This window comes from Dromaius novaehollandiae, chromosome 1 (genome assembly GCF_036370855.1).
Source record: "Dromaius novaehollandiae isolate bDroNov1 chromosome 1, bDroNov1.hap1, whole genome shotgun sequence".
Classification (NCBI taxonomy): Eukaryota; Metazoa; Chordata; class Aves; order Casuariiformes; family Dromaiidae; genus Dromaius; species Dromaius novaehollandiae.
The window spans coordinates 60,932,256-61,055,025 of NC_088098.1; the positions used below are offsets into that span (position 1 = coordinate 60,932,256).

Below are 122,770 nucleotides of genomic sequence, written 5' to 3' on the forward strand. Positions count from 1 at the left end.
AAAGGGAAGGTATTGTCATAAAAGTCTTAATTGTCTAACTTTTTTCCTGTTGAGCAGATCAGAGCGTTCCATACATCATTAAGAATCTCATGATCCAGTTTCATTAACAGTGGACTTTTTTCTTTTTTTTTCGTAAAGTTAGTGTCTATTTGCTGTGGACTTCATTTCAGATAGCTCCAATACTGAGTAGGCATTTTGTTTCACAAAACCCATACTCAAGTTTACTTAGCAAAGCTATAAATTGCAGTATGTGGTGTTTAGCAGATGGAGTTTTTCACGGAGGGTGACTGGTAAAGAGAAAAAAAACCCCTTTGCAATGTTTTGCTACTGTATGAAGAGCTATAAAGAAAAGCCAGATTCTGCAAATACTTAGCCACATGCTTCACTTCAACCATATAGACGGTGTCAAGCTATATTTTGATGAACATTTTTTTGCATGCCAGCGATGGTAAAGCGACAGCTCATTTCTCCCCTTGCTGTCATCCTCGCAGTGGTGCTGGCACAAATGTCAGTCTGTCCTCACAGCGATCCAAGTGGGGGAAACGAATCCTGATTATAAATTCCTCCCCCACCAACGAGGCTATCTTTGGCGCAGAGGAGTTCCTCGTCCACTTTGCTGTGCAAGACCACCAACAGTTGTCCCAGCGGGAGGCAGGGGCAGAGGCTGCCTACGCCACCGACAGACCCCTGTGTCAAACATCAGCAGGACTACTCCCGTCCACAAACTGGAGCCTGCGCTTAACTGTTGGCAAGAGAAGAGAATGTCTGAAAATATTTATCTTTTTCAGCTTGGAGATATATGAAATGTCAGTACCCTGTGACTTCTCTGCTTTTGGTGAAAAACTCACAGGACAAGAGACCTGGTGGCACTAAAACTATTCAAATCACTAAGGCCAGAAGGCTGGGCCTGCTAAGAGCACTCAGTTTTCTAGACACATGTGAATTTTAAAACTAAAGGCCACATTCTCTGCTTCCTTCTTTTACCAAAATCAAAAAGAGCTAGGCCAGGAGAGAATTTGGCCCTCTTAGGAGAAAAATCTCTCCTTCAGAAGAAAATAAACACATTTTTTCTCTAACTGAGGGCTAAGAAAATTGTCTCCAGGACTTTGAGTAGCCCTCTAGAAAAAATAAGAAGTGCAAATATGATGGGTTTTAGTTAGAAGAGGCAAGATGAACAGGTAAGGTCTTCTTTACTCAATAAGTCCAACTTTTCTCCTTTATGTAGCCCATTCCTCCTTATGAAAATGGCTGCCTAACACCCCTGAGAAGAAAAAAGGTCCAACAAAGCTTTGAGGGGGGACCAAAAACTGAGATATGAAGGAGTTCCATCTCTGAGTTATTAACTGACATGCAGTTATGGGGACTAAAAATAGTATTTGTTCAGTTTTAAAAGAAAATATTACTATCCAAAGTTCTAATTATCCAACATATGACTAAAACGGTCAAATCACAGCAGTATTTAAATGGTCATTTCATATTCATAGGATCCCAGCTGGCCAGACCCTACAGGGAGAGCTCTTCATCCTCACAGTCTTGTGCAAGCTCACCCTCAGTCTTCACACAAGCAAATCTTTTGTGGTTCATTCAGAAAGTAGCAAGTTTTAGATGGCTTCAGACGAGGGCAGAAGGCAAGTCCCCAAATCCTCCCCCAGGGATTCCCTAGCAGCTTTGCGTTTTCCTAACAGAAAGCAGCCAGCTCAGGCACTCACAGGCTCTTAGGTCTCACTCCAGGCAAAGCGCATGACAGGAGTCGTGTCACACAATGACAGGCTTTGGATGGAGGTGACAGGCTCTGTGCCTAGACAAAAAGTTCACAACTTCTGAACCGGACACAAGCAGTAGAAGCCTGACCAAGTGTTGGTGTTATATCTTTGGTGGCCTGTATGAAGTCAGTTGCTAGTCACAGTCTTAACAGGCAACTAAAAGGACCTAAATGGCCACACTTTTAGTTAAAAGTTAGGCCAGGTTATGAGGGCCAAGTGATCGCAAACTGACCTGACCCTTTCTTTTCTGGTGGGAGTTCCTCTTAATTTGTGCGCTGGAAAGCACATGCTGATTCTGAAAAATCCTTGTCTGTTCTGGACTGAGGGCACCAAAGGCTGTCTATGTCCTCTAGCAACTCTCCTCAATGCTAAGAAAAAAAGGCTACTGTAACCTAGTTTCTAGTTCATTAAAAGTCATTCTAGTTCCTCTTCAAAATGCACACTCACAAGGGCACAAAAAGATCCTTGGTTTTCACAGAGAGGCGCAAAGAGAAGAGCCATTGTCCTGCTCCTGGTGAGCTGTGGGTGATCCTACCCATGGGGGCAGACCATACATGTTGCAGCCTCGGACCTAACAGGCTTCCCCCACCTCTACCAGCACAGGCACTGGGACCCTAAAGACGGGAGCCGCCTTCTCCCCTACCCATATGAAGACCTGAATATGTTCCCTAATTCCTCTCCTGATGTCTCATACATTATAAATGAGGTGACTGAACTTCCCCATGCAGGCTGCAACACTCGTGCAAACTAACACACGTTTGAATGCAGAAAGTTAAATTCAGAACCTGAACAAAGCAGCATTAGGTCCTGTAACCAGAAGACTAATCTTTCATATAGGTAAAGCCTATATGATAGGCTTTACCTATATGAATATAGGTATATAGTTTAGACTTTATATATTAAAGCTTAAACTGTGTGTCTGATGGGATTAATGTGAAGCAGACTAGCTGTCAGCAAACATCACTCCCCATGGGCGCTGGGAAGCTGGAGGAGGGAAGGGAGCACAGAAGCAAGGGATGACTCACAGGGAACCCTGGCAGTCCCGCAGAGCTGTTTACAAGTCAAGCAAATCCAGATTCATTGCAAAAACCCCAGCTGCCAACTTTCCTAGGCACAGGCAATTGTGCCCAGGTGCTGCTGAGCACCTCCCAGCAGTGGTCCAGGTGTATGAGGTAGTTATAAATGTGCTGGGGGGGCTAGGAAAAGGGTTGTCTGTAAGGTATCTGGTAACTATTTGGAGTCCCTCTGCTTTTACAGGTTGTATGTTCTTTAAGTAATTTAAGACAGAAAAGCTTGATGTGAGGACTGGCATGTCTTGTTCTGTGATATTTGCTAATTTGGTTCCTATGTGAGGAGTAGATGGAGCATTGGTGGGTGGAGGAGAAGTTCTCTTGCAGGCTTATTGTGAAAGATAGATTCTTCTAGGTTGTACCTGCTTTATGCTACTAAAGTGAAAAGCAGAATCTGTTACATAAACAGTAGTTGAATGGATTTGTATTGTGTAGTTCTAGGATACTTTTCCTTAATCTGTTTAACTAAATGACAGCTATGGTCTAGGCTTTTGTGTATGTGGGGGAATGGATACGCTGAGCAGAACTAACTAATAATAAGGGTAAGAAAGAGGGCAGTTAATCTGCCTGTGTAAATAATGCTGTCATTTTCTCCCTCTAACAAAGCAGGCCAGTATCAGCTATATCCATTTGCTTTCCTATGGTATAATGGATGACTGGGACAACAGTGATGAATTTATTCAGAGACTGGACTTCTCCAGCTGTGGAGAAGAAAGTGAAGATAGAAGCATCCAAGAGGAGGACACCCCAAGCTCAAGCCCTCTGAAGAGCTGCGAGTTCCAGAAGTGGCGAGAGAGCAGTCATCTCCCTGTAACCCCTCAGAGGAAGCTCAGTGAGATTTTTCTCAGCAGGACTAAAGCTTGGGTGAGTCCTGCCCTGAAGTCTTCTCCATCTGTGACCAAGAGCCACAGTAATGCTGAGACACCGCTGCACATCACCTGGAAAAAGCTGCAGCTCTGTGACACCCCACACACTCCCAAGGTAATGAGATACACCTCCTCTGTGTCTGAGCAGGGGAGGTCTGCAGCATTGCTGGGGGTGGGTCACTGCCTGGGTGATAAGTGGTCTCTGCTAGCTCTGTGGAAGATATTTTTTTGAATCTTACCTTTGTTAGTCTGCTCCTCTTCCCTTGTTCTGTTTGTCTCTTCATCTGAACTGCAAGCACCTTCACTGTGGAACTGCGATTCATAAGTAGAAACTTGTGAGTGGGAGCAAATGTCTTGACTCTTTCCAAGCTGTTAACAACAATTTATTGGAAATAGATAATTGGACTTAAGAACCTGGGCCTTATCTGCATCTTGTGTGTTGCTCATGCTCATCTTAAGGGGCTGGACTTCTGCATCATCTCTGTAGGAAATGTGTATTATGGTTGCAGAGGGATAAATGCATCCCCCTTCATGGAGTTCTTCACCCTGGGGGCCACAGGCAGCTGCACTGACTGCCTGTTCTGTCCAGCCTGTTTTTGGATAAAGTGAACTTTCTCTTTGAAAGACTCGATTGGAAATGGAAATGTTGCTGGGGCATGCTTCTGTTATCTGTCAAATCTGGAACAATTGTTTAGTGATGCTGATTCTTTCTTTGAATGAAACTGAGATGTTGAGTGAATTTGGGTAAGGTAGGACTTTGTTCTCAGGGTAACAAATCGGTGTGTGCATTTGGAGGTCCTCTACATCACTGTCATAAAATTTTATTATTACTTACTGATCTAACTTCTTGGAAGAATAGTCCCAGCCCCCTATTTTCTGTGAAACTTCTTGTATAGAGTTTTCACAGAATTATTAGTATAAATACAACTGATACCTTCTGTAAGCACAAATTAAGACTTGGAGCCAACTTCTTAGTTCCTAGATAACTTCTGTGTTGTATACTCTGGCTTCTAGTATTCAAGAATTGGAATGAAATGTAGCTTTTTTGGGCCTCTCCCAATATTCCTGCTCTATGAATAGACTGGTTGCTCCTTTGCTCGATTGGCATACACAGTAGATCAGTCCCTTTAGTACTTCTTGTAAGCTAGGATTTGGCTTTTCTCCTGGGTCAGGGCAACTAGACTTGTTGCCATCAAAGGGTTTTTGTTTCTGTCCCCCTTCAGAAATTTGGTTATGTGGAGAGAAGGGTGGCCATAGCTACTGAGGAATGGCATGCCCATCTCTAGAGGAAAGCAGGTCTCAAAGGCATCACTCCAGGAATTTCTCTTCATAAGAAATCATCCTGAATCTCCTCTCAAGTAGGTGAGACATCTAGAACCTCCTTCCAGACCAGATGGGCTTATGGTAACACAGGCTGCTTTTAGTATATGCTCACATGTACATGTTGGTTGGATGCTTCAAGACATGCTGCTTGGTTAATGTTGTGGTTATCTTGAAGCCTATGGGCAGCAATTGCATTAAATTGGCAAATTTTCCTTTTTTTGTTTTTTGGGGTTTTTTTTGTTTCGTTTTCTGGGAGAAAGGTCTTGTTTCCCAACCATCCAGCAAAAGGCAGGCACTAAAGGGTCTAAATCTGCTTATAATGATGGCTGGGAATGTTGATCTTGGAATACTTGAAGATGAGAGAATAAGAGAATAGAGCCATATCTAACTGTGAGCAGATGAGCACTAGAGCCCTAGCTAGGACATGTGGCAGAGCAAGCAGATGACTGTATTTTGTAGACTTAGCCAGTCCTGGAAGAAATTGCTAGAGCTAATTGTGGTAGCTGCCTTGCTTACACTGTACAGCAGCAACTGCTCTCAGCTGACATTGCTCAGATCAGAGATGAATCTGCTCTGTTGCAAAGCAGAGCTCTAGTAGAGCAGATAGGAATTGGACATGTGTAATGGGAAGCTGCAGTGGTATTTTATATCTCCTCCTTGACTTGTGGCTAGCCTGGCATACAGCCACAATCCCACGGAGCTTCTGGACTACTGAATAAATTGGTCTTGGTCATAGAAACTCAGTGGACAAACATGGTATTGAAACAAGGATGTCCCAGGCGTAAACTTAGGCCTACGTGCAGCATCAACTGGATGGGTACTGCAGCTCTGGTCTGTATTTTTTTCTTCAGGAATGTGAAGCGGGGAAGGCAATCCCAAATATGATCCTGGAGCCAAGTAAATGCTCTACTGTGAGAATCAGACTGCTGTGGGGTCAAAAATATAGGGGTGTCTTGATCAGTGTGAAAGGACCTTCATGGGAAGAAAAGTCCTGAGTTCTAGAAGGGCTTCTAACTAGGAGAAAGAAGTCTATTAAAAGCCCTGTTAAACCCTACCCCACCACTTTGAAACAAGCCAAATGCAAACTGAAAAAGTGGACTTGTATTTTGTAAAGCTAACTAAAGGGATTAAACCATCATGGGAAGTCAGTAGATCTTCCATACTGAAATCAAGACTGGTTCCTTCTCTCAAGTTGTGCTTTTTCCCAGGCCAGGGCTTAGAGCTGGTGGGTGAAATCCAATGGCTCATCTTCTGTGGGAAGTTGGACTAGAAAATCTAGAGGTTCTTTCTGATGTTAATTTCTGAAACTGAAGTTCCTCCCTTCTCAAGAGGAACTGTTTTCTGGTCACTTTGCCAATACCATATGAAGATGCTTCTACCAGCTTCCCCTCTACTAATACTGCTTATTGCTGGGAAAACAAAAGGGAACTCTAAGTGATGTCCTCTTTAGTTCTCTTGACAAAATTGTCCTGACCAGGCTTGATGGAGCTGTGTCTTCCATGTCAATGCAACTGACAGTGCAATGTCTGCAGCTCTGTCAGTGGTGGGGAAAGCAGCATCTGGCTCCTCTTGACTGGATTTGCAGAAATAGCTCTGCAAGCCTCACCCAAGTGAGCAGGGAATGGAGAGAGCCTGAAAGGGCTTAGTGAATAACTTAACGCTTTGTGGAAGGAGTAGCAAACTGTCGGAACTACCCTAGGGGTGTGGGTTTTTAACGGATGCTTCAGCTATCTGAGGAAAGGAGTTGAAGTCTCCTTGACAGTGTATTTCCCTTTGTTTGCAATAGAGCAGAAATCCTATTCTGGTAGAGCAGCAATAAAAATGTTTTGCTGGTTCATCTGCCACTTTTTCTTTTTTCTTAATACAGAGTCTTCTATCGAAGACAGCTTTTCCTTCATCTGGGACAAAGGTCCCACCCAAAGGGTTTCGTCATCTGAGATTTACTCCTGGTGCTGACACAGATGACTCTACCCAAGCTTCTCTTGTCAACATTAACCCCTTTACACCAGAGTCATATCGACAAATGCTCTTTCTTCCTAATGGCAAACGGAAGGCCAGAGGAGAGCTGTAAGTGAACTCACAAATAATGGATGGGAAGGAGTCTGAAGGAGATGAGTTATGAGGGAGACAGTTCCTAGACATATTTGCTAAGGATGAATCTGTTCACTTCAGTGGTATTTGTTGGTTGGGAGCACGCATTTGCAGGCATGTGAAGGTAACAGAACTGAAACATGAGTAGAATACTGCTTCCTTTGTTCAGAAAATGTAAGTGGAGACTCAACAGCTAACCTGGGAGAAAACTGGACCTCTTTATTTCCCTCTATATTTGGTTCAGTTATGCGCATATCCATAACTTAGACTTGCCTGTTTATATACAACATGGTTCATAGGATAGGTACAACTATTGCTGACCTGCAAAGGCTCTGGTGTGGGGTAACCAAGACACAAATTTACAGTTGGGTACCTGAACACTGTAATGAAGTTCAGCTTCTCAAATAGCCCCCAACTGCAACAGGACAAACTTCCACCTAGGTATCCTTCTTTCAAGCATGGCAGGGGAGCTCTCTCTGTCACTAGGAGCTGGATATGCAAGGCCGTCTGCCACGTAACCTCACCAGAAATGAGATGGTGAGCAGAATGGTGCTGCCAAATAAAGCTCCTGTAGACGCTGTGAAAGTTGGTATATGGAGGCTTTCTAAATAGGAACAAAGACTTCCTATCCTGAGACTATGTTACTTAAGGCCTTAATTAGAAACTCACTGTATACTAATCTTCTATAAAATACATGTCTTGTTAACTGTAAAGTGAGTTCTGATGATTCTTTTGAAAAATGTTTTCATATCCAATCTCAGTTGGATTGCTGTACTCAAGTAGTACATCCAGACTTTTCTAAACTTCTGTTTTAGGAGGGATCCTGATCCAAGAAGCCAGTTAAAACAGGAGTTACCTACCAAGGTGAGTGTCCCTGCATAACCCTTCACAGACAGTATAACTTTCTCGTAAAGATTTGTATTAAATTTATTTGATTAAACTTGATTAAATTTATCCCGCTATTGGAGTTTAAATCATGGCATCATGACAGAGGATGAATACCTACATCAGGTAGGAAGAAATCAAAGAAATGAGATGGAATAACTCCAGGCTTGAATGCTTTATGTTCTCATTTGTTTGAGTCAACAAACTTGGAAATGATTCCTAGCTCTAAAGGAAACTTGTACTAGCGCCGAGACTTTGACAATTAATCTTAAAACTCATCTAATTTGGTCAGGAGGTCTTTCTATGAAAGACAACATAATTCATGTTTTTGGGGGAAGTAACAGAATTACTGTAAATAGCGACAGTGTCCTTGTGATTGGAAAAAGCAGGTGTATTGCTGTTCCTATTAATCAGTGTACGGAGCATCTTTGGATGTGAAGGGAGCATGGTTTCTATATTGCAAATAATACATAGACACATTGCAGAAAAAACAAACAAAAAACTGAACTGAATGGCTCTTGTGGATAAATCCCAAGGGCTGAGTTTTAGTTGCAGTAGTCATGATGGTAAACTTCTAAAATAAGGCAGCAAATTCTTTATTCTCCTTGAGTAGGAAAAACGGTCTTTTCCTTTAGGTTTTGGCAGGTGAGCAAAGATGCTTCTGATTTCTTTAGAGAACTTTGACTAGTACTGCATATGAGTTGACAGTCTTGGCTCTCTTCCACAACAGTTGTGTGCATAAACTGAGGTACAGAGTACTGAGGTACTGCTGTGAGACTGGCAAAAGTGGGGAGAGCTTGGCTCTCACTTGCAGCTGAGAGTGGGGAGAGTGTTTAAGTAAATACAGAGCTGCCCCTACCCAAGAGTAGCTGCTGACTTTGCTACAGGAGGTTGGAAGAATGCTGGCTTTCACCAGCTGAAAATCAAGCTCCTGACCAGTGAATGATCTGTGGTCTAATGGGACCAGCTGTGATTGACTGCTCCTCTGGCTCTACAGGGAAGTTTTGCTGGTGAAGCTGAAAGAGCAGCTTGGTGCGCCCTGGCTGTGGCCACCTGCCATGGCTGGCCCTTGGCTGCTCTATGTGGGTGGAGGTGTTTGGGGGGGGGGGGGGGGTTGTCCTTCCCTCTGCCCCTGCCTGGGCTTGCCCACACTGCTGGAGTGTGCATGTGTCTCAGGATCTACAGGAAGACCCTACCACAGCTGATGTACCTACAGGTCAGCAAACGCTAATGTCTTAGAGCACATAACTGAATTCTCTTGCTGCTGCCAATGGGTCTGAGCTTTGCTGGTGAAACTCAGTGCCAAGACATGTTGGCGAGGCTGCGCAGTCCCTCATGGCCCATGTAGGTGGCTTCATGCACCCTCCACTGCCCCAGCTGTGGCAGAGCTGGGCTGCTGGCACAGGCACCAGCACCCTAAAACCTCCTGTCTGCCTTCTGGTTTTATCTGGTGGTACTACCAATCTAGCTGGCTTCCAGAAAGCAAGCCAAGCTGAATTAAGTATCTCTGTTCAGATGAGGTAGAAATCTGAATTTTCCCTTGCAGCCCCTTGAGGTAAATACTCCCCTATCTCAGAGCGGGTAGGTAGAATTGTTTGCACATTGTAATTGTAAAATATTTAGGTTTATTGGAAGAATAGTAGTACCCTCTAGCTGTGAAGACCAATATTGCAGCAGAAGTAGTGTTTTGAGGAAAGGAATTACAGCTGCATAGTAAACCTGCTACCGTATAACATCCGGGACTACCACAGTTATTACTTTCTTTAGAAGAAAGCCTCAAATAAGTTGTGACTTCATATTTTTCTGGTTCAGTGCTGATAATATAGTGCTCTTGCTGGGTGAGTAATTGTTTAATGTGTGTATTACTGCCCACAGGTATAAAATTGTGGGCAAGGAGTTGGTGTTTTTTGTTCAAGAGCTCTTAAGATGCTGTCAGATATAGCCTTCTTGTGAAATGCAACATGTTGTGATGGGCTGCTCTTCCATGTAGGCTCTCACTGGCTCTGAGGACCAGCTCTTTCCTCGCTCCCTTTAAGTTCATATACAATTCTACCAGGAACCATAGCAATAGCTTATGTGGAAACCACTGCGTACTGTGAGTCTCCACCACTGCAAGTGATGGGGGAGAATGAAGGGAAACTGCTTACGGCATTCTTGTGCTGTCCACTTCAAGCTCCATTACTTGTCTGGTCTTTTTTTTTTTTTCTTACCCCATTTTTCCCCTGCCAGTAAACATCCCTCCACAGGTGTACCAGCACCTCCTATTTCCCCAGTGACCATTACTGTAGCAATATTCTTCCAGCTGTTCTGCAGGATTTTAGCCATTTATCTAAAATGTGGCACGCACAGAGTGGAGAAATATCTGGGAATACAAATGGATACACTGAGACCAGCTGATCTGCTGTTAGCCAACAGCCAGTGCTTCAGACCAGAGCTTGAACCAGTGCAGACAGCACTTGCTGCCTGCAACTTCAGCTGCCAGAATAAGGCAACTCTTATGTAGCTGGGGCCACATTAAGCTAAGGTACCAAGTTTCTCTCATGAGCTCAAACATGCAATAGTTCTTATTTAAACCCAAGCTCAGTACATGAGTCTGGTTAATGCTTGAAATGCTTCAAGAGCATTCAAGATGCTATAAAATGCTGTCTTATGAAATACAAGCTGGTATGATGGATTGCTGTTTCCCTCCCCCTCTGCGTCTTCCACCACGTAAGCATGCAGCTCCCTGAATTTTCCCCAGCCATCTGATTTGTCGTGATCAACCCTTCAGCTGCCTTCTGCCTGTAAACCCTGCTGTGGAGAGCAAGAGCTGAACAGTTCAGGGGTACAGGACTTTTGCCTATCAAGCCTGATGACAGGCTTCCTTCTGTCTGTAGCAGCTACACAGAAGACAAGTATTTTGTTTCTCTCTGCTGTTCTGTCCTGACTCCCTCAGCTGTGGGTCTGGGAATTGGACAGGGCAGCAAAGAGATGTGAGGGTGTAGCCCAAGGAGGTTTACATGTATACAGCCAGCTAGAATACAATTCCCTACTCCTTAGCTACTGCAGTGTCTAACTTTATGGCTAGTGAGTCATCGTTTTAAAAAATAAATCCATCTTAATTTTTCTTTCTCCACGGTGTTTGATAGGTGACCAGAAAGAGCACAGCATCCCTAAGCAGAAGGTAGCGTTTCAAGAAAGACAGGTGGCATATCTGCATGCGTGTGTGGATGAATACATCCAGAACAGTAGAGGGACCAAAATGAGTGTCCTGTGTGGGCAAATGCTGCACAGCTCTAAAAATGACAGATTTTATTATCTGAATCTTTAAACTCATACTCCTGTCTGTTTCTGATGTGACCTTCTAGAGATATCCTCTGAAAGAAAGCAATATGGTTTCCCGCTACAAGAAGGAGTTCCTGGAATTAGAAAAAATTGGTGTAGGGGAATTTGGCTCTGTCTACAAGTGCATCAAACGCCTTGATGGATGTGTTTATGCCATCAAACGCTCCAAGAGGCCTCTGGCAGGATCCTCGGATGAGTGAGTGTGCTAGCTGGAGACTGCCAGTGGAAATGATGGGCATGTTCTTGGGAGGTGTGATGGGGAAGGATGGAGCGTGGGTCTAAAGGTATCTGAGTAAAACCAGTTGCTGTTATTCCCCAAATAACCCTTGGGAGGGTGGAGAAAGTTGCCACTTCAGGACTATTGAATACAAATGGCTGAGAAAGGGAAGGTGTCACATGCATTGCAAAGTGATGTGACTGTTTACCTGGACTCCTCAGAGCCATGCAGCTAGCCTGTTTTAAAGCAGTAACTGTCATACATGTAATTTATAGTATATTCCTGCCCTGCCATGCAGCCAGGACTGCTCACATCTGTCGCCTTACCACTGGGTCCCAAGTGCTGACACGCTGACGCAGTCTTTGAAGCTGCCTTTGTCTCCTGAACAAAAGATTTACTCAGTGATTTTGACAGCTGCTCAGCAAGTCTGGTGTGGGATTCATGAACACCTCTGCTTTCTCCTTCCCAAGCCAGGCTATAAACCAGGGCTGTGTTCATGGTCCCAGGCAGGGCCATGACCGCCTGTCACCACTGCTCTTTCTGTGCTTGTTTCTCCAGGCAGCTGGCCCTGCGTGAGGTTTATGCTCACGCCGTCCTTGGCCACCACCCCCATGTTGTGCGCTACTACTCAGCGTGGGCAGAGGATGATCACATGATTATCCAAAATGAACACTGTAATGGTAAGAGCTGTGACCATGTTCAAGTGAGATGTTGGGATGAGTGCAGCTACCTTTGTACTTAAATAAGAGAAGCTTTGATTTCTGATGAAGCAAACTGCACTTGGATTCAAGTTTCAAGGAGAATCCAGTAATGGATTCAAAGCATTTAGATGAAGCTCTGAATGGTGCCAGTGTCTTATGAGTAGTGAATGCCCTCTTATGTGTGGGGTTTTAGAACAGTTCTTCCATGGTGGTTGACCTCGAAAAGCAGTCCCCATGCTGATGCTGCACTGCCTCTGAGACTGCCCAGGTAAAGCCTAGTGTACGAGGCAAGTGGTTCAAGAGAAGCTAATGTAAGCGCAATGTACTTTGATAGAAAAAATGTTTGTTTTCAAGGGGAGTAATGATCTGAAGAGAGACTGTTTGGCTGAGATGAAGACCCCTTGTCTCTCATATTCCTGTTGGTTGGAAGTGAGGGCTCAGCAGCTGCAGAGAACCAGAGCTAAATGATGAGAAACTGTCCATTGGTGCTCCAGGCAGGGTGGCACTGGCTGGGTGACGCTGGAAAAGCCACATCTGGCTACTATAGGAGCTGATGGCAAATGTATTGTTCTGCTTGCTGAATTGTTCCTGAAGTCTTGGGGGTTCAGTGAGAGTGGTGGTAGCTGTCTGGAGTAATGACTTAAATCTGGTGGAGGTAACTGAAACATGGTGATCATTGCTGCAGTGTGACACATCTTGTGATCTAGTGGATGAACACCTGAGAATAAAGGATAGATAGTGCAGACAAGGCTGATGGGGAGAGAGGAAGGCCATGGTATTTGCTATCTGTGAAATAGAGAGCAGAACTTCCCTGCTTGTGTGTCAAATATTACATTATTCAACCAAAAATCTGCTAGTGGAAGCTTACTTTCCTTCCTCCACCATTCATAAACCTGTCTGTAAGCATGGCAAGAGTAATGAACTTTTCTGCTTTTAATTGCAGCAACATTGCTACTATGTCAGCCTTTTCTGTGCTGCAAGTGGAACTGCAGTCCCTTAGTCTTTGGCAGGCAGGAGGTAGAGTACTCCTAGACAATGGAAAGACTGAAGGAAAAATGGTGATATCAGTGTGATCACTAGGGCATATATGGCTCAGGTCAGAGTCTGTCACTAATAAGCCCATTTGTGCTCTGGGTGATAAGAAGTTCTATTAAACTTTTCCAAATGTGTTGGTCTATAAAACCTGTCAGTCTCAGACTGATTGCTTCCTCTTAGGTGGGAGTCTCCAAGATGTGCTGCTGGAAAATGCAAAGCTTGGACAGTATTTCCCAGAAACAGAGCTGAAAGAAATCTCCTTACAAGTCTCCATGGGATTAAAATATATCCACAACTCTGGCCTTGTGCACCTGGATATCAAACCTAGTAAGTATAGCTCCCTCCTCCTTTGCCCCTCTGAGTGTTGCCCTTCCTATGTCCAGTGACCTCTCTACCTGCTGGAACTGCTACAGTGCTTTAAAGGAGACAGGGTCTTGTCCTAAAAGGTGAATGTATCCTGTGTTTATTTAATCTTGCCCCCACCGTTGCTCTAAAACTGAACCTTCTCCTATAATTGGCAGAGTTTTACTTCTGTCTTGTGACCTTTGTAGTCTTGGTTCATGGGAACAATCACTTTCACACCAGTGGAGCAATAGGGCTGCTAATGAAGACAGGGACTTCCTTATTCCTTACTGTCTTGTTGCACAACATTTGACCTTTGTATGTGACAGCTCAAGTGAAAACGGAATATTTACTTCCTCTGTATCTGCCCTGAGGGATTAAGTTTCTGCAGAGAATAGTAACAAGCTTTCCTCTCTGTGCAGCTGAGGATGGGCATGTGAACTGCAATGTTCTCCCCACAGTCGCATCCAACCTCTTTCCTGCTGAAATTTTGGTTCTCCCTTGGAGAGCAGAGGGAGTGGCAGAGATTGATTTTTACTGGGCTATTTTATGTATAAGACACAACTATCTTTTATTTGGTGTATTGCTGAAAATCTAACCTGTGTAGAAGGCAGACTAAAGGGTAGGAAGCACATGCATAGTTTCTGTGGCTGTGAAGGTTAAACTAGCTTGGCTGACAGAGGTGGGATCTTTAGCAAGTTGCCAGGCTGCTCTAATCAGGTTACTCAAATCACACTATTGCTACACTGTCTTGCAGGTAATATCTTCATCTGTCACAAGCTGGTGGTTGAGGGTCCTGCAGGGCAGGAAGAGAGTGACAGTGAAGATGAATTCTCTTCTGGTGTGGTGTATAAGATTGGTAGGTTTTACCTGGCTTTACAACTGGCTAAAATTTAGGGCTTCTCACTACTGTTTGATATAGCTCTGTCCTGGTGGCTAAAGATGTTATTTGCATGTAAAACTGACAGCACAGTCCTGAATGTCTTGGTGCTAATCAAAATTAACTTCTCTAAAGAGATAAGTCCTAGAAAATTCATATCCTTGTCTTCTAAGCCCAGATACTTGAGTAGAAGCAGGCTTCCCTTGGTGTTTCCCTGAGTGCTCTATTGTTGCCTTTAAAGAGCAGGCTGTTATCGATGGAGATCTATGTCAGTCTTGTTGATCAGTCACTATTTCTCTTAGGTGACCTTGGCCATGTGACATCAATAACAAATCCCCAAGTCGAGGAAGGAGACAGCCGGTTTTTGGCCAATGAGATTTTACAAGAGGTACAGCTGCTGGTGGGGTGGTATGCAAGTGGGAGAGACCAGCTGTAGTAAAACTGTTAGTCTGGTGCATTCCTTTCCTCATGGCTTTTCTTGTGTCCAGTCTGGCTGTGAAATCAGTGAGATCAGCACTTTAACAAGACTAGTATGGACTTGGGTCTTGTCCTGTAAATATTTAGTTACAATAACCTAATGATGAGGTTAGTTAGGAGGTATGCTATTTCACCTGTAGGGGATGAATGGAACAAAAGCTTTATCAATTTGGTGGGACCCTTTCATTTTACTTACCCAGCTGAGATGGAACTGCTGGATGTGACCACTGAGGAATACATGTATCCAGACACACAGTTTAGGTAGTGTAGAGAGGTGGGAGGCAGAGCTGGGAATTACTGAAGTTCTCTTGAGCTCTTAAACTGACTGTAGCTTTGCCACTTTGGCCAGTGAAGAAAAAGGGCGTCAATGTGTAACAAGCAACTTGGGGATGTGCTCACCAGTTCAGGTATTGAACCATCATGATACATTGTGCTGTAAATGGATTTAGGAAATAAATGTTAAGTCAATATAAGCACATTCGATCTTAGCTTAAGCTGAATGTGCCTAGCTTCCTGAGCAGTGGTGAGTGCTAGAGGTCTACATTTGTTAGGCTGTCCCCTGGATTTGCTGCTGTGTTCCTAATGTAGGCTGCCAGCCCCTGGCGACTGGGAAAAATGGCAACATGTGCTATTAGTGCAAAGAGATGCTAACAATGCAACTTACTATCAATCTTTTTCCTCTAAAGAGGAAAAGGCAACTGGGATGAAGGCAGTGTCATATACCTACTTGTCTGACTTTTTCTTTTTGAGCTGGTATCCTGACCCACATCTGTTCAGTGCAGTGAGAGGTTCCCTCTGTATAGCTGTTTGTTTTCTCTTTGCAGCAATACTGCTATTTGCCAAAGGCAGACATCTTTGCCCTGGCCCTCACAATAGCCTTAGCAGCAGGCACAGGACCACTGCCTCACAACGGTGCCATGTGGCACCACATCCGCAAGGGTAATATCCCACCAATCCCTCAGAAGCTCTCCCACAGCTTTCTTGAACTCCTGAAGGTGAGGAACAAGCCTTGACAGGATGGGGACTTTTCCAGTGAGCACATGACAATGAGAGAGTTAAAGGTTTAACTTCTTTGCCTTCCAGCTCATGATCCATCCTGACCCAGTGGCAAGACCTTCTGCCACAGCTCTTACTAAACACCCAGTGCTCCGTCCCTCACTTGGAAAAGCTGTGCAGCTCCAGAAGCAGCTAAATGTGGAGAAGTGTAAAACTGCCATGCTGGAAAGGTGGGGCTTGGTTGGGCATAAAGGGGAGGAGGCACAGGCACAACAAGTACCAGGCACCCGGCTTGAGTGCAGAGCAGTGGTGCTGGGAATTCTGGCCAGGGGGGTCTCCACTGCCAGTTCCTGTGCCTAGAGCTGAAAGGGTGGCAGTGCCATAGTGAGGGACTTGTCATGCCAAGGGAGCTTTGGCTCAATTCTGGCTTTGAGTAGTTGGCTAAATCAGAGCAGTGAACTTAGACACTTAATGTGACTGCTGGTGATAGAAAATAATGATACAACACGCAGCCACTGGGTGGATGAGGAATTGATACTGAGCTGAGCTAATGGTCTAGCACAGAAGGAAGAGATAAATATGAGACAGTGGCAGACATCCTGCTTACCCTTGCTGCCTCTTGTTGCTGTTGGCAGTAATGTTCTGAGATGATGGGATCAAGCAAGAGCCAGTGACTCTCCTACTACCCCTCCTAGTGCAGCTGTCAGCTGGGAAGAACTGTCACTGGCAGAAAGGAAAGGAGAGCAAGAGCATCAGCAACTAAAAAGAAACATGAAAATCTAATAGTTTTGAGTTGCATGAAATGGCTCCAGCCTAAGTTTCCATCTTTTCAGATATGTGTTGGTGGAAAAATTAAGCTAGGAACTCTTCATACTGGTGCAAACCTAGGTGTTTGCTGACCTGATGCATAGGTTTTAAGTAAACCTTCAAAGCTGATCTTTTTTGGAGTAGAAACTGTAGATAAACCTGTAGTAATTCTCATGCTGCCCTGTGCCACTGTCCTCCAGCAATGCCAGAGTATTGCAATAACTCTCACATGAAATGCATTGCTTTCCTAGTGTTCATAGCTGATGGGGACCCATGTGTGATGTGGCTTCCTTCCTTTCCTCTTCTATCCCCTCCTTGCAGGGAGCTTAAAGAAGCTCGTCTTGCCCAGACCCTCATGAAGGACCAGCCCTTAGGATGTGCCAAGCTGCAAGAGTGTGAAACATCTTCTAAACAGAACAGCAAGCGCCTGGTGGGAGGGAAGAGCTGTCGTTCATTTAGCTTTACATTGGGTTACTGAACTTCTATGTTGTCCAAATAGTTCAGGCTGCTAAATGGCCCTGTGAAAGCAGAGGGTCTGCACAAACTGATGCCCCATACTAGCTCTCCCTGTTGTAATTTTTTTGACTCACTCACTGTTATCTGCAATGACATGCTGCCTGGGGAGAAGGGAAGAATGACTAACTCACAGGAGTTGAACCATGTGTTTTAAGAATATTGCCCTCAGTCTTATCTGTAATTTTGTGTAACAAGTCTTGTTCTAAACTAAGAATAGCTCTGCCACATGAGTGAAGGGATGGCATTTCCTCTACTCACTTCCCTTTGTCTAGATGGACCTGTTATTGACAATGTTTTTGTGGTCTTAATGCTTTGGCCACCTGAGTAGCTTTAGAGGGGAGACAGTACCTGTACAAGGAGAGTGTCTACAGCTGTATTCTCCTGGAACTGAGATTGAGTATGATAAACAATTGTAACTATATGTGAGGAAATAGACTTGTTACATTACTGTCCTAGTGACTTTGAATGCATTTTAAAATGGCATTTAATTGAGGGGGACAAAAAGTAAAAGGAAACACCTCTATTTAAGGAGGCCTTTCTTGTGGAAGCTGAAGTAAACTTCCTCTCCTTCAACTTCTAGCAACATGCACAAAATCACATAACTGAAGTGGTTAGGTTCCTGCAAGCTAGCTCCTGAAGCCTGACTTACTGTATTCTGGTTTGCAAGGCCTCCTTGCTTGAAGTTGGGGAGATAACTTTGGTTTGCTGGTAGGTGGGTCTGTGTATCTTTCCCTTGCAGTGTCTTACACATGGAGCAACTACCTGTCTGCACAATACAGCTTTTCAGCAAAGATGAGAGGAAACTGGAAAGGACTCTTTAGATCTTGTCATTTTTTGCAGTTGCCTGTGTAAAGTGTGTATATTAGTATTTAATAAATCTTATCCCTCTGCTAAATGTAACTTTTTGAACTTTGTCAGTTTTATGCCTAGCTGAGCTGAGTTACAGCTGTGAATGGTGTACTATTATGAGGGAGAGTTTAATGTTGAATAACTTGGTTATTTGGGGGTTTTATTGAAGCTATAGTTGTTTTTCAAGCGCTGGACAGTATTGACTTTTATGCTTAAAAAGCATACCATGCAAATAAAGATTTTAATCATTACTTTTACCTAAGACAGAGTGACTTTTTTTTTTTTCTTTTGACTCCTTTCCTGTTTCCCAGGAAATCTCAAGCCATCTGTAAGCAAATCACTTGCAAAATCTGAGTTGAAGAAAGGTAACCAACTGATGGGAGCCTGTGACTGCATGTGGGGATGTTGCCTGCCAGGCAGGGGGGTGGGAGCCTTGCTGCCCCACTTCCTGCTGTTTCTGCAGGGGTCAGGGAAGGGGGGGGGGGGTGTGGGGAGCAGCAGCTGGCAGCACCGTGGGGCATGTGCTGCCTAGGGAGGGAAAGAGGACTTATTCCATGGGAGTTAATCTAATGCAGCAGTTGCTGCCCCATAAGTAGGGGAGGACTTGTTTGGGAAGCAGAAAAGCACCATGTGGCCTCCTGCATGGGTGACTGTGTGGACAGGGCCTGTATTACTGCCCTACATCTGTGAGCCCCTATGTGAGGTGGGACAGGGCCCTATACGCTCCCCAATCTGTGATCGCCCATGTTGCGCGCCCCCCCCCCCCACGTGACTCCCGTGCGGCCTAGGGCGTGAGGCGGGACAGGCGCCACGTTACGCCCACCCGCCGCCACGGTGCCCTGCCCGTTTCCGTCCCCCGGAGCGCTCTTTCCTCCCGGGCCCTTGGTTCCGCCCCGCGCCCCCTTGCCGGGCCAGAATGGCAGGTGCTGGGGGAGGGGAACGCGTTTCCAGCCGGACCCGCTCTGCGCCGGCCCCCGCCGCATCCTTTCCGCTTCCGGCTGTGCGCGGGTGCTGCTCGTCGGCGGGAGAGGTGGGCGGCGGCGGCGGCGCAGGCGGGACGTGGTGGGCTCGGGCTCGGGCTCGGGCTCGGGCTCGGGCTCGGGCTCGGGCTCCCGGCGGGGCCGCTTCAGCGGTGCTTTTTCCTCCCGCAGGGGCGACAGCAGCATGTTGCGGCGACCGGCATGGCAGGTAGGGCCGTGCGGGGTCCCCGCGGGGTGGGCGGCGCCGTTGGTGGCAGTTTAACGGTCCCCTGGCGGCGCGCGGCCCCCCCTCACCTCCCGTGCAAGGCCGAGGCCCGAGCGGGTGTTTGTGTCTCCTGCAGCTCCGATCTTCTTTCCCCAGAGGCCACCCCTAGGACTGGGGTTGGGACGGGGGGACGCCCTGCCGCGGCGTCTGCAATAATTTTCCTGTCGCAGAAACGAGTCTTCCTTTCGGTCCCTCCTGGCAGCGCTGTATGTGCTGCCATAGGCGAACAGTTCGGGGTCCTGCAGCCGTACCCGCTGGTAGGCAGCCTGCACGGCTTTGCGCTGTGGGTCGCAAAGATCAGAGGAGGGGTTTGCTATACTTAAAACCTCACCCTGAGCTTAGTTGTAGCATTTATGAGCAGTTCTTCTTACTCAGACCATCCTTATTTGCTGATGTATGTGTCACAGAGCTGAATCTGTCATCAGAAAAAAGTATGAGTTCTCCCAGGTGTCTGTCAGGTCCTAAGTATTATTTTTTTCGTTTCTCAAAAATACGTAAGATTTCCCATAAGAAAAAAGGAAGTTCTGTTTCTGTTCTTTTACTCATTTAGAGAACAAATGCTGGACCTCATTTACTCAGCTACTGTAAACTGAATGATATATTAAAAAATCTGACATATGCGTAGAATTAGTCTTGGATAATTTGCATATAAAGCAGGCAGGCACACAGTCATACCAAAGAACTTTTATTTTGCACGTTGTTATCCTCTGTTTTAGTTTCCTCTGTTCAGCTGAGGAACATCTTCCTTTAAGTCTTGCAACCACTTGTAGAAGATTAGCTTTTTTTCCAATTCCTCCTTATGGGCCTTTTGCAGATGTTTCTGAGCATTTTTTTTCTTCTGTGACATGATATTTGCCAGCATCAAGTCAGTTCCTTTTTCTCCCGTGTATTTAGCCACAACACTCTTCAGGGTTTTATGGCCTTGATTTGCTATTTGCTTGGGAATGAGGGGTTATCAGTGCATCATACTGCTTATGGCAATAGAATAGGTACACATTGGGTATATCTTGTTAATCTCTGTAGTGAAGCAGAAGGATAACAGAACTATAAAAAACTTGGATAATTTTGAAAACTATCTGCTTCCAAGAACTGAAGTCCAACCAACAAAACAAGCCCTCCTCTTCAAGCCCCTCCTATTACATATTACAGAAAATCAGTAGTTGTTGCAGTATAGCTCATGTCTTAAATATAAGTGCTGAAGATGTACCTTCAGGCCATCATTTTTCTTAGCCAGCGGTTTAACTCCACCTTAACCAATTGTTATTTGAATAATCCTGTTGGCTTCATTTGACTGAATTGAGTCCTCCCTTCTTTCCCCCCCCGGCTTCCCTCCACCAAGTCACGGTGAATGTGAATAGTGTTCATACTTTATGTCCAGGAAACTAATATGTCTGTCTGTTCCTCTAGATGCTTCGTCAGTTTGTAAGACATGAGTCTGATACAGTTGGCTCGTTGGTACTTGAAAGATGTAAGTAGCTCCTGTGTGTTAGAGCTGAAACCTAGCTGATCATCTTATTTTCAGAACTATGCCTACTCACAGGGGAGGAACATATATGAATGATTGCAGCTGAATGCTATAATCATGATTGTGTTGTTTAAAACAAACAAACAAAAAAACCTTCAGTAGCTTTCTGTCTGGTCTGTGTCAAGTTAAGCAGTCTCTCTTCAGGAGGAAAACACAAAAGCCCTGAAAAGGCAGTACAGCCTAAAACAGGAAGGTAGTCTTGCTTTATCAATGGCAAATTATCTCTATATGTGAATCAGGTACAGTGTCCTCATGTTTTTCCAGTGCCTGTGTTTGGGTGTCTCATCTGCTTGTTGCTCACGCTTCCGTGTGCTTAGGGTACTTTTTTGGATGCTGCTGCTGCCCCAGCATGATTTGCTCCAGATGCATGCTTCAGATGTTACCTTTCAGTTCATGTGCTCATTGTGTAAGAGTGATGCTCCACCGCTTCCTCCAGTTGTCCTTCAGTAAGGAGAAGGAATAAATTGTGTCCATCCAGTCCTGGTACCTGTGCCAAAGTTACTAACCCTCTAATTCAGAAGATGTGGTGTGGTAATGCAACACTGCTGTTTTAAAGGTTTTGTTTTAATGGTAACAAAGACAATTAAATACTATTGTTTTGTCATAGCTGAAAAAATAAAGGTCAGGATTTTTTTTAAAGACATGCAAGATAATCTGATGTCACATATGGATGTGCCTATGAAAAAGATGGCAAAGGAATAGAAGAAAATAAATAAGCTTTAGCCTTCTAAATGAGGCTGTTCAACAGTAATAACAACAGTACCTGCACTGTCAACCCACTGCAGGGACTGAATAAGGCAAAAGTCAGAAGAACTTGAAAAATGGAACTTAGAGCAGGCCCCTGACAAAAGCTGCCTACTTATGACTTGCCACAATAAGAAAAATCTCCTCCTAGTATTGAAGAGGAGCTAATGATTATTAACTCTATAGGGATTTGTCCCTCACTTCTCAGTGCATCTCACGTGTATTTACTCTTTCGCATTTCAGCCATGAATCGTGTTCAGTTACTTGGTCGGGTTGGACAGGACCCTGTCATGAGGCAAGTGGATGGAAAAAATCCTGTTACCATTTTTTCTCTTGCAACCAATGAGATGTGGCGAACAGGGGAAAGTGAGGTAACCCAGGGAGGTGAGTCTGTAACATACAGCATGCTTTGTTCTGAGGTCATGTTTTCCTATCCAGTAACACCAGAATTTGTCTTCAGGCTGCTGTGTAAATCTCATAGGTGCAGGGTAGTTCCTTTGAGGTCAGTGGAGTCGTCGTACAGGTGCTGGTGGTTTGTGTCTCTTACTAATCTCCAAGAGCAACATGCACTGAATAGTGGTTTGCATGTAGACCTTCTCTGGAGGAGAGGAAGAAGTGTTTGGTTAGCAGTTCTTCTCTGTTGGAGTTGCCAGAGGTGTAGCAGGTTCTGTACTCTTTAGTTGTATTCCAACAGGGGGGGAAAAAGAATGAATACATTTTCTCTTAAATTATTGCAGATGTTTCTTTTTCTCTAACTTTTGTTCAGTGTGAGTCTGCTGGGAAAATATTTTCTTCTAGTATGAGCAGTGCTTCCAGTAAAACCTGATCTGTTGATGTGAACTATACTACTGATATATGAAACTTTCATTTGGACGCAGATGAGCAGAAGATTGACTACTAGTATATTTTCATTTCTTAAATCACTTTTCATCATTTGAGAACATCAGCTTGTTGAAATTAATTTCTGAGGCTTGCATAAAAGAAGGATGTGGTATCCAACTTGCTGTTTTTATGTAACTTAGGTGATATCAGTCAGAAGACCACATGGCACAGGATCTCTGTCTTTAGACCGGGCCTCAGGGATGTTACGTATCAGTATGTGAAGAAGGGGTAAGTGAATAACAAATGTACTTGGGGATTTAATGCTTTAATAATAATTACGGTGACCAGGAGCTATATAAAGATAGAAGTGCCTCGCAGACAAATACTACAAACAAGTGAGGCAAAATCCTGTGTGATCTCAGAATCAAATATAGAGAAGAAAAAAGTCATGCTGTTCTCTGACCAGAATCAAATTCTTGATTTTTAGTGCTCGGCTCTACGTTGAAGGGAAGATAGACTATGGTGAATATACAGATAGAAACAATGTGAGGCGGCAGGCCACAACAATTATAGCAGGTAAGGAGCTTAACACACCAAGGCCTACCTTGGCTTTTTAAAATGGAGAGGGGGTTGAGGACCTTTGAAATACAGTGTGGTTTGTCTTTGTCCTCAGAATCCACAGTAGGGGATTTTGAGAGAATGAATAGGCTCTCTTCAGTTCCCAGCCTGTACTGGTAGATGTCCTCTGGTACTGCTTGTGAAAAGCCAGAAAATGAGAGCAAATGCTTGTGTATTGTTGCAAGATGTGCTTGCACAAATCAGTTAGTGCAGCAGGTAGATATCGTGGCCTTTCAGGCACATAACACTGCAGGCCAGACAAATTTGTATTCTAAGCAAAGTGGAGCTCATTTAATAGCTTTCATTTAGGTTTGTCAAGGATTTTTTTTCCTGTTAAGCCTGGGGGCTCCACCAACCCTTAAGAACCTCTATTCGTGAAAGATGTTCTATGTGGAGATAACCTGATGGAGAATTTAGAAAGACCTCAGTCTGGTCAATAGTGGTGAGATAAGCACTGGATAGGGAGTTGGCTTGTTCCTTGGGTAGACACAGTGAAGAAGAGAACCGAGTAACTGAACTTTTCTTTTGAGTCTTTAAATAGTGTGAGAGTAGCCAAGGACAGTCTGGTCCTACTTCTTTACTGTGGGTAGAGCCACTATCTTGTGGCTTTTGGAGGAGGGCTAAAATAACTGGGTAGTAAAGCAAACATTTCTGTTACACAACTATATCTTGAAATACTGAGTCAGAGGAGAAGAAAATACAATTTTTCTACTTCTGGATGTTTCTCTAGTGCAGCTTGTTTATAACAATAATAATCTAACTTTCACATGAGCCAGCAGTGCTATAAGTTCCTACTTATAAATATCTGGAAGGGAAAAGCAAGATTCTTTTATTTTTTATTTGTTTATTTGTTTAGTATTTATCCTATTGAATTCTTCTTACTATTCAGTGTCCCCAGTCTCACAGTGTTCCAGAAACCCTTGAGCCTTGTTGAAATATGGGCTTCCTATAGTCTCATAGGCTGATGACATGGTAGTGCCTGCTGGGAATGAAAATTAAAAGGAAATTAGCTATAACTGATAGAGATTGCAGTCAAAGACTTAAACTACTATTTCAAATTGTTTCTGCTACCTTTAACTGTTAAGCAGCTTTTAGTAAGGTTTAGTACACGTGTTTGGGAGTGTTTATGGTCATGTTGAATTGTCTGCCTTCTGAGGAGATAGAGCAAGAACCCCGTATTGGACACTTTTATTTCATGAAATGCTCTGAAATGCATGTCTTTGCAGCTCATTTTAACACAAGTGGGTTGCCTGCATGGGTGCGTAGGCTTTCAGCAGGACAAAACAATCCTGAAGATTAAATTCTCTTTATTTCTTTTCAGATAACGTAATTTTTCTGACTGATAGTATCAAAGAAAAGGCATGAGGTTGCTAGCGCTTGGACCCAGCCCATTTCATTCCTTTCATTTTACAGTGTTTATTAATTCTGTAATCATGTATATTGCTGTAGTTTCTTTAAAAAAATAAATAAAATATTTGATACCCATAGGGAATGTGTGTGTGTGCACGTGTTTTTGTTGTATTGTGTGGTTTTCCTTTGTGCTTTTTCTCTGTTCATCATTGGTTGGATGACTTTTTTTGTTGTTGTTTCTTCAGAGGAAATGGTAATCCTTGTGGCTGTATTAATTCCTGAGCTGAATATATAAATAGAAATTATATCCTTGACTCTTCAGCCATTTTGAAACCGTATTTTCTTGGCTGCCATAACTATCCCTCTTCTGTCCCATAGGACCTAACAACCTAATCAGCTCTCACTGCTAATGTCCCTCCTCTGTTCCATAGGTGTCCCTTTTTTTTTTTTTTTTTTAACTACATCAGTTAGACATGATGTTAAATCAGAGCCATTGGCCTCAACTAGTACTTGAAGTTTATTTCTGTTTTCAGACCCAGATAAGACCTTGTGTGCCTGTGAGTCTGCCCTTCCCCTGATTATAGTATTTGATCAAATAAGACATTGTCTCTCAGCAAACCCTACTTTGGTTATGTGCTTAGATCCATGTTATTATGACATTTTGACATACTATGATTCTGTTATGACATTAAAATTCTCATTTCAGCACCTTGTTAGGGTGCTATGCCTGTCATTTGCCATCAGGAGGAGCTGGAAGAATGACTGCTGTGTCACACTTTTGAGAGGTGTACAGTGTGTAAAAATAATGTTCCTGGTCCAGGATTCTCAGTTAATGTGGGACTAAGTAGTGGTGTTTCTTATCTTTAACTTTGGTTTAATTGTTAGAAAGACTGAAAATTTTTAGTATTGTTTGTAAAAAAAAAAATTGCACAGTTAAAACGGTGCTTCTTTCTACTACATAGTTAGAGAAGTAGTGAAATTCCCACTGATAGGATGTGATGTGAACAGGGAAAGAGAGAGGTTAAGGGTGACAGAATTTCCTGCCTTCAAAGGTGGTGTGATTCTGTATCTTACCTCTCTCTGAGCACAGTACAGTGCACACTTATTTATATTTTTTTGTGGCTCTTCACCTGATACAGTGGTCTTTGTTTTTATGTTCTTCTCTGTGAGCATTGGCGGTACTACCAAAGAACTGAAGGGCATTTATTTCTGGATGAAGTTAATGCTTTCACTAGTATCATAATATCTAACACTGGGACACTGAAGTGTTAGTAGATGCACTGGAAATGCTTAGTGGGTTAAACAGGTTGTTATCTACATGAGGTTGTGCTATCTTTTTAAATAGGAAGTTGAGACTTTAATTCCAATAACTATTCCTTGTTAGATCTGAGCGTGTTGTACTGCTGCCACCTCACCTCCTGCAGTTACCTACATGAAGAATATGCCATGCTTTTCTGAGGCTGAGAAGAGATGAAGCATTTTGTGGTTAAAGCCTCAGTCTGTGCTAAACCACAGCAGTCCCAAGGTCGTATTTCCTGGCAGTTCCCACTCTTTGCTGGATATTCCTTTTCCGTAAAGCATTTGTTCAACATGACATGCTCCTGTTATTTCTGTGTGATCCCATGTTGCTCTCCCACCTTCAGATCATGCCAGCAGAAGTACTGTTGTGCAGGCATGTGACACTGATTTCATGCTCAGCTGATTGATGCAGAAAAGCACCCCAGGTGGCAGGGTAGGTGTGGGGGAAATCTTGCCAGCTGAGACAGAGGAACATACACAAGCTCCACATTTAAACATTGCTTCTGAAACAGATGAGTCCTCTATGCTTATGTTCTTCCTGTCTAGAGGAAGTGCCAGACAGTACATCTGAGTGCTTCTGGCTTAAGGTAAACTCCTTGCAAAGACCTAGTACTGTAGTCCTTGAGGTAGTTTAGCTGGTGGCCGGTAATAAGTTCCCCCACCAATGCTTGTGTTGCTTGATGTAAGTTAGTATAGGATGCAGTACTTTCTGAAAAGGGTGATTGATAGCAGTGTTGATTATGGGTGCCGAAATAGGGAGGAATGTTGTTTTCTTCCTTTTGGTTCTAGGCAAGAAGGATATGAGAACTGCTATGGGTTTTATAATAGTGTACCTCTAAAGTAGCCTGTATTTGGCCCACACAATCCTTCTGGGCAGCTGAAAGCTAGGATTTGTCTAGTTATGCCTCTGTTTATTTAGTGATTGCCTCCTTTTCTGCACCCTGCTGTGATGGTGGAGGTCCACATGGCTTACACAACTGACAGTGCCTGCTTTGGAGCTGGCTTTCTACTCCAGACTTGGGGTAGAGGTGGTAGTGAGGATTACCTTCACTGCTGCAGGTGTGAATCTTAGCCAGAACTCTTCTCTGGAAGGGTGAGGGCTGAATGGTTTGTGCTGATTTCTGCCTGTTGCTCAGGATGAGGGCAGAGTTGAGCTAGCACAAGATACAGGATTAGGTGCCAACAGAGAAAATATTTGCTCAAGAACTTTGACTTTTCTTGCTTTTCTGGTTCTTCCATTTAAAGTTGCTAATAAACTTTTAGAGATTTTTGTGTTGTCCCTGCTGCATGTGTACCTATCTTGAGAACATTCTGCTTGAAAAGCCATACAGTATCTTGGATGTTCATCACAGCTTTGCACTAGGGTAGATTTTCGTAAGTGATACTGCCTTAGCAATAAACATAGTTACCTTTGCCACTGGTTATTTTTGCTGTATGTTGTGCATGCATCTCCCACGTCTGCTTTGCAGCTATTGGGCAAAGTTAATCTATAACAAAGTAATTTTGATTAAGAGGAAAGAAAGTGTAAAATCAACCTATATATATACTATCTTTTTCTCTTTTTTGTGTGTGTGTGTTAATGGCTAGTTACTCGCTCTGTAAGGGAGTGTAGAAGAATGGAGGTGGCATCTATTACGTTAAATACAGTGATACCTTGTTTATAGCTAGTCAATGAGTATTTGTGCATGCTGTCCCATGGTAAATGGCATTCAGATTTTGCTTGTCCTAGTTAACCTCTTGTGTAAACTGGACTAAGCAAACCCTGATTGCTGGCAACAACTAGGGCTTTTTAAAAGTGTTTGATCTTCTCAAGGAACTTACTTTGTTTATTTCTAGAGATAAATTGAAAAAGATGAAAAAATGGAGATGATTTATTTAAAGAATGACAGGGTATTTTAACCAAGTATTTGGAGTGTTTCGTAACAGCCCTGAGACAGAGCTCTTCTGGACTGTGAAGCAGCTCAGTGCCACTCAGTTATTTCTCTTAGTTTGATATAAGGTGTAGGAAACTCTTCTCCTGTGCTTTTTCCTGGCTGTAGTTGGCTTGAGGAAGACACCATAGGCATTGTGCCTGTTAAGAGCTTTCAAAATGCTAGACAGCAAAGAACATTTTTTCAGCTTTTACTGAAGTGTGACCCATATTTGAAAGCATAGATATAATTCACCCATCTTGATGTATGGGGTAACATGAGGGATACTTCAATGACATGGGGCTGATTTCTTTGGCAGAACCATCTATTCTTTCTTCTGTTCCATGACTCATAATTTCTGAGGACAGACTAACAAAATGGATTAAGTGTGACTGACAGCTTGGATTAGTACAGAATTACTAAAACCTTTTACCACCAAGTGTCTGCTTCGACTTCACACCTGCCCAAAGACTGCATCCTGGTGACTGCCTGGTGCCCTGCATGAAGGGGGGAAGTGTTTGAACCCTGTCCCGGCTTTCTGTTGTGAAGACTAGCATTGCCTTTGGGAGCCTGATAAAAGCCCATGCAGAGAGGCCATGAATTGCAAAGGCAGGAAAGCTGAATTAGAGCTTTGAGAAGTCCCTGGATACAGGAGGGAGGAATATTCTGGTAAAGGGAACTTACATTTCTGTCAGTGTACCAATTATGTGGTTTTAATAGTAGGCTGTCTCCAGTACTGGCCATCTCACATCTTTCATGAGTATTCATGTCAGAGAAGGAATATAATGCCAGGTTTGTAGGAAGAGAACTTAACTGTTCTGAGGCACACCTTCTGTTTTTGACTCTGAAATTTCTATGGTGGAAGCCTTTTTGCAAAGCATTTGAGCATGTCTGTAGACACAAACTAAGGCTCAGCTGCTGTTCTAGCGAGATCCTGTCCTGTTTTCCCTTGGTGATGCTGGGTGGGGGGAGCTTCTTCACACAGCAGTGTGATTCAGATCTCATTTACACAAGAAATGCGCTTTATTACCGCAGAATCAGTTACTGGGCAGTGTAAGTAATGTGTTTGCACAGGACATCCTTGAAAAGGAATCAACTTTCATGGGGTTTCTACAGAGAGATCCTCTTGTGGGAAATGCCTGTTAGTTTGTATAAGGTTTCTTTCTTCTGCTTGTTGCTTTATGTCCCAGATAGGATATCAACTAGCTCATCATACTTTGCAATTTCAGAACAATCTCCAGCAACTACGGTGATCAGAAACTGATAGTCAAGCCATGCTTTGCGTTATTTTTAGTACTGAGGTTTGTGCACTGCGTCTTCTAAGAGTTGCTAATTTTGTTGAAGAAATTCGCCTGCTCTAAAAGTTGCTATTTTTAATGGGTTTTAAGGGGTAAGATGTTTCATTCATTCATGTTCAAAATAAATAACAATTGCTGTCCTGCAGGCTTTGTTCCTATTTGTCTTTTTCTTGCTGGGTGACTTTTAAAGATTCTTTAAACGAAATGGCTTTAGTAAATGGGTGGTTATTTTGATCCCAGTTGTCACAAGCCAGAAAAATGTTAACTGTAAATATTTAATGAGCCTTTGTGCAACCAACCTGATCTAGAACTGAGTAATGATGTGGTCACGAGAGTCATGGCTTCTGCAACCCGGATCTGCAATGAAAAGAGAGCAGCTTTCCCTTGCCAGGCTTTCTGTGACTTACCTTACAAACTTGTATTATTGCTGGTTGTTTTCTTTGATATTTAAAGTTAGTGGTGTTTGCTTGGAGTTCTACCCTAACAGCCTTCTCTTTCTCAGCTAGTTTGGTTTTCCGTGTGGGTTTTCTGTGTGGTCAGTGCTTCTTGCAGAGAGGCAACAGAGTGCTGAGTAAAAGAAAGTTGTGCTCTCCCCTCCTCCCCTAAGCCTGCTTCTTTTCAGACAATACAAACTTATCTTCTTATCTTGTAGATTGATGGTCAATTTTTGCATTGTGTCCCTATACAGGATAGTGAGTTCAAATATGGTTCAGATGTCTGTGGTGAAGAACTTGTCTTACACAAAAGGAGAGACCAAAATGCTCACAAAATTAGATGACTTGGAACTTAAAAATGCTACTAAAGCAGCTCTGCGAGGGAAGTTATGAAACACTGAAAAACAGCCTTGATTTTTCAACATGCTAGTAGCTTTTCTAGTTTCCAATGACAATTTAAAATCCTCCCAACAATATGGGAAAAAGTTAAGAGGATAGTTGTGTCTGAATAATGTTCTTGCCGTTTTTGTGGTTGTGTGTGTCTTTCCACAGTGTCTGTTTTCTGGTGTAATGGTAGGTAGTGAGTTGCAATGCACGATGCATTAGACTGCTATCTTATGTGTTGTACCAGCATGCTGAATAATTAATGTTCTCTGGAAAGGATTAATTTCCTCCAGTTTTATTTATTCCTTCTTGGTGCCCTATGCGTGCTGCCAATTTTTAGCAGTAGCTTTCTAATACAGATTTCTTTCCTGAGAATAACTGGTTCTATACCACGAAAACTTCCGTGTGGCCTCTATGGGCTGTTAGTTGCTCCCATACAGGGCCATACTGTGCAGTGCTTTTAGCCATATTTCCTTACAAAGTCTCAGGGAATTGTTTTAGAACTATTAAGGCTCCAAAGTGAGATATAACATTGATAATATGGCAGGCACAGGATGTCTAGGATAGGCTAGTTACCAGTATACTGTTTTGTATTAGTGAATAGCCACAGAAATGAAGAGTCTCTGTGTTTTAAAATATTTCTGTGGACAAAGAAATCCACCAAGATGCTTACAAGTACTCGGTAGCACTGTGTACCACAACAGCAGCTGTGCCTCAGTACCCATGGGAAAGTGCAGAGGAGAGAGGGACACAATTTTACATCATGTAGAAAGAGTGGAAATCATTAGGAAAGGCAGTATGGTGTTTATGCAGTGTGCCTAATCTCCTGTCAGTGAAAGTGCCCCCTGTCACTCGAGGGGAATGGACAGAAGTACTTACTGTACAACTTGTTTCCTGAGTAAGTATTTGTTCTTGGGAAATGTGCTAGGAGGAGAAGGTTCAACCCACTGACCAGTCCTTGTGAGACCCTTGGTCCTCAGCATGTTCCATAAACGAAGTTGCACTCACCCAGCCAGCACTTTCTTTCTCATTTTAATGTTGCTTTTATTTTGCTGGCTTACAAGGCAAACACAGCTGTCCCATTAGGCTTCTCATGCAGGCAAAACATTTAGTGCCTCATCTAAGGAACTTTTCTAGTCGCAGCCAGTAATTTTAGAGTGATTTAATGTCAGCTAGCAGATAGGGTGTTGGAGAGCCTTTCATTAAATGAGTTATCACAAAGCTACAGAAGCTTTAAAAGTAAGAAAACATCCAATGAAAACATGGAGGTTTCTGGAGAAGGAACTGACCTTTACAAGTTTTACAATCTACATCTCTTGGGGCTGGCACAATGTAATTTCTTGAACACCAGTGTGTGATAAAGGCCAGGACACAATGAGTTTGTGCCTGGGGTCAGACTTTCCAAAGTGGTAGGTAGCAATTCGCATGCTAGTAATTTGGCTTCAGATGTTTTCTGTGCTGCTGAGGGCATATACTGGCCTGATTTGTTTCCCAGTAATTTAGAATAACTCATCTTTGCAGGGGATCTTTGGTTGAGGCGGTTAGGGAATTTTCCCTTCATATTTTTCACCAAATAATGTAGGTTTTGTTGAACTTTTTTTCTAATTTCTTTTTTGATGAAAGAAAACAAGAATAGTAACTCCTGAAGGGTCTTGAACCCCGACAAAGTCACCATTATTCTCCTGCTCTGCGTTGCTGTTGTGCCTCATGGGTCATGGGAAATCCTTATGACTTTGTCCTCCTCAGAGGGCTGGTCTAGGCTCTCCTTAGCTAGGACTGTATCACGAATGAAAATGGCGTGTCACAGGAGAGAAAATCTAAAGCGGGGGTGGTGGTGGTGGTGTGTGTCTAAACCACAGAAGACAAAGAACTTAATCAGGAAGTCCAGTTACCCTTCGTGTTCAGGCACAATGCAACATGGAAATGGCGATTAATTTTGAACTGGCCCACAAAAAAATGCTTTGATTTCGTTCCAAGAGCTGAAATGAAGTATCAAAGAATGCCCAGTATCTTGAATCATGAGAATTGGGCATCTTTCATCCGTAAAGGATGATGAAATGTCACTGTTGTCCCAGCATGGAAAGAAACTAAGTTTTACATATCAAAATTTCCTATTGACTGAAATAATTTTTATTGCTGGTTGATTAGCACTATGGGAACAGTATTAGTCAACAGAACAGTCTTTGCTATGAATATGTTGGTTGCACAGAGCCTTAAGGTAAAGGTTATCCTGAAACAGCTGTTTTTACAGTATACATTCTGAAATGTCTTCTGACAGCTGTGCTCAGTAGTATCAGATCATGAGAACTTTCAGATTTTAATGCTTCATTTTCATTAAATCGAAAGACACAGTGGCTGGCGCATTGCAAATCATAAGCCTCTTGAAAGCTTCTTTGAATTCAGCTGCGGGATGCGTTAAGCTGGAGACGATAGCTGGGGGCAAGGACCTGCCTGAGGCTTCGCTGTTCTGCCTCAGTGCTCTGGCCGTGCCGTGGGCGCTGCGCGGGCGCCGCTGCTCGCTTCGGTGGGCAGCGAACGCTTTGATCTGCCCGGACCAGGTGCCGTTGCTGTGGTGGTGGGAGAGGAGGGGCAGGAGACCCGGCCCCATGCCAGGAGGACACGGAGGGGCCCGGGGGCGCTGGTCGAGCCCTGCCCCGAGTGAGGCGGCTCCTCTTGTGTGCCCACGGGGATCCGCGGGCCAGAGTGAGCGTGTTTGCTGAAAATCAGGAGGCTGGTCCCTGTGGCGTGCTTGCCTGGAGCACGAGGTCTTTGCATGCGAGCTGTTCTCACGTGGGTATGTCAGTTTGTGGTTTCGGGTCTCAGGGGCTCGCATCTAAATAAATATCCAGCTATTCATTTTTTTGTCCCAGGCGCCACAGGGACTGCGCGAGCACCGCCTAGCGCACCTTTGAAAGGGGGAAAGCTCCTGCCTCACACGCTCTGCTTTCTGTTCCGCCAAAGCTGTGAAATTGGGCGACGCATGTTCACAGCCAGAGCGCGAGCCCCTAGGAGCCGTTGACCCGTCATCATTCAGGCGACGAGCCTCATGCCCCGGCGTAGCAAGGCTTATGTCCCCTGCAGTTGGCTCAGCTGTGACCAGGGGGACGCGGCTGGTGGGAAGGCCCGGCAAGCTGGGGGCAGAGCGGTGTTTTAAACTGCGTGGTTTAAACGTTTTTTCATTTATTTATTTTCTCTCTTTTTCTCTCTCTGTCAGGAAAGTTATTTCTCTGCCTTCAGCCGGGCCTGTGGCACCCGAACACCCCGCCTGGCTGCGCGCAGAGGGCTCTGTGGCGCAGTTTCACCGGCAGGAGCTGCGCTGCCGGCGGCCGGCCTTCAGCGCGCACCGGCCCGACGCCGCCCCCGGCCTGGCCCCACCCCGTCGCGGGGGCGGTGCGGTGCGCGGCGGCTGCAGTCTTGTCGCTGCCGCGTTGGCTGGCGCGGCCGTCGCTCCAGCGGCCCGCGGCGCCCCATTGGCCGCGCGGGGCGCGGTTTGGGGGTGTGTGTGTCTCCCACCTTCGCCCACACCGTGACGCGAGAGGGGCGAAGCCCCGCCCGCATTCCACAGCTGGAGCGGTGCGGGCGCCGAGCGCCGGGTCCTGATTGGGGCGCGGCCCGCGGCCCGGCCGCGTTCCTCGCCCCCCATTGGCGGGCCGGGCGGCGGGGGGCGGGAGCGGGGGAGTGGCGGGCGGAGGTAACCGCCCGGACGCCCGCCCCGGCACCCAAACAGCGGCGGGTCCGGCGGGGAGCGCGGCGGCGGGCGGGCCCATGGGCGCGGCGTGAGCGGGGGGCAGCGGCGGCGGGGCTGGGCGGGTTGCCGTGCCGCGTCCCGGCGAGCGCGGGCCGCCATGGAGGTGTGCGACAGCGGGGAGCAGCCGCCGCTGCTGCACTGGGATCGCAAGCTGAGCGAGCTGTGCGAGCCCGCCGACCCCGACGCGCTGCTGGGCCACACGGTGAGGAGGAGCGGCGGGCGGGGGGGCGCCTCCGCTGCCCACGGGGCCGCCCCGGACACGAGCGGGCGGCGGCCGGGCTGGGGCGCGGGGTCGTCGGAGCCGGGGGGCGAAGCTGCCCCGCGCCTGCCGGGCCTGTGGTGGGGCCTCCCCGCTGGCCGCGTCCCACCGGGAGGCAGCCGCCTTCGCGGGCACGTGCTGAACCGAAGCTTGGCCACTCTGCCCCAAAATGTCACAGCTTCTTCCCTCCCTCCGCGCCCAGCCCTGGCTGCGGGCGACTGGCGGAGGTTGGGTGCGTGGGTGCCTTCAGGCTTGTGTTGGGGCTGGGGTTGCCAGTGACGCCTCTGAGCCGAGGCCTCGCCGCCTCCCCGAGATGCTCCCGCCGCTGCGGCCTCCTTCCGAGGGGTCTGCGGCCGGCTGCCTCTCCTCCTCTGCGACGAGGTGGTTCTGGCGCTGTCCCTGGTCTCCCCCCAGCACGGGAAGGAAGTGATGAAATGTCCCGCTCCGTCTTGGCACCCGGACATGGACATCGTCAGCCAAAGGGCTCTCTTTCCCCCTGGAGCCTGGTCGTTGGCTGTCGCTCCAGTTTCAGCAAAAGTATCGCATAGAGATGGTATGGGTATGGGGTCTCTTAAAAGTGTTCCTCATGGCTTTGAAGGCCAGCACCTGAAGTTTTGATTTTTGGCTGGCATCTCCACACTTTTGCTTGTGCAGAGGTACAGTTAGGACAACCCCGAAGAAATGTGCCTTTGTATCTCTGGTGCATGGCTTCTCTGTTAATCCAGAGGGTTACTGCAAGCGCAGTCGTTTCCAGCCGTGTAGGCACGGGCCCGAAGTGCAAATGAGCTGGACCAGCTTGGGACGGCATGCAGAGGAGACTGCCAAGTCTGCAGCCTGTGCAAAGCCCAGAGTTAGAGAGCTGGATGCAGTTGTCGAGCACACACTCGCACACAGACCCAGAGTGATGCGGTGGAGAGGACTAGCATACGGCAGCACCTGAGGAAAGTTGCTTCACAGATGCCAGCTCCCTCCCTGGCTCTCTGCTTTCTTCTGTAGTACTCAAAAGCATGGCGCAAACACCTCATGGAGAGGGAATAACCTCTCCTTGCGGGAGCTGAGGTGATCCCCGTTGCGGTTCTGCAGCGAGGCAGGCTTCTGGTACCTTGCGAGTCTTGAAGGAGAAATGAGGAGGATCTCGTTTACTCTGTGACGTGTGCAGTGGCTGGACTGGTCTGGGAATGTGTCGGTCACAAGCTCCAGAGCTGGTATCAGCAGAAAGCAAGTCTGTTGCCTGCTGTGACCGTCTGTCTTTAAACATTGTTTAGCTTTTTTGCCTTTGAAAGTTCTTGTGCTTTCTTGCGCAATGTATATCTTCTGATAGATCTGGGGGAAAGCAATTTTTTTTTTAATAAGCCAGCAGGAACAGTTAGAAATTGAAAGTTCTTTCGAACAGCTGTTTTGCTGTGTGTGACTTTGTTTTTTGGGGGGATTTTTTAGTTTAACAAGACTAAAAGGAAGCTGGTGAATGAAACGAGAGGCCCTTCTGAGAGTGCTCCCTCTTGGATTTTACAGATGTGCAGGGATACTTCCTCCTGCTTGGTTTGGATTCTTATAGTGATGAGAATTAAGGTGCCACTCTTAACTTTTATTTCCTGTTTAGTATTCTCGTACTCTCTTAATTAGTGCTGTGAAGGAGATCTTGCTCTTGAGCCAGAACTTGTGTCTGCCCTAATATGCATACATATGTTTTCTGTCTCATTTCAAGGAGCCTATCTCTTGGTTTTAAGTGTAGCTTGAGAAACAAAATTCTGGCTGTCCTGTGAATGGAAATATGCTGCTTCCCCCTTTGTTGTGTTCAAGTTTATTGGGATTTTTATGCTTTGGAAGCTGTAGCAGTGTGTGTTTTGCAAGAGGAAGTGCATAGCTGGGCCTGCAAAACCTTGGCACGTATTCTCCTTTGCTGGGAGTAATGAATTCTACCTGGACATTGATTTTTAGGAGTTCATAAAGAGACAGCCTCTTTAGGGACCATCTTAAAATGAAATAAAAAGCATGAAATCAATTTATCTTTGTTGTTGAAAAGAATTCCAAGTGAAGTCATCAATAAAAAAAAAAAAAAAAAAAGCAACTAAGTGCTGTGAATAAAGTAGGTGTCCTGGGGTATTAGGATCTTTGAAGGAAAAAAAAGAAGGTTTTCTGTAATGATCTCTCGTGAGGGGAAGAATATATGTTTCTGCTTGTCATACTTTATTTCTTTGGCAAAGTCCATCGTGCTCTGGAGGAAAACATTGTGAAACGCAAACTCTGCTCCAGAGCTTTGTAGGACCACTTAACACCCCCCCCCCCAAAAAAAAAAAACCCCTCTGGATAAAACATCTGTTATTTTCCTGCTTTATGCTTTGGATCACAGAGGACTGGTTTGACCCAGCTGCTTATCCTGTGTATGAAAATTCACTGCATGGTGTTTCTGAGAAGATCTAAATGATAAGTTGACCCTCCTGTGCTCTCTTTGCAGGAGTGCCCATAGCCTATGCTGTCCCATTCACAGCTGAGGGACATGTGCCTTATGGCATCTTCTGATCTTTGCATGCTCTCTGAGCATCCCATAGTTGTAGTTGAAGTGGTGGAACAGGTTGCTTTGCTCAGATCAGAGTTATCTTAGAGGACTAGCACGCCATGGTGCAGGACACCTGCAAAGTTTATTCCTTCAGCCAAGTGAAACTGGTGGCTCAGTATAAGAATTGGCAGTGTGTTCTCCACACAGCTGTATGTGCAAGTTTGTATTCAAAAAACTTCTAAGGCTTAAGAAAGGTATCTGGAGTAGTCATGCTGTCCTGGGAGTGTGCACCAGACAGACATGGGGGGAGGAGGGAAAGGAGGAAAACTGATAAGAGAATTCAGAAGCAGGAAGAAGGATGTTTCCTTCTGAAGTCAAACCTGTGTGTGCAGGCAGACAAGGGTGAGAATTCTCTGCTGGCTGCCTTTTGTGTGTTTTAAGTTAAATTTTAACCTTTTCACTCCCACAAAAGCTGTTCATGGATCTGCTTCATGATCTGAAGCTAGTCGACAAGTGCGAAAGTATGCACACATTTAAAAACTCAACCTCCATTTTAGACTGTTTCAATTACCAGGGCCCAAATCCAGCCTCACAGGGTTTTAAATTTCTCTTTAACAGCTGATGATTTCACCAGCGCCTGAAGCAGTGTGAGGAGCAGTTTCCCTGCTTCGCCGTAGGTGTTGGTGATATCATCGGCTGTGCTGGGAGAAACACGGGACCTTGAGGAGCTCAGCTGGGCTTTGGCAGGCAGCCTTCCTTCAGGTGGCTCGTTAAAGTCTGCATGTTTTGTAGTAATCACCTGGATGCCAGATAGCTCTGTAACAGTTATTTTTTCCAGAGTGGTTTAGTTTACCAGCTGAGAAGAGGCTGAAAGATTTCCCAAAGGTGTTTTTACAACATGCGTGATGTGTCTGCATGTAATGTATCTGGTAATGCTGTACCCTAGCATTTTGCAAGGTATTATTATTATGATGTGTATTTATTGTTTGTTTTTGTGGCAGTCCAACAGAAAGGAAGCGAGAAACCTGCTGCTACGCAAGGAGAGCAGAAATATGGCCGGGTTGCAAGTTCTCACCTTCTTGTCAGTGCTGTTACTCCCCATGAAATGCAGGCAGACTTGAAGTGGGAGAGCTCTGCTTGCGTTCATAGGTCTCTGCTGGAGCTGGTCTGCAGTTGTGCATGTCCCAGCTGGGACGGCGTCTTCAGTGGCAAATGCCAGATCTAATGCAGATAGATAAGTCTGTTGACAAATGTGCTGTGAAATGCCAACTACCTGCCCCATTGCTAGATGGCAGTTGAAAGGCAGATGGTTCTGTAAGCCTTTGACATTTAAAAGCTCTGTATTTAATATTGAGGAGGCTGTCTCCCCCCCAACCCCTTTTTGTGTTTTGTTTAACCCATTAGCTATTGACTGCTTCTTCCAGATGGTAGGAAAACGCAGATGAGTGTAAGTATGGCTATGGTCTTGGCATTGCAGATACAGAACTTCACCTGCCCTGCAGGTTTGTGGGGGCAGCAGTTGACTTAAATAGACTGAAATTCTCAGATGTTGCATCCTGATTATTTTTTTTAGTAGTTAAGTGGAAAGCATTTTAACCGCAAAGTAGCCCAAATTGCTCATCCTTTTCAGGGCCTGACTGCTAGGCTTGCAGCTCATATCGAAAAATTGAAGTGCCTCAAATCTCTCATCACTGGTATCATTTTCTGAAGGATGTTTGAGCTAGGTAACCCATTGTCATGTCACTGATGATACTATGAGCGTATCAACCATAGAAAATATGTATGGTGTGAGTCAGCATACAGCGGCATGGAAAGTCTCAGGTCTCAGCACAGTCTCTGGACTGTGATCTCCCTGCGAGAACAAAACCAAAACAGCTGGCCCTTAATGCTTAAGAGCGCGGCAGTGCTGGAGTTTAGAGTTGAGACTGTCATCTAAGAAGAGCTGGGGAAACTTTGAGCCAGGCTTATTTGTTCAGATAAAAATTGTCCATTACAGGCTTCTGAATCTCCCCAGGAGTTTGCAGTGACTCATTTCCTCTGTCGCAAAAACACTGATCACTGTTACTTAGTCTTCTGATGACTTCTGCAGAAGGAGTACATCTGAGTGAGTTCCTTGGATTGCCTGTATTTTTCAGAGTATGGCAATAATCAAGTGAAAACAAATACAGTGCATGATTTTACAATCTGTGTATTTAATTAAAAGCTGCAGTTACCATGACACATATGGATGCGGAGCTACTTGTGTCTTATTCCGTGGTGGTTGCATGTACATAAGGTAGCCCTCTGTAAAATCCAGTGTTAATACAGTCTGCTTTAATTGTTTTTGACTTGGCCTGGGGCGGGGGGGAAGGAGATGGAGTACTTCATTTTTTGGAAGTGCGATTTAGCCTGCTGCCTGCTAACAAGAACGCTGATGTCCATCGTTCTTTCTTCTCTGTACACCTTCATACAGAGAACAAGGCAGCTAACTTTAGGTGGAGAACTTGTAAAATTACTAACTGGAACTTCAAGGATTTTGCCTAAATCCTTCAATAATAAAGGGAAAAGTATGGAAGTGAAATTTTAAATAGCTATATGTAGACTTCTTACAAAGCAGAAGCATTAAATTTTGAGAATGCCTTCCCATATTAAAAGCATCAGGGTCATCACTGATGAACAGCAGAACTAGTTATACTCAGTGCTTTGCAATGAATGCCATTTGCTTTGCAGTGAAAGTCATTTTTCCCCTTGCTTTCTTCACCTAATTTAAATAAGAAAATCATTCCTGTTTGGCAAGGGGCATGTCAGGGACCTGTGATGGTTCTGAACTATTTACAGTTTCTCTAAAAGCTGGGCTAGATGCATGGGTGATACTTTGAAACTTTACCCTTACCCTCATGCTTTCTGTCAGCTAAATTTAGAAAAATAAGGGTATTGGGTTGCTGGCTGGGTTTCATTTGGACTGATCGTAACTGTGTAGTGAAGTGCTTGATCTGCCGTGAGGAAGAGAGCTGGAAAAAGTGTTAAGTCTGTCCTGGGACTGACTTTGGAGCGTGGCAGATAAGAATGAGCCAGCGTTTAACGTACACAAAATACTTTTTTTTTTTTTTTTTCTTGATGAAAGTCACTGGTCTGCACTGTCCTACATGAATATTTTCCTACTTTGAAAGGTCGGTTGTTGTTAAGTGTGGAACAGGCTGTGTGATAGCTGGGGTAAAGGAATTTCATTCACATTGTTACCAGACAGGGTTTTCCTGTGTCTGGAGTTGTTGAGCTTATCTGCAAGAATGGTGGGAACACTTGTGTGCTTTGCGGGTCCTTTTTCGTCCTGTAAAATGTCGCTTCTTGTGGGCTTTTTCACAGGTGGTGATTAAATAAGTTTCCACTATCCTTTGAAAGAAGGAGAACTTGACTTCTTTTTATTCTAGCAGTCTTTTCTCACTTCTTCATAGAAGCATCTGTGTCTGTGGAGGAGGCCAGCTATTTTGGTGACTAGCTACAAATCCCGGCTGGGGATAGTGCAGTTTGGCTTGATCTGTGTGTCCCTCTTGCCTTCTCAGGCGTTGCTCTCAGCTGCAGCAATTAATAAGAGTCCGCATTTCTCCTCTGCCATGAGCCTGCCTTCACATTCTTGCTTGTACCTCATGAGATCTGATCACCCCTAGGCCAGCAACCACCATACGGTGTTTCAGTATGTTTAAAAATAAAGCAAATAGGCCTTTGACTGACATACCCCAGCCCTGGCCTGTGTCCATGCTTCCTGCCATGTGGCTTTTGGCTGTGCTGTCTCATGGCAAAGGCACTTTGGTTCCAAACTGCTGACGGATGTGGGAGGGGAGTGACGACTCCAGAATAAAAGGGTTTCTGCTGCGGAGGAGCCATTGCATGCAGTGATACGGTGCTGTGGTTACAGAAGGGACATGGTTCGGGGTCGGTGGCCTGGGTGCTTCCCTTGGTAGGCAAGGCCATACGCTTTTTTTTAGAGCTACATCAAAATGGATGTGCTCAGCTTGGTTGCAGCAGGAGAAGGGGGACATCTGCCTCAAAGTCTGTGCTGTGGCTCCAGCGAGCTTGCACGTTGTCAGCAACACAGCCCCAGTGACTCTGCTTCTTCAGGGGCTGAAAACCTACCCAAGACTGTGAGGCACCTAACTGGTTCTGAGTCTTGCTAGCTACTCATCCTCCCCAGCAGTTTTGCAGTCTGTATTGCTGTGGGCTCTTTTTGGTGGCCCCTCAGCTGGTCACAGTACCTCTGAGATACTCAGTTATTGCTCTGAAAGTGAAGAGCTTGTATCCCTTGAAAGCAGCCCTTGGTCTCTGATCGTACAAGCTGGCTTGGTGGCCTTGCACTTGCTAATAGATGCTGCTTTTTTTGTGCTGTATCCAAATATGACTTAACAGGCTCTGCTGTCCTTCATTTGCATCCAGGACTCTCTCCTCTCCACACTCCCAAAAGCTGCTTTCCAGTCACATTGTAATGCTGGATTTGGACATGGATTTGGGCTGCTTCTCTTACTTTTGGAGGAACATTTTGTGGATGAGAGTTTTAACAATTACCGACGACAGTCTAAGGGTGAAAGCTCAATGCCATCTTTCATACGCCGTATTGGCTGCCTCCACTGAGCTGATCAGGTCCTTCAGTTCTTCCGACTCCCTCATGCAGTTTTTCTTTTGCCAAGAGATGTGCATTTTGAGTGAGTCTGCAGGAAGATCTCCCACAGAACAGCTTTGCACCTGGTTTTCCAGGGAATGCACATTAATTTCTGCTGTTACTCCCCGTTCATCTCTTCATGAGTCATGTACGTGACAAATCAGTACTATCTAGATGCCCTTTGGCTGTGTGTTTTTCTGGGTGATAAGTGCTGGCAGTGTGGTTCTGCACCTGGATGTAACGGTAGGCTTACGGTGGCAGGCTGTGGTGGCAGCTGCCAGGGGCTCATCCCATTGAAAACTGACTTTTATGCAAGAAATTACTTTTCAGTAGGATCAGTTCCCTGATTGAGTTTACTTTGTAGTAGCCCGGGTGCTAGTGCTGATGTGAGAAGGGTGGTGGGAATATTTGGCTGGGGAAAGGGTGTGGTGGGATTGCATTTTGGGCTAAAGGAATGGGCAGTGGAAATAGTCTGGCTAGCTTTGGGGACATACATCATACATACATATATATTTATATGTGATGCCACTGGGCTATTTTTGGATGTGACATTGGAAAGAAAGGGGATTACCTGGAGGAGGCAGTTGGTCAAGGATGAACAGAAAGAAGGGTTGTTTGAGGTGAGTGTGGATACATAGCAGAGAAATGGATAGAGCAAGGGTTAGATGAAGCACTGAGCAGATAATCTCAGACAGATTGAGTTGATGGTACTGCCACCCCTCCATGATGGTGAGTTTTGGTACAAAGTACAGGCTGTGCTGGATGCTAAATTGCCTGTCTTGTCTCTCACTTTTATAGAAGGTGTGTTTAAAAAAAAAAAAAAAATCATGGCTTTGGATGCCATCTTTACTGGCAAACATGTTACCCTTTCACCTCTTTTAAGCAAGTGATAGCCAGTAATAAAGACGGGACAAAGTTGTGAGGTTTAATAAGGCCTAGCAAATGCATGTAAAAGACTTTCTTCTGCTTGTACTCTCTTTCTCCAGTCTGAGGCATTGAGCTCTTTGTAGCAGGGACTGTAACTCTCTCTCTCTGTCTGTACACTCTCCACTGTAGCCTGCAACCACAGGACAGAGTCTCTGAGCTGGGTTATACTATCAGTATTAAAGGTGTGCAGGAAGGAAGTGCTCTGTCAAATAAGGAATGCATCCCCTCATGCGGGCAAGTTGGGAAGCAGAGAAGGCCCTGTAAGGAAATAAGAAAAGGTTGTTGGTTAAATGGGATAGACCTGAATTACTGGAGCTATCTCCATAGCTGCCATCTGTCCAAATGCATTGCTTAACAGTGCCAGTGACCTTTCTGTGCCTTCTCTGTGTCTTGGGAGCTAGTCACTTTTTTTTTTTTTTTTTTTTTTTTTTTTTTTTTTTGCCATCTGCCACTAACCAGCTTTGTCTTCTATATGCAATCCTGCTTGGCTGTGGTGACAAGCAAAAGTCTAATGGAAAAATCTGACACCCACTTCATCTCTTTCCTCTCTGTGCCAAGAAAAAGCATTCCTTTGCAGTTGCGCTGGGGCTGGTTTCATCCTTTCAAACAATCTGTCATATGGGGTGAGCAATAGGGACCAGGCTGTTCTGATAACCTCTTTGGGAGCTTCAGGCAGGCCTCTGACCCTGGGAGCTGCTGGCCTCCTTCCTGCCACTGAGTGTGCCCCAAGCTGAGATGCAGGAGGGCAGTGAAGCTCTTTGCTATATTGCAAAGAGCAATATCACTGGTGTGCTGCTTTCATGGCGCTCTCGGAGCTGCAGGTGCCGGGTGAGCTCCTCTCCTGCAGCCATGTGGGGACGAGCCCCGGCTATGCCGTGACATGCTGGAGCGCTCATCTGTCCGCTCCTGCTGGAGGGGAGGTTGCCTGCTGGAGTGAGACACGTGCTTCCTTGTGTGAGATGGGTGATAGGGAGGGGAAGGATGCGTGCTCGTTTTGCACCAAAGCTGCTGAGAGTGCTGCTGCAGGTTTTGAAGTAAACAGGATATTGAGCCATGACAAATTGCTTTTAAGCAGGTGATGGCTTGTGAAGCAAGGAAAGCATTTATAAATATCTGAGATTTGGAACATCTTGTCTAATTTTTCTACTCCAAAATTAGGAGGTTGTGATGTAAAGGTCTGTAGAAAAGGTTGGAAAAATAGGCAAGCTCTTTACACCAGTGCAGGACAAGAGGATGAGAGAAAATGGATATAAATTGAAACAAAAGAAGTTCAGACTTGTTATAAGTAAAAACTCATTCACCATGAGCAAGCACTGGAACAGATTGCCCAGGGAGGTTGTGCCAGCTCCATCCAGTTTTCAAGTTGACTGGGTAAAGCCCTTAGTAACCTGGTCTGAGCTCGGACCTCACCCTGCTTTGGGCAGGAGGTTGGACTGGAGACCTCCTGAGCTCCCTTCCCACTTGAACTGCTCTGTGATTGCAAAACACTCATGAATTCAAGAACTGGCTTATTTAGACTTAGATACTGCACTGGTGGGCAGTGGTTTGATCCCGAAGTTTTTCCTGTCTCCATAAACTAAGTGAATGAGACTTCTTGCTTTTGTTGATTTTTATTAGGAAACTATTGTTGCCGATAAACGGAGTTTCACAGAAGCAAAATTTTTGCCTGTTCTGCAGTTCGGAGTTGGATTTACTGAAAGGGAAGAAGAAAAACTGGACTAAGTTCCAGCCATCCTGAAGAAATAGTTCTTATGCATGTCTTTTTTGCTTGTATGAAATAAACATGATGTTCAGGGTTGTGTTTTGGACTTGTGGTTTGTTGAGGCATCCATAATTTTGGTCAGGATTTCCTTGATTAAATATCTGTGTGTCTTGCCCACTTGCTTCTCTGTCACATGATGTGACCATGTAAGTGCCCACCCTGTTTTTTCAAGGCTATCTTTCTTATATGCCCCCTAAAGCCTTTTGGGATAGGCCACTGTCTCTTTTATGTCCTTTTTACAACTAACCCTGAAATGATAGGTGTGGAAAGAGACCACCCGCTCTTCATGCAACTGGCTCACAGGGATTTTTGTAGACAGAAAAGCTAAAAGAAATCAACCAACCATCCAGTGCCCCTGAACACTGAGCAGATCTCTCTCTTGTGATCCCCACAGTCCAGCAGCTGTGCAGTTTTCACACACAGGGGAAGTTTATGCCAAGGCTGCCTTTTGCCAAGTCTCCCATAGGTTCTTCTGTCAGCCTCAGTAATTTGCTTGCCTTAGCCTTGATTTTGTGTGGGTTATCTGAAAGCATACGTTTTCATTTCTGGAGCTTCTCGTACCCAAAGAAGAGATTTGCCTGTACTCCAAGTGTGCGCAGAGCCAAAATCTAGGAGCAAAAGCACAGTAGAGAGTTGATCTGCTCCTACTGCTTTTTTCACAGCAGATGCAGTGATGCGACCGTTACCCTTGGGGAAGGCTTGTGACAGCAAGGACAAGATGGGGTCTTCAGAAGCAGTCGAGACTAGGAAAGATATTTCTAACAGCCAAATACCTGGCTTTCATCGAGCTGTCCTTGCTAGTGAAGGATAAAGATGGAGGAAAATATGACATTAAATTGTCTGTTTTCATACTTTGTAATATGAGGCAGTTGCTGGCTGTCTGCAAAACATCTGTCCTTCTCATCTCGGGTGTAACCAGTCTAGTCATCAGCGCTGATCATACGTCTCACTCTGGTTCCTTTGTGCCACAGCTCCCTTCCCTGACCCTCTCCTCTCCTCCTCCTCCTCTTTGCTGCAGCCTCCTGTTGCCCGGCTGCACAAGTGATGCTGGGTTGACAGCGGCACGCTCTGCGAGGGACATTCATTTGGGCTGGTTTTTCTCTGTTTGTCCATCCTCGGAGATGTGACTCATGGAAAAACTTTTCCCTTCTTGACGCTGGAGATGGATGCCGGTGTTGCTGCCTGCCCCGTCTCTCTGGGCACCCCTCTCCCATCCCTCCTCCACCTGCCGGCAGGAGATGAAGCCAAGGCCATCGGAGACTTTGGAGACCGGCACGAAGGGCTCGTGGGCGCAGTTAGCAGCTGAGGACGGCTCTTAGCCAGGCGGGAGAGGGAGCGAGCGGGTGCCTGCCGCTGGCCTCCAGATGTGCCGTTTCAGTGTGCTCAGCCCTGCCGGCAGGCAGCCCCGCTGGCAGCTGGAGAGTGCCACTCCCGCCTGCCTTCCTAAATGCACAAGCATGGCAGAAGTCGCGTTTGGCACTGTTTTTAATGCGTGGGCTTTCTGAGTATGAAATGTGTCTTCTCCTCGTGTCTTGGTGCTTTGCAGCTCTGTTCCTGCTGCGTTGTCTCGCTCCACATAGCCTTCAGTGGATGCTTTAATTCACAGGCAAGAAGGGCTAAAAGGGAAAGAAAAGTCTTGCCTTTGCTCTCGCTTGGGGTGACTTGTGGCTACTTACTCAGCAGCTGTCCTAACTTGTGCGAAATTTCAGCTGAATTGCTATCTAGTATTCCTTTCTCAGCTGAGAAGGTTCTGCAGGGTATCTGCCCTGGGGATTGGCGTTACACGATTGCTGGGTTGTTATAAATATTTTGCCAAGTTGCAGGAGAAAGATGGACTTGAATTATGTTGCTTTTTTTTTTTCTCTCTCTCAAGTACAAACATGTCTTTAAGATGAAAAACAACGAAATACTGTCAGTGTGATACTGAAAACTGTGTAGTAAATGTCTTTTAAACTTCTTACTACAGTTAAAGGTATTTCATGTCCAGAAAATCTCCTTTTAGCTCTCACCAAAAAGATCTGGAAGAGAGGCATGGACAAAAATCCTCTCAGTATGCTGCCTGGAACAGCTTTCTTGCAAGATTAATTGGGGGCAAAAAGCCCTACCTGGTTTTAAGATGGAGTTTCAGGGTTTAAGAAAGGCATTATGTGATGTAGCAGCTGGAGCTGGGCCACAAGGGCTCTCTAGACTCACTTGCTTTTGTTTCAAACTTGCACGTATTTGAGGAAAAAAGGAGGTTAGAAGTACAGGCAAGAAATGGGAATCTGAAGAAACTTACAGTGCTGAAGGCCAGGGGAAGAGATAACTGAAACAGTTACTCAACAGAGAAAGCTGTAAAGTCTGTATATTGAAGGAGCTGGGGTTATGCCTGTGAATGGCCAGTTAACTATGATGCTGCCATAGTCGTGCTACGATGATGAAAAGCATGATTTGGGGAGATGCGTAGAGAGCTTGGACTTGTAGGAGTTAGCATGCCAGTTTGGCTGTGGGCTTTGTAGTTCTTGACACCTGACTATCTGAAAGAGAGAAAGATTGATTTGGGGGAATTCAAAGAAGAACAGCAAGAATGGGTGGTTGGAGTAGCTGGTTTATGAGGAAAGATTAAAGCATTAAATATGCATTGCCTTGGCAGGTGTTTGGAAGAGGATGTGGAAGTGGTATGATCAGAACAGTTTAAGCTCTTACTAATATTTTTGAGGCTTCTTTCTCAGTTTCATATGAGGGCGAGGTCTATAATGTGATTTTTTTCAGTATCAGTACCAGAATAGCGAGCCTGCAAAAACGTTGGTTTCAGCTGCAGTTTCTATAACACTGGGAAAATAATGAATGTCATTGTATGCTTGGCAAGATCTCTTTGGAGCGCTGTGCTAGGAATAACACTGCCATTGTTCATGAAGAGGCTTATGAATCTTGGGATCTCCTTAGCCTTTTCTTTTTTCCATTGTTAATGTCCTCTGAAAATGCTCTTCCCCCAGTAATACCATAGGGTAAAAAATAAATAAATAGCAATCAGTGCAGAGGTCGTGAAGCAGAGAGGAGCTGATAATGACTAGCTAAGAAAATCTAGGGTATAGTGTGCTGTTAGCAAGGGTAAGGACAGTATGGGGGCTTCTTTTTAATGTCGTGGTATGATAATTAACCATTATCAGTAATCCGATTGCAGAACTTCCCGAAACTGATGAATTGATTAACTGGAAATACAAATAGGCTAAAAGATCCCAGAGGAGAGGTTTGGCTTGTTGATACTGATTTTCTGTAGATCATGACATGATGAGAAAATATCAACACATTAAGTTGATGGAGAAAATGGTAAAGGGGAGGAAATAAAAGCTAAAGGCTGGGAAATATTGTATCAATTGCATGGAAAAATTACAGAGAAGCAGTTGTGGGGTTCCATGGTTAGAGTGGAAAGATAGGCGTATGATTTAACCCTGGTCTATAGGATTTTATGAAAAACAGATATAGGCAAACAGACCTGATTTCATTTTTTTGAGATGGCAGATTTGAAAGTAACTGGAGAGTCTTTGCAGGTCATTGGATATATATATTTCATTGTATTGATTAAAAATTTTGTGAAATGTAAACTGTATAGAACAATAGTTATACCTAATCAGTCTCTGCATAGTTTGTGGGGGGACTTGACTCTTAACTTTGATGGTCCTATCAGCCAGAGAGCAGACTGCTGGATTGAGCAGGAGAGGTTGAAATTATACTTGCTGCTTGGAGTAACTACTTCCACTCATTGGAGAATGGTAGAGATGAGTAATCCTAATCCTTCGGCATTAATTTGTGAAGCAGAAGAGTACTCCTTATGATTCTCTTTCCCGTTCTCTAGTTGAAAGACAACCTGTAGCAGTAGGGCAGTAATACGTGACAGCGATGCAATACCTGAAACCATTCTAGATGTTTGTAGCCTGAATGCATGCTTAGCTCTCTTGTGGTTGACACACGATAGATGTCTCTTTGGAAAGTTGCCTTATGTCATCTCTGCTTGGCTACATAGTGGATCTGAGCACCTTGCGACAGTAGGAGTTGCTATGCTCCGTTAGCAGGTCAGGAACAGATCTCTCTTAGGATCACGTGTCCATACAGAAAGCACATAGAGGGGCAGTTCTGCTCTGGCCTAGGTTGCTGCCCTCACCACGGAAGCAGCCTCTTAGGAGTTGGACGCTTCTGCTGTGGCTAGCAAAACAGAATGGGAAATATGGATATAAAAGCAGAAGTGAGATGTCAAGTGCTTTTTCTTCTTCCCTTTTTTTCCCCGCTCCTAAGAACAGGCAATGATTTTGAAAAGACTCTGACTTCTCAGAGTACTGCTAGAATGCCTTAGAGGGACTTTTTTCAATTACATGCCCTCTCTTAGTTGAGACTTTTTAAGGCACTTTCAAGCAGGTGTCCCAAAAATCATGATTCGTTCTTGTAATTCCTAAGCCTGTCGGTCTGTTCTGCATAGATCTCTGACAATAGGTCTGGTGTTTGAGCCAGGCAGACTAAGCTGACACAGTTTAGTCTAGCACAGGGAAGGAATGTGAGTCAAAGGCCCAGAGGGATGATCAGAAGTAAGTGAAATAGAGGTCAGAGAAAATGTGGGACCAAGTAGGGGTGCGAAGAAGCCTGTAGAGGCAAATGAGGTAAGTGTGGTGAGTTGTGCACAAATGAAGCTGTAACTTCTCTGATTTGCAAAATGCAAAGAGAAATAGGTGTGAGAAACAGCTCTTTAAATTGTCGCTAGCAGAGCCTGCACTGGCTGTGAGCTCTAAGGTAGTGATGTCCTGCTTTGCTTCAGAACTCTTGTATTAAGCAGAGCTATTTGCAGCATATCTCAAAGTAGGTTTTCCCATGATAAATTGTACGCATACAGCCCTTGTTCTTTTTCCTGGGACATAAGAGGAGGCTTGGTTGTAGAGATAGCCCTGAGGTTACATACGGCTTGATGCAGTGTCTCGTAGCAACAGGAAGAAGGTGGCTGTCATGGTTTTCTTTTTGTTTCTAGACAGATTGTGAGGGATCTCTATAAAGTACAAGGGCATGATTAGCATAATCAGTGCTTTCAGGCTCCCAGCCGTGGCTCTAAGCAATAACATTTGTGATCCAAAGAAACACCTAAGTCCCAGCCTTCAGTAAACATGCAGATGAAACCTGACCACCTTTCCCAGAGCATGCTGCAAGTCAGTTCAGCCAAGGACTCTGTAAAGACTCAGTTCCTCTAGGATCCTCTGTTTCTCCCCTGTGTATTTTGAGGGGAGAGTGCCTCACGTTGCGTCACTCCTCTGAGCGTATTCTTGGAAGCTCCATGCAAAGCTGCCCGTTTCCCGTTAGTGGCGCAATACTTTGGAAAGCCGAGCCAAGCCAAGCAGGGATGTTTCCCACCTCTGGAGTGAATGAAGGGACCTCTATGCCATGACCATATGAGCACTGCACAGACGGATGACACCTTTAAGTGCTTAAGATCAGTACTAACTTTCTGTTTTCCTTTTTAGCAAATAATCTTTCTATTCTGTTGACGATGTTCACTTAAAAAAGAAAAAGAGGAAGGATAGAATTTTTCCTTTTTTTCCTCCTGCTGGTGAGAGCAGCTCTGCCCCTTTTGGATCTTTTCTGCACAGTTGCCTAATGCACCGTTCCTAAAACTTGTGATCAGGCTTGTACAGAATGATGCCAGTGTAACAACTCCAGGGAGCAAAAAGGGCTTCCAGTATTTTTCTGGAAGAGCATTTTGCTGTAGGATCTAGTGAGGGAGACCAGGGAAGGGCAGAGGGAAGTGGGAGAGAGACTGAGAAATGTGTGCTGTTCTAGCCAACTCCTACCCTGGAAACAGCATAGTGCAGGAGCATATTCAATATTGTACTGCAAGGGAGTGCCAGTTCTGCTCCCTGCCTTGCTAGCGTGATTGTCCTGTGAAGTTTACATTGTGAAATTTCCTGTACAGTCGGACCAAGGCTTACCAGCTGCTGCTGGATGAGTTTAAATAGGGAAACTTCTTCCATGTACAAATAAAAGTTTGGAGCGTTCTTTAGAGGATTGAGGCTGAGGGACAGGGTAAGGGCAAGGACAGGACAGCAGTTGGTTTGGCTGAAGGTGAGGAAAAAAATAGCCATGAGGACTCATAGCATGAAAATTTAATGGAAGACTAGCTGAACTGACCAGAAGGGGGAATAAAGTAGGAACTGACTAGAATCTCCCTTAGGGCAGGAGTTACCAGTAGCTGAGGCTGGATTCCTCCTATTTCATAGCTCTAGTGCAGGCATCGTGAATCTGTGACTCTGTAGCAGAATCTTTATGTACAGACTGTGTTTTCTTTTATCTTTCTTCTGCAAACATGCAGTCGTATGTGTAGTTGCCAGTTTGGAAAGCTGGGCCTGCCAGCCGGAGCTCTGGGAGGCCTCTCTAGGCAGTGGAGTCTGCATTGCTTTCTTTGGTCAAAGACTGATTTATAATGTTTAGTGTAAGCTGGCTCAGTCACTTACTCTGCTTGAGATTTTGTCTGGGTGTATAGGAGTAAGGAGGATTGAAAGAATTGGGGGGGGGGGAGAACATCGTGCCCTTTTTGCCAAATTATTTGATTCCCTCTTCATCAGAGGGCTCAGGGAAGGAGTGTACCCAGTCTTGGCAAGAAATCTTGATCTGTTCATTGGTGGGTTTTTTTGTTTTTTTTTGTTTTTTTTTTCTTGTTAGAGGTGCATGTGTGTTATTTTTGAAAACTCTTCTGTAATGTAGAAATGGGGTGGAAGCCTACAGTCCAAAGCAGAATATGTCAGAATGTAATGTTCGCATGTTAGACAGCAAAAAGCTATTTAAATAAGGTATTTTAGATAGCTTTAAGAAATTTTGGAAGCCATAAGTGGAAGGCCAATAGTATGATTATGCATAGCAATAGGTGATGGTGGAGATATTGCTTATTAATATTGTGGGGCTCTGCTAAATGCCAACAGACCTGAAAAAGAAAAAACATGGAAGCAGGAAATGTTTCGCAATCTACCCCTGCATATGCAATGCTTAAAATGTGACCTACTAACTTTAATAAAATAAAATCATTCCTGTTCTGAGTTTTTGGTTACTGGAATAACACAGAGGTTACAGCTGTGATCCTACAATGAGCTTGAACAACACGGGAAGTATGCTGCTGTTGAATGCAAGGTCTAATCTGCGTTGCTCATCTGTATTTCTTAGGCATTGCATGGATATTTGCTTGCTCAGAAGACAAAGGTTCGGTATCTGGTGGGAGGGCTGGAGTAGTAACGCTGCTGCAGCGGTGCCATGCCAGCTTGCCATGCTGCGTGAAGAGCGAGGGAGGGATTTGTTGCTTCTGAGAACATTTGTGGGTTGGGTGGGTGATTTCAGACAGGGCTGGCTGCGGAAGGGCGGCCGAGAGAATATTTCACTGCAGTTGTCACAACTATATATGGAAGACAAGGAAAGACACTGCCATGGTCAGACTGCTTACCAAAAGAACCTCAGCTTAATTTTGTTTTCCAGTTGCTTCAGCATGTCTGGATTGTTTCTGTAGTAAGAAAAATGAGTCGGTGCTTTGTGGCTGATAGATGGCAAATTTTCTGGAGACCTGGTTGAGGCTGTCTGTGGTGATCTTAACGTACTTTGCCACATAGTGCAGCCTTACTTTTCTGCTGGCATTTGGGAACATCATAGGCTAGAAGTAGATGTTCCCTTCAGCAGGAAGGCTTGGGTAGAGCTTCAAAACCCCCTTGCCCCTTTTGAAGGAAGCAGCATTGCTAGTGGTCTTCCAAGGCTTGTGGTGATTGTGTAAATACAGACTGCAGGATTGGTTCTGCTGATTTATAGTAATTCCTACAGTTTAGCCCATGAGGGATTTCAGGGTTGTGGTAAGCAGCCTATGAAGTCACACTGAGCAGTTACATTTAGTTGTTGTAACATTATAAAACATATTCTGATTAGGATGCGCCATAGTGTGAGAAGTTTCAGGCTGATAGTTCAAAAGATTAGGGAACAACACTGCTGTCTATAAAAAAGAGCATTATATCCTAGGCATACATTATGATTGCATGATTCGGTTAAGATCTGCTTTTAATTTTTTTTTTTTTTTTTTTTACTCCTATATCATGAGATGAAATATTTCCCTGTCATGGGATGACAGCTGCGCGAAATTAGTCTGTAAAGTGCTTTTTTTGCACAATGAAATTTTGTGACATCTTTGACAGAGTTCAAACCACTCATCCCATGAATGTCAGAAGAATTTACCTACTAGGTAGGGCACCTTTTAAAATGTGTGCTCTCTGTACTAGTTTTGGTGCTTCCTAAGGCTGAAGAAGGGACACGTGTGTGCGTGTAGGGGGGGACTGAAGTGTGGATTTACATATCCAAATAAAAGAATACCCAAGTTTTTATTTCACGTCCAATGACACAAATGTTACTGTAGTTTCAGGAAGTCACTTACTTGTGTTGTCCTGTCTGGAAAACTGAACATACTTATATGCCTCAGGGATGTGTTTTGTGGAATAATTACTGAAAATGAGGAGTTGCTAATATAGTTGCAGAAGATATACTGCAAGAAGATCGGTCTTAATTTTGTTTTTCTTGACTGTGGAAAATGCAGCTCTGTTAAGTTCTGTGGACCTGACCTTGGCCAAAATATGCTAGTCCTGCTCATCTGGCAGGAACGTTGGTGGAGAACTGGTGCTCACACAGCTGGTGACTGTGTAAGCGGATGTGGTTGACCATCTGCTTTCAAGGAGAACAGAGTATGCCATCCACAATGTGACCGGTTTTTGCACTGTTGCCACCTGATCAGTATGCAAGTTTGCACCACCTTCCATGAAGCAGAACCACCATGTCTTTGGCATCTTCAGGATCTGGTGACTTTGTAATGAACCTCTTGCTAGAGGGGTCAAAGTTTTGGAGAGAGCTATAGTTAAAAGGCAAACCCTGGGTGTAGCATGGTTGGAGAACGAGTTCTCTGGGAGGCAGGCTGTACTGCTGTAAGCAATGCAGATTTGAGAAGCAGTGGGCAGAAATCCCATCTTTCCTGGCAGAGCTTGAGTTGTGCAACAGTTGGGCTGCAGATGAGCAGCTGTGAGAAAGCCATGGAACCATATGGGCTGCCTAGTGGGCTTTTAAAATTAGATTTACCCTGATCAGCCGCACAGGTCAGGGATAAGATAGGGATCGTTCTTGGCAGAGAAAGTAAAACATGAACAAGTGACTTTGACTCTGATCAGATATGCTCTTCTGGGAACGCTTGGCCTCTAGTTTGCCCTTTTAGATTTGCTGGCATAAGTGAACCTAGAGTTGCTCCCTCGTACTTCTCTACCAAGGTGGTCTGTGTTAGCGCAAGTACTTCAGTAGTGGACCTCATACCGATTTTGGCAGACCTGGGTCAGAGCAGCAGGTGTCAAGTTAAGCTGTCCAATCTGAGGATACAGTAACCTGGGAAGTATGGTGACATCCACTGAACATGGGCAATAATCCCAGGTTTCTGGCAGAATGGCACATGTCTATGCCAATAATGCCTGTTAAATAATTTCATCTCAAATTTCCCAGAGATGCAGCAACACTGGGAATTTCTTGGTGACACTCTCTAGTGAGCAGCACAAATGCTGTGGGATGCTGGAAGGAGCTTGGCACAGCTGAGACGCACCCGTTGGTGAAACAGATACACGGGCCAGAAGCAAAGAGATTGTGTGTTTATCACCTAGTTTTGCATTTGAAATGTGGTGTGATGCCTTTAAACTGACTATTGTAGTTGGAATATGTCTCTTCCTGGTAGTATTTAGTCTGAATTTTGGTTTATTATAGAGCTAGATTATCTACTTCGAGTAGCTTGCGTGTGACTGCTCAGATCTTGCTTGGTCTTCAAGATGTGCTCTCATCCGTTGCATATGGGCAGTATTTGGCCTCTTGAGTTGTGGAAGACAGGTTGCCAAAGTATGTTTCATAGCTTGATACTGTTAAAACACTTCTCCCCACACATGGGATTTTCGAGCGCAGGGGGGCTTTCTGAATTGTGCTTCTGCAGTTTCTCTCACGCTGGTTTGTGTTGTCCGAGAGCCCCGCTTTCTCCACAGCTCTCAACGGGGCAAACTGCCTTCTCACAGAATTTTTAAAAAAAGATTACAGAATAAATAAAAGATACAAAAATGAGGGTTAGATAAGACTGTGGTCATCTAGCCTGGATGGCCTAGACTTCAAAGCCTGCAGGATGGGGCCTAAGGATAGTCTCATGTCTCAGTTGCCAGGGCGGGTGCCATCGCCCAAGCCTGTCTTTATAAAGCAGAGGGGGGGAGAGGGAAATAAAAATACCCGCCTGAGACAGTGGAAGCAGTGGTGTGCAATTATAAAAAGCCGTGTGTGCTCTGGCCCAGACATTCCTGTAGCTGCAGGCTGCAGGAGCGGTATTCGGCAGGCTGGCGGCCGGCCAGCCCTCCGGCCGGGAATGCGCTCCGTCTGCGCCTCGCCGCAGCTGGGGAGCGCCAGGAAGGGGGGCTGGCAGGCGTTTCAGGGCCCTGGCTCCAAGGATTTCTCTTTCTCTGTAAGGCAATGAAATTTAGTTTCCCAGTTCCTACGTCTGGTCTTCCCTGACTTTCGGGACTGAGCTGAATCCTTTGCGCTGTACAAGCCTGGTGTCAATGAACTCCTGTCCCGTAAGAGTTACCAGGAAATTTTCTGGCTCATTCTCCTTCTCTCTGTCCCTGCACAGAAGTTTCTCACTTTCTGTGTGTGGAATTTATGTAGCCAGGACAGGCTGCATTAATGAAAGAAAAAGCTTCAGAAATCTTTATGAGAAGGAAATCAACGACACCTCCCCTTAAATGGGCAGTTGCTGGGACTGCAACTTCGCCTGCCTCTGCTTTATCCTGTGTTTACACAGTCCCTTCTCCGTGCGTTTGTGGTGGAATATTTTTACAACAAATCCAGTGTTTCATTTGGGGTTGGTGGGAAAGGAGCAGAGGTCAGTGCCAACAATCAGGCTTTTGAGACCCTTGGACCCTTAAACCTAGCGCATGTGTGGGTCGTTGAACCAAAACCCATCAGATTCGTATGGTTTTATTCTGCCAAAGGGAGGCTGTAAATCCAGAGGGTTTCAACACAACCGTTACTGTCAGTTGAGTGTAAAACGTGACAGCAATGCAAGTGGGGCAGGGGCACTACTGAGGAGGGAATGGGGATTTAGTGCAGTGAATACTGGGGATGTGTTGACTTTTTCTGAGGGCAATAGCTCTTCTCATATCCATGCTTTGGACTGTAGTAGCTCTAAAGCCAGTACGGGTGTATGTTTGCCTGGTCTCTCTTTGCTGATTTCCAAAATGCAGCTCCTTCTGAGGGTATTGTTGGGTATGAGAGAAGCTGTATTTGCTTAATTTATTAAAATAAACTGCTTAACAGCACAGCTCTTCATATAGCTGTAATGGCTGAGGATAGGTGAACAGCTGTATCATTTGAGCATTGAGAATTTTGAATTTAAAATATGCATGTTAAAGTGTGTCAGCTGATAGCTCTGACAGGTGAGCTCCACAGTATGACTTACCATGCCGCCTTCTCCAGCTGTCTGTCTTGCACCTCTGCTGGAGACCCTCTGCTCTTCCGCTGGGAAGAGATGCCCAAGCTTTACACTCAGTGTTTTTAGCTTCAGCTGCTGGAGAAGGTGAGTTTGGCATCTTGTCTCAGCCTGTGAACCAAACTGACTGGGGTGAAGATGTGCTCCTTCTGCCTCCTGACTTGAGAGGATGATAGTCCTGCAGGAAATGGATGGGACAGGGAGCTGGAGGGCAATGTCATCTTACACCAGGGCTGTTTTTCTAGGTGTTTTCTATAACTTTTTTTATTAGAGTTCGCAGGGAGTGATTGGAGGGTGCAAGTATCTCATGGCCAGGTGGGTAACTTGTGCAAAAGGCAGCTGGCCTCTGGGTGTCTTTTAGTGAACTGTTGTCCATATCCCCAGGGCTTTTCCCATTGCAAGCAGAGAACTCTTCTGGCATTATCAGCAAAGGCTGAATGAGGTGAATACCGAATGACCTCTTGGCTGCTACAGGTTATCTTGCCAAGTACAAAGTTTGGGTGTATCAGCAAAGGAGGCTTTCTTGTGGCTGTTCCTGCTCTGGTTAGACAAGTGTTGTCTCATGCTTGGGATAAGAAAACAGTCATTGTCATGGGAATTTTAGATGTTGAAAAGCAGGATGAGGAGCTGTGTGTGTTCTTCTCCTGCTCCCCCAGTCTTTCCTTTGCTCTTCTCTTCTGCCTGTCTCATTACTGAAGGTGCCAGCAGGTTGATGCCATGGTCCTCAGAAGTGCTGATGGGGAGCCTTTCTCTAATCCTCTAAACTGCTTAATTCTTCCCAAAACAGAACACCAGCTTCAGTGTGTGTCAGGATAGCGTCTGAGTATGCACAGTATTTGTTCGATGGGACGTTCCTTGGTGATTGGAGATTTCACATGGTTTGTCTGAGTCTATAGCCAATTTGCTTATTATTCCTTTGGTTGTTCCTCTTGGAAGTGTATGGTAGCAGTACTGCCTAATAATACGAAGCTTTATTTACAGTGGATGATGCAACATGAAAAGTTCTATCAGGCTTTCATTCCTGCAGTTACAGCTGTATGTGTATGGCCTCTATCTTACCAACAAAAAAAGCCATTAATACACATTTCTGCACATGAAAAAAGGCTACTTCTCAATGTATCTCTCTGTTCATTTCTTGATATTTTTTTTTAATGGGTTACATCAAGATCAGACAAATAGTCTGCTTAAAATAAAAATGGCTAGAGTCCTAAACCTTTAAAAACATAGCAGGTTGTCCGTGTTTTCATTTAATATTTGCATTTTAGCTAGGGAATATGCAATTTGAATTACTGTTACTGTGGACATCTGGTTTAAATCTGTTTTCACGTTCTAGCCTGACTTTTTGTGACTGGCTTAACAAACCTTTCAAAAGGGAGTATGGTTTTAACTGCCACTGTGTGAGCCAGAGATTGGCGTGATGCAGAAAGGGGGGAGGATTGAAGGGGCACCAATGATCTCTTCCACTCCCTCCTTCCCGCTAGCCTGACAACTTTAAAATACTGTATAAGGTGGTTATGTTGGAAAGTTGGATGGTCCATTTAAATTTCTATTATCTCCATCTGCTGCAAGCTTTTCTAAGCCTGACTGGCATTCCCCATAAGGCTGTAACTTATAGCTTGTGTAACTGGATTCTTTTGTGGAGTAGAGCTATTAGATCCTTCTGTAAAATAGCCTTGTGGGCTTTGTTTATGAAATGCTACTCTACTAGACCTTTTGGAGTGTTACTAGATGTCGGTTTTTTGCAGTATTGGAAAAATAAAAAGTGACTTGTGGCAGGGAAAAATGGGCAGCTTTTCTTTCCAAAAGAGGAGTCGACGTTCCTCCTTATTTTCCACTCGTTGAGTTCCCAACCTCTGTACGCTAGCAAGCTGCTAGCATCACAGGACAGTCACAATTCAAGTTATGGAAATCCCAGAAATACTGAGTTCTTGTTTGGCGTTACTCCCAACTGTACTCATTCTTGACTCTTGCTAAGGACCAGATCTTTCCAAGCTGTCTGGAACTGCAGTTCGTCAGTAGGATCAGAGCAGTGACTTTCAATCCTCTCCGATTTTTGCATGCCTAATAATTGTCTGGGGAAATTTGTGGACTCTGCAAACATGACCTTACTTGAAGTGGTCTCGTTTCCTTTGTTGTCCCTTGTAGATCTCGGAGCCAAAAAGTTGGAGGAGAGAGGGTGCTTGGCAGTCCTGAAGATCTGAGGATTTTATTTTTAGCATGTCTAAGAGCCTTTGTGTCAGTTATGCGTAGATAAGACATGGTCACTGAGTCCTGATTTATACAATCTTGCTAGTTTGCTGAATTTAGCTGTAGCCTTTGGAGAAGAATAATGGTAATATCTCTGTGTGCGCATATACATTATGAATATGAAACCCTCTTAGTCAAAAGGATGTCAGAATGTTTTATAAGTGAACCATTTCTTCTTTGTTAATGAATTTAATAAATAATAACTCACATGGTTTTCTGATTTTTTTTTTCTTTTTTTAATGGAAACCTAAGATGCTCCGTTGTAATTCATTGAACTTCAGGTACCATTTTCAGATCATTGGGGCAGTCCCAGTTTAATGCTGGATCTTCTGTCATACTCTGTCATACTCTTGCATGTCCTGAGAACTTGGTTTATTTTGTTCCTTTTAATGGTGGTGAATTTCAGTGGTGTGAGAGCAGTACCACTGTCTGCAGCCAACTCCAACCCCAGTAGAAAGAAGCAGTTTCAGGATCACTTCTCCTCTTTTTTTTTTTTTTTTTTCTTTTTTTTCCCTGTTTAACTAAGGGAACTTTCTTGATATTACACATTTGTCTATGTACCTTATGCAACAATTTTCTGCGTAAAATCCACTGCAAGTTTCAAATTCCTCAAGAGTCCTAGAATGTTTCACTCTCACTCTCTTCCAGTCCAGATGGTCTGTAGCAGATGCTCATTAGAATTGTTCTGCAGCCAATGGCACCATATTAAAAAAACCCTAAACTATATTTAATACATACACATATGCACGCATATGTATCTGTGTGTACATATACATATATATATATATATATATAGCCTTACGTGGCTGTGGAGTTACGCATTGCAGATAAGTTGTGCAAGGTTCCCCCAATATTTTTCTGACTGTATACCTCTCTTTTCCCAGAGCCAAACACACTCACTCAGTTCCAGGAGTGTATTTTCCCTCTGTCAGGTACTGTCTGCTTTAACTAACAGAAGGCATAATGCTGGGGCTGTGCTGGCTTGGTGATAAGCACTCAGGGTTTCACATGGCTGTGCATTGCAGTTGGCTTACAAAATGTATGAAAGGATTAAAGTAGTGATGAAAAAATTGCGACATCTTAAATTTGAATGCAACTGTGTTTTGGTTGTTACTGCTTCAGTCAAGGGAGTGGAGAGGAAACTGTTGTTTCATGATACACCATCATACCCCCTCGTAGGCAACCATATGTCTCTGTTGAGATGCAAGCAGGGGTCCCTGCCCCTTCTCACATCCTGGCTCACCTGCCATCCCCTCTGGCAAGGTGCGAAGCGTGGAAGGGAGAGTCTGGGCCTGGTGACTGCCCCCCAAGCCCTGGACAGGTCGGGCAGGCAGGGGGTAGGCGTTCGGGGAGCCTTTAGGCGTTTGGGGAACCTACACACCCACCGGCGTGCAACCTCACTTTGTCATCGCATGGGTGCTTTGAACGTAATTGAAGACTAGAGCCGGAAACATCGAGCGCATGTTTGAGGGTGAGTGGACTTGAGCCCGTTCTCCTGAGCTGGTTCTTCAGCTCGCGGTAGCCCTCAAAAGCTGGAGTGGCCGTGCAAGACCTTCCTCCACATCTCTACTTTCGCACAGCTTTCAGGAGCTGTGCTGTGGACCAGGAGGCTCCCTCCGACTCCAGACTCTCCTCAGTGTTTTTACGATCCCTATTATCTCTGGGTTGAATATGATGCAATCTTCCGTGCAGTTATCCTTGAAATCCCTTGTGACAGGAAAGTACCACTTTGTTATTGTTCTTAGGAATGGGGAATCAAAAGGTGAAGGGCATATTTACAGCAGACGACAAGGAACAATGCGGCGCCCCTGCCAGCCAGCACCGAATGAACTGTACTGCGCCAGTGCCAAGGCTGGCTCTGCCTGTGTGAGGTGGCGCCCCGTCTGAGGAGCCCTGCCAAGGGATGGGGCTCACAAGCCTGTATGTAGCGCTATGCTTCTCGACCCACACCGGCGTGTCAGGGCCAAGTGTCAGCATCGCTATGCCAGCGTGCTGTTGCTAAGCCTGGAAATCTCAATATCGCACTCACATGGCACAGAGAGGCCCAGGTTTGTTTAGGCAGTTGGTGGCAGCACACAGAGTTGATTGCTGGTGCCTGCAGTTTCTGACTGCCTCCATAACCACAGGGCTGTGCTTCTTTCCGTACAATAATTTTGACGGTGCTTGGAAAAAAAAGATTGAGCTTCCCCCCCCCCCCCCCCCCGCTTTTTTCTTCTTTTAAAATCTAGGATAATGATTACACAGGCTGAGGGCCAGCCTCTGATGAAGACTTGGGGCTAGCACTTGCTAGATGCTGTGACGGGGCATCTGTGAGAAGGCTCTGTCCCTTTTTCTCCCCCTTTCCACACACGCTTTTCCTTTCTGTCCCTTTCACACCCATGTGTCAGGCACTGGGTTGCCTCTGAATAGCTTGAGTAGATTTTGGCTGCGACTCTCAGGAGTCTGAGTTTGCATTGGCCAGGATAATGCGAATGAGTGATTGCATGTGCCTGTGCTTATGCAATGTCTGAAACTTCCCTCCACCCATCTCGGTCCCCAGGACTCTGGCAAACTTTTCTGGCAGTCTCAAGTGAGTAGACCTCTGCACAATGTAGTGCACGCGCTCCATATATCCAATTAGCTAAATCACAGTGCTGCAAGTGAAAGTGGCTTTGTTTGTGCATTAGTGTTTGAGGGATGTAGAAAGGAAAGATGCTGCGAGGAGGTTCGTGTGTGTGTGTTGGCTGGAGGGAGGTATTGGCTCAAATGCAGTTCTGGTCTTAGTGCCAGAAACTTGCACTGCCTTGTGGAATTAATCTTGCAATTAATCTTTAGAACAGGATAAAACTTATTCTTTCCTTTACCCGATCCCTCTCCTTCCTTTCTGTCAGATAAGCTTGCTTTTATTTTTTATGTTTCGTTTTGATAAAAATATTAAGGAAGCTTTGTTCTGAAGTAGAATGAGAACCCAAGCTATCTTGTTCTCTGTGTGTTTGAATGGGGATGCAAATAACATGCTTGAGTCTGTGCTCTTACACAGTTTAAAGCGAGAATAAGGTAGCTTACAATCTCTGCTATGGGCAGCCTTCTGGTGCTGCAAGTTCAGCATTTGGAAGTAAGGTAGGCCAGGAGATGCCCAGTGAAGGAGATGCCCAGACATGTGCAGCCTTGCTAACCAGGAGACTTCGTAAGAGAGACTTGGGAATGAACAGCTATTAATGACTGCTTTTGGAATTATCCTCTCCATATGGAAAAGTTTTTTCTTTTTAAATCCTCCTCCCCTACCCCCATCAACCCCCTCCCCTGGGCCCATAGGGAATCTCCCATCACCACTAAAATCAGTGCGCTGTTGTATGTGGTTTATTTAGAAGCTAAATGTGGAATCTGAAGACAATCACAAAGCTCTTTGCTTGTGTGTCCTTACAGTGTATTTGTGCCTGCAGTTATGTATATGCATGTGTATATTTTATATATATATATAGTAACTGCAGTTGCTTCTCCGTTCCTAAGAAAAAAAATCAGTAACAAAAAGATGGCAAATAGTTTGTATATGTGGGTGGCGTTGTGCATTTTTGTTTTATGTCCCTTCAGTCAAGAAACCCCCAAGTCCAGATCCCAGCCTCCAGAATTTCTCCCCGGTGGCACTTTCCCAGCTCTTCGCCGTGTTGCGGCTGGCGGGGTGATGGCGAGCCGTCCCCCTGGCCGCGCAGGCCTCCTTGCCTGCGGCGCTCGCGGTCCCCAGTCGGGAGCAGGGATGGAAGCTGAGTCACCTGTGCAGCAGGGCTCGAAAACCCAGCCTTAAAAATAAACACGTGGAAAAGGCTTTTGAATAGGTCAGCGCCGCGGGGCATGTCGCCCGCTTGTCTTTGTGGATTCTGGGGCCGAGTTTGTTGAGTGTCGTGTTTGGAGCTTGCTCGTGAGCGGGTGGGTTGTGTGCAACACCAACAACCTTTGCTCTCGAGCCTCAGTTCTTGAACTGTGCTCACTGCCCGCCTTTCCGATAAGGATATCGAGTTATCTGCAATACAGGAATGCAGAGCCACATCAGCAGGTTTCCCAGCTCTGGGTTTGTGTAGGTTTCTCTGGAATGGGCTGCTGCTCTAGTAAACAGCCTTATTTTGCCACAAGAAAGCCAAATTAAAGGATTTTGATTAGTTAGTTTAGCCATGTGTAAATCATGGACTGTAAAACTTGCTCAGATTATTTCCTGTTTGAATTCCTGCATATCTTTCTAGGGAAACTTGAGACTTACTTTAAGAATGGCTTGGGTCAAAGAATTTGCCCTGTTCCTGTATGATGATTGATTGTATTCCCCTTTTTAATAACGTGGCCCTTTATAGCCATTATAAATGGATCTGGCTTCGGGTGTAAGCTTAGCTGCGAGCTTGTAGAGCCATTTCCTAAGTCTTATTCCCTGTTTCAGTTCGTAAACAAAGTTTACGTTCTGTCTTCATTTCCTCTTTAACAAGCTGGATATATTGGTTTCCTCTTTTTTTTTTATTTATTTTTAATTATGAGGCTGGTTTTCCAGCGCTACAATGATTCTTGTGATTCTCTGAACTTTCTCCAGGATATCTTTCTTGGAATTTGGCAATGCAGGATTTGAGCCTGGGTATGGCCAGTAGTAGCTGCCTCCATGGTGAACACGGAGAAAATAAGTTCATACTTCAAATCCCTCAATTTTCTGAAGTCTTTAAATGAGAGACCCCGTGACTGTGGGAGAAATATGTACTCTGGGCTGTGCTGGACACGCTCTTGTGTGGTGTGTTGTGCGCTTGGTGTGGGACTGTAGTGCAAAACTGTAGCTGGGGACCGAGTTGTACAGGGGGGCTTCTTTTAAGTATGAAGCCTTGATGAAAGACAAGATTTCTGCAGGCCCTGCAGTGCCATTACCTCTCTCCTGCTCTGAGACCGTGTGAGCTTGGGCCTGCCCCTGCAGCGCCGTAGGGCTGAGAGAGGGTCTCTGGCCTTGGGCTGCTCCTGAGGCTGCGTGAGCTGCCAAAGCTCTGGCAAAGCCGCTTGGGCTGGGGTGAGTTCAGGGTCCCTTGTTATGAGCGAGCGCCTGCGGTAATTCCTGCTTGGCCCCTTCGTCATGCTCCCAAACCTTGCAGATACCTTGGTCTTGCAGGAGATCGCTTGGCTGCATTCCTCCCATGGTCCCAAGTCCTTCTGAGATCTCCACTTGTGATTTTCATACCATCTGTCATGTGAGCGTGACTTGTGCCCCCCCCCTTTTATTTATTTAGTTATTTTTTAACAATCAGATTTCATCTTCATCTGTATTTAAAAACATGTCTTTTTTTATGGCCACTAGCCAAGCAATCTGACTTTTTTAATCAGTGACCTGACCATTTTATTACTTGCTGCTCCTGCTGATGCTGTGTTATCTTTAAGCTTCAGTGGTGACCTTTTCTCTCAGGTCATTGATAAAATATCTGAGCCTGGGGCCAAGAACTGATCCCTGTGGGAACCCACTGAAATGATATGGTTCAATCTGCTGGTTTATATTTTACATTTGGAGATGTCTTATTTCTTCAACCCATTGAATTTGTCATGTTAACTTCATATTATTCTGGCTTGTTTTTGTATAGTATCAAGTCTGTCTTACAAGAGACAACATCTGTTAAGATTATAATATTATTTCAAAATTTGAGAAGCTAGATTATCAATTGTAGTGGAATTATAAGCATAACCTACCATACATAAGTTAACTCACTGCTACTTAGGTTGTCTTGTTTACGCTTAAGAATTTCCATATTTTCCTTTTTCTAGTCCACCAGTATTGTCTCTTACTGAAAATGAATACAGTTTGAAGAGCTCTTTAGAAGCTCTGTTTAGACCTTATAGATGTAGGTTTTCAAGGTCTGATAATTAAAATGGCCAGCTTTGAGTAGCTGCTGTTTTTTGTATTCTCTTTCATTATTGTTGGGGTGAAAATCGTTTCATTACCGTCTTGTGGGATGGCTGTGTCATCTGTTATTTCTCATATAAAAATTCAGAACCGCCCCCTCCCAGGGATATTCAGTTAAACATTTTGATCCTTTTTTTTTAAATAACTTCAGCCAAGTAGTGGCCTGATATCATAATTACTGAATGAACGTTAATTCCTAATGAGCTCAGAAGCAATCTTTTGTTTCACCCTGAACTGTTCTCTGTGAACTCTTTATTTCTTGCTTTTGTTGCCTTTAATGTTTTCCAGATTTTCTGGGTTCTGATTTATGTTAATTCTCCTTAATTTTTCCTTTCTTCCACTAGCCTATATATGTAATAATTGTATAGATGCTGTAATTATTATAGAAAGGAGGGTTATTCACCTGATATGGCTATCTCTTTTTCTGATGATGAGATGGCAGAGTTGTTTTGTTTTTGTTTTTTAAGACATCTGCTGAAACATTCATAAATGGCTTGCAATCAGCAGTCATGCTTTCTTATTTAAAGATTTTCAGATTCTCCTGATCTTCTGCTTTATGGGGAGGACTTGAAGAGCTTGAGCATCTCTTCAGGACTTCAGAGCATAAGCCAGAGCAAATGAATAGATTTCATGTGGTTTATTGCAGAAGGAGGTTAGGGGGATCATTCTTTTTGGTCTCATTGCCTGCCTTTTTCCTGCCCTTATTCCTCTTACCCAATTCCAGAAGTGGCTGCTGTGGTGACTGTGTGACTTTCGGGGACTCCCAGTACGTGCCTGTGTAGAGGGAGGCAGTCTCAGTATCTGCCTTGCAAAAGTCCTTCGTTAGCCTAAGTGTAGCTGAGGGCTCTAAATTTAGCTTTCGGATACATAACCTTCGCTCTGTCCTGTGAATTTTTTTTGTTTTGTTTTTTGTTTGTTCGGTTGGCTTTTTTTTTTAGTTGTGAGTTGTTACGGAGGAAGCGGAAGGGAAGTTGCAGCTTCCAAATAAAACTCCCCCTATTTTTTTTTCTTTCCTTCCTGCTCCTTGTCCACGGAGCTAGGCCCTCGCTGTCCCGCGTGGGAAGGCTGGCGGCCGCGGGTGCGTGCTGGGCTCGTCTGGCGGACAGTAAGCGGGAGCTGGGCCGCATGGCAGTGTGTTAGCGTGGCCCCTCCAGCAACCTGCTGCCTCCTTGCCAGCTTGGACAAACAGGGACCTACGGTGCCAGCCTCTAACATGTCTTGTCGCCTTCCCAAACCCACATTTCGGATGGGGAGGAATTAGTTAGGGAAAGTCTGCAGCAGTTGCAAGAATGACCAGGTTATGGCTGGCCGTTTTAAATGGCAAGGCACAAGTCAGTGGCACTTGGCAAAAATACGTGACTGAGGATGAAGTTCTTGCATAACCTTAGCTGCTGCATGTCTTTTGGGTGTTTATTTTACCCTTTTCCATGTACGGTGACTTCCCACTTCTCCTCCCATTGCTTTCCCTGTGCACCCTTGCTCTTCTGGGTCTGCTCCCCCAGTGCCTCTGCTCGCCTGGTCTTCACCTGCAGCTTGGAGCTTCGTTTCTCATTCCCATAATCTTCTGCAAGTCTTGCAAGATGAGAGTAGATTAGGCCTCTTTTTCACTGGCTTGGGAGCAAAGGACCAGGTGTGGGGATGGAAGAAACTGAGCTCCCTAGACAGACTGCTGCACTCCAAGAGCTACAGGGATCCGTGTGGAGCAGGGTCTCCGCAAGGCGGGCAGGGAGACGTCTGGATGCCGTGACATGGCCTGCCGTGGTCGTGAGCTCACCTCTGCTTACGGCTCCTGTTGCCATTGCCGTCCCCCAGCAATTGCGATGCCCACGAGAGTGGAGACGTGGATCTGCTGTCTTATGGCCTCTACCCTGGCATTTCTGTGAAGGGAGATGCAGGTGAAGAAAGGGGATGTTTTCAGTGGGGGGAGAGCTCTCCCAACAAAGCTGAAATGCCTGTTCGCAGCACAGTGAAGGTAGCACAGATCTGAAACTCTCCCTTTTATTACAAGGACTCAGGAGAAGAGCCAGCGCACGTATTACTAAATAAACTGTTTCACTAGTCCCTGTCTCTCTGGAAGGATGCGTAGAGGAGAGCTAAACCCACAGCTTTGTGTTTAAGACCTTGTCTTAGGATACAAATGTTTCCATCTACTGCTATTTTGGGGCCTGAACCTTGATTCAGTACTTTTTTTGTTGTTTATTGTTTTAATAATGTTGACTGAAGAAATGTTTTCTGTCATTGTGGCAAAGGAGTTGTCTTAGGAAATTAGAATACATACTGTAAAGTATGGGGTGCCTTAAATTATCTAGACAAATGCTGGGCATGCTTTTCAGTATGTATTTACTTGAGCTTGTTCACATCCTGTCTCCTGGTTTCCTGTCTCTCTTCAGCTTTCAGCAGAGTTTCAAAACAAATTACTCTGCTTTTGACACAAGTACTGCTTTTTCATTGGTGACCCCCACCGCTCCCATGGTGACTGAAGAGGAAAGACATCTTTTCTCAGAGAGAGTGAGTGTCAAAGTACCAGTTTGGATGAGGTGCTGGTCCATACAAAATGAGATGCCAGAACTACTTCTGCAAGCTCCTTTTGTGGACTCCTGCAGAATTATGGCTCTACCAGTGCAAGCTGATGGTCTTGAAGTATATGTCTCGTAATGTGGAGGAGCGCTGGAGGCAATCTTCAAACGCAGGGCACTTCGATGTGAAGCATACTGCAAAGTTGCAAGCTGAAGAAGTTTTGACAGTTTTGAGAGGGGAGGCTTTGATTATACCTGTTGCTGGACGTGTACAGAGCTGATACCTTGCCAAAATGTTTGGGCTCAGTGAAAGTTGATGGGAAGGACAAGAGATGTGTTGGATCAAAACCGTCAGAACATTTCCATTGAAAGCAAGGAGCCTGGCTGGGTACCTGCCTTATTTACTGTAAGGGATTCTCTAATGTAGTTGTTTGTCCTGCTATCTAGTTAGATCACATGCGAGGAGTGATTTGACATCAAACTGACTTTTTAGTGCCTGGTACCTAATGTGTAATGCTCAGCAACAGAAGCGTTGAACACAAAGTCCTGTCAGTGTTGTTTCTTTTTTTACCTCGATAGTAGGTAACTATCTGATGGAGGGGGCAGCAGTTTCTGCTGGGCAGGGTCTAAAACGCATGGCAGCTAAAGTCCTTATTAGCCAAAGACTGATGATCCTTGAGCTCTGAATCAGGCAGGAGAGTCGATCTCCTGTGTAAGGTGATGTGACCTATGGATTTCTTCACATTTGTTCTGCAAGGCCACTCCTCTCTATGTTGTTCACCTTCCCCTGCAATCAAGCATCTGTGTTTTGAGTTCAAGGAAGGGTTTATACATGTGGTGATTTTCTTTTTTTTTTTTTTTCTCCCCTAATTTTACACACACCTGTGATTTTTAAACATTATGTCTATGAATATTAGGCAGTGTGTTACGAAAGTTAGTTCATATTTTCCATAATCATACTGGGGAGTCTGTATCTGGGTGCTCAAAGAGATAGTCTGGCTCTTGAAAAGTTAAGAGCACCTAAATGAACATTTAGGCAGTTTGTGGCCTTTCTCTTAAAGCCTCAGCTTTTATGCAACACCAACAGAAAAAAACGCAGTACTAAAAATATATCTGTAAAGCAAAACCTAGCAGCTCTTCAGTGAAATAAGTTGCCCAATCTCTCCTTAAGCTGTCCAATACCAATAGTAAAGCCTTACTTATTTTATCGTAACCAGACAACTGTATAATTAAAGAACTGAATTTTGACAGGTGACATGTAGCTTTGCTGCCAATGTTAGGAAAAAGAAGGAATGATAGCCCCTATAGACTGGAACTCTGCATTTAAACTTTGCAATAGTTGAAGAAGTAAAGTCCTTAAAGGAGAAGCTAAGAGTTGGGTGGGTTTTTTTTTTTCTTTTGTAGTGTTAAATGTTGTGTCAGTCATCAGTGGCAAGCAAGAGCATGCAGCAAGCTCTACTGATGGAGAAGTTGTTTCCTACCTACACTACTCAGGCTAATTTAAGATCCTCCTTTGAAAGATACTGTCTTGGTCCTTAGGGAGGACGCTGTTCTGAACATTTTAAATGTGAGAAGACTGAGCTGGAAAGCATCTGTGTCCTGCAGGAGGGCCCCTGCTCTAGCAGGAGTTCTAGATAAGGACTAACGGTGTTGCTGTGCTCTCCTAACAGAGCCCTGGTACGGTATGCCCACTTGTATGGTCACGCTTCTGGCAAGATGTGCCTGTTGGCCCGAGGCTGGCAACTTTGAGTGTTGTCTAATGTGTAGAGATGGTGATGAGACCGTGCGGGTGAGCAGATGAACGAACTGCTGGTGGCCTGTGTGTCAGGTTACAGCAGCTTTATTTTTTTTAAAAATAACAATTACTTTGAATTACATTGTTGGGGACAGGATTTCATCCCCATGTAGACCAGATGGGTAGCCATCTGAGCTTCTGAATTGTATCCCTGGTTACCATCTTCTCCTTCCTATGATAACCCGCAAGACTAGTGATGCCGTTTAAAACGCAGGGGTTACACTGATTGTGCTTATCTGTGCCTTTCACTAAGTGATGCTGTTATTCAAGCACTGAGATAAGTTTTGTTGTTTTGTGTTTTTTTGTTTTTCTTTCCTCCTCTCCCATTTCTCTGTGTATTGGGGAGGGAGGAGAATAAATGAAGCCACATACAGCGTGCCTGAATCTTGTGAAATAATTCTATAATGTTAAAATCTATCTGCATGCGTTCAAGAAGAAACCAGAGTAACTGTTTTATTTCAAAAGTGGCAGTAAGTCAAACCAGCTGTGCAAAGACAAAACACATCATCCCTGCTGCCTAGATCCTGGGCAGCAAACAAGGCTAGGAATGCCTGCTGGTGAGTTGTAAAATTTGTATGTAAAGGTTGCACCTTGTCTGAAAACTTTAACTGCTTGTTTTTGGCAAAACACTGGTTAATTGCCTCAAGGATTCTAGTTAGATGTGAAGTTCCTTTTACGGTAAACCTAAGCTCCTGCCCAAGGGCCTGTAGGTGAAGCACCTTTGGGACTTAAGCAAATGATGTTTATTATCTCACAACAACTATTTTCGACTGTCATTTTATGCAGGGAGCATAGCTGGTGAAAAAAAATACTCTCTCTGTTCCTTTCTTCATTAGATAGTTTCAAAAAACAGAACTGATCTGTATAAATCTCTTGCCTGGGTGCCAAAATCCATCAAGACACCAGTGACTAAGTTTTGGAAGCTGAACTACCCTCTCTGTCTAGGGTGAGTCACGTTAGCTGGAGGTGGCGAGAGAAGGCTTGCTGCTGCTCTTTGCTGCCCGGAGGCTAATGAAAGGCAGACCTGTCAGTTAAGCGTGTCTTGCAGCCTCTAGAATTGCTCTTGGTAAAGATTTTGACCCCGCTGCTCATCAGGTGGAGAGAAGGGCAAGGAGAAAAGTGATCGGAGTTTTCTGTAGTTCTGCCTCCCAGGCTGGCGGCACAAGAGGTGATTTATGAGACAAATCAAGTGCATTCCAGTGAGCCTGGTGTAACAGTGTAAGAGGCAAAAAATAGTAATAAAAAAAAAAGTAGCCAGGACAAAAGAATGAACATATCTAACCTGAGAGCACAATCCGGATGCTTGCTTGCAGCATCAAATTAGTGATGTATTTTGAGGTGGCAGCCGGGAACCCAGATGGGGAGGCTTCTTGAAGGGCTTCCAGCTCGCTGACTCACGGTTCTGGTGTTCTGACCCCAGTGACTCATCCCTCTCTGGTTTTAGCTCTTACAGGGAGAGGGTGGGAAACAGAAAAACATGCGCCCAGCCTGTTGAAAATTATACTAGATTGAAGAATCATGTGCTAGGGAGGGCAGGGTAATGTGAGACGGATTTTCTGATTTTAGATGACTCTCCAGAGACTTGTGCTAGGAATGAGCAATAGCATCCTTTTCTCTGTCTGAGGGCAGTGGGCTTTTTTTTTTTTTTTTTTTTTTTTTTTTACCCTTACCTCAACCGTGCAAGGGCTCCTTTTTTCCTTCTGCACTCTGGAGTTGTGTGAGGAAGTTCCTGTGCTTTCTTGATGCAAGGTCGTACAAGCTGAGCTTTCTCACTGTACTCAAGTCCTTCGCTGTACTTGTCTTCAGAATTGCTCTCACCAGTTGGTGAATGTGTGCTGCTCTTTGTAAAAGTAGATAGAAATGGCTGAGATCTCTCAGACTAACCAAAAGTGCAAGGCATAGTGTGCTTTACAAGAACTGCTTACGCAGCTGTGTGCAGGACTTCTCAATGCATCTTCTTTCAATCTCTGTTTACTCCCACTGATTATAGAGTTTAAAACTATTTTAAAGAAGAAAAAATACCTTTTTTTGGGGGGGGGGATTAGGGAAAATAAAAAAAATCTTTGAAATGAGGAAAAGCAAAGGCATAAATACAGTACTTGAATGATGCCCTGATTTGTTTAAAATCAGTGAGTAAATTTCTTCTTTGCTGAGGGTGGGTTGGAAACACTTGAGTATTTGCAATGGAAGTGTGTGCATGTGTGTGTGCATAATGGGGGGGGATTATGAGATTTACTCAGCATTAAGTTCAGCATTTCCAGCTGTGTAACCTGAACAAGTTGGGAAGATGTGTAGATTTAATTACCATGTAAATCCATTAGCTCTAAATTTCCTGGCATTTGCTGACTGATGACACAACCTGAATGTTATTCATTTAGTGGATTTTTTTTTTTAATCCATCCAGTTTTGGTGCTCAAAATGAGTAATTGCTGGTGTGAGACTCCAAATGATCATATCTGTTGTTATGATGGATCTCTCTTTGCTGTTTTCAAATACCAATTTCATGTTACTCTTCATATCCTCCTGCAAATGCAATTTGAGAGGCAATTTCAGTGTAGTTAAATGACTAGACAGTAAAGAATTTTATAGTGTAGTAAAATAATTGAGCAGTTATTTCTCTGCCTCTTGGCTTTGATTTTTGCTTTGTAGAAGATTAAAAAACCAGAAATCTAAGGTTCCCTCTATTTGTCCTTGGCAGCAACATAAGCCAGGATACCGTAAATCTCTGTTTATCAGCATGTTTTAGGCATGACTTGTGGGGACTATCAACAGCCTGCAGTCTCTTTGTTCTCTGCTATGGCTACATGTAAGACATTTTTCCTGCCATCAGAAAGCTGTTCCAGCTATTTTGGCTGTCCGCTGGGCTGAGAGGGAATATCTCTGTGTCCCATTTAAGAGTGAGCAGTTATTTGTGCCAGCAATCACAAGCTTAGTAATAGTGTGGTCTGTCCAAGAGGTCTCTTGACAACACAGATTTTGTCTCGTCCTGGGGTGGTTGCATGACTTCATTTCAAATACACACTGACAAATGTAGTTATCCCCTGCCCCCCATTAATGCATACCAAAGATAAACCCCTGGTATCTCAAACTGTGTAGGGTACAGTCTTCCACTCTTCTACCCTTTTGCCCTGTGGGGATGTTGGTGAATGACTCTGTGGGGCTGAGCTCTCTGTTTCAGCCACCATCTTTGGAATAAATCTTCTGAAAAATATTGTATTGCTTCCAGGCTGTTCTTCGTTTCTCATCCTTGTAAGAGCAACACAGCAAGAGCTTGGATCTCTGCCTCATAACGGTTATGTATTAACACACCCTGTGCCAGTAAATGAGCTTTTCTGTTCACTGCTGGCCATGTGTGAGTGAGTCGTGGAGGTGAGGTTACAGGGGTCTCCATGGACTCCTTTGCTACCTCTTCTCATCATATGAGACATGACTGAGTTTGGAGAAAAGCGAGCAGTGGCCAACTTCCCTGCTGCAAGCATAGACTTCCAGAAGAGGAAGCAGTTAAGGGTAGTCACATTCCTAAAAATCTGCACTGGGTTTGTGTCTGAATCTGCGTGAAAATTAACTGATGCCCACATGCCAGTGACCGCTGAGAACACAATAGTCTTGGTCATTCAGAAGCTGACAGACTAACTACTCCTGTCCGTCACCGATGAGCTTGGACCAGGAAGGTCAACAGCACCAACAGCAAGGTGTCTGGGAAGAAAACACCTGTGATGAGGAAGCTTTTTTAACCCATGCTGCCTTTTGGGGATGGACATGCAGAAAGTTGCGGACTTCCCTGTTGCATTGTCGTCACTGATAGGATTGTATGTTCTGTCCTCCAAGAGCAGTGCCTCTAGGCACTGTTCTTCATTAACTGGGAAGGGCATGTTTCTGCTCCAAGCCCTTACGGGTAGATGCTGTACTTGCATACTCAGGTGGAGGTGATAGCAAGGTGCATAATGGCTTCTACAACTCCTGCTATGCAAGCAAGTCTAGAGCTGAACCCATCAAGACTGAATAGTGCGTATGTGCCATCCTTAACGATTGGCATCTTGCCTGGATGCTCCAGAGCTTGAAGCCTTTCATTGGCAGCTGTGACTCCCAGTCCGACCTCTTCAGTTACAATATGAGCAGCTGCCAGATGTCTGTGAAATGCATGTTTGATTCCTTGAAAAGGAGATGGTATCTCCATGTAGCCACACTTTTTGATGTGTTTGATGCTATTGGCTAGAAATGTCGCTGGCTTTTGTGAGGCCAGCAGTCTTCTCCTATGCACCTTTGTTCACGTAAGCCACAAGAGAGCTGCTGAAGGAATAAGTGATTCCCTCTTCTCCCTATTATCTTAACATGGGAGGAAACTGGGAAGCAAATTCATGCTTCCAGTGCAGATTTACTTTCCCACAGATAGGGATTGGTTCGTAGTCTCCTCTTTCTCTCCTCTTTCCTTGCCACCTCCTCCATGAGCACTGCCTTGAACTTACTTGCCCTCTGGTTCCTTCACCCCGAAAGCAAATATGTGGTTCCTATGCAGAGATGCTCACCCAGGTGAGCAGTTACTTTTGTTGAGGGAGGGATTTACCCCTCTGGGAAGGGCAGACTTGCTGCCCTGGCTTAGGGGAAGCCAGGAGGGAGCAATTACCTTCCAGGAGGGGAATATTTTGAAGGAGCGGATGATTGTTGCCCCAGCATGTTGCATGTTGATCGACTTGCCCCGGGCTCCTTGAAGAGCAGGGCTTGTTTGTAGTACTCAGCTGGCAGGTGGAGCTGTGGCAGCAGTGACATGCCAGGGTGCTCCTGTTGCAACTCCACTGCAGGAGAGCTCTGCTGGAAAACTTCTACAGTAAAAGTATAGGTCTCTTAGTTCTTGCAGTGCATTTTTCCAGGCTCAGCAAAGCGTGTCACTGGTTTAATAATTTAAATGTAATTATGAGGTGTCATTTGGGGCTCCTGACGTCTCTTCATTACTACTTTAGCAAGTTCTTTGAAAGTCCATTTTCTGGACACGTGACTCTCTCATTTTTAATCCTGGTAATGTGGCATCTTCAGATAACCAATATTAGCGCTGCTGTGATCTGGCGTCAGGTTATCTTGTGGAGAAGTCAGAGGTCCCATGCAGCTAGCCAAACCTGAGTCTCTGTTTTAGTTCAGAGAGGTTCATTTGATCAGACAAGAAAAAATTCTGTCCCTGAGGCAGAGCTGGAGAAATGGGGCTTTGTCTGATGGGAACAGTCAGATGCTGTGGAGAGCTGCAGCCTGTGGCTCAGCTGGTCTGCAGCCAAATATGACTTTCTAAGAGCTATCCAAAATCCCCTGCACACCCGGATGCGAGAGATCTCTTCTGTTTGCTTACCACAGGCTGATGTCTGTAGGTGTTTTGTGTTCCCCCAAAGCACCTGGGTTATAGGCAGCAGCAAAGCAGCACAAATGTCCAAACAGATTGGCAGTGAAACTCAGTGGAGTTGCAGCTTTCTTTCCCTTTGCAAATATGAACACTGTTGTTTTGTTTTTCTTCAGTGTTCTGGGGGAAGGGGAAGCGAAAGGTAAGCTTACCTCTGTCCTAAATCCATGACTCCTTACAGAGGTTAAAATCCCAGCTAAACGCATCCCTTTGCTATGTAGGAAAAACAGTTTAATAATTCAATTGGACCCCTTGTACCAGCACATGTCCGTAATTAGTCCTGTCATTGCCAGTGGTGTGTGAGGACAGCAGGAAGTTGGCAACAAAGCAAATCTACAGACCTGTTAAAGAGAAAAAGATGCATTTTGGTGCAAGTGCATTTTTTCCTCTCTCTCTTTCTCTCTTTTTTTTTTCTTTTAAATTGGTGAAAGATGTCAAGCTGAAAGCCTTAGACAAAGAATTTCTACCTACCAAATACATACTCAGTGTAAAATTCTCAGTTTCCCCCCCGAAGTGTCTTCTGTTCTTGAATGCAGAGGTGGTTGCTGCAATATCAGAACTGAATGGCTATGCTGTGGCTTTTCAGCTTTGGAATTGGCTGGTGACCACTAAGGTGTGCACGGAGTCGATGGGAGGAGAGAGGAGGAGGGCTGGCGATGGGAGGATGTGCTTTGCAAAGAGGTAGGGGAGCAGTTCAGGTGGAAACTCAGAGGACACCTTGCTGCTCTCTGAAAGTTTCTGCTGTAAATGCTGCTGAAATGCCTTCTCTTTTTTAATTCTCTAGGAAGATGGAACAGCTTTTAATGACACAATTGTTTTCTTAGGAAAAAAAAAACAAAGCAAGCTTGCTTTAAGTGCTAACGGAGGCAGAGACGTTGTATAAGATTTAAAAGATTCTTGTAACTCAAGAGGTATTGTTTTTGTAATGGTTGAGTGAGGAGAAGTCCAGACCCCTAAAACTGTCTTTATTCCCCACATCCGGCAGTTGCACAGTCTAGCCTGTGGCAACTGCTTGAGACTTCCCTATTGGCCAGTGTCCTGGGTTATATCCCAGGCCCTTAAGAACAAGATTTATAAAATGGTAATAACTACAGAGGACCATTTAAAAAATCATCAACCGTTTATTTACTGTCAGGCACTTGCATTGTGAATGCAATTTCTTTTCTTCCTCACAGCTTGTTGCTTGTCAACTTTGCAGCTGCATGTGAAAAGGAAAAAGCCCAAATGACGATGAATGTGGTAAACTCCCTTCCCTATGCCAAGGTTCTCTTTCTCTCTGTTCTGGGGAAGTTGAATACTTGCTTCCTTCTTTGTTTTTCCTGGGTTGGTTTTAGAAAAATTCCTCATTCAGAAGAAGAAAAAAATTATCTAGCTTAATATCAAATTTGAAACCAGTAGAAGTAGTAAAATAGCAATTGATACAAATTTCTTGATATCGAAGTAGCAGTATGCAGAAGGCTAATAGAGTTTTGTGAAGTTACCAAAAGTAGCCAAGTGTACTGGGGTCATTTTGTCTTTCAGTTCATTCTGTTAATTTAGAATATCTAAATAGCTTCAGACCAACCTGACTCTTAGGTATGATACTTTCAAAGCTGACATCCTCAGAGTAGATGGTGCTGGTGATACTGTAGCTGTCTTGAAACCAATGTGCAAATATTGTAGCAGTCCTATTTCTGCATCTTGCTATGAATGAATGCAGGCAAGAATTAGGAAGAGGAAAATGTTCTAGCCAGGTTTAGGAAAAAAAATGCAAAGAAATATAATTGACCCTAGCCATAAGCCTGAATGAAAAGAAGCGTGGAGACTGTATGGAAAATTTTCCCTCCAAGAGAGGCACTCCTTTTTGTAGGTTCATTCTTGCTTTTTATCATGCTGTTAGTTGGGAAACATTTCTGTCCCTGGTTGCACTTTGATAGCTGCTGTCCCTGTCTTAGTCAGAGTGTCTTTATTGGTGCGCGAGGGTATTCAATTAATTTTGAACTTCCTTTCTCTTTCCTTTTTGGGCAGTAGGGAATTGTAGCTTATACATTTACCCTTGCAGATGTTGGGAAGCAGCCCTGAATGTGAAGCACTAGTGAGTCCTTGAACACTGAAACTAAAGCAAACAAGGGTTTCTAAGGTGGTCATGACCCTCATTCTCAGTCATCTGAGAGCTTGTTTAGTAGTGTTATCATTCATGGCAAGTAAATATGAGAAAAGGCATCTGTTTGGCCATTTGTAAAGGCTTTACTTCAGGTAGCTTACTATTCCAGGGTAGTAACTGGAGTCCTCTTTTTATTGCCTTACGTTTAGTAAATACTTTCTTCTCCCGAGTGTCTGTCAGAGTTGTCTGAGGCCTTATTAGTTTTGCATGAAGGCCCAGTTAGCATTGATGAACATCTTGGAAGAGGTGCTGTACGTCTGCAAACTTCTTGGGTCCTCTGGGAGAGCTGGCTGTGCTCAGTGTCTTCCAGCATCAGACTTCGAGGTTACAGGTGGTGCTGCCGGAGCTAAGAAATGCGTGTGCATGGGCGTATGGCCACACTGCTTCCCTCACTGATTTATATAATAATGACTAGTTTAATTCTTTAAGTTTAATGCTAAACTAAATTTAGTCTACAGGAAGACAAATCTTGAATGTCAGTGTTTTGTTTCTGCAAGAGAGAGCAAAGCAAAGAGCCAAAATCAATACTGCCTGCAAAAACAGCAAATAAAACAGACTTGGACTTTCATAGTAGTCGTGCCCCAATTGACAAAGACTCCTATATAAGATGGTAGATAATGCCTGATTGTTTGGAAAAGCTAGTTACACTTCATTGTACAAATATTTTTGTGCAAAAATAGAATTCTTTGTGTGAATGAGACAAGAAGAAATTATTATGTTTTTCTAGGAATGGCTTTTCTAGCAATGCAGTTCCTTGGTCTGTCAAAGATGTAGAGTCTTCTGACATTTGAAATGAATAGAACCAGAGCTGCAAAGTTTTTGGCTGTTGCTGGGAATGGAATTGGAGTCTCAAGGAAGTAGATCAACAGATTTGATTTGGGCTCATTTTGAATAAGAAAAGAATGCAAGTTTCCTGGTGAATGCAGCCATATCATGCGCTGTCAGTGTAATGTGTTCAGTGTAGTAGATAAGGTGGTAACTGGTGTTGGCCATCAGGAGCTGCAGCTGTACAGTTTAGAAGCTGTATGTGGGCTCTAGTCTGGATTACTACTTCAAAAATAAATACATGTATCAGCCAGGAAATCAAATTTATACCAAATGCGTTAATTGCTTGGCTGAGGGCATCTATGGACCGTTTTCCTAGAACATGCTGTATGTTCGGTGCAGCTACAATTGCCACACTTAGTGGCAGGGAGTTTATATCTGAGTATTTGTTTCCTTTTTCTTCTCTTAGTGCCCCAGTGAACATGTAACCTAATATATCCTATTTCACGCACAGAATGTTCTGACAATAAACCATGCCGGATTTTTCACGCTGTCTGGCTCAAATGCACTTTCCCATTAATGGTGACTTGCTGTAGTGAGTATCTTTGGAAGAAAAAAGGATGCTGCTTCAGAACATGGCTACCATGCTTTTATGTTCTGTTTTCATTGCAAGCTAATCATAGGCTCTTCTGTTTTAATGTATGCCTCTGAGAGGACTTTTGTTCCAGCTGCAACTCTTCAGCTTGAAGCAGTGATTGGAGCAGGAGGCCATTAGGCAGGGCTGGTGGATCCTGCTGCTGACTGGCACGGGGGCCTGGTACACGTACTGGAATTGTTTTGATCAATGCTCTCCTGTTGTTGGCATGACAGACGGACAAAGAGATAAGTTTTTTTCCTTTTACCTCCACAGCACTTCACAGAGTTCCTGGATGAGTTTTCACCAGATGTCCTAGGCCAGCTCTTGAATGATCCTTTCTTATCTGAGAAGAATGAAATAATGGAAGTGGAATTGTCTCCGGCTTCCCCAGCACCTCTCATCCAGGCAGAGCACAGCTATTCCTTGTGTGGGGACTCTCGGCCCCAATCTCCCCTGACCCACATCTCGACCGATGACAACTTCAATGAAGGTAGTAGTGATGTGTGCGAAGTTGATGTTGATTTACCGAGTTCTTTTTTGTTTGTCGTGGATTAATGAAGTGTTGCTAGTATGGTGGTGATACACTGAGGATACATGTGAGTATCTGTGCTAGTTGAAATACCTATAATGAAATTGCAGAAAGGATTTGTTTATTCACAGTGTCTGCAGACTTAAAGTAAAGACGTTTGTCAATTGACAGGGGAATTGCACTCGGCAAAAGTTACTGATTTTGCACTGTTAACATTTTGAATTAAAAGTAAAATGTTTGTCAAAAAGAAATGAGAGAAGGGCAAGAAATGTACTTGTTTCAATGTACTCAAAATCTGTGGTTAAGGTAAGTGGACACTCACAAACCAGATTAGTCAAATGAGAACCACCATGAAGTTTGCATACTGGAGCACATGACACAGAAGGAAAGGGTGTGAATGTGGGGTTTGTTCAGCCTTCAGAAGAAAAAGTAGATTGGAGATCTTATTGCTGTCTACAGCTATCTGATGAGAGGTGCACAGTGGTAGCACAAGAGGCAATGGACACAGTAAATAGCAACAAGGGAAATTCCAAGTGGATGTTAGGGAAAACTTTTTCACCATGAGAGCAGTCAAACATTTGAACAAATGTCCAGAGAGGCCGTGAAGTCTCCATCCTTGGAAATATTCAAAACTCACCTGGACAAGACCCTGAGCAACCTGGTCTAAGTTGATCTTGCTTTGAGCAAGGCATTGGGCAAGATGATCTCCAGAGGTCCCTTCCAACTTGCATCATTTTAGATTTATATCCAAAAAAATTTTAACTACAGTTATTTTTCAGTAGTAAGTATCTGGACCTTTTGGGTATCCCCAAATGAAAGGCGGGTAGTTTTATTTATATTTGTAAATACACATATAGGAATACAACTTCAGGTGGCCTCGGTTTTAAAACCTGTCTTGCTGAAATCTTGTTTTTTTTTTTCCCTCTTAAGAAAAAAAGAAAGCAAACAATTTAAAAAAAAGTCCATCAAGAAGCCATTGTGATTTTGTAAAGACATCATAGCTGCAACTCCATGGATTCTATGGTTGTGGGAAATGGTGATGCATAGAAAATGTTGAACACCAACAGCATTTTTAGCAGTTATTTTTATAACTGCTGAACTAAAGATCTGGGGGAAAAAAAGAGAGATACGAGAATGGTGGGTAGAAGGGATCCAACCTGCTTGTTCTGGTGTGAAGATGCCTGCTGGCAGGAAGGGGAGTTCAAGTAATAAACTAGCAGTTGGTTTAAGAGCAAGACCATGAATAACTGGTAACCATTAGAAGAAATCTCATGACTTTCACTCCTTATTATCAGTTTGTGTGTTCGAGACTAGCTTTAAAGTGAAAAGCAGTAGCATGGTAAGCTGCAACATAATAAGGGAGAGAGAGAGATTAGTGTTTATGTCTAAGCATGAACAAACTAAGCTATTTATGAAGATCCACCGGCACATGAGTTTCCAGCAGCTGAAAGTTTTGTAGTCCAAAACGCTCTCTTAAAACACGATGAGGCCTGTTAGACATTTTAGAAGTTTGCCTGTGTTTCACTGAGGACAACTAATAAAACCTGTGAGGAGGCTTTTCAGAGTGACACAGGGTTTTTGGAGATGATCTGGAAATATCATCTGTTTAAAGCCTTCCCTTTTTCATTTATGTTTCCAAGCTGCTTTATGTGAACATCTTTAAATTAATGCATACAGGAGATAGGAACAGTACTGTGGCAGGAGGACAAGCAGAAGAAACTTCAGATAGAGAGCTTGCTTGCGTCCTTACCTATTGGAAGTTAATAGGGATAACTTTCAAACTAGTCTAAAAGTGAGGGAGCCTCCTTCGGGGAAAAGTCCTGAAGAAATTCATATTGCTGAGGCCACTGGGTAATTAATAGAGCTCTAGTCAGATGATGTTTTTAAAAGCCAAGAAACAGTTACAAGTGGGTTTAAAAACAGGAAACGAATGGAAAGCATTTAATCGTCAGTTCATTCTACAGAATGTTTCATAATAGAGGAGGAGGAGTTGTTCTTGTTTTTTGGCATTCTAGTTTATTTAATCTTAACATTGGAATCTCTCTCATGACCTTTAAGTACCTATTGGCTTCAAAACAGCAAAGCTCAGAGAGGGGAATACTTGAGGAGATCATAGTGTTACAGTTAACTTGGCAGCCTGATATATATCCAAAGGCATCATCTTGGTGATTTTTCAATTCTTGAGTCCGTAAGAGAGAGAGGGGGGAATTTCGAGGGTGGCAGCACTGCAGGGTTTGACATTAAAGATTAAAAGTGTCTCTGTTGTCAAATAGTGGAGGTAGATGGTGCTCTTGACAATGCCAGTGAACTCCAATCCATGTTGGAGTTCAAGGACAGCTACTGAGAGCGCCAGTGTCCTGGGGGCAGGAGGTGTAGGGTCTGGAGAGTGAGGTCCATGTGCTCCTGTGCTGCCTGGAGAGCTGGGGATACATCTGTAGAGTGAAGGGTTGGGGGGGAGTTGAGAGGTAAGGCTGACTGAGAGGCCGATATGAAGAATGTGCAAAAAAAATTCACGTGCTCCAAACACTGCCCCACTGAGCGGATTGCTGAACTCCTCCTGCCGTTGCGCTTTCATGATTTCCCACGGTGAGGCGTTGCGCTCCCACTGCCATGGGGTGAAGCCCTGCGGCAGGGGAGATCGAAGCAGGGTAATGAGACTGCTTATATGTGGGGCTTGCATGCGTGCGTAAGTGCTCTCTGTGAACGCACACACCTCAGGTCGGCAGCAGGGAGAAAATGGCACGGTACAGTCAAACCGGGTTTGGATGCTATTTTAGAGCTTAGCTTTGAGAAGGCGCCTGTTACGGTCCTTATGAGAGCCCTTATGGAAGCAGTAGTTCTATTAATGTGGCCTGAAGCTACCAGCTCCTTTTAGCAAAGGTAACTTTTAAAGTTAAGTGCAATGCTGTAATGTATATTTAGATGTAAACTAGCTTTCTGTGTCATTTTTATCCAGTTGCTTTTAACTCGGCGTGTTTTAATTATGTAACGCTAATCTGCCGCTCAGCATTCAGTTACCGTTTCTGCATCGAGAGTGGGCAGGTGCCTGCCAAATCCTGTGCTGGAGGCCCCCGACCTCCTGGTGAGTCACGGCGCGGGTGAATCATTAAGCATAACATTGCTGTTGGAGGGGAGGACACCTGCATAAAAGGCACGCTGGGGGCCGGCGCGCTGGAGAGGATAAGCAGCGGTGGGGGAAGGGGATTGTTCCACGCAGATCTCATTTCCTAAAGGGTAGCGTTGCCTGTCTTCTTTAAAAATAGTCTTTAAAATTGCCATTTATTTCCATAGCAACAGGTCGTAATTCAGTGTCATTAGAGATCGTGCGGTTGTAGGCGAGGGGTGGGCAGGGAGGATGAGGGCCTTGTGCGTACCCCACAAAAAGGTAAAATTGGAGGCTGGGTAGTGTGTGCTGAACATCTGCAGGAGCAGCCCTGTGGGGCACGTGGGTTGTCCTAGCGGCAGGTGTGCCGGCCCGGAGCTTCTGACCTATCCTGGTCGGAGTAGGGTCCCTGCCAGATGTGGCATCCCGATAACCAGGGGACTTGCTGAATTGCTCCAGCCTTCGACCTCACACGCACAGCACTAGATTTGGTGTGCTTGGACCAAACTGACCTCACGTCACACTGCTCGGTTACCTATCTTCTCCCTTCTCTTTTAAATCAATGCATGCCTGTTCTAGGAAGAAATTAGTCACATTTCAGAAATGTGTGTTAGTTAAATAGCACCCAACTTCTGTAATGGTTTTCATCTCTATATTTCCAAATTAGTGGCAGAATTGGGATCGCAGAGGCCCAGGTTACAATGAAGTTGAGCAAAAGGTCATTCTTCTTTGGTGAATGATTTTCAAAACAGGTTTAAGCCACTGAATATTAATTTCTGTCCCCCCCCCACACTGCCAGCACTCTGAGAACCTTACTGAAAAATTTTTTTTAATGTTTCCTTTCAGTCATTATGGTTGAATGAATAATTTCTCTGACTCTGTAAGTGCGTTCTTACTGCCTCTTACGGAGGACCAATAAACTTCTGGTATGAGCCATTCTCAGTTGGCCCAGTAACATAGCTATTACAGGTTTGTTTGTTTGTTTGTTTTTTCCTACAGTCATCAAACTGACCTATTGATATAATTAAAAATCTTATGTAAAGAGGTAAAAAGTACGAGGAGTGCAAAGTCTGGCCAACACATAATCCTGTGTTTAACTCTTTCAAGTAGCCCTGTTGACCTCAAGGTGAGAGCACATTTAAGTGTTCATAAGGTCAAGGTGCTAACACTGGTTTTTCCTAGTTATTGGTTCTTCTGAATTCATTCTATTAAGAGGATTTTTCTAGCTTAATGGAGAAGACCTTTTCTGTATATTCACAAGCTAATGTTAAAGCATATGTTCGCTGAAGGTGCCAGTTCCTAAATCTCTAGTTTATGAAAGCAGTGACTAGTATAACTATTTTAAAGCAGATGTGTGGAAGACATCTGGTATCTAGTTGCTTTTTCAGAGAATCTATTCTTATATTCTGTTTTGCATAAAATAGTAAGACTAAGGCTACTTTAGAGAGTTATTTATACCTCTGACCTGCATGCTTACGGTTTGCTGACCATATGCTTTTGCATGCCTGAATTGGCAAACGAGATCCAGCCTGGGGAGGGATACAGGCTGTAACATAAAAAGGGAGGCTGTGCCCTGGGTACCGATGAGCTGCACCAGTTGCGCAGTGGCTTCTCTCACAGCTGGTTTCCAGTTGTGAGCCTTGTGTTTTAAGAGACAACTGCAGAGTAGCTATGAATAAGTGTTGTGGGTAATTGTGAAGCGGTAGATGCTTCTGAGACGGAGATGAAAAAGCTGGGAGGAGAGGCAGAGAATAAGGATGCTGGATAATGGTGAAGTCTTGCTGCAGATCAGTCTTTTGGGGCACAGATTCCCTTGTGAGAAGTAAAGAGTTAGGGAAAAATCCTTTATTTTCTCTTACAGTTGGTCTTTTTTTTTTCTTCAGTCTTCCTGTCTCTGCCACCTTTTGGAAAGGGAGGGCTGTGGGTCAGACAACCGGGAGCGAGGCGAGACGTGGGTTTCACTAGTGGCTCTCTGATTAGCCTCCTGCATGACTTGGGATGAGAATGTAGGGTCCTCCTTGCCCTCTTACCCTTTGCCTTGTCTACGGTGGGCACACACTCCTTAGGACAGTGACTGCCCCTTGTTTGGGATGTGTGAGATCTGTAGATGAAAACTGAGCACAAGAAATATGAAGGGGCTGGCGTGCAGCAGGAACCTGGAGGCAGAGGGCTGCAGCATCTGCGTGGAGCTTTTCATCCTCTGGGACCAGCTAAATTGACATGTTTTATTTTGTGAGCCTCGCAGAGGTGAGGCAGTGGGCAGCCGAGTAGTCATTTCTATGACTTCTCTCCTCAAATTGTGGCCAGGTGTCTGGGTGCGCTCATTTCCCAGTCCCCTGAGGGCTGTGTGTTGGAGACTCATCTTCGTCCCCACCTGCCTTCCTCTTCGTGCTTTGGTGCTCAGGAATGCTTTGAAGTTACTCTTGGATTTGAAGCAGCTTGCCTTGGCTAGAGGCTTGACACAGTGATTGCTGCAGAAATGATATGTTTCTGTTATATGCTTAGCTGTGCCGAACTGGGGCCAGCCCCAGAATATAACTTGTATTATTGCTTTTTTTCTTTTTTCTTCCAGTTCCTGAGGTTGTTATCCCGTAACATGCTTTTAAAACCTAAGCTTCCTTTTAAGCTTCAGCTCCATCTCTCTATATGGTTTGCAAAAAGAAAAATCACTGTATATGGCTCCCATTTCTCCAGTGCAAATAGCCCTTCAACAACAAATCCAGACCTTCTGCCAGACAGTGCTCTGTGCAGGGAAATGCTTGCTTATATATAGAGTCTACATGCAGTAATGTGTCATGTAGTGTCTTCTTATGTAGAGACCTGTGGGTTCAAGGCTCAAGGTGGTCTGCGTACATCCTCAATATATGTGTGCGTGTGTGTATGTGTAAAAATACACACACACACACACACACACACACACACACACACACGGATTGTCCTCCTGTCCATTTTTCTTTAAATACTGGGTGAAGGAGATGTAAATAATGAAGATGGAACACCGTCTGCACTGACTTTGTCCAGTCCCATTAGAGCAAAATCTTTGAAAAGATGCTATCAGAATCATACTGATTGTTTTTGCCAGTACATGCCAATGTAACATTTCTCCTGTGTGGGTTTTTGTTTATTTATTTAAGAATCAGGGAGAAAGCCGTTTGGTGATGATAGCCTGTCTTTGAGTGATTTTATGTGAAAGGCTAGCAATCAGTCTTTGTTAACTTCAGAATTTGCAGTTGTGTTAGTTTATAGATTTTAAAGGATGAAAAGACTTTTGACCTTTTGTATGTCAGAAGTCACAAATCTCAGTAGATCACCCTGAATCAAGCCTATAATTTCTACTTGGGCGGCAGTGTCTCTGAAAAAGTGTTTTGATTTAGAGGTGGGCATGTTGGTGATTATTTATCCTTACTGTTAATAATTGACACCTTTATTTGCAGTGAGACCCTTCTTTAGCTTCCAATTCCAGATATGAGGTCTCTTTAATGGCTTTTTTCCTGCTGCAGTAAAGAGCCATCTGCTTTCAGAAACCTCCCTCCCCAGGTATTTTGTAGCTTATGATTAAGTTCCCTCTTGATTTCTGCTTGGATACAGTTTAAAAGAACTGAGTTGCTTTGGTGTTTCCCTATATGGCATCCCTTCTAGACACCAAGCTTTCTTGCAGCTCCTTTCTAAACCTTTTGAAAACTTTGTGCAGAGTGAACACAGGAGCTGATTTCCCAGGAATAGTTCTGCTAATGATGAATATTTGGGGAACACTCCTCCCACTTCCCGTTCTGCTGTTTCGGGAAGCGGTGATCTCATTCGTCATGTTGCACTGGGAGTTCATGTTCGCCTAGTTATCTGCCGTGAGCATCAAGTCCTTTTAACGTGCGTCAAAGCCTGACTGCAGCTGTAATGTGGATAGGTCTTCACAGCACCCACGTGGGGTGTGGGGAGAAAAATTCAGAAGGATGAGAGAGAACCATTTTAGTTGAACGTAATGTTTCTGTGGATAATTTTCACATATCTTAAAAAAAAAATCATAACCTTTTATAGGGCTTTTTATAGTCTCAAGTGTTGAGGCTGTAAATCCAAGTTAACACCTCCATGCCTCTTGCCACTATATCAAATGCTTTTTCTCTTTCTTCATAAACTGACCTGCCTGTCAGTACAAACTGTACTTTGCTTGGAAAAAAGAGGGGGAAGCCTACACATGAGTTGCAGTGATTGGAAGGCCTGAATTTCTCCTCTTTTATCGCGGTTTCTGGTTCTCCGAGTAGTTTCTTGTCAGGCAGCAACTGATCTATGGAGGCAAAGAAAGCTCCTTTTTGAAACATCGGTTCTGTGACTGAGGCAGGGGTGCTTGCCTCTGTTTCAGCATGTGACTCCTGCATACGTAAAAGGTGATGCTATAAAAATCACTTTCTTTTTTTTCTCCCCCCCTCTAAGCAAAATAATTAAAAACATCAAGTTTTATCCTAGCTGACAGCTGTACTTGGGTAAGGTCTCAACCTGAAGAAGGACTAAACAGGAGTCTGTGACCCTGTGATGTTTCCGAACTGGGTTTGTGAGAGAAGATGATTCTGAAAAAAACTGTCAAATTCTCCACAGAAAGGGGGCATTGACTCTGCTTCATTTAGGTATGGGAGGAACAATGTTTCCCTGTTTCTATCTCGCTACCTTGGATGATGATGATAAAAATAATGTGTTAGTTTTAGATGGATTCTGTGCCGCTAAAAGGGGAAAGACAGGTACGACTGGCGATCCTTTGTTAGCAGAAAGGCTACTTTTGCTGTGTGTTGTGATGGCTGTATATCACTGTCACTCATCTTTTTTCCCTTTATTTAATTTTCCCTTCCTGGCAGTTTAAAAAGGACCCCAGTGTTTAGTAGTCAGACAGTACCCTCTTTGTCAAGCTGGCTCCAAGGGCTTGGGTTTCATTATTTGCGGTGGTGGCGGCGGGAGTGTGTGCGTGTGCGGGGAGGGGGGCATGCCATCTGGAAATCTGTAAAAAGAAGCTGTTTGACGATGAATGCAGGCTCTCACCTCGAGGAGGAGAGGTGGGGTGGCGGCAGAGTTTTACGTTTCAGGCACGATAAAGGGGGCTTCTGTCTGCCCGTGGGTGTTACGTGCAGCCTGCGAGCGCAGAGCTGGGCACCGGGGACCGTGCAAGACCAGGAGGGAGACAAGGAAGCGGTTATTTCTCCAGAAATGGCCAGCTTGCCTTTCAGAGGCTGGAGGAGGCTCAGGCTGCTGAGCTGTGGATGTCATACTTTCCTGCAAGTGGCACGTCCAGCACCGTGCCCATCATCTTTAAGAGAGCAGAGGCTCTTCTCAGCTCACGGTGGGGTATTTCTTCCAAAGGGGCGAGCAAGGAGCCAGTTCCCCTGCAGCAAAGTTGTGAGCCTCTTACCGGAGGCATTTCCCTCCTGCTGTTAGTCGGTTTCCAGTTTGCAGTATTTCTCTGTGCTGTAGACCCTCGCGGGGGTCCTTGGATCATGCCACAAGCCATGTGAGGGACAGTGACCTCCACGGTAGGGTCCGGGCAAGGGCCGAGCGCTTGTCCAAAGTACAGCTTTGCAAACGTGGGCGTTTGTGAGTTGAAGTACCATCTCTGATTCAGAGCATCTCATTGAAACGTGGCGAGCAGAGCCTGAGCCTGCCTGCCGCTGCACGTGGCGCGGCTGTCCAGGAAGTGGACGCGTGGACGTCGGGGCCTGGGATTAGACACGGAGCGCAAGCTGGCTGTGCTAACAGCTTTAAGGGGTGAAGGAAAGGCGTTCTCTGGAAGACAAGCCCTGTGTCTCCCAGCCCAGCAGTTCATGGTGGCAGTATAGGGTCTGTCACAGAGCAAAAGGAGCCCTATTTCTAAAATCCATGATGTAGCCAAAGAGGCAGATTATTTAGATATGCTTGGTTGAAGGAGAGTTTGAATCATTAGAGAAGTTCTTGAAGTACCTTGTCCAGAGGTGACTCTTCTGATACCTCTGCATGTCACTAGGATTCGTAGTCTCTTGTTGCCTCCTTAGGTTCCCTGATTTGTCTTTCTCCAGCTACCTGTTTTATCTGCTGCTGGGACGGTGAACTTTGCGGGGGCAGTGACTGTCGTTGCATTCTGTACCGGCCCAGTGCAGAATGCTCTGGCTCTGAGGTGTTGCTATGGTGAGATGAAGATATCCCTGAATGCTTTTATAAGTTACGCTCGCAGGCTTATTTTTGATGACATGCACTGCATACATCTGTTTTCTGTGTGATTATAATCTAGCATGGCGGTGGGGGTTGGTTTTTTTGTTGTTTTGTTTTGTCTTTTGTTTTATTTCTTTCATTTCAAGGGTACATTCAGTAGCACGTCCTTCATGTGGGTGGGTTTGCCTAGTGGTGCTGTCTTTCTTTGTACTGCAGGAAAAGAAAGGTGAAAATTGCCTTGTCTCTGAATGGTTGCATTCTCTCTGCTTGAGCGAGGGGGAAAAAGATGTAGAGGGCATCTCTTAATTTCACCTGTTTAAATATACACAACAAGTTGCTGATGTAAATTGGCTATCTGTGCAAAAAGTGCATCCATTAAATTCTTTAATGAATAGTGCTGAGCTGCATAAGGGGAGTAAGCGAGATCTCTTTAGGTATTTTGTAAGCTCTGCTTCTCAGTGTGTCTGTAAGAGAGAGTGAAACTTGGTCAATATTGGAGAAATTCTTCCTTTTTTTTTTTCTACTGGAAGGGAGGTGGTGTGTTGGGTGGGATTGGAGAATTGGTCTTGAAAGAGCAAAGCATGATGTTTAGTAGAAGTAAATAATTTAAAAAATAGAAAGCAATACCATTTGGGAACTTGGACACTGTGAAGAAAGCTGTCAGTTTAAGTAAGCATTTTAGCTTTATTGTCCCCTTTTCCTCCCCTGCTTTCCCATATTATGGTGTGAAACAAGGAAAAAAAGCAAAATGTTGCATTCTTCAGAGAAATATGAGTATCCCAGAAAGCCGCACATTGTACACATAAGAGACTGTTTATATATGTAAGTGCTTTGTAGTGAACGCAGAAATAGATAACAATTCTGCCATAATTTGGTAGGCTCTTACAGCCTTTTAAGCAAATCTGAGTGTTAAAAGCAGTTCTGTCCCTTTCTCTGAGTTACCATTACGCAGTTTAAACCACAGCCTCAAATTTTTTTGTTCTGAGAAAAAGAAGAAACCTGTCTTCTTATTTCAACACCTGGCAGTTACATGAGAGGTCCATAGGAGAGTTTTGACCAATTTTCGCAGAAATGGGGCCTGATGCATACCTTTTTAGCAAAGCATGAAAATACCAACTGTGGTTTGCTGTTTTTTGTTTTCCCTCCCTCTCCAATTCCAGGTGGAAAGAAGGTGGAAGATGCATGCTAAACAAGAGCAGAGGAGAAGGGAGGCAAGTTTAATGACAAAAGCAGCACATAAAAGCCATTCAGATAAATGTAATTTTGGTCTTGGCCACAGAAAATCTTAGATACGTGTCACAAACTCTCCATTGTTGTGATGAATTGTATTTTTGGATGCTTGATTTGAAATTCTAACGTTTGACTTGCAGAAGCGCTAGATGCTGACAGCTGTACATTCAGATAAATGTAATTTTGGTCTTGGCCACAGCAAATCTTAGATACGTGTCACAAACTCTCCGTTGTTGTGATGAATTGTATTTTTGGATGCTTGATTTGAATTTCTAACGTTTGACTTGCAGAAGCGCTAGATGCTCACAGTTGTACCTGAACTGAATGCAAACTATATTTTGACGATGTAAAGTATAGCAGCAGTGCTAGATCATCTGAAAAGTCCAATTCAAGATGTCTCCAGTTGGCCATTTTAAGTTGCTGCATACCTTTTGGCCTTAATCTCTCCGTGGCTCAATTGAAACCCCAGAAGCACTGTGGAAAGAGGTTCATTCAGATTGGTGAAGCGTTTTGATTCCACACTAGCAGGGAGTTAAACAGCTCTGTAGGAGCAGAATTTGAATTGTCTATAGTAAAGGAGAAGTGAGGCAATGAGAATAACAGGACATGTTTTAGCTACTTGGTGGAGGGAGCCCCAGGCATGCTGCATGTTGGGTGAGGCACAGGTTTTGCAGACAAATTGTACGAACACATTATTATGACAAGTTCATTTTTTAAATGTATATAATGTGCAAAAGCACCCTGAATTAAACCTTTGCAGGTATTTCTTAATACCTGGGTGCTTTTCAGTGTTAATATATGTGCAGTTTAACAGCGCTAGTGCATTGTACGTACAAGCTCTAGCCACGATTATGCTAAGCACCGTGTGGACTGCTTCAGTGACACATTTGATAGTCCCCAAATGCCCAGTATTCATGAACTTGTGAAAGGGTAGGTGACGGGGAATATTTCTTATTTGAAGTATTGTTGCACAATAGAGCTCTGAAGGTCACAGGACATTTTGGCTGGTGAAGGGGGCTAGCAGCTAGTATCATTTGTATGACAGTGAACTTTGAAAGCCAGGGTTTCAAAGCCTGAGAAGAGATTTATTTATCTGTTTAGTTTGTAACAGCCAAGGTGGCCATCTCTAGGATGGTGATTTTCCTAGCCACTTGTATAAATCTCTTGTACAGGCTTTCTCTTCTTGTATATGAATCATTTGCAATGCCTTTTGTCCGACCTTGGCAATATAATATTGCCCTATTCATATCCATCTAGAATATAGTCACCAAGATCACTTTCTTACCCTGTTGTTTTGGACTCTCTCTCAATTCTCCTGCTGTTCTGCCTGAATCATGTCAATTATAAACTACTTGTCTTTGATTTCTAGACCCCACTCTTTCCATGTCATATCTCATTTGGTTTGGAGAAGTCACTTCTCTTCAGTGGGCCTTTTGGGCCAGTTTCCACTGCCTTTCATTTTAGTATTTTGTGTGCACCTTCTTGCTTGTTCTCATCCTACCGTAAAACCTGTCTCTTTGTTCTCCTTCAGACCACTCCATCAGAAATACTGTTGTCCTAAAGGGTGTGCTCTCCCTGTTGGTATGACCAATATTCTGTAGTCACCTTTATGTGTGTCTCCCCCTCCACTTTTTGCCTGAATGTGCCTGGTTTTGTGCAGCCTTCTCAAGGGGCTTGGGGCAAGGACTGTCACTTTATTCTGCTAGTACAGTGCCCGGCACAGTGGACTAAGGCTCTTACGGACTATTGTAAGAATAAATTAAAAATAATTTTAAAATAATGTCAACAGACTGTGCTCAGGAAGAAGAGGAAGAAGAGTGGGAAATGTTACTGTAGCTCTCTTGGAGTCCTATCTGGAAGAGATCCCCGGCGAGTTCAGAAACTCGAATGCATCCAAAGGAAAGAAAATCGTTGCGCAGCTCTGACTGTGATAGTGAATGTGTATCACTGGCTTGGGAAAGATGGGGAGAGGAGAGTGTCAGGGTGAGATTCAATCAACGCGTTGCTCCGTCCCTTCTTTTCATGGGCTTGTTCATCTAGAATGACAGCTGTCACCATGCATATATAAGAGGCAATGCCAAAAAAAGAGCTGGATGCAGTTCTTCAAAGTAATCTCAGTGTTAAATACAGCATGTTGCTATCTCTAAAACCATCCATAATCCCATGAACTGGTTAGACTGGCTTTAATGCCTAGAATAACTCGAAGTAGTGTGTGCAGATCTAAGTGGTGACGACAGGGTAATCAACAAAGTCGGCTTCCAGTGGAGTAAAATTATCAGTTGAAGGCTTGCATATCTTGCTCTGTTATAGCAGCTGAACCCTTGTGAGTCTGGGGATTAGAGATGATAAACATCCCGAAACACGGCCTTAGCGGTCATGCCGTGTTTCACTGGGCACCCATGACTAGCTTTCTGTTCTACTTGAATAATGATACAAATTTTGGAAAGTTCAGGGCTGAGTACTTGGTTTGCTGATAGCTCTTATTTGTGTGGAGTCTTCCCTCCCAAAGGGAATCTGAAGTAGATTACACATGATAGCATTGCCACAATATAGCTCAGCCCAAAGGTGAGGGAAGCAACAAGTGGAGGCACAGCACAACACAGTGCGGGGGAGGTTTTGGCAGAAGTTATCCAAACAAACTTTTGAAAGTTGCATTGCCAAGGGATTATGGGTTTGCAGGCAAAGATACCACTTTAAAGGTCTTATCTGAATGATCTATGCACAGCAAGCTAGAGGGAGTCCACTGATCTGAATATTTCATTGCAGTCAGTAGGGAGGGAACTGCGTTCTTGTGTTTGAGAGGGACAGGGAGGGTGGAAAGAGAGCAATGTCCTCTCCCCTGAGCTAATATTTAGACAATACTACCTCTTTTTTTGGTAAATACTTCTATTTTTGTATTTCTGTGTTTCCCAGAAAGCTTCAGGAGTAAGCCCTCCTGAAACTTAAATATGGTGCTTAGCCCTTGCTGTACTGTTGCTTGTTGTGGCAGAACTGGGCTTGCTGTTCTGAAGCTTCTGATTACAGGATATATATTTTCATTTTTAATTCCTTGGTGTGTCTTTGCTCAAATTACCTCTTTCCTTGCCAGCAGCGGAGGTTAAGTCCCACCGCAAAGTAATTACTAGCACTGGAGATGTACATACTTCTTCCCATCGCTCAGCCCCTAGCCAGTGCCTGTGTGCCGTATGTGCGTGTGGTCTTAACAGCAATAGACAGCAGAAGCGTGGAGGCTTGTCAGCTTGTTCTTGCTTTGGTTACCTGTTTGCAGCTGAACTCTGGTGACATCTCACCATCTCGATACGGTCAGATGTGCAAGGGTCCTTTTTCACCTTTCTAGACTGTTTGTGGCACCATGTGGCTGTGTTTCAGTGCCAAGTGAGGTGATTCTGCATGCTTCCTCCCATGGTATTGATGCAGCCTGCAGTTAATTCAAGGCTGTGTTGCTGTGCACTAGCCATACTTACGTTTGTGAATGTCCTTCCTCTCTGCTTTCATTGCATATATGAAGTAAATACCATGTTTAAAGGTAGGAAAGAGAGCACTGAAAGAGATCAACACTCTTCTCTTAAATATGTTTGTTCTTGGATTGCAACTGCTCGGTTTATGGAACGTGCCCCTCACAACTATTACCAAGGCATGACCGAGGATTGTGGTGTTCGCCACTGGAATGCAGTACAGCTGCTGTAGGGTACACTCGTACAGGAGAGAAGAAGGTCTTACACTGCTGAACTCTAGCAATAGGCTTGGGGTTTTTTTAAGGCAGAATTGCAACAGCCAAAACTCATCTGTGCATCTGCATGGTAAAAAATGGGCCTGTTAGCAACCTTGTGGAGCTATTTTAAACGTTGAATCTTTCCGAGTTCTTGTTCCTCTGTCCTATTTTAGACCCAGGAGAGCATCTCCCTTTTGGGCAAGCCAAACATCTGTCTCCTCAGTGGCTGTTTGATGAATGCAAATTGGGAGCAAACAGCTTACTGTACTCATGTTCTTCCAGTTCTTGATGGTACAAGACAAAGGCTTCATCTTTGTCCAGTGAAAAGCTGCACGACTTTCTGCTGATTAGTGATTGCAGTACGTGGGTCTTCGGGATAATTCTGCCAACACATGATGCAGTTTCATTGCTGCCAGTCAAAATATGCATCCTGTGCTGTGACTCCCAGATGCTCTGGGGAGGAAATTAGCGTGATCACCATGACACTGGTGCTCCTATGAAATCATCAAAGCCATTACCTTCTTTAATACTTAATGAATGAATCCTTGGGGGAAAAATCTTGAATTTGAGAGAGTGAAAAATCCTCTTTGTTCTTAAAAAGTATAATTAACCTTTCCAGCTATTTGACGATTGCAAGCAGTAGAAGGAGCAGAAGTCTGGCTAAATGCTGCCTCTGCAATGAGGAATAGAACTGAGACCGCAGGTATTAACGTGTGTAGAACATGGCTCCCAGGCTGCTTTATCCGATGGCTTGTTTAGTCTTGTTCTGCTACATGTTAGCAGCTTTTGGCAATGTACAGTGATTAGTGCTCTGTGTCTTTCCTCACTACTCCTCTCTGTGTCCTGAGGCTAGGATTAGGTTACAGCCCTGAAATGGCACGGTTGTCTGCCTTGACTGAGAGCTGGATGGTAAGGGCAGAGTTTTGCTGATAGACTGAAATGCCTTCTGTGTTTGTTTCCCTTCTCTGGAGGAGGGATGACATTATTTTCATTTGTATTCTGTCTGTCTCTGACCTAAACACGTGGTGTCCAATTTCCTTCCTTGGCAGGTGATCTGGAAAATGAGGAATGGTGTTTGGGTACCGAGCTGCCTCCACCTGCAGTAAAGACTGAGGCAGTGTTGTGCGAGACAGCAGGCCTTACTCCCTCTGTCAGTCTCACTGTCATGGCCACATCGCTGGAGGGAGAACAACCTGAACTACAGACTGATGGCATGGTACTTGCAGACTTTTTGTTCTCCTCCCTGCACAATTAGACGCAGATTCTCCTAAGGCTCAGCATACCAGCGTAGCCTCCTTGATGCCAATGCTTTTCAATTCAGGGTGCACACTGCAGTCTGCTTTAGCATTTCTTTATGTTTGCTGGTGGCCCACTACTGCTGTAAGAGCTTATGTTTCAAAAGACATGTCTGTATATTCAGGTATTAATTGCTGGATGCACAGCTTTCTCTTTTATGCTAGATGGTGCCAAAGCCAGAGGCTGATGTGTTTCTGAAAACATTTTGAGTCTCCTATGAACCAGTCCCACCGGGACTGACTAACCCATTTGTCCTGCTGAGTCTGTGACAAACTCAATGTCCTTACTAATGAGTTGCTTTAGTGCTGCTGCGCCTGCCCCTAATCAGAGTGAGACTCCTCATTTGAAATGACTGGAGAGTTTCGCTATTTGCCTACTATGTCACTTCTGCCAGATCTGTCAAGTTCTGATGTTTTGAACTGCTGCTGCTTCCAAACCAGCCTGCCTATTAAGGAACATTTGTGATGCCTTTCTGACCACAGCTGGAGCAGCCAGTGGGCTTTCACAAGGGCTTGGCTTGAATGTGTTTGGGCTAAAGAGGATAAACTGCAGCAGCTGATGGCTACCCAGAGCTCCTCATCAGTGGAGGAAAAAGTGTGACTGTTCTCAGTCCCCAGGGTATGGTATCAGGCTAGTCAGGGTGGAGTTAGGCTATGTTGACAATAAACATTCCCACTTGATTGTGGATCAGAAATATGTGCAACAGAAATAATTTTATGAGAAACTTAAAAAAAATGAAACATGACTTTCCCATAATCCTCTTGTAGTCTGAATATGCTGTCCCCAGTGTGTGATCTTGCAATAGGTTGGGATGTCATGATATTGCAAAGAGGGTATCTTGAGACTAACTGGTGGCTCACTGCCATTACATGGATTATTTACACAGGCTATTAAGAGAGATTTTGGCTGCACCAAGCATGCTGATGCCAGACTGACTTCCTCAGGCCTGTGACTGCAGCATTCAGGAGCGAGGCAAACTCTGGCTAAGGGCTTGGCAGCCTGGCACTGCAGGCCTGTCAGTAGGGCAAGCCAGTTGTCCTCTGAACTTTGGTCAGCTGTGGCAGTCCCTACTCCTGCTCTCCCACATTGTGAGTTAAATTTGGGTCTGATAATTGAGTGGTTAGTGACAGGCACCTTGATCTCACTCCCAGGTGACAAGTCTCTCTATATTCAGGGATGCAGCCCTCCTCCTCTGCCCCGGTGGCCTCTGATTCTCACCCACTGCATGCAGCATTTTCTCTCTGCTCAAACCGACCAGGAGGTCCGGCAAATCCTAGCGGCAGCTCTGTTGCTAAGAGAAGTGATTTGAGTGGGTTGCATGCTAGCTTTCAGTCTGAAATGTCATCTCTGAGGCATAATCTTTTATTTAGCTAAATATAGTAGTAAGAAAAGCCACACCAAGAGTAGTCAGGGCAGTATTCTCTCTAGCCTGGCTTAACAAATTGTGTGGAGAAGCAATTAAAGCTTTGGTTGTAGCAGAGCAGGAGGAGAAGGAAATCTCTCCATTTATGGAGAAGTCATCCTTGTATCATTCTGTTAAGGTTTTAAGATGTGCCGCTTTGGGTTCTCAGACTGTTACTTTCTCTTTTCTAGATGAAACCACTGAGCCAGAAGGTTCTTCCAGAGATTAAATTGGAGCCACATGAAGTGGATCAGTTCCTGAACCTGTCTTCTAAGGAAGGTCTGTTAATTACCAACCAAGATGCACCAAAGATGACCAGAATGCAGAATGAACATACTTTACTCTGATTAAATATTTGGCTTCCTTGTTCTCGATGTTAATCTTTAGGCTGAAGCCCTTACCTTCTAGGGATTGGACTCAGGCTGCTAAAGAAACCAGCCCCTATCTGACCTATTTATACATTTTTCTTCCATGCTCCTCACAAAGAAAATGATCTCTTTTTTTTGTCTGTAACTTGTTAACAATTATACAGTTGCTTGAGGGAGCTTGAATCCTTAAAGCGTGGGATTATTTAGGCTAGAAAAGAGATGAATTTATGGGGACTTTGATGAGGGGTAGAAATTATGAAGAGCGTAAGTGGAAACTTTTCTGTTTTGATCACTTTGTCTTCTGATAAGAAAGCAAGGATGTATATGAAACTAAAAGTTAATAAGCTAAAAACAGATCCATTTGTTTTAGTGGAGTTTTTAGGAGCCATCTGGGTCCTTTTGGACTAGGTAATGTGCAAATGATGGAGGAGAAGAGATGATCCTTGTCCTGGAAATATAACACAACGTGGTGACACGTAATCTGTTAACCCAAGAAAAGTTTGAAAGAACCAAATATTTTGGCTGGAGTTCGAGAAGCTAATTGCGTCTCAGTTAGGAACACTTGATGTTTTGTTAGTGAATTTATTTATGTAGATAAGTATAACTACTCTAGGGAATGAAGCAAAAGGCTTAGCAGGTGAGAAAAGAGAGAATTTATCTCGACCCAGGGCATAGATAGGATTGCTGAGTTTGTGGCATTAAGGGACTTCCTGTCTTGTTAGTGTGTATCATCTTCTGGCAACTGCTAGAGTTGAGGTGCTAAACCAAAAGGAGCTCATGTATAATAGGTTTTTTGTTACTATTTTTCTTCTTTCCTCCTTCCCCCCACCCATTTGATCTTTTCAACTCAAATTCCCAATGCATAAAAGGAGTGGAAGGTGACAAATCCAGCCCTGCATCTTCCTCCTCCCACTTGTGATTGCTGTAAATTTAGATCAAAGAAATAATGACTTAGTTTTGGACATCTGCTAAGTTGCCCAAATAATTTGAATAGGTGAGACATTGCACTGTTTCTCTTGGTCCAGGCCTGTTTGGACATAAGCAGCGCTTGGATTGCCAATTCTAGCATAGGTTCATTTGGCTGCAAGTGCAGCAGAGGTTTGCTCATGGCACTGGCTAGCACAATATGAGAGCAGTTCCTGTGGTGGTGACCTGTGCTGCACCTGCTCCATCAGCACATTAAAGCCTTCACTGTCACTGGTTTGTTAGTACTTCTCAGTCATGCCAATCTGTCAGGTCTTTAGGAGGCAGAATATTTCTTTCCTCCCTGTTCACCTAACACCTGGCATGTGATGTGTGCTCTCAAAAAATACTTGTTTAATTCATAGCAAAGTTAGAAAAGACTACTGATTTTGGAGATAAAGCACACTGGTTCAGAGCCCTCTCTGCTAATGCTGCTTTCTAGGGGTAGGGGACTGGTACTGGAGAGTTACACTCCCACCTCAAAGCATTTGAGAAGAAGCTCAGGTGTAGAGAGAAATGACTGGAGCAGATATGCAGAGCTCTGCTCTGCCTGTTGAACCTAAAGATCACTGCTGCTTTTTATTTCTCCTTTGGAGATCTGCGTGCCCTGAGAACCTTTGGAGCTACCACTTGATCTGTCTTCTAGCAGGCTTACTTCTGGGAGCCGGGTGGTGGTGGTGGCTCTGGTGGAAGTTTGAAGTAGCACCTCAAAATCCTGTGTTGTATTTCTCTCTTGCCATTCAGCAATGGATCCCCTGCATTTACCTCCAACCCCTCCCAGCAGCCATGGCAGTGACTCTGAGGGTGGGCAGAGCCCAGCTAGGTCTCTCCCTCCTTCAAGCCCAATCCAGCTACAAGCCACGGCTAAAGTGACATCACGTACAGCCTCAGCGCTCTCCAATTCCCCTCTCCTGACTGCGCCACATGTGAGTTGAGCTGGCTTTTTCCAGCTTTTTCTTTTTTTTTTTTTTTAATCTCTGCACAACTCCAGATCCAGTAATTCTTGCTCACTTGTCTGTTCTGTTCTTACAGTCAGTGGCCTGTGCCTCTCCTCTAAGTTAAGACAGGGATGCACAGTGTTATGTGGCTTCTCTTACCATGGGTTGTATTTTGCATGAGAGCCCAGCCATCCTAGGGTCTCCTGTCCTTGGCATCTGTTCTACAGTCCTTCTGTTGTGGAGAGCAATTGGTGATCTTTAGGGAGGGATTTTCAGTAGCGCTTCTCACTTGTCTCTTTCCTCATTTGAACCAAGGGGAGTTGGCTTCATTGTGCAGATCTGGGTCAAAAGGAATTGTTTTGAGGGAATCCTGTCCCAAATGTCCAGTCTCTGAATGCAACCTATCTAAAAGGTGTTACCCTTCCATACATACCCGTCTGCAAGGAGCTACTGTGGTAGTAGGCGGAGTCCCCTCTGAAGCAGGAGAGCTGCTGTCTCTCTTACCTCACACCTTTTTCTCTAGGGCTCTGTACACTTGCTGTTCAACTGTTTCATTTCTGTGACACTTGCAGAAGTTACAGGGGACCGGCCCACTCATCTTGACAGAGGAGGAGAAGAGGACACTGATAGCAGAGGGGTACCCAATCCCTACTAAACTGCCCCTGACAAAAGCAGAGGAAAAAGTGCTGAAGAAAATCCGCAGGAAAATAAAGAACAAGGTAAATGTTAGTCTAGCAGCTTTGCTGGGTAATGTCTACTCATCCTTCATTTAAAAAAATGCTGCAGTAATTATGCAGTAATGGTATGTAGTACTGTTGAATGTTGTAAGAAGGTTTTTAATGAAAGTGTTTGCCTTTGTTTCTAAACACATCCATCAAATTGTCTGTCACTGTGATAGTGCCTTTCTGTCTAGGTATTTATCTGAATGCATGAACTATAGAGTATTTAGCAAGTAGGGTCTTCAGTCACTGGTGTCTGGCTCCATTTTAAAAACAGTATAGTATTTTCCCTTAGGTATAGACCTCTCTGCCTTTCTCATGGTGATGAAGGTGTTCTTGTCCATTGTTTGAGGTTTTAAAATCTGATGTACTTCTGTGTCCTTGTCTTTTGATTACTGAATTCCATGATCTTCAAAGGAATGGTAGATGCCAGGCTCTGAAATGCCCTAGGAGTCTTCTCGTTCTTCCAACATGGGAAAGAGATAGTGATGGGGAGGAAGACAGTTTTTCAGACCTGGCCAGCTCACTCGTTCTAGTGGACATTTGCACATCTTTGAAGTTAACACATTCAGTTGTTGGTTTTGCAGATAAACGTGTAGCCCAGACCTCTGGGTCTGTCCTACAATTAGATTTTAGCAAGTCCAGTCTTAAAATAATCCTTCCATTTTTCTCTGACATGCTAACCTTGCCTCTTGCTCTAGCATTTGGCATTGCAGCCTTCAAAACACTTGCATGGAATTTGGTGGGGGTTACCCTCTGCATGAGTAGGGTGACTTGCACATGTAAGTTTGCCTGCGCTGAATTAGAATTTGCTCCTGCAGTGTAATTTTCCAGAATTTTTGAAAGTGGTCTTATGCATTTTATGTACCACTTTCGTAGAATCGGAGTCCTCTAGATTGGCGGGGATCTCTGGAGGTCATGTGGTTCAACCCCTTGCTCAGATCAGGGTCAACTTAGATCAAGGGGCTTAGGGGTATGTCCAGTGAAGTCCACCAAAGGGTGTAGACTCCTCAGCCTGTCTGGGCAACCTGTTCCCATACTCAACCAGTGGAAAAAAATGTTCTTAATTGGAATTTCCCTTGTTGCGACTTGCATTTGATGCCTCTTGTTCGATTGCTGTGCCCCTCTGAGAAGACTCTGGCTTTGTCTTCACTGCCCTCTTGTACTAGATACTTGAAGATGGCAAGAGACTCTCCCCTTAGCCTTCTCTTAAATCTGAACAAATGAAGCTTTCTCAGCCTCTTCTCATATCATGTGCTCCAGCACACTTCTTACAGTGGTTACCCTCCTCTGGACTTGCTCCCGTACATCCAAAATATTTATTTCAGAGCCTGGAACTGGATGCAGTACTCAAGCTGTGGTCCTGCAACTGCTGAATAGACAGGAAAGATCACTTCCCTCAATCTGCTGGCTACAGTCTTGCTGATATAGCCCAGGATGCTGTTGGCCTACTTTACCGGGGAGCCACACTCCTGACTCGTGTTTGGCATGTTGTCCATCAGGACCCCCAGGTCCTTTTCTACACAGACGCTTTCTAGTTTGTGCGTGGTTTTTTTTTTTTTTTTTTTTTTTTTCCTCTCCCAGGTGCTGGGCTTTGTTCTGGGATCATCTTCTACTTCTTTTAGTACTTGTCCTAAGATCTTCTCTCCAGATGAATCTGATTTACTGCTGAAGATGAGGTCTGTAAGAGCAGGGAATGATTCTTTTCTTACTACTGAGAGGAGCAATCTTGCTTCAGGATATGGAAACAGACAAAGTCAATGCTTTGCTTGCCAGGAATAGAAATAAGAATAGCACAGAGGCTTGAATCTAATAACGTCAGGGCTTTTTACCAGTTTATTAATTCGTCTCTTCTGCCTTTTTTTTCCATGCAAATATTTGGTGTTTTCATCCTTTTTTTTCCTTAGATCTCTGCTCAGGAAAGTAGAAGAAAAAAGAAAGAATACATGGACAGCCTGGAAAAAAAGTAAGCCAACCTCCTTCCTGTTTCAAATAGGCCAATAACACCAGTTGCTGGAATAAGAAGGGATCCATCCAGCTGTTGATGCTGGGACTGTTTCATGCACAAAGTGCCAGCTGCCACCTCGTGGCTGTGACTGAGAAAAGGCCCTTCCTTTGGCTTCTGCTTGTACACATGCTGGTGTGGTGCACATGTTACCGTGTCTACCTCAAAGACATTGCTAAAGTGCTGGCAAAGGCCTTTAAACTTAAATAAGGCAAGACCCATCTGCTGTTGGCCTCCACCTCATGTGACTGTTGGCCTCGTGGGCAGGCGGTGTCCTTGGAAAGTAAATCAAAATGAATACATTCTGTCTTTTAGTGCAGATGGAGATAGAAATAGGAAGTGGGTGAGTCAAGAGACTTTGGGGAGTAAACAGAAATAAGGAAAACAGCCTTGTGACCCCTCAGTTTCTTTTAGCAAGAAGGACCCACACCCCCAGTTAGTGATTTATAGCCCAAATTAATCTTTCTTCCAAGGAACAAGTTTTTGTTTTGTTTTGTTTTCTTATGCCCTTCACTAGATGGATCTGTTAAACCCTGTGTACCATCTTTGGTGATAACCTTGATGTAATTTCCTTTTGTTCTTCTTAATGTCCTTAGAAAAGAGCCTCACTTTCTCAGACTTTTGTGGAACTCTACTGTACATATACAGATAACAAAGCTGTTTCCCTGTTACCTTTTTCTTTCTTGAAGCTATTCATGTTGCATTTTAAGAGTCCCACATTTTTATTTGAACCTCTTTTGTTGCATGTCATGTGATAACCTCCTTTAGTTAGGAGATTTCCAGGGCCAGTGTGGAAAAGAAAAATGTTCTTTTGGAAATGAGTCTTCTGGCTTATTAACTCCTATAAACTTGAAATTCAAGGATCCAATTTCAGAAGCATGGCATTTGTTAAATTGCATGGTTCCTCATCTTAAAAATGCAATGCACATACAGCACATCCTTACACAACATACCTGCTAACAGCATACATATAGCATGCTCTGTGATTTCTAAAGTCCCTGGCCCATGGCATAATACACAGGAAAAGTCCAAGCAGGGTGTTTGCCCTTTCTATTCCAAGGGGCAAAGAGTAGTTACAGCCCATTCTGAAAGAGTTAGACCTACTGGGACATAGTTCGGAGCACTGTAAGGAGATACTATACAACTAGTAGTATCTTTTGCAATGTCTTTTACACCATGAAGTATGTTTAAAGCATCTGAGTAAAGTTGGTTGGTGTAGCTTTTCATTAAATATAGGCAAGACCATAGATCTCTCTGTGAAAGCAAGTTCAATTTGTTTTAAAATCTGTTTTTAAAGTATAATAGATGTCTGATTTTAAATTCATCCTTTTTTCCCCTCATGCTGTCTCCAGAGTTGAGACCTGTTCAAATGAAAATAGCGAGCTGCGTAAGAAGGTTGAAGTCCTGGAGAATACTAACAGGTAAAGTATGGGGGGACTAACGCAAAACTGTAGCATTACAATGAAAGGCGAAAATGTGAAAATTAAGTGTTCGCTTGAAACGTGTTGCGCTCAAGAAACCTGTTACCACCTTTCTTTGGATTCTTCCACTTCCCAAGAAAAAATGATTAGTGATAGATAACAAAAAAATGCAACCCAACTCTCCAAATTGTCTTTTGTCAGAGAAAGGCTGTCTTGACAGGAAGCCTCAGGAGGAAAAGCCTTGACCTGGACTGTGACCCTGAGCTCTGGAGTGCAGGAGCTCTGAAGCTCAAGAGTCATTTATTTGTTCTTCTGGACTGCTAGATATCATTGTGATTATTGTGCATCTTTTTAATCATCCGACACCCCAGAGCTGCTTTCATTTCGGGAAGTGCAACTTCCTTTGGATAGAGAATCAACTTCTTGTTTCTTCATTTCTGATCAGCGGCCTTATATAAATCGGTGACTCAATGGTTGCTTTCTCAAAGGACATGTAGCAGAATATGTTCAACAGTTGAGCTTTTAATAGGATGTTAGCTGACAGAGAGGAGTGTCAGTCATGGTTTATGCTCAGTGTGCTCTCTAATGATAGCAAATTCCAATGAGTAACTACTAGATGAGCCCACTGTAAATACCTTCATGGTCAGAGGCATTTGTAGTGACAGTTGAATATTACCGTTGAACATGATGTTAACACTGAAGTGTAGGAGGAGGCTGGGTTTTGAAGATAAAACCCGCGATCATGAAAAATGGCCCCAGAGTTTGTCTGGCAGCCAGCGTATTGTTAATTGAGTGGCATGTGTTGTTTCTAATCTCCGGATCCAATCTCCGGATCCAGTCTCTAATTTCACGGAGCCAGACCCTGTAGCACTGTAATTTGCTGGAGAGCATCTCCCACACACTGCTCATGCATGAAGACATCTGCTGCTTGTTTGAAGAGAGCCAAGCCATTTCTGTCTCTCCTTTGAACATCTTCCTGCAGTGTTTTACATACAAGAAAGAGGAATTGCTATGTAGGTGTGGAGTAGGGCTGTAAGTCCCAGTATCTGTCCTAGCAGGTGCTGAAATCAGCTGCTGTAGGAAAGGGTGCAAAAGTCATAAAGTGAGCAGCTGTGGATGAACCATTCAGTGACATGTTGTCAAGCCTTGAGAATTGTTCTCCCCATTACAGTTTGGCTAATTTGGCCAGCTTTTTCCATCTCTGAGTTGTTGCAAATGCAGTCACGAAAACAGCTCTGTCGGTATTGTCCTTTCTTTTTTGACAGGACCTTTAGCATCTTCTCTATTTTTTAATAATCTTAATTCTGTCATGCCAAATATTCTAAAAATATTTAGCTACTCAAGTGCTACTGTCTCTGAATCCTTCATACTCTGGGCATATGGAATGAGTCGCATTGTTTTCTTCCCTCTATAAGAGCATTGATACTGATTTGTAATCTCCTGAAGAGAAGCAGATGTTCCTGTCCCACTGCACAGTAATTCTTGTATTTTGTGGCAATGCTGTTTCGGCTATTTAGATAAAAAGTATATCTAAAAACTTTAAGGTTGCAAATTGAAGTACTCAGAAATTTGTAAAAATTTTTATCTAGTCTTGAATTACGTAACACTACACTGTGGGGTTTTGGGTTCTTTTTTTGTTTTTTTTTTTTTAATGTCCTACTCTCATTTAGAGTATATTTATGCAGTCTTTTTGTCTCATTCAGAGAATGGTTTCAGGCCCTTGCTTAATGTACATCATCCACTTCCTACAGCTGTGTTTGCAGCATCCTATAGCTGGTAATTCTACTTCCTATTTACAGCCAAGGATCTAAGCTTGAAGAAGTGAAGGTCAAAATTATGCAGTGTTAGTTTTTTCTTGGGTGCCTAAATTTAAACATTTATGACCTGATCTTTTCAAAGTACCTATCACACAGTTATATGCACAGATGTATCTTATTTAATATGCCCAAAGAAGGGCCCCAGTTGACTTCAGCTGCAGTTTGGAGTATTTAATGCATTAAAAAATGAAGATATGATTGAAAATATCACGTACAAACAGATACACAAACACTATAGCTGTTCTTTCGTTGTAAAAAAACAAAACAAAACCACATGAAACAAACAAACAAACAAAAAACAAATAAAGAGACCCTGAGAGGGGAAGAAAGATAACAGGAAAGTAACAACTGTGATTACATGTGTGCAGAAAGGACAAAGTCCCCGCCCCGGTGGAAAACTGGGCTATAGCTGCTCACCTAAAGGTCCTTGCCCCTTTATGTGCAGTCAGTTGTGATGGCGTTTTTATAGTCTGGCTGGAGTTGTGAGGAACTGAAGGGGAATTTCCAAAACATTCTGCTCTCGGACAGCAGAATTTCCTTTCAGTATATACAATTAGTTTTTCCGAGCATATCATTCTTCTATATATAGAATGTATTTTATTCGGATACGTACCTAAGGCTACAGGGAAAATCCTGCTTAAAATTCAAAATCTGGCTCCAAAGCCTAAAAGCACTAGAGTTTCTCCTGGCAAAAATACATTCCTATGTTATTCTGAGTAACATGAAAGATTTTAGCAGAATCCCCTCAGACTATGCCTTAGCCTGAAATTCTGGATCAGAAAAATTTTACTGTAAAATGTGCCAGTTTGGCCAAAAAATTTGCACCCTGAAGCATCTGCCTAGACATCCATGTGTCTTAAAAGGCAAGGCGGGAAGCTGGAGATCAAAATGCAGGGGAGTCTTTAATTCTTATCATTGTGAGTGGGCGACTGCAGCATTTTTGGCATCTTCTGTATTAGAACACTAGCATATGCTTCCTCTCCTCATTTATGTGACTCAGTCCGTTAAAAGAAACCCATCCAAGTTCCTTTCTAGAGAATTTTTTCAAAACTAAGAACATTATTGCTTGCATAACACTTATGTCCTGTAGCTGCAAATGAGCCAGGATCTCATTGGTTTTGGTAGCATCTGAACCTGTGAGACAGTGCTGTCCTAGAAAGCCTAAACAGAAGGACAAAGCTGGCACCAAGAGTTGAGCTGACTTGTCCCTATCACAAAGAATGCTCAGCCCACTTAGGTCATGGCACCGGAACTGAAAGCAGAAATTGCCAATGGCCTAGGGGTTTGAATATGCTCTCTGATATTAGCAGGTTGTCTAGCTGGGAGCCATGGCTATTTGGGCTTAAAGGCAGTATCGAAACGCTGGATATTACGTGCATGACATATGAGAAGTAGTGTTGTTTTCATTTCTATTAAGTTTGTATTTATAAATACATTTATTGATGCTCACTCTCCTAGAGAAGTGATAGAAATAGCAGTGACTCTAGTGTACAGTTGAGAGGACTGTAAATACCATTCAGAGAGGGACAGTGCATGCAAGTAGCTGCTAGGATTGTGCTCAAATACAGTAATGAAAAGCAAGTTGTGTAGCTCTCCCCTCTGACAGGGCCTTGCCGGGGGCCATTGCTAATGGCAGTGGCTTTATAAAAGCAATTGTGATGCTCTTCCATTTCTCAGCTTCCTGCCCAAACCATCGATATAATTCCCAGTCATCTAAAGATCAAATTGCAAATCAGTGTGACCCACCAGTGGTTTATCAGCATCAGAGCTGCCACGCCTCACTGATTTATATGGCATTTCCTTCATCTGATGCTGGTAAAGCCAATTTTACCGAATCTTTCTCAAGGAGTAAAGGATTTGGATTTAAGTTACAATGAGACATCTTGCTCCTCACTTCAGACCACCCTCATAATAGTTGACAGAGCTTGGAAGCCCTAGAGCAACTGCTTGTTTTTAATGGAGCAGGCCAGCGTTTTTATGCTGGAAAATCTTTGAAAAATTGCTGTTTTTTCCCCCCTCTTTTTTAATTCAAATGAGAAACTTATGAAATTTCTTGCTTTGAAATATTCTAGTCTTTCATGGAAAACCTTACATTGAGATTTGCTCCCCTTCCTACAAATAGAAAAGGTAGGGAAGGAAAGAGTATGTTGAGTTGGAAGAAAGAAGAGAATTTTTTTCTTGCTTTTTAATACATGAAAATTAGGTTCAGTTCCATCACAAAGTAGATATCTTCTGTGAAAAACCTTGATCAAAATAAACATTGTTTTTCCCCCCAGAAGCTTTTCTTGGTGTTTAAATCAATGTTGGCTTTTAAATATAAATACTGAATCGAGGAAGCCTCCCAGGTGGTTAGGTCCTACAGTGACAAATTTCCTTTCCTCAGTGAAAGTGTCACTGGAAGCAGAGGGGAAGCCTTGACTTGTTCCTTACCTTGGTAATGAAAGGAGCTCTTCTGAAGATAAATACGTGGATGTTCACATGAAATCAAGACATTACAGACAGGGTGGATTTGCTGGCAGAGTGTGGAAGGGAGAGCAGAAGTCTTCAGCCACTTTACAGCTTTCCTATGAGGTGCTTCCATTGGCAGGGAAAAGCGTGAATGCACATTTGCACCTCCTAGGGAGGTGACCCTCTAATTGAATATCACTGGGAAATGTGTCAGACACAGTGAAAATAATCCCTGTGGGTGCAACCCCCCTTATGCGTGCTGCCTTGGGGTTGCATTTTCTCTTCTTAGTATTTAGCCATAGGCAGTGTGTTTCACTTAAAAGCATCCTTGGCCTTCCTGCTGATAGTTAGAGGGAGCATCTTGATACAACTTGCCTCTGTTCCTAAAAGCACAGAACTGCTCCTTTTCCTTCTTGTCTTAGCACATCTTGTTCCTGTAGCCTTGCAGTCGCAATGAAGGCAACTTTTCTAGGGGAGGGGAGCCGTTTTGACCGTGGAATCCAGAGTCTTCCAGCAGTTCAGATCTAAGTATAGATTAAAAGCATAAAAGAGTGCCCTATTTTGCTGGTGGTGGGGTAAACCAGGGCTGCTGTGTCATCTCTGAACAAATGAACTTGTATCTTCTGTTGCTTCAGTTCTTGCTCTTAGTTTGAAAATGCACCTGTAGCATGTCAGCTCTCAACATTGAGTCCCTGTCTGCTGAGAAGAAGTCAGTAGCTCTGCTCTGACAGATAAATGACATGAGGGAGAAAGACCTTTTATGTGAATGTAGTTTAAAAGAAGGTAGGGATGAATATTCCTGTGTGTGGTACAGGAGACCTCAAAACACCTGCATAAGCACGAGGTGGAGGAATTACATTTCCAAAACCAAAGCCTTTTGGAATCCAGCACTCTGGGCCCGCTCTGCCCACCAGAGATTTTAAATTGGATGCGAAAGGAGATGAGCAAAATGAGTAGAAAACAGCCATTAGCTGTTTTCTCACTGATACCTCCACAGAAAGTGGCAAGAGTGATCCACTTCAAGTCTGCTGCTGCTGCCAGCCCCTGAACTGGGGAGGAGTGCTCCTTCCTTCTTGTTCTGCAGAGCTATTTTGTGTTGAGTCCAGTGACTCAGGCCTGGAACAGGGGGAAGATTTAGTCTTCTGTAATAGCACAGAAATAGCACTGTTAAAAAGTCGTTGCTGTATAACATAGCTGTTGGCATATGGTGGGAACGTTGTGTGTGGCTTATTCTGTGCCAGAAAATCATATATATACCATGTATGCAAGTCTGACTTTGCAAACCCTGAGCCATGTAATTGGTGGAAAGAGGGACTAGGGAGACATGTAGAAAAGAGAAGGGAATTAGAATGGTCTCATTTACATGATGGAAAGTGTATTCACCTCTTTGTTTGCCCGTGGTCTCTCTACCTGTGAATAAAGGACTGAATTAGGCAAATCACTTTCGTTTTTTTAATAGTGAGTTGCGGAGTACACCATGCTCTCAAGAGCATGCAAGACATCTTTCCTTAATAAGTTGAGAAGAACCTGCTGGCCCAGATAAATCTGTGCCATGAGCATGCCTTGTGCTTGTTTCAGAATGCATTCCTGAAGTCCTTGAATTCATTAAACCCTAATTAGCAGTGATCATTGACGATTAAAAAAAGTCTACAGTAATAGGCAGACAAGTGTATATTGAGCTGTAAAGGCACCTCTGGGTCTGTCCTACAATTAGCTTTTAGCAAGTCCAGTCTTAAAATAATCCTTCCATTTTCTCTGACATGCTAACCTTGCCTCTTGCTCTAGCATTTGGCATCGCAGCCTTCAAAGCACTTGCATGGAATTTGGTGGGGGTTACCCTCTGAATGGGCAGGGCAACTTGCGGGAGAAGTGAAAAGTAAAATTGGAAACAAACAGTGAAGTTAACATCTTGATGAAAACTTGTACTATATTTGACTGTGTTGAGGGCAGACATTTGGGTTACTCCTTCTCTGTTAAAAAGCTTTTATCAAAGAAAAATGGGAACTGTTGGGAAAACCCTGTATCAGTCATTCTTTTGAGAACATTTCCCATTCAATGACTAGCATCCTGACTGTAGTAATTGATGATGATACAACAGAAGAAAACATCCAGAAAGATGGAATAATATTCTCTGGGTCCAGAACTGTTGACTCTGACTACAACAGAGTTCCCATTGTGGTTGGCACCTCTGAAAAGTGTAGTCAGAGTGGCCACTTCAAGCATCTGTTATTTTGTAAGCTCTTGGAGTATTTAGCAAATACTTCATTTAATAGATAAATTTATGGAAAGTGAAGGCTGTGCTTATGTGTGGTTTCAGATTCTTTTCTTTGAAAAGAGCTGTCCAGTTCCCTGTACAGCAGGTTTTCAGAGAAAGGAGGTATATGTGTACCTGTACCATCAGTTAAGAGTAGTTATAAACCTGCTTCTGCTCCTTTTGAAATAATGGTAAAACTCATATTGAATTCATGGCGTAGAACCAGGTTGTATATGCAGCTAGTCCATTGTGCATATAGCAGTTTCAGTTGTTTGTACATTTACCAGAATCTATTTCTGGAAAAACCCTGTAAATACAGTTTTTATTTATGAATAAGAGGCTTCTGAAGCAACAAATGAAGTAATTTTTCAGGGACATCAGTCGTGGAAAATGATCTTTTTTGAAAGGTCTAGTGCTAACACATGTAAACAATTTTGTAAAATTAAAAACATTGCCTCCTTCTAGTTTTAAGGGGAGGATTTTAATTAGTTGTAACTTATCGTAAATGCTGTATTACTGCCAGGGATGTAAATTGAAGCGAAAAGCTGTTTAACCAGCAAATAGATCAGTATGTCTGATGTTTATGTTTCTGTCATCTTTGCTTTTCAGAACGCTTCTGCAGCAGTTACAGAAACTCCAAGCCATAGTTGCTGGGAAAGTGTCCCGTTCGTGTAAGGCAGCCAGCACGCAGACAGGGACCTGTCTTATGGTGAGTGTCTCTAAAGCTGGGAATTGTAGGGCAATGAGAGGGCTTTCCACTGCTCAAAGGCCTGTCACCTGTTCTGCTAAGCCCCTCACTTTTAAATTCTCAGATTGGGCAACTTTTCTTGATAGTTTGACAATTAATTTTGAGTTAGGTGAGAAACCTGTCTGCTGAAGATTAATGGTTGTGGGAAGGCATTAAATTCTGGAGGAGATTTGGCCTATGTTTTTGACTGGGTGCTGCAGTGATAGAAGAAGAAGTGCTGCTCCTCTGAGTGACCCATTGGATTATTTCTAACAGTATCGCATGTGGGAAATGGTGCCTAAACTGAAAATGAGAGTGCCCTTTGATGCTCAGTTCTTTTGATAGCAGTAAAAATAAACTTTATCATCCAAATAAAATTATGACTAAGGCTGTAAATCTACCTCTGGCTTATTTCAGTAGCAGTAGTCAAAATAAGAAAAGGATTAGAATGAAAGTCTGCCCTCCCAAAACTCAGCCAGCAAGTTCCCTTTATGCTAGAGCTATAAATTGAAGGAAATGATTTTCAAGGCCTATGCTGTTCTTCTAGGTTGCCAGCCTCTCTGTTTATGTCACTTTGAAGCAAGACTGGGGCCAACAGCAGAAATAACCTTGGAAATGCCCGACAGTATCTGTAAAACACACATGGCGGTTGTGTCTGCTTTTCAACTTTGGGAGTAAATAAGGCAGCAGGCCAAGACGATGGCAGATATGGAAAATAAACTCTAGCATTGAAACCTGCCTTTTAGAACACTGAGTTGTTATGGTATATGTGCCTTTGCTAAGAGACACTGTATGTAGTGATGCAAATAGCCTCAAATGATTGGTTTTAAAACAGCATCAGGTCTGTTGATTCTTAGTTTTGATGTGTGTGTGGGCCATGAATGAGTCCACTCACCTCTTCTGCTTCCTCCCTTTGCCAGATGGTGGTGCTGTGCTTTGCAGTAGTTTTTGGCAGCTTCTCTCAGAGCTATGGGCCCTATCCGTCTGCCACAAAGATGGTGTTGCCCAGGCAGCATTCCTCGCCAGAGTCGTACACAGACTCCGTCGGTAAGTGGCAGCCACCCCAGTCTCACTTACTGCTTGGTTCACCCTTTGGCCCTTGTTTCCCCCACTGCCACTCCTGCATCCCCCTGAAGGACATCTTGCTTTTCTACTCCTTCGCTGGCTGTATGCTGTTGGTCCCTGTTGCCCTTCTGACTAGGGTGGAGGTGGGATTCCTTGTGGGGAACCTCTGGGCTGCAGTTTGCTCCATGGTCTGAATAATTGCTGTTGCCGGTTGGGAAGTGTCCTCCTTTTGCCTCAAGTTGGAGGGTCAGCAGCAGAGCCTGTTGTGGCTCAGCCTGCCCTTTCGCTTGGGGCTCATGCAGTGCGGTGATAGAGTTTGGCCTTGGGTGCTTGGAGTGGTTGCATGTCTTTGCCATTCCCTATATATGCCGATGTTTCTTCAAAGCAGAATAGCTTGGCAAACTATGCTGATGGCAATAGACTTCATAAAGATGGACAAAGCCTTGCCCCACTAGCCTGCATGGTGCTTCTGTTTAAAGCATCTTTGTTTTTGTTGTAGAACTAAAGCTAGTAGTCTGTATAAGGTAGCAGGAGAGTTTGATTTCTGCTCAGTACCAAATGTTCATATTGTCAGAAAGCACAACTGGTGTCAGCTGGTGTTTCCTTTGCAAGTGTCAACAGAAGGTCCAAGGACTGAGTGGGAAACTGATAATAATACGTACTGTTTAAGAGCCAGTTGCTTGAAATGTATGTTATCAAAGTGATTGTTCTTTCTGCTCTTGTTCTGTGCAAAGCTCAGAGCTTTTTGATTTCTGTCAGGACCATTGCTATGATATCTTCCCTTAGCTAACGAATTATCAATTAATCACTATGAACAGAAAAGACCTTTTGCAGCTCTAGTTCTGTTCTGGTGGTTTCCAGTTCCTGATGTGACTAGGGCTGTTCTCTCTGAGCTGCCTGTTTCTCATCTGTCTCTTGTCTCCTGTCTTTGTATGCAGTGAGGTCAAGGAGTCTGCTAATTTATGAAGAGCCTCACCAACTGGAGGAGTCGTCAAGCCCAATCTCCTTTGCAGATCGTAACGACAGACACGCAGACACCTCCAAATACACAGCCCTGTCTCTGGAAGCCGTGCCGGGGGGACAGCGAGATGATATCATGCAGTTCACAATAGCCAATGAGACAAGGCTAGAGAAATCGGTACTGCTGGGCCTGCAGCAGCACAGGTGAATGCAGGGTGGGCTGCCTGTCGTACAGGTGTTCGAGGTCACTGTCATTTGTGCCTGGAGGCCAGCAGTAAGACTGAGGGCTTTGCTATGCTGGGCACTATGCGACATGAAGGTTGGTCTTTATCTGGAGAGCTTATAAGCAAAGCTACTCTTACTTGGAGAAGTGGTTGCAAGGATGTTTTATTAGTAAAATGGCTACCAAACTCAGTGCATCTGTCAGAAACCTAACCCCTGTAAGCCTGTTAGTTATGCCTTCCCCACTTCTTTAAGTACTACTTGCACGCCTCCTAAAGGAATAAGCTTTTGCCAGTTGGGTAGAAGTGTGAGGCTGTGACTCGCTGGGCTTTCTGTGAGGTTAGGGTGTGAAGAGCTGAAGCTTCTCACAGCAGTGATCTTGCTAGAGCATAGTGCTTGAGAGTTTGTAGCACTTGGGCTTAAGAGGCAGACCTGTAAAGTTACCTGGGCCACTTAACACAGGGTTCCTTATTTATTTATTTATTTATTTATTTATTTTAGCATGAATGTAGGTTTGGGGCCTCTGCAAAGTGCAGTTTTTACTCCACTGTACTTCTGCCTGTCCTGCCACTGTTCTGTTAGCCCAGGTCTTGGTTTCTGCTAACAGTAGGAAATGCACCAAGCAGTGGAGAGAGGATTTTGTTTGGAACCATGCTCTTCTGAGGTCTAGGATGAGCTGTAACACCCCAAACATGTCTTCTGAGGACCTGTGCCAAAGTTAAACCCCAGGCCAAGGAGATGGCTAATTCAGTATGTTACCATACTCCAACCGACAAGTACCTAGTATATAGGAAGCACCTTATTAGCATTAGCCAATTCGAGCAGGATATGCACTTTTAAAAATGACTAACTATTGGTGTTAACCTTTGTCTGTTTTAGTTTTTGTTTTTATTTTTGTTTTCCCTACAGGGTCAGCTCAGAACTCGAAGGAAATGAAACACTGAAGATAATTGAAATAGATAGAAGAGTCAATGCCACCTCTTAAAAACAAACAAAAAAGGCCTTTTTTCTTCACTTTCCCTTTTTCCCCCATATTTTCAACCAAAGGTGCCCCCCCAACTCCCTGCCTCTCCCACCCACCCCCCCCCCCGACTTGTCATCCTCAGTGAACCAAAGCACAAAAGAGAGGGAGTTCACCAACTTCTTCATTGACTGATGTGGCTGTGACTGCAGATGGCATCTTTTGTCCCTGTAACTCCCATCCTCACTTAACACATCCTTGTCTTTGCTTTTATTTCTTTCCTGTCTGATGCTGCAAGGACAGGACTGAATTATGATGGCAGATGATGCCAGCAGTGTACTGATGATTGATCTGTGTGTGTGCATGCACACATCCTAATCTGAGCACAAAGACATTCTGTAGAAGAGTGGGATATGCAAAACCGATGGGAGCATGTGGGTGATAGGTTACCTGGGAGAAGGAAATCAAGAGAAATAAGAGTTGCGGCATGATGCTGCTCAGAATCAAGCCACAGCTCCATGCCTGCTGGTCTGTAACACTTGAGCCTTTTTGAGGGGAGTGAGAATTGTGTTCATGGTCTGCTTCTGAAGGCACAAGAATGGACACACACTGAGTCAACAGCACAGGCAGGAGAGGGATGCGCAATGAGTGTTGAATTGTCCTCTCCTAGCTCTTTCTCTCTTCCCCCTTCAGACCTTCATCATTTAGTGGGTTCGGTTTCTTGTTGGGTTGGAAGTAGTCCTGGTAGGTTTCCCTACTGCTTTACCATCCTTGTGGAATTCAAGCAAAGATCAGTCACTGTCTTGTCACACTTTGCATATGTGGGAAAATTACACCAGTTTAACTAAATCTGTTTAGAAAGCAGGTTTTGTTAAATTTATGCAGTGTTTTGGGTGGATGTCCTTTAGTCTGCTTAAGGCTAATCTGTTTAGCGTAAATCAATTCTTTGCCAACATAAACGAAATCAGTGTAAGACTTAAAACAAAAGTGCCTCTTGAGAAGACTATGGATTTAATTTATTGGCTTCTAGATGCATTGATGGAATTTCTCATGTAGACATGGTTTCAGATTGTTCTGTGTTTTCCTTTCCTCGCCACCCTCCTGTTACTGTTGTAAATAGTATTTATTAGCTTTGCAAGATTTTGTTCAAGCAGCTGCAATGAAGAGAATAGAGCTTTCGTAACCCTGCAAGTGGTCTGGGCAAACTCTGAAACCGGATATACAAAAATCACTGACCACCACTCCCTTCTCCCAGGCTTGAATTCTCTAAAGTAAGTGTTAGAAAGTCATGAGTCTCTTCTTCCTCTTGTCTCCTTTTCCAGAGACACAGGATCTTAGATGAGCCACTTAGCCAAAAAGGTAAGGGTATGTGTAGCCCCAGCTAGGCACGGTTCAGGCTTGTACAGCCCAGAGGTGGTAGATACTGAACAACTGTATGGCAAGACAGTCCCTGACCTGAGAAGTTGAATATGTAGGCAGCAGACGAGATGGAAGAGGGATGGGATAGGCACATAAGGAGATGAAGTGACTGGCCCAAGATTAGTGGAAAAAGCAAGAGTGATACTCAAGTCTGATCCTGTCCAGTACTGTTCTTATGGAAAGAGTATGGAGAGTAAACTCTGTTATGTTTCCTTGCAAGCACTATATTGTCCCTTGTAGCTGCTGCCTTGGGGGTTTCTCCCTCTCTCAGTACCCTGGTCATGCCTTTGCCTGAGCTGTGCTTCTGCTCACAATTTGTCCTTGGAGTGGCACAGTCAGACCTGCCCAGGATTTCCAGCAGGTTGTATCTAATTACTACAAGAGGGCACTCAGACTCCATAGAGAATGAGTTTAATGTGAAAACCCTAGTTCAACAGCCTAACGTGGCTGCTTTGCAGTTTACCAGAAAAATGCAATTAAAATTTTTTTTGACTCGCCTTTTTTTTTTCCTCTCATGATAAGGGAGAAACTAATCTAGCCTTACAAGTTATTTTTTACATGTACAGTAGATATTTCCTGCAGGTATTCTATTTTGTAAAGTACTGTGTTTGTATTTTATTATAGCTACTGCCATACCAGCTCCCCTCTTATTCTTCATTCTCCTTTCCTAGACTTTCTTCTTTTGCTACCCTGTTTGCTGCCTCTGTGTCTGACTCAAAACTGAGTGAAATGAATGGAGAGAGTCCAGTGAATTAGTCGGCTTTGGATCAGTCTCCGCGGTGCTGTTTTAAGGTCTTTCACATCAGTGAGTGGAACATGCACCTGATTCCATGAGCTAATAATGAGTTTTGGTGTGCAGACATGCCTTTGAGGTTATGCCCTATTTGCCTATACAAGTGCCTTTTTATTATTTTACCTTTGATGGCAATGCCAGGAAAAATGCCACTGTAGTCCATCTTGCAAGAGTTCCCTTTTCGACATGGGTCAGTATCCTCCCTAAAGCTTCATCTCCTTTACAGTGATTCTGTCAGATCCTCTGCATTGTTTCGTTTATTTATTTAATTTTTTTTAAGCAATGATTTAAGGCTCAACGTTAATAATGAATGCCGGTGGGTGTGGCTGAGGCTGAGACACAAGGGATGGCGGCGTTGTTTAACCACACGAGGTCAGCAAAGTGAAAGGAGAAAGCTGGGACTGACCCTTGGACTACCATATGGCTAGCCAGCATAAGTGGGCATGGTCATAGCTTAGAAAATTAAACCGTCTTGTTTGTGAGGTTTCTTTCTTTTTTCTTTTTTTTTTTTCCCTCCAGAGTGCTCACAGTTTGCCGCCTCTGAGTAAAATAGTGAATGCTTCAGACTTTTGCAAAACAGGCCCAAGTTGTCAGGCACAATGCTGCTCTTACTAATCTTGCTGCTTGCACTGTGCATAAATGGAAGGCCAGTCTGCCTGAGCTCATATTCATTATCCAGTTTAATGTGTAACTGGATCATGTCCCATTGCAGAGATACAGCTAACTTCACTGTAATAAAAACAAATTTTAATTATTTCCCAGTATTCCTAGGAAGAGGCAATATCACAAAAACCAAATCACTTCCCTCCCTGAAACCTACTGCACTAGTCACCATTGAAACTTTGCCTTTTCTCTTTGCTTAATTTGGACACACTCATTCAACTCTGATTGGGAAAGTCACATTTTCCTCTGAAGCATTTTACATTGGGCACTGTCTGGATCAGGCCACTGAATTAAATCATTTGAACCTATATGGCAATACTGATATTTTTGTTACTGTTTGATAATCTAGTTCTATAATCTTAATTTCTCTCATCCTTTAAATTATTTCTAGGTACTCTTTTGGGATTGCTTGATCTAGCATGCACATTGTTTTGGGGTCTATTTTTATTAAATATCACTTCTTCATAATAAGGGATTGGCTTTGAAAACCTATGCTTTACTTCGGTATGTTTGTGATAAACTTTCTTCGGGGCTTTTAATGGAACTGGTTTCTCGTAGACACTAGAGGCCAAAATATCTTTTGAGATCACCTATCCATGGGCTTTTATGCAACGAGGACCTCACAATCTCCAGAGCTATTTATGCCTGTGTTAGGTACCTACCGTGAGGGACAGAAGAGGCAGGACATGTCTGGTTGCACTGCACAACCTCAGCAGTCCAGCCGTGGGCCAAGGGTGGGTGTCGATGCGCTGCAGCCAACGCAGGGTGGGAGCTCTAGGCGCTCTGTATGAAGGGCGTAGAGGAGCAGTGAGAGGTATTCAGAAAGGATGCAATTATAAGTGCTTTTAATTGGCTCAGCTGTATTATTTGAGGTCTTAGCCTTCTGCCAGTATAGTTTTTCCAGTGGTCAGTAACTTGATGCTGTAGCGTAATGTTTATGTATAAACAAGGTAGGAAAAGGCCCTCCATGCTACTTAATTGCCGCTTCTACTAGAGGACTTAAGTGATCCTTAGTGTCTTTAGCTGCACCCTTATGCTGGTCCTCAGCATGATTTTTTACCCACTAGTAAACTTAGCTTTTGGCCCATAGCATTAAAATGTGTCTAGATGTGTCAGCTCTTTGCTTCTAGGGACATAAGCTACGAAGGAATGTAGGGCATTATTTTATATATACATATATATATTATATATAAAAAAATTCCCACATATATATAATTATGTATATGTATATTTAAAAGTATCAAGCACAGAGCACGTGACAGTTCTAGGCTTGTTACCAGTGCATAGATAATGTATCTTTGCTAGGCTGTTTATAGTTCTTTGCTGCACCTTTTTTATTTCATCTATACCATTCAGTATTTTTCAGCAGCACAGACTAATAGTGGATTAAGCTGAAGTTCTTAGGCTCGATCCCAGCTGATACAATGCAGCACGCTTCTCACTTACAGCTTTTGGAAGCTGCAGGTCTGATTTATACTGGCAGGTGACCTCTTCTGTATCTCTCTGTATAACGATGTATCACAATACAAGCTTATTCTTGATTTCTCTAATGTGGAGCTGAAAATGAATTAAAAGCTTTTCTTTTTTTTTTCCCCCTCCTGCTAAAAAACCCAGCAGCCCTCCACCCCACTCCACCCCAAACTATCAGCAATGAATTCTGTCTAGACGCATTTAGAATGTAGGTCAAGTAAATGACTGATATTAATTGCAACATTGGGAGGGATTTCCACAGAGTATTTGGGCTCTAGATTTTAGCTAATGCCAAGAGGCCATTGTACAAAACCCATGCAGCTAAGAACAGAAGGATACGGAGTATTTTTATACTCTTGGTGACTAAAATACTTCTTTCTCAAGTCACTAATTAGAAAGGGAACATTTTGTATTTTGAAGGTGAAATGGTAGGTCAGTACTTCATAACTGCAGAAGTTATATTAGCCTATATAAGTAGTGTAGTTCTGTGATGTTGCTGCTTTGCACTATAGTGTTACGGACAAATGCCTTTGAGGGTTGTAAAGATGAACTGACTTATGCGTTGATGTATTTACAAATAAGATAGAAGGATTTGATCAGAATATTGTAGCTTTCTCATGGCCAATAAAATGACAGTGGATGTACTACGATCGCACCCTGAGCATCTCCTTGCTAGTACTGCATTGCTTAGGTAATCAGCAGTGGTTGGAGACTCTAGGATTGACAGTGGAATTTCCACTTGTGTTTCTGGTTTTCATGTTAGACCTTCTTTGCTCATGTTAGACCTTCTTTGCTCTACTGAGGTATAGACCTGAACTGACTTCCTACTTTGAAAAGAGTGCATCTTTCAGGAAACTCTCAACTTGTGATGTTGAAATGGAGTATGAATATTGTTTAAATTATTACCGATAATCTGGTAATAACCAGTAAAGCCCATGTCCATACTTTTCTTCCAAGAGTTGGAACTGAATAGGTGAGAACAAAACGTGGGAAAGCCGGATTTATAGACTGGCCTTACAGAAAAGATGAAAGTAATGGTAGATGAAGGTACTCTTGACATGACAGAGAGACTTCTCAGTTTTAATTTCTTAAATTAGGAATAATGGTCTTTTTCATTAATTCCTCCCCCCCTTTTTTAGCTGCTTTTCCCCTTGCTCTTTAATACTATGCAGTCCTTTTTATATAAACAAATGTCTATCTGACCTTTGTAATATACTCCATTTTCCTTTCCAACACAGATTTAAAAAAAAACAAAAAACTTCTATCTTCAGCAGCCCATAAATAGGGGAGGAGAGGGAAGAGAGGGGAAAGCAGAGGCAGGTAGTCAGACTTTCTTTTGTTAATAGAACTCTGTTCATATCTGACTTTGCCATATCAGATTCTAGTTCGGTGGTGGTGAAGTAATGGCATCTTGCTTTCTTCATTTGTACAGTTAGCGGGAATGAGCGTGAGTGTATGCGTGTGTACATGTACACGGTGAGCAATTAAAATATGTAGATGTGTTTTCTTAATGTACTAAGTGTCACTAAATAAAGGCATCTACCTGAGCACGCAGCACACGTTCCCCTTGGTGCGACAGAAAGCCTGGATGTTTCCTTCTGAAACCTGGTCACATTCCATGCCGCCGAGTGTTTGTAAAGCAGTCATGTGAATTGCTGTCTGAGGTCTATCTTATTAGCAGCTGTCGACTGAAAGTTGTTGCGCTGTGTCATTTTGTGTGTATGCATAGACTGTCTGCCCTTTCTGTAAGACAGCTGTGTCTCGGTACAAGGAAATTTAGTAGGCTTTATTGTATCCAGCGTTCAAGTGTCATTTTTGTTTAGTGGAATTCCAGCTTTGAATGCTTTTCTTTTTTTTTAATGCCAGAAGTTAGATAGTCTTAAAGGGGGTGACAGTTCAAGGAACACAATTTGTTGAGTTGGTCTTCTGCTAGAGGACCAAAGGAATCCCCCTTGCGCGGGAGTGCAATCACCCTGATCACCCGGCAGGCACAGTAAGGTGCAAGTGAATGGGGTCAGTTTGCCCTCAGAGGGCCATGCGGTGATGTAAGTACACGATGGTTTCTCTGAGATTCACTGAGCTTTCCAAAGGGCAAATTACCTGGCGTTAGGTGCTTGAAGAGAAATATGTTTCCAGGGCCAAAAAACATTGCCTTGGGCCATCAAAAACAAAACCCTGTGACTCTGAGTCATTCTGTGCGACACCCCTAAAGCATTTCAGCTGATCTTTCCCCCCCTCCAATACATACTGATAGAGTATGGGTTTGTGCAAACACTTAGACAAAACTCTCTGAGTTAAAAAGGACAGTGATACTGAACTGTGCTAAAGTGCAACCCCCTAAATTCTTTGGTAAACTGCATTGGAGCCTCTTCTGATTGCAGATATTTCTGTTTCTTTGCAAAAAGTCTGTTTAGCTCCATGTACACATGTTCAACGGCCTCTCTATTTTTGTACAAGCACTGCTCATCTGGGTATGTTCCCACCTGATTGTTCACACTGCAAACATGTCCATTGGGGTGTAAAGAAATTGCTGTTTTTCCTTTAAAATTGTCTGCTTGATTCTACAAGAGAACAGACTACCTGCTTTTGTAGCCTAAATATGTATGTAGCTAAGTAAAGTATGTTATGCTTTTCATTTCTTGCAAATAAATATTTTCTGTAGAAAAAACAAGTACAATTTGTTTGCTTTCCTCTTGGTTGGAAAAGATCTAGTCTGGGTTTTGCAAATGCAGCACTATGTGCAATGTGTTTGTCCTAACACAGCAGAACCCTGGTAATTCAGCATGTTGCTAGACAGAGAAGGTTAAAAGCAGTGGTGTGGGTTTTTACAGAAAGGGCTGCCCCTTTCTTTTTGAGATTACTGGAGAATTATATCTGTCAGTAATGGGTGGAAACTGGACAAAGGCTGATGGCATTTAATAACCATAATGGCACTTGAGCGTGACTATGCAATACAAGCATATTAATATTAAATTCTTTCTCTGTCTAAAAGTGGGATCCAAGCAGGCTGATGCTCAAGGGAGCACTAGCTTCAGCCTAGTGAGACCAGTCTGCCAGAGCAGGAGCTTAATTTAAGTGGGCCCAAAAGCCCTCTAGAAGGTCAGGCCTTTTACTGCATTGACTTGTATTGGGCAACTAATTGCTTAAGCTGAAGCAAGCCTTTCTGAAGAGCTCTTTCTGCTCTGGCTTTAGGGGATGTGCCCTCTGCTGGCCCTTGCTCCTTCCTTCACCCTGACTCACCGCCGCTTGGGAGCTTTCTCCAGCAATTCCCAAAGGCTGCTGCTTTGCCTATGCAAACGGTTGACACTATGCCCCACAGTCCAGAAGTAGCATCCAGCCAGGGGACAGCACTGACCTTTACTCATTTGAGTAGATGCAGAAATAGAAAATATCTCATTTCTTCCAGTTTAGGGACTCTGCGGCTTTGCTGACCCTCCAGAGAACTTGGTAATTGACAGCACAGTGCAGATGTGAAGAATACCATTTGCAGAGCTGGTTTTAGAAGGGCATAGTCATTCTTTTGTACTACATGCATTTTTTTACCAAGGAAGGGACCTCTTGTATGAGATCCCTGCATCTGTATGTTGGCAACAAAGAGCTTATCCTCTGCAGGAAATACTAGCAATAAAAGTAATAGATCCCATTTTACTGAACTGAAAACAGGAACATGACAAATGGCTTCAGTGCTTCCTTTCTGAGGCATCTTAAAGAAGGCTACTTTAGAGGTTGTGGAAGGCAGAGTACCATGAAGACCTGAACACCCAGCCTGTGCTAGATTGGTGGCTGATGCAGATTTTCAGAAGCGCCTTGGTTTGGGACCAAAGAGGTTGAAGTAGAACAAGAAATTTTCAGTGAAGCAAAAAAGAAAAGCTCTCCTCCCCTGAGCTCTAGCCTTGTGCTTTTAACTGGGTATTGTCTTTGCTACCTGCTACCACAAGAAAAGGAAATTGGTATGAGGGATTTTTCTGGTCTGCTCCATCTAACATGCAGTCTGCATGCAGCACTGTTGCAGAACAACTCTCCTAGGTGGAGCCCAGTTCCAGCACAAGAGCCTGTTACCAAACTGCTTTTGTCAGAGCAGATGACTAAGCAGCTCCTTCACATGAACTTTGTCTTTTTACCTGAATAAAAGAGGTCTGTGGTGCTTTCTCCTGAAGGTAGGGGGAGAAGGGCTTTACTTGGTCCTTGAAGTTTTGCATCCGGTTCATTTTCTCTGCTCTCATCCTTTCCAAGGTTGTTGCAGCCTCTGCCTTTCTGCTACTGGGTGCCCCTTGCTGTCTGAACAGACAATTTTGCTTGCCAGAACTATTGAATCGGGACACTTGTTAGTAGCATCAAGCCATACATAATGTTTTTAGAGGAAAATTGTTATACTATGACTGATTGGGGAAGTTACCCTCAGCTTGGTTTAGATGAGCTCAGTGCCTCAGAGAATACAAAATACCAACTGGTGATTAATGACTGGTTAGGAATCTCATCAGGTCTTAGCATTACCCTTAAAGCATCATACAGCAGGTGATACCGCAGGGAGTCTGTGATTAAAAAAGAAACGCACATACGACAGACAAATGCTGGGTGATGAGCTGTCAAGTTCACTACCTATCACCTTCCAGTACATGCTGTTCTTTGAAAAGCATGTTACTGCTTGAATTTAAGGCTGAATTCTAATGCTCTTTCTCACACTGCCTTTGTGTCCTGCCTTTGCAGGTCAGGAGGAAGGGTGTCCAAACACAGCTTTCAGTGCTTCTCTCAACATGGTTTGGTTAGTAAGTCACACAAGCATTGCACCTATTTTATAATGGCACGGACTCCACCAGGCATTCCAGATATTTCAAGGTAGATTCACTAGCACCCTCTATTTTTGTCTGTTTTGTTTTGCTTGTTTAGCAATATGGACCTAAATAGCTTGAAGTTTAGGAGCAGGCAGCAAAAGCTTAGACCTTTGCCATAAATAAGATTATTCTGCACTAGCCATGTCCAGCAGGGAGAGAGCACCCAACAGTGATGGAGGAAGTTGGCTTCTGGGTCTAGTCCTGCTCACGGCATGCTGTTCAATTTGGTTAACTCTTCTCCATGCTTCAGTTTCCTGGTCTGTGAAATGAGGCCAGTGATAACTTCCCTCATCTACATAAAGCCCACTGAGATTAACCAAGAAAGGGTGATCTATAAGGAGCCAGTTATTAAAAACAAAAGCACATTTCACTTCATGTTAAATGAATAATACCTGTGTGTCTTGCTTCCCTCCAGTTTGTGCTTCAAAATACTAAATTTACTCTGGGATCAGCTTCGTTTTTCAGTTTCTTGGTGCTGTCTTCTGTGGGCTTCAGAGTCCACACATGAGCCATTTTTTAATGAAAGAGTTGTTTACCTTTTTATAATTGTATTCATCTTAAATTGTATTTACATAGGAGTTCTATATGTTGCTGTAAAACTAGGTTTTTGTGTATGCCTGGATCTTATTTTTGCTATGATATTACTGAGCAAAAAATAATCATTATAGAATAATATCAAGTTTGCTGGGCTGTTTCACTTCCATTTGCTAAAGTAATGTTTAGCCGCTGGTTAGTCCTTTTTTAAAAACCTATTTTGTAGGCACTTGGGTTTGACTCATGGAATTTGTGAAGAGGCAGCGCCCAGGAATGCCGAGCCAGGAGCAGGGCCTTCTTGTCAGCACCACTGGGCACTGTAGCAACAGGAATCGGGGAACGTTTCTTGAAATGGCAATCTAAATGTAGAAGATGTGTGAAAAGGAGGCAGTGCTGGAAAACAGCAGAAAAATTATAATAAAACAGAATTTAGCAGAAGGTGGAAATCGGTAACTCACCAGATAGCCAACCAGCGCCAGTGTTGGCAGAACTGCAGCGTGAAACTGCTCTGCCCAACAACGTAATTTGCTTAGATGAAAGCATATTACTACATGTTAAGCCTCAGCCACTATCGGTTACCTGATAGACGAGCAGTGCTCTACTTGAACTGCAAACGCTAATCAAAAGTTAATATTTTTTGAGGCATATCTATCTGCATTAGGATTGGGAAGGGAAGCTGGCTGCAGTTTCAACCTTGTTTAAAAAAAAAAAAGAAAGAGTGCGGATACACATACACACACACACACACACATACGCATATACATATACGTATTTTTCCTGGAGCCTACTGTGTTGTCTTGAGGGTGAATTTTGTATGACCCTCATGTAATTTGGACCATTTAAAATGGACTCACTTCTCACTGCCTAAACTAGCACACCAAACAAATAAGGTTACCTCACCTCCTTCTCCCCATTCCATCTTTTTTAATATATTGACCCCTTTATCATTAAGAAAAGGATTTTCAGTTCCTCCCATTCTAGGTAAAAGTTACTGCAGCATAACCGCCTGTGCACACTGAAGTGTTCAGCAGGGGATTTAAGAGACATGTGAGAGGCGGAATAAGCCTTCTCTTGGCTTTCCTCCACAAGGCTGAATTCCCTCCTTTCAGAGCATTTCCTGTTTCCTTCCCACTATCCACCCTGCTATTGAAGGCAGGTGGTATGGCTATAAGCTTCCACCCAGAAAAAGCGCTTACCACCTGCTGGAGCTTGTCAGCACTCCCAAATGAGCAGAGGAGTCAGTGCAGAGGGATGCAAGGTGCTCCTGTTATCCCGACAACTGAGTCCCTGCTAGAGTCGCCAGCTTGAGAAATGAGATACTGGCCGTGGGAATTCAGGCTTTTGCCAGCGCAACACTCCCAGATAGTGGCAAAACCTGCTAAGAATCTATTTTTGTGCTAATCCTTTCCCTCCTGATCCAGCCGTAAGGCTGCAGAAACATCTGTGAGTAAACCTGATGCTCCGAGGAAGTTTCTGCTGTTGTTGCCGCCCTTCTAAAACCACAGGAATTGACAGCTATGCCACGGGTGTAATTGTGTAAGCAGGGTTTTCCTTCACTTGCCTCAGATTCTCTCATAATTGCTTATCTTCAGTAAGAGGTATAGGAAGTTGATTTAGCACTTTATATTGCAAATGAGTCATGCAAATTGCAGCAGTCAGAGGGAAAGCAGGTAATCCCAGAGCATAGTATAAATGTGGTAATGTGGGCAAAATGATCACTGACAAGTAGGAGCTGCAATATGGTTGATGCTGCAGGAGGAGTGCGTGGCCCAGTGGCATGGATGCTAGCTGAAGGGAGCTAGGAGGTACTGCTTTGTTGATAGGCTTTGCACCGTGTGCTCTGGGGACACTGGAGCAATCTGCTGGGGCACAGAACTGTTCAGCTATGGACTGAAGGCGAAAAGAGCAAGGCAGTGACATGTTGTATGTTTTTCTGCTCTCTAAGTGCAAAATTAATTTGGAATTAAAGTATTTTGGCACATGCTATCAGTGTCTCCTCATAGTGACAAAACAGGTTTTTCACCAATGAAAAGGCATCATCTTAATGAGATACCTTTGATGACTAGAGGGGGGCTTATGCACCACTCCTCATCCTTGAAGCTGGATGTTGGGATAGGACAGAACTTGATGGTATGTCCATCTCAAAATGATTTAGTGTCTTTCTGCAAAAAGCATTGTCACATGCTCTTAAATGGGATACTCTGACTGGCAGTATTGGCTGCTAATTCCCCTGGAAGTTCATCTGTGGGCTTTCCGA

General features: G+C 43.9%; 2 protein-coding genes across 3 annotated transcripts; both read left to right on the forward strand.

The window, feature by feature from the left end:
• Positions 1 to 3,481: 3,481 nt before the first annotated feature.
• WEE2 (WEE2 oocyte meiosis inhibiting kinase) lies at positions 3,482 to 24,588 on the forward strand. Its single transcript, XM_064514291.1, has 16 exons — positions 3,482 to 3,814; positions 6,890 to 7,089; positions 7,929 to 7,977; positions 11,346 to 11,518; positions 12,098 to 12,219; positions 13,456 to 13,602; positions 14,375 to 14,476; positions 14,800 to 14,885; positions 15,799 to 15,969; positions 16,058 to 16,200; positions 19,294 to 19,330; positions 20,795 to 20,855; positions 21,900 to 22,040; positions 22,679 to 22,766; positions 22,966 to 23,054; positions 24,418 to 24,588. Exons 1-16 carry the CDS (start codon positions 3,482 to 3,484, stop codon positions 24,459 to 24,461), a joined length of 1,986 nt encoding a protein of 661 aa, XP_064370361.1. The 3' UTR covers positions 24,462 to 24,588.
• Positions 24,589 to 33,464: 8,876 nt separating this feature from the next.
• CREB3L2 (cAMP responsive element binding protein 3 like 2) lies at positions 33,465 to 117,818 on the forward strand. 2 transcript variants are annotated; one of them, XM_026119739.2, is made up of 12 exons: positions 33,465 to 33,721; positions 76,774 to 76,990; positions 92,286 to 92,452; positions 94,126 to 94,213; positions 96,010 to 96,191; positions 96,776 to 96,922; positions 98,830 to 98,888; positions 100,280 to 100,348; positions 107,477 to 107,576; positions 108,515 to 108,641; positions 109,598 to 109,823; positions 110,751 to 117,818. In XM_026119739.2, exons 1-12 carry the CDS (start codon positions 33,617 to 33,619, stop codon positions 110,824 to 110,826), a joined length of 1,563 nt encoding a protein of 520 aa, XP_025975524.1. In that variant the 5' UTR covers positions 33,465 to 33,616; the 3' UTR covers positions 110,827 to 117,818. The 2 variants fall into 2 exon arrangements, with proteins under 2 accessions (XP_025975524.1, XP_064370376.1); XM_064514306.1 differs by lacking the exon at positions 33,465 to 33,721 and adding an exon at positions 59,854 to 59,940.
• The last annotated feature ends 4,952 nt before the right edge of the window (positions 117,819 to 122,770 follow it).

Bases quoted from the DNA above. Each gene is read 5' to 3' on its own strand.
- WEE2 (XM_064514291.1), top strand. From the start codon at position 3,482: ATGGATGACTGGGACAACAGTGATGAATTTATTCAGAGACTGGACTTC. The intron at 7,978-11,345 runs GTGAGTGTCCCT...GTGACCTTCTAG, and splicing joins AACAGGAGTTACCTACCAAG to AGATATCCTCTGAAAGAAAG. The intron at 23,055-24,417 runs GTAAGGAGCTTA...ATTTCTTTTCAG, and splicing joins GGCCACAACAATTATAGCAG to ATAACGTAATTTTTCTGACT.
- CREB3L2 (XM_026119739.2), top strand. From the start codon at position 33,617: ATGGAGGTGTGCGACAGCGGGGAGCAGCCGCCGCTGCTGCACTGGGAT. The intron at 33,722-76,773 runs GTGAGGAGGAGC...TTACCTCCACAG, and splicing joins ACGCGCTGCTGGGCCACACG to CACTTCACAGAGTTCCTGGA. The intron at 96,923-98,829 runs GTAAATGTTAGT...TTTTTTCCTTAG, and splicing joins GCAGGAAAATAAAGAACAAG to ATCTCTGCTCAGGAAAGTAG.